Source organism: Tamandua tetradactyla, chromosome 3 (genome assembly GCF_023851605.1).
Source record: "Tamandua tetradactyla isolate mTamTet1 chromosome 3, mTamTet1.pri, whole genome shotgun sequence".
Classification (NCBI taxonomy): Eukaryota; Metazoa; Chordata; class Mammalia; order Pilosa; family Myrmecophagidae; genus Tamandua; species Tamandua tetradactyla.
Window position 1 is genome coordinate 18,907,784 of NC_135329.1, and position 144,179 is coordinate 19,051,962.

The window sequence follows — 144,179 nt, forward strand, 5'->3', positions numbered from 1 at the left end:
TTTTCAAAGCACTCTTCAATGAGTAGTGACAGCAGGACGGATCCAGAGTTTGTCATGGGCTACCATATGATCCTCACATTTTTCCTTCCAGCTGCTCCAGAATATAGGAGGCTAGAGGGCTTAAATATTTTTTTTATCACCACAGTTGACTTTTTCTTCCTACTTTTTTTTTGTTAAAAATAGCATACATACAAAAAAGCTATAAATCTCAAAGCACAGCACCACAATTAGTTGTAGAACAGATTTCAGAGTTTGACATGGGTTACAATTTCACAATTTTAGGTTTTTACTTCTAGCTGCCCTAAATCAAAGTGCTCTTGTATAGAGAGTGATGTTTTTGTGGAGGAATTTGTCATAGGTATTTGGAATGCCCAACCAGAGAAAAACTTACCTGTGCTTTTTTGAGACCTTTCTGACGCCCGCCCCAGGAAGTGGTGTTTAGTAAAGCAGAAGTCATAAGTACTGTCATGCTGTGCATGTTTTTGCAATTCCTAATGCAAACAGAGGCCCTGAGACCAAGGGCATATCCAAGCTTTAATAATAAAGAACATTTAAATCATGTGGGGGCATTTGAAAATCTTTGATTCTTTGCATTTCTTAGCATGTGTTTTGGTTTGCTTTAGGAATGCAATATACCGGAAATGTTGGCTTTTACAATGGAGATTTATTAGCTTGCAATTTAGAGTTCTTAGGCCACAAAAATATCCAACTCAAGGCATCAACAAGAAGATACTTTCAATCTGAAGACAGGCTGCTGGCGTCCCAGACATCTGTCACATGGGAAGGCACATGACTGGCAAATGTTAATTCTTTGCTCCTGGGTTTTGTTGCTTTCAGCTTCTGGTTCCAGTGGCTTCCTCTCTCAGCTTCTGTGGGTCCTCTCTTAGCTTCTTCAGGGCTTTTCTCTATGTGCTTCTCTGTTTTTCCTGTCTTTTATCCTCTCATAAAAGACTCCAGTAAAAGGATTAAGACCCACCTCAAATGGGCTGAGTCACATTTCAATCCACTCAACCTAACTACAAGATCCCCCACAATAGGTCTGCACCCACAGAATAAAAGAGCATGGCCTTTTCTAGAGTACATACAGCTTCAAACTACCACAGCATGTATGCTTCTGCTCTCTATGTGAGTGTGTCCCTGACGGAAATCTCTGTGCTGAGTTGGAGAGGTTAACAAGTTGGACACTGAGTCAGAGAAGGGAGAGAGATATCACTGATCATGAATCCTATCTCTAGACTGGCGACTGCAATGACTCCTTTGATATTTCCATTACTTTCCTGGGGTGGTATCCCTCTCTGGTGGTCTTCTATCCTTGAATGACCTTGCCCTGGCCAGCTTGCCACCCTGGGTGGAGAAGTCTGTGTGGCCAGTATTTACATAGGAAAAGAGTAGGGTGTTCAGATCATAGTGGACATTTGTTGCTTATTTTTGCCATCATTTCCATTTCTGGGACACCCCTTCTGCGCATAGTCTTGGTGGGAGTCACACATTTATTCTGGCTACATAGAGCTATATCTGCTAGGTCAGCCACTTGGGTGCTTCCACCTGGCACTCTAAATCTTGAGAGAGCAACACGAAATGGAGAACAAGGTAGAGTGTATTTGTGGCGGTGGTGGGGACGGCGTCCGTGGCAGTAGCACTGCTGTAGCTCCTAAGACTGTGGTGGGCCTCCTTGGCCCTCGGGAGTTCTGCCTGCTGTGGATAAAGCGATAGTGATTTTCTGCTATCCTTCTAATTTTTTCCCAAAGTATTAAGCTTTAGCTCTTGTTATCAAGAGTCCACATTAACAAACCTGTCTGGCCTCTTTGTGGCCATTTGTTTCACACTCTCTTTTGGCTCTCACTTTTTTTTGGGATCCTTGGCATTCTCCTCCACCCCGGGGTGGAATGAAGCACAGCACTGCCTTTTCCCATCTCCCATCAGCTGATCTTGGTTCACTGGAGGAAAAGAACTAGTGTGTCCTCTTGCTTTTGTTGTGTCTGGTTAAAGATACTCATTGTTGTATTTTTTCCATTTGTGGGACACTGTCACAGTTTACAAAGAGCTTCTACATACAAGGTTATTTTAATGCATGAGTATGGATAGATATTATTACTAAGTTTTATAGGGGATCAAATAACCTAAAAAATGGGGTTATTAACTGGTAAAAGTAGAACTTTAACCCCAGCCTCCTGACTCCAAATCTGCTCTTCCTGCTAATTCTGATTGAAGGTCCAAGGAAACCTTGTAATGAAACATCCTTCCTTCAAATACCAGGACTTCCAGATTCAGAAAAGCTCAATGACTAGGAGTTGCAAATGAGCAAGGGCAGCTACCAGCAGGCATGGGTTGCCACACACATGCCCACAAGTGTTGTTCTGAGCAGCCTGGGGGACATGTGGCCCATGTGCAGTCCCGTTACCTGGGAAGTTCAAGGGCTGGTAGGTTGAACATCTGCTCCCCTCCATTTGAGACAACTTGGGGGCTGTCTACAAAGATAATGACCAAGCAGTAGGACCTCTAATAAGAAGTCTGGAGAAAAGTCCTTCCGTCTAGACTGAATCCCTCAGCAGCAACTTCAGTCCAACCTACGTCACGAAAGATCAGCTTCCAAAACCACATAAAAGTTGTTATTATAGCAACTTTAACTGTGAGTTGATGTTAACTTAAGAACTAGTTAACGTTAATTAGGATCATCCCAAAGTAACATTTATTTTTCATATTTTTTTGGTCTGGAATAGTATGTACTCATTGTTGATAAGTAAACAAAAAGAAGGAAAGAAATCACTACTATTAGCATATATTTTTCAAGATCTTTTTTTGTTAGATTTTTAAAAAATATTTTTATTGACAAAACAACATACAAACACAAATATTATTAATATATAAACATTCCATTCTTAGTGTACAATCAATGGTACACAATATCATCACATAGTTGTATTGTTTATCACCATGATCATTTCTTAGAATGTTTGCATCACTCCAGAAAAAGAAATAAAGAGAAAAAAGAAAAATCTCATACATTCCATACCCCTTTTTTCTCCCTCTCATTGACCACTTGTATTTCCATCTACCCAATATATTTTAACCTTTGTTCCCTCTATTTTTTTTTCCTATACCCCTTACCACTCACTTTCATTGATCACTACTATTTCAGTCTACTCAGTTTGTTTTAACATTTGTTCTCCCTATTATTTGTTTATTTTTTATCCATATTATTTACTCATCTGTCCATACTGTAGATAAAAGGAGCATCAGACCCAAGGTTTTCACAATCACACAGTCACATGGTGAAAACTACATCGTTATACAATCCTCTTCAAGAAACGTGGCTACAGAACACAGCTCTACAGTTTCAGGCACTTCCCTCTAGCCTCTCTAATATACCTTAAACTAAAAGGGGATATCTGTATAATGTGTAAGAATAACCTCAAGGATAACCTCTCAACTCTGTTTGAAATCTGTCAGCCTCTGATACTCTATTTTGTCTTCTTTCTTTCTTCCCCCTTTTGTGTTAGATTTTTTTTTATTAATTAAAAAAAGAATTAACAAAACAATTAGAAATCATTCCAATCTAGATGTACAATCAGTAATTCTTAATAACATCACATAGTTGCATATTCATCATTTCTTAGTACATTTGCATCGATTTAGAAAAAGAAATAAAAAGACAACAGAATAAGAATTAAAACAATAATAGAAAGAAAAAAAAACAAAAAAAACAAAAACAAAAAACCTATACCTCACATGCAGCTTCATTCAGTGTTTTAACATAATTGCATTACAATTGGGTAGTATTGTGCTGTCCATTTCTGAGTTTTTATATCCAGTCCCGTTGTACAGTCTGTATCCCTTCATCTCCAATTATCCCTTCTCTTTTTTTTTTTTTTTAATTAACGGAAAAAAAGAAATTAACCCAACATTTAGAGATCATACCATTCTACACATGCAATCATTAATTCTTAACATCATCACATAGATGCATGATCATCCTTTCTTAGTACATTTGCATTGGTTTAGAAGAACTAGCAACATAACCGAAAAAGATATAGAATGTTAATATAGAGAAAAAAATAAAAGTAATAATAGTAAAATCAAAACAAAACAAAACAAAACAAAACAAAAACCTATAGCTCAGATGCAGCTTCATTCAGTGTTTTAACATGATTACTTTACAATTAGGTATTATTGTGCTGTCCATTTTTGAGTTTTTGTATCTAGTCCTGTTGCACAGTCTGTATCCCTTCAGCTTCAATTACCCATTGTCTTACCCTGTTTCTAACTCCTGCTGAACTCTGTTACCAATGACATATTTCAAGTTTATTCTCGAATGTCCGTTCACATCAGTGGGACCATACAGTATTTGTCCTTTAGTTTTTGGCTGGATTCACTCAGCATAATATTCTCTAGGTCCATCCATGTTATTACATGGTTCATAAGTTTATCTTGTCTTAAAGCTGCATAATATTCCATCGTATGTATATACCACAGTTTGTTTAGCCACTCTTCTGTTGATGGAGATTTTGGCTGTTTCCATCTCTTTGCAATTGTAAATAATGCTGCTATAAACATTGGTGTGCAAATGTCCGTTTGTGTCTTTGCCCTTAAGTCCTTTGAGTAGATACCTAGCAATGGTATTGCTGGGTCGTATGGCAATTCTATATTCAGCTTTTTGAGGAACCGCCAAACTGCCTTCCACAGTGGTTGCACCCTTTGACATTCCCACCAACAGTGGATAAGTGTGCCTCTTTCTCCGCATCCTCTCCAGCACTTGTCATTTTCTGTTTTGTTGATAATGGCCATTCTGGTGGGTGTGAGATGATATCTCATTGTGGTTTTGATTTGCATTTCTCTAATGGCCAGGGACATTGAGCATCTCTTCATGTGCCTCTTGGCCATCCGTATTTCCTCTTCTGAGAGGTGTCTGTTCAAGTCTTTTTCCCATTTTGTAATTGGGTTGGCTGTCTTTTTGTTGTTGAGATGAACAATCTCTTTATAAATTCTGGATACTAGACCTTTATCTGATATATCATTTCCAAATATTGTCTCCCATTGTGAAGGCTGTCTTTCTACTTTCTTGATGAAGTTCTTTGATGCACAAAAGTGTTTAATTTTGAGGAGTTCCCATTTATTTATTTCCTTCTTCAGTGCTCTTGCTTTAGGTTTAAGGTCCATAAAACCGCCTCCAATTGTAAGATCCATAAGATATCTCCCAACATTTTCCTCTAACTGTTTTATGGTCTTAGACCTAATGTTTAGATCTTTGATCCATTTTGAGTTAACTTCTGTATAGGGTGTGAGAGATGGGTCTTCTTTCATTCTTTTGCATATGGATATCCAGTTCTCTAGGCACCATTTATTGAAGAGACTGCTCTGTCCCAGGTGAGTTGGCTTGACTGCCTTATCAAAGATCAAATGTCCATAGATGAGAGGGTCTATATCTGAGCACTCTATTCGATTCCATTGGTCGATATATCTATCTTTATGCCAATACCATGCTGTTTTGACCACTGTGGCTTCATAATATGCCTTAAAGTCAGGCAGCGCGAGACCTCCAGCTTCGTTTTTTTTTCCTCAAGATGTTTTTAGCAATTCGGGGCACCCTGCCCTTCCAGATAAATTTGCTTATTGGTTTTTCTATTTCTGAAAAATAAGTTGTTGGGATTTTGATTGGTATTGCATTGAATCTGTAAATCAATTTAGGTAGGATTGATATCTTAACTCTATTTAGTCTTCCAATCCATGAACACGGTATGCCCTTCCATCTATTTAGGTCTTCTGTGATTTCTTTTAGCAGTTTTTTGTAGTTTTCTTTATATAGGTTTTTTGTCTCTTTAGTTAAATTTATTCCTAGGTATTTTATTCTTTTAGTTGCAATTGTAAATGGGATTCGTTTCTTGATTTCCCCCTCAGCTTGTTCATTACTAGTGTATAGAAATGCTACAGATTTTTGAATGTTGATCTTGTAACCTGCTACTTTGCTGTACTCATTTATTAGCTCTAGTAGTTTTGTTGTGGATTTTTCCGGGTTTTCGACGTATAGTATCATATCGTCTGCAAACAGTGATAGTTTTACTTCTTCCTTTCCAATTTTGAGGCCTTGTATTTCTTTTTCTTGTCTAATTGCTCTGGCTAGAACCTCCAACACAATGTTGAATAATAGTGGTGATAGTGGACATCCTTGTCTTGTTCCTGATCTTAGGGGGAAAGTTTTCAATTTTTCCCCATTGAGGATGATATTAGCTGTGGGTTTTTCATATATTCCCTCTATCATTTTAAGGAAGTTCCCTTGTATTCCTATCTTTTGAAGTGTTTTCAACAGGAAAGGATGTTGAATCTTGTCGAATGCCTTCTCTGCATCAATTGAGATGATCATGTGATTTTTCTGCTTTGATTTGTTGATATGGTGTATTACATTAATTGATTCTTATGTTGAACCATCCTTGCATACCTGGGATGAATCCTACTTGGTCATGATGTATAATTCTTTTAATGTGTTGTTGGATACGATTTGCTAGAATTTTATTGAGGATTTTTGCATCTGTATTCATTAGAGAGATTGGTCTGTAGTTTTCTTTTTTTGTAATATCTTTGCCTGGTTTTGGTATGAGGGTGATGTTGGCTTCATAGAATGAATTAGGCAGTTTTCCCTCCACTTCAATTTTTTTGAAGAGTTTGAAGAGAATTGGTACTAATTCTTTCTGGAACGTTTGGTAGAATTCACATGTGAAGCCATCTGGTCCTGGACTTTTCTTTTTAGGAAGCTTTTGAATGACTGCTTCAATTTCTTTACTTGTGATTGGTTTGTTGAGGTCATCTATGTCTTCTTGAGTCAAAGTTGGTTGTTCATGTCTTTCCAGGAACCCGTCCATTTCCTCTAAATTGTTGTATTTATTAGCGTAAAGTTGTTCATAGTATCCTGTTATTACCTCCTTTATTTCTGTGAGGTCAGTAGTTATGTCTCCTCTTCCATTTCTGATCTTATTTATTTGCATCCTCTCTCTTCTTCTTTTTGTCAATCTTGCTAAGGGCCCATCAATCTTATTGATTTTCTCATAGAACCAACTTCTGGCCTTATTGATTTTCTCTATTGTTTTCATGTTTTCAATTTCATTTATTTGTGCTCTAATCTTTGTTATTTCTTTCCTTTTGCTTGCTTTGGGGTTAGCTTGCTGTTCTTTCTCCAGTTCTTCCAAATGGATAGTTAATTCCTGAATTTTTGCCTTTTCTTCTTTTCTGATATAGGCATTTAGAGCAATAAATTTCCCTCTTAGCACTGCCTTTGCTGCGTCCCATAAGTTTTGATATGTTGTGTTTTCATTTTCATTCGCCTCGAGGTATTTGCTAATTTCTCTTGCAATTTCTTCTTTGACCCAGTCGTTGTTTAGGAGTGTGTTGTTGAGCCTCCACGTATTTGTGAATTTTCTGGCACTCTGCCTATTATTGATTTCCAACATCATTCCTTTATGGTCTGAGAAAGTGTTGTGTAAGATTTCAATCTTTTTAAATTTGTTAAGACTTGCTTTGTGACCCAGCATATGGTCTATCTTTGAGAATGATCCATGAGCACTTGAGAAAAAGGTGTATCCTGCTGTTGTGGGATGTAATGTCCTATAAATGTCTATTAAGTCTAGTTCATTTATAGTAATATTCAGATTCTCTATTTCTTTGTTGATCCTCTGTCTAGATGTTCTGTCCCTTGATGAGAGTGGTGAGTTGAAGTCTCCAACTATTATGGTATATGAGTCTATTTCCCTTTTCAGTGTTTGCAGTATATTCCTCACGTATTTTGGGGCATTCTGATTCGGTGCGTAAATATTTATGATTGTTATGTCTTCTTGTTTAATTGTTCCTTTTATTAGTATATAGTGTCCTTCTTTGTCTCTTTTAACTGTTTTACATTTGAAGTCTAATTTGTTGGATATTAGTATAGCCACTCCTGCTCTTTTCTGGTTGTTATTTGCATGAAATATCTTTTCCCAACCTTTCACTTTCAACCTATGTTTATCTTTGGGTCTAAGATGTGTTTCCTGTAGACAGCATATTGAAGGATCCTGTTTTTTAATCCATTCTGCCAATCTATGTCTTTTGATTGGGGAATTCAGTCCATTGACATTTAGTGTTATTACTGTTTGGATAATATTTTCCTCTAACATTTTGCCTTTTGTATTATATATATCATATCTGATTTTCCTTCTTTCTACACTCTTTTCCATATCTCTCTCTTCTGTCTTTTTGTATCTGACTCTAGTGCTCCCTTTAGTATTTCTTGCAGAGCTGGTCTCTTGGTCACAAATTCTTTCAGTGACTTTTTGTCTGAGAATGTTTTAATTTCTCCCTCATTTTTGAAGGATAATTTTGCTGGATATAGGAGTCTTGGTTGGCAGTTTTTCTCTTTTAGTATTTTAAATATATCATCCCACTGTCTTCTAGCTTCCATGGTTTCTGCTGAGAAATCTACACAAAGTCTTATTGGGTTTCCCTTGTATGTAATGGATTGTTTTTCTCTTGCTGCTTTCAAGATCTTCTCTTTCTCTTTGACCTCTGACATTCTAACTAGTAAGTGTCTTGGAGAACGCCTATTTGGGTCTAATCTCTTTGGGGTGCGCTGCACTTCTTGGATCTGTAATTTTAGGTCTTTCATAAGAGTTGGGAAATTTTCAGTGATAATTTCTTCCATTAATTTTTCTCCTCCTTTTCCCTTCTCTTCTCCTTCTGGGACACCCACAACACGTATATTTGTGCGGTTCATATTGTCCTTGAGTTCCCTGATACCCTGTTCAAATTTTTCCATTCTTTTCCCTATAGTTTCTGTTTCTTTTTGGAATTCAGATGTTCCATCCTCCAAATCACTAATTCTATCTTCTGTCTCTTTAAATCTATCATTGTAGCTATCCATTATTTTTTCTATGTTTTTTTTTTTTTTTTTTTTTTTTAAAGGAAAGACAGAGAGAAGGAAGGAAGGATAGAAGGAAGGAAGGAAGGAAGAAAGGGAAACATCTTTAAACATTTTCTTGTTTTATTGTATTCTGTTTCTCCGTTTTTGTTACATGGGCTGGGGCCGGGAATCGAACCGAGGTCCTCCGGCATAGCAGGCAAGCACTTTGCCCGCTGAGCCACCGCGGCCCGCCCTATTTTTTCTATGTTTGCTCCTTTATCCTTCACTTCCATAAGTTCTGCGATTTGTTTTTTCAGTTTTTCTATTTCTTCTTTATGTTCAGCCCATGTCCTCTTCATGTCCTCCCTCAATTTATCGATTTCATTTTTGAAGAGGTTTTCCATTTCTGTTCGTATATTCAGCATTAGTTGTCTCAGCTCTTGTGTCTCATTTGAGCTATTGGTTTGTTCCTTTGACTGAGCCATATTCTCAATCTTTTGAGCGTGGACAGTTATCTTCTGCTGCTGGCGTCTGGGCATTTATTCAGATTTCTCTTGGTGTTGGACCCAGCAAGGTTGTAATATTTTTCTGTGAAATCTCTGGGTTCTGTTTTTCTTATCCTGCCCAGTAGGTGGCGCTCGTGGCACACGTTTGTCTGCGGGTCCCACCAGTAAAAGGTGCTGTGGGACCTTAAACTTTGGAAAACTCTTGCCGTCCTGGGGGTTCGCTAGCCGAAGAGGCTTGAGCCGGCCCAGGGTCCGAACGCAGGGAGGGTGTCCGAACGCAGGGAGGGTTGCTGGTCGCCGCAGCCAGGGAAAGAGCCCGTCCGAATTTCCTAGTCGGCCCTGGGCAACAAGCGTGGCGGGAGGGCGCCAGCGGCAGCGGCCCGCCGAGAGAGTGCACGTTCCCCGGGAGTCACGGGGTCACCGTTCTCCGCGGCCTGGGGGTTTCCGATCCAATTCTCTCAGTTGGTCCGGGGGCTGCGCGTGGTGTGGGCGCCAGTCGCCTTGGTTTCAGGGGACCACCTCTCCAATTCTCCCAGCCGGCCCGGGAAGGGGGAAGGGAGTAACTCCGGCCGCTTGCCACCCCGCCCGGTAAGGCCCGCGCGCCTCGGCGATCTCACCCGAGCTGCTTCTCTCAGCCAGCCAGCTGTTCCAGGATGGGGTACGCTGTCTTTTTTATCTCTGTTGTGGCTTTGGGCGCTTTCTGTATCGTTTCTACTCCCCTAGTAGGTGTCCTGGAGAAGAAACTAAGATCCGCGCGTCTTACTAAGCCGCCATCTTCCAGGAAGTCCCCTGTGTTAGATTTTTAATACCATGTATTAGATGCTGTCCTTAATGTTTTTACATACTTGATTTCATCAAGACTTCCCAGTTGCTAAGATCAGGTATGTAAAGTATTATAACCCCATTTTATAGATAAGGGAACTATCTAATTTCAAACACTGTGTTCTTAACCATAGCCATAAACATATGTGCTATAAACTTAGACTTATTCAATGAATATTTACCAAGCATCTCCAAAATGTGCTCATGTGGCAGCAAAAGAGATTGTTTGCAAAACTGGTGATTGCTGTGCTGCTGCAGATATAGAAGGAGCAGAGATAGATCCAGGGTTTATGGGGACTAAAACTTAGGCAGTTTTGGTTTCTTTTTAAGAAAAAGGATATAAAATATGAATACAAAGTTAAAGTATTCACAAAAGCGAATATCTATGTAGAACTAGAAAAGAAATTACCACAAATTGCTGAAGCTCTGGTATGTCAGGACCTCTCTACTGTTAGGCAACTGACCAGAGAAACTTACATCAAAAGGCTCCCTGGTTGGACCCTGGCCTTATCTCTCCTCTTAGAACATTCTACATCCCAGGGGCCAGCACCTGTGAGGGGCCCTGATGCTTAAGTTTCATTGGCTTCACAGGAGAAATGGGAGTCAGGGGCCTGGAAGCCCAGAGGGGACCCTGAACCCCACGGTGGGGTGGCGGTGGGGGTGGGGGGGCGTCTCTTCTGAGTTGAGAGCCAGTGGCAACCTGAAGTTCCCCTAGCGGGAGTGAAACTATTCATGTCCCACTCCAAGACCTTATAAATACTTACTGGCGTTTTCCTCTCCTTATTTTATGATCTCATGTTTTATATTTATCTTTGTTTGAGCTATAGTTTAATTTGGTGAATGTTTTGAAGTAGGGATCTAATTTATTATTATTATTTTCCCAAATGCTTAACAAGTTACTTCAATATCATTTGTTAATTAAGCTATCTTTCTGCATTGATTTAAACTGCTGCTCTTTTCACATATTAAATGAAAAGTTATACCAGTTTCTGGCATTTCTGTTCTGTTGCATCTATCTGCCCGTATGCTGCTGGGATTTTACTCACTTAATCATTGAACTTTATTATAAATTTTTTAGCTCAGGCCCTCCCCTTCTCTCCCCAAATAACTTTTCATTTTAAACAAATTTATTGGCTCTTCTCACACATTTATTATTCCAGGTGATCTTTAGAATCATTTATGCCAATCTCCAGAAAAAAAAAAACTCTGTTGGGATTTGATTGATTAGTATTAATTTTAGATTAATTTCTAAAGACTTGAGATTTATAGAATATTAAATTTTTTTTTTTCCAGAATCTTGGTGTGTCTCTTCATTCCACTTTCCTTTTATGTGCTTGACAACTTTTTTGGGGGCAAGTATTTTATGTTCAGTTCAAGGGAGTTTTTTTTTATTATTCTTATAAAAGAGATCTTATATCCCTCTCCTACAATGTTTTCTAACTGGCTGTTGTAGGTTTATAGAAAGATTATTAAAGAAAAAAAACTGGAATCCTGTAATATCTTTCAGTAATCTAATATTTTTCAGTTGTCAGGTCTTTTTACCTTGTTTCCATTTGTGCTGAGGAACGTATTTTTAGTGGTTTCTGGTGAATACAATCCTGATAAAATGCTATGACCTTTCCTAGGACAGGGCAGCTGTGTTTAAGGTGTGCAGGCAGGATTCCTGATCCTCATCTTTGTGGATGAGGAAAGTAAGGTAAAGGTTCTGATGCCCAATGTTTAGAATTTATAGGATTTATTAGAAATCATTGAAAGTCTGATAAAAGTGTGAATCACATGCCTCAGATGCAGCTATCACCCAGATTAAACTGCATACCCTAATCTGACATTTAACTCAATTACTGCCCTGCTGTCAAACATGTAGAGCACAGTTGCTTATCCATTACATTGTCTTGTCCTGTCCTACGTGGCCAGTCGGTTTCTCCAGGGTCATTTAAAGGGATGCAGTGTTCAGAATGAAACGCGTTCTACCGGCTGTTTGCTATATAAAGAACTGTAGCAAACCGAGCTCACTCTCCGTGAGTGCAGACAGTAGGGATTTCATGAATGTGTGTGTTTGCTTGATAGTGATCTAGTGTTAGACTTGTCCCCTCTCTCCCACGGTGCAGCTCCATGCCTCCGAAGGCAGAATCGGATCTTACCTGTGCTTGTCAGAAAGGCTACATAAAAGCTGATCTAAAATGTGGGCAGATGGGCATGTCCTGGGATCAGCTGTGCTGATAGGTGGCTCTGATTCGCACAGGTGAGTAACATGAGACTGTACCTGTGACTTACCTGCGGTTGAGATAGTTTTTACTTGAATATTGTTTGACATCGAAGCAACATCATTTGTGGGCATTAGAACCCCAGTGAGTGTTAGCCAAGCACTTTGCTTCACTGGAAGCCGGGCTTGAAGCTCCGAGGAGAACCGAGAAGGGGAAAGACCAGGTGTGGTGAAGAGAGGAGTTGTCTTTCTTGATCTCAGGGGTAGGTGTGTGGCAGAGGGACCTTTACTCTAGTGGAGTGAAGTTTGGAGGAACCTTCTGTTTGAGGAGTGCCATTTTATTTCTGATTAAGAAGAGCCCCAAGGAAGGGAAAGAAATTAGTGTGCTTACTCATTAGTAAACATTCTGGCTAGATATTGCCTGGTGGCCAAAAGCAGGGAGTAGAGAGACAGGCCTACCCCTAACATTTGCTGGGCCTGGGGTAGGGGTGCAAAGGAGGTCCACATACCATATATCTGAATGCATATTTCAAAGTTAGAAATCAAGCACCATATAAATCAGTCCTCCTGTCTTGATAAAATCACCTTCAGAACCACCAGGAAAGCCAGGTTGAAATGTAGAATTCTTGGACTCCTCAAGTTCCTTGTCCACAATCTGTCTGTGCTGCGCGGAGAGCCAGCCCTGACCCAGCCCCTTCCTCCTCTTCCCGCAGCCTGTTCGGTCCTGCACAGCAGGGGGCCTCTCATGCCAGCCTGTGGGCATCCCTAGTCGCAGTTCCCAAGGTCTGGGCACAACTCCTTCACTCAGCCTCCCTTGTAGAAAGGTCCACCCTGAGAGAATGTGCCCAGGGAGAGGCTCAGGCAGGGACTGAAGCAGGTCCCAGGGGCCACAATGGGGTCGAGAAGGGGGGCGGGTCTGGGTGGGCACATCTGGGAGGCTCTGTGAGCTCCTGGCCCCATGCAGATCATGCAGCGAGAGGAAGACGGGAGCAGGGTCCCATAGCATGGTGCCCAGGGTGGGGGGTGGGCAGCCTTTTGCCCTGCCTAAGGGTGGGGACAGAGGTGGGAGATGTAGAGGCAGTAGGTGGGAGATTGGAATGATAGCCAGGGCAGGTGAGGAACTATCAGGGTGAGACTGGCCATATCAGGCAAGAGGGCCCTGGGAAGTGCCAAAGCACAGTCCTAGAAATATCCTTTTATTCCTTCTGGATTTGGGGCAATATTTGGCTGACAGATTTCCCACTTAGTGGACATGTTGTGCAACTATCTCTGACCTCTCTCCTTCCCAGCCTTCCATGCACTTCCAAGAAAGAGTTTTCTTTGACACTGGTAGCTACAGGTGCCTGCAGTGATGCAAAGAGCCAGTAATGGAGAACAAATGGCACTCTTACTCGCCTTGCTCAGTCTGCCTGGTCCAGTCCTCACTCTTTACCTCAACTGCCCACAGGCACCCAATGCCTCTCCTCTTCGTTTCTATTCTCATTTTCTGTTCGGTTTCTTGCCTGAGAATTTCTTTCTTCCTGTTGCTTGGTGGAGCTGCTTTGACAGTGGGCATTTACAGAGCTAGGGGTGATAATTTCCTTGCATTCCAGCGAACTTCTGTCATATTATCATAGTAGTACTATATTCAGATAGTTTATAAATTCAATGGGCTTTTGTGCGTTGACGTGGGAACCTCATTATCTTGAATAAAGTTATTTCTATGGGGAAGCACATTCCAGTTTAAATCACTGGTTTGCAAATGAACTTTCAGAACAAAATACATTTGTCATTGCTGCTGCTGTTTTGGAACTTTGGATCCGAAAGGGCCCTGTGTACACCAGGCGCGGTAAATGGATTGAGTCAGAGCTAACCTGATCATCGGTGGGGTCCCTGCCCTCTCTGAAGGGCTGTGGTTTTAGTTCACCTCCTTTATTTTGCTAGATAAAGAAACCAAGACCAGGAAAGGTGAAGTGCTTTCCATAAAGCCAAACATAAGGCCTGGTCTGGAATCAGGCTTCTGATTCCACCCTGCTGACTTCTCTTATTGCTATCAGAACCTAAGAGTACCCTTCTGATGACCGGAGGATTTTGAGCACCAGTGTCCTGGCGGGGTAGATTCTACATGGAGTGTGCAGGCTGGCAGGACTGTCTCCAACAAAGGCAGACTGTTCCTGGACTCAACTCATTCCCAGAGGCCTTTGCAAAAGACAGAGAAGACTCACAGCTTAGAGGGTGGTCTTTAAAATGTGGTCATTTAATGTGACCACATTAAATGAAAAGCTACTAGAAGATAAGCTGCAATAATCCTGTTTTAGAGTGTAAAGGTGCCTATAGGCATTGTTTAATAGACAGTCCCAACAGTATCCCTGACAGAACCTCAGTAAGAAACTGATTTGCAAATGGGGTTAAAGACTTCTGGCTTTGCAGAAGTCTGGGATTTCCTTATCTTGAGTTTCTGTGCATAGACTGGTATATTAGTTTGCTAATTCTGCCAGAAAGCAATATACCAGATATGGAAAAGCTTTTAGAAAGGGAATTTAATATGTTGCAAGTTTATAGTTCTAAGGCCATGAAAATGTCCAAATTAAGGCACCAACAAGAGGTCAGCTTCACTCAAGGAAGGCTGATGCTGTCTGGAACACCTCTGTCAGCTGAGAAGGCATGTGGCTGGCATCTGCTAGTCCCTGTTCCTGGTTCTGTTGCTCTCAGCTTCTGATGCCAGTGGTTTCTTCTCTAAGCACCTGTGAACCTTCTCTTAGCTCCTCTGAGATACAACCCTGGGTTCCGACTTGAATAGCATCTCATGGGAAGGTACATGGCAGCGTCTGCCAGGCTCTGCCCATGTCAAGGCATTTACTCTCACTGTTGGAACTCCAGACATCCCCAAACGTCTGTGTCTCTGTCAGCTCTGAGGCGGTAGTTCTCCAAGTATCTGCATCTGACGTTTCTTCAAAATGTTTCCCCTTTTAGAGGACTCCAGTAAGCTAATCAAGACCCACCTGGAATGGGCGGAACCACATCTCCATCTAATCAAAAGGACGCATCCATAATTGGACACACCACATCTTTGTGGAGATAATCTAATAAAAAAGGATTTCCACCCTACAATATTGAATCAAGATGAGAGGACATGGCTTTTCTGGGGTAAACAATACTTTCAAACTAGCACAACTGGTAACTGCTGTTTTTCAGAACTTTTGAAATTTGTTTTCTATGGTATGGATTGCACAACAGCTATGAGGCTTTTTCCTCATCTAAAAGAATAGGGACAATCATACTTTCCATTTAGTCGCTATGTCAGGATTATATGACCTAAGACCTGTGAAGCTATCGGTCACTGATTGTAGAGATTTCTGTTGTTGCTAAAATGATCAGGAAATTCCTGGTTCTTGCTGAGGCTCTTCCGTGTTTCCTACTTCAGAGGCTTCCTTGTGATTTGGGTGTCTCCTCCGCAATTTGGGATATTTTCTATTACTCTGGGGGCATCTGCTTCATATTCTGAAGCACTCTCCTGCGTGGGTCAAGAGGTACAAAATTTCTTCTTTTATTTATGTTTTAAAATGACCGATTTGTTACGTTGTAGGACCTAGTTTTGATTCTTCTCTGCTGCCTTGGAGTCTTTTCAGTTATGACTTTCTTCTTAAATTTTTCCTTTACACCATTTGTCTTAGACCGTTCTTTTTTCTTAATAAGCTGGGGGCCGTGAAGCTATTCCTTAAGCTTTCTGGCCTTCTCTATTGGGTGCCTGGTTTGTAATTATGTCAGACACAAACAGTAATCACTCAGATATGGAGACAGAACTTCTCAAGTTGAGCTATACTGCTTTGTGGTTTTTCCTGGAATAGTTTTTGTTTCCTGTCATTGGTTTTGTGGAGAATTACTGGTCTGGAGTTTCCCTCTCCTTTTCCTGACTTTTGTCCGTTTGCTAGGTTTCAGTATTTCACACTAATTAGCACCACCTTATGTCTGTTAGCCACAAGGCAAAATATGCAGAAGGCTCTCCATACCTCCTGTGCCCTAGGTTGCTTGTTCTTAAGGTTAAGGTGATTATCTGAAATTCAGGATTAGTCCCTGGTTTAGAAAATGATTTAGAAAATATGCTAAATCATAGGTGGCTAAATGGGAGTATAATATTTTTCAGATAATAGGAAAATTCCAGCTACCTGTGAGCTTTCTGTTTCCTTAGAGGGAACCCTATCTACATCCCTGCTGAATTTCTGCCCTAAGCATTTCCATAGTTCAGTTACTCTCTCACTCTCCACAATGACTTTTTATGCCTTTTCCTTTCTCCTCAAACCTCTAGCATCTCCTCATCTGCCTGAATATCAGCTAATGACCCCGCTTCTTATTTTCCTGATAGAGTAAAATATCTTGAAGGCTGCAAATGTACCCTGTCAATACTAAAACTACAAACCTGTTTACAAGCTGTTCTTATACACTCCAGTTTCTTTCCTGGTGAATATCCATGCTCTTACCCACAGGCCTCTCAAAGGCCCACCTTTCTTCTTGGGCACTGGATTCCCTCTCCCTTTCCGTACTCAAGGACGTTGCTTTATTGTTGGTCTTTTTCTCTCCTGCTTCATGGATTTTCCCTTTCTATGCATCAGTCCCATCAGCATCCGGAAATATCTCCTTTCTTAAAAAAACCCTCTTGACCCCACTTTTATCTCTAGCTACCACCCCATCTTTTTCCTTCTTTTTACTGCCACTTTTTCTTCCTTCCTTTCTTCTTGGTTTTCTTCTCTTGGTTCAGTATCTACTCTCCCATTCTCTTCCTGCCTTTTTATTCCTTCTCAGTCTCTGTTGATGGTTTCTCTTTGCCAACCTCTAAAAACTGCACATTTCTGGGCTCAGCCCTGAGTTCCTTCTTCCCTCTCTTTTCATTTACTTTACAAATTTTTTTTTCTTTTTTTCCCCTTTCCACTCATTGACCACTAGTATTCTGTTCTACCCAATTATTTACTCTTTATCTCCTCCTAGTATTTATCTATTTATTGTCCTTACTTATCTATTTATTATTTTTTTTTACATGGGCAGGCACCGAGAAGTCCTTATTTTTTTATTCATCTGTCTATCCCCTGGATAAAAAGAGCATCAGACACAAGGTTTTCACAATCACATGGTCACGTTATAAAAGCTATGTCATTATACAATCGTCTTCAAGAATCAAGGCTACTGGAACACAGCTCAACAGTTTCAGGTACTTCCCTCTCCAGCCACACCAATACATCACCACCTAAAGAGGGATATCTATATAATGCATAAGAGTAACCTCCAGGATAACCTCTCGACTCTGTTTGAAATCTCTCAGCCACTGAAACTTTATTTTGCCTGAATTTCTCTCTTCTCCCTTTTGGTCAAGAAGGCTTTTTTTAATCCCATGATGCCAGGTGCCGGCTCATCCAAGGAGTCATGTCCCATGTTGCCAGGGAGATTTACACCCTTACTTTGCAGATATTTTTGTTTAGTTCCATGACTTTGTTTCTTCAAATATTTTGTTTTTGCTCTTAATCTTTTTCTCTGTTCCTTCTTGTACTCCAGTGACATGTAGAAGCCTTTTCATGTTGTCTGATAGGTTCCCGAAGCTGTGTTTATTTATTTTTATAAAATTTATTTTCTCTGTTATTCAGATTGGATAATTTCTGTTGAACCATTTTCATGTTGTAGTGACTCTTTCCTCTTTTGTCCATTCTGCCACTGAGACCATCCTATGAATTTCTGATTTCACATTTTGTAGTTTTCAGTTCTGTAAATTTTCATTTAGTTCTTTTTATGTAGTTTTTATTTCTCTGCTGAGAGCACCAAACTTTCCATCCATTTCGAGAGCATTTGCCTCATGGAACATGGTTTAATAGCTGTTTTAGAGCCTTTGCTTAGTAATTCCAACATCTGGTCTTACTGTCTTTGACATCTGTTGATTGTCTTTTCCCTTGGGAAGTGGTCACAGTTCCCTAATTCTTTCTACAGGGAATAATTTTGGATTATCCTGAGCATTGCGAATGTTATTTTTTGTAAACTCTGGGTTCTTTTGTAATCCTGGAGATTTTTTTTTTTTTTTTTTTTTTAAAGCAGGTAATCAAGATGATTAGGTTCAGACAACAAGTTCGGTCTTGCCCTCTGTGGATGATGGCTCCTGTGTCAGTTCAGTTTTCAAAGCTTCTGCTTTCTGCTTTGGGTCTGGCCTGTACCTGTGCAACTCAGGGGTGAGTTTGAGTCTTGAGTGGATTCACACATAGAATTAAGTTAGGAGCTCCCTTTTTCCAGCTCTCTCCTCTCTGCAGTTCCTCTCACCCTTTCCTGATCACAGGAGCCCCTTTTCCTGACTTCTCTTGCCAGACACTCAGGATTTCTATCTGAGTTAGGTGGCTGTGCTGCTGCTTGCCGTGGACCTCTGTGACATGCAAATGAGAACGAAAGAGAAACAAAGGGAAATTCACCTCTTTGCAGGTCACTTTCCCAACTTCTGGCTCCTTTCCACCATTGGCTTGCTTTGTTTTCCTTTTCAAAATTCTCAGGTAAGTTGCTTTTTGTATTTTGGCCAGAGTTTTTGTTGTAATCAGAGGGAGAATGGCTGTAGTAGACTTGTACCACCGTGGTAGTTCCATGACTTTAAATGCCTTACTGGCAACTCCCAAATTTCTATCTGTCTCCTACTGGAACCTCTCCCCGGAACTCAATAGCTTCTCTTGGCTGTCTAACAGGCATATCAACCTTGTGAGTCTAAAGCCAATTTCTCGATTTCCTTACCTAAACCTCCTCCCATATCTTCCCATGCCTCAAGAACTGGCATCGCCATTTTTCCATTTGCTCAGGCCAAAAACCTTAGAGTCATCCATGCCTCCTCTACTTTTTTCATATCCCACATGCAAACCATTAGTAAATTGTCACTGCTTTCTTCAAAATATATCTAACATTGGACACTCTCTTGCCATATTTGATGCTGACGTCATCTCTTAATTGGAGAACTTCAGTCACATGGGAACCTGTCTCTCTGCTCCTGCCCTTTCCCCCACCCTTCACCTGGAGTGTGAAATGAAATTAGATCATGCCACACCTTTGTTCAACATCCCCTTCCATCCCCTTCCATCTGATGGCCTCTTATCTCACTGTGGGTAAAAGCCAAAGTCCATGCAGTAACTTCTAAGTTCCAAGATGATTCCCAGCCACCTCCTCTTCCTGACTTTTTCTGTTCTTCTCCTAAATCCTCCGACTCCTGTCACACCCTTTTCTGGCTATTCTGGTATTCTTCTAGTATTCGGTCTCAGGGGTTGTGCTCTGGCTATTCCTTGTCCTGGAATGCTCTTTTCCAGACTTCAGAAGGGCTTTCCCTCTTTGATCTTCTAATCTGAACTCCTAATGGCTAATCTAACCTCTGCACCCTTCTAATCTCTTCAAACATCACTTCCATCAGAGCACCTTCAACCCATTACTCTCTGTTCCTCTTATTTATAGTGCTTATCACAACATGACACATATTTATTTGTGTGCCTCCTCTCACTAACATGCTCTTTGATGGCAAGTTATTTGTCAGCTCTTTTATTCAGTATTGTACTGGGGTCTCTGGAACAGTCCTTAACACATAACAGGCAGTTAATAAATGCTTATTGAATGAAAAAAGCAAAAGACAAACAGTGTATTTAGTGTATTTCTTTATGAGAAGGAATTTTGTAGAATTACTTTTTAATCTCTTTCGAAAACACTGTACTAAAAGAATGATACAGAAATGGTTATGGCAGCAAGTTTCTAAGATGTTGGCACCTGCAAGTTCATCTTTGGAGTACAGAAATTAGTGCCCTGCCAGAAGCAGACAAATTAACTTCTAACTCTTAGGAGCTTTGACCATTTTTCTAAGGATAGCTCCTGGAATCAAAGATGCACGCTTGGGTCGCATAGTTCATCTTAAAGTGGCAAGAGTGGAGCACAGCAGAATGTTCCGGAACCCAGCAGAGTGGACCGGGACACAGCCCAGATCATAATGTGTGTAGCACTTTGGCCTTGACTTGCCTGCCTTCTTGTTCTCCCATGAGTGGACCCGGTAGTTATGAATGACAGAGTGAGGGGCCCTTGTGCAGATGGACAGCCCTAGCCTGAGCGGTTGTAAACAGTTATTTGCTGCAGCTCCTTTGCTCCTGTGCTTTCAGTAGCACGGGTGAAGCACGGTCGGGTTAGTTGTGAAGATGAAGTGTCTATGTAGCTCCAGGACTTACGCACAGAGCCCCAGTGCAGACACTAAAATTCATACCGCCTTTTGTTCTTTCCTTTCTGTCCAAGTTGATTTTTAGTGCAGGGGATGAACAGTCACGTGATTTATTCACAGGACAGTCACCACTTCAGGGTGTGTTTCTCACTGCTATCTTGTGTAAGAGGACATTTGCCTCTTGTTCTTTCTAATGCTACTGTATAACTTAGGAAATCTTTTGAGATGCTTTTGGATTTAGTTCTAATTTCTGAAAGCGGGCATTGGGAAGGAGGATTTTTGACAGTGTTAGAGCAATGCAATGTATTGCTTACAACTGAGAGGCTCCCATTATCTCAAAAATAAAATAATTATTATTCAATAGCATGACCCCATTATGAACCAGTTTAGGTAATAAATAACTGATGTACCTGTTTTTCATTTTTGCCTTTTTGGGTGCAGTATTTTCTTGTGTGCCAAGTTTTATAGTATTTCTTAGGCTTTCTCCCCCCCTCATATAATTGTATAAGAAATATATATATATATTTTTGTAAGAGTGGCGGTTTAATAATGCCACAGTTAGAATTTTGGATGAATAGTAATTTGTGAGCTATTAAAAGATAAATTTCTCATTTATTTTTCAAGAGTAAGGCATCATATAGTTGTCATCTTTGAGTGGCTAGAAAGAAAATAATGGAAGCATTTTTCCCCCATACTCTCTACGTGCTATAAGCATTTACTTTAGATGGTTAATAGTATTATTTAGCTATTTAGGTAGTATGGCATTTTCCAGCATCCTAAAGGCATTAAGGGAAAAACTTTGTAGCCCTGCTAGGAAGATGCTAAATGTCTGAGATGGGACTCATTCCTCTTGGTAAAAGAAGCCTTAGTAGGAGGGAAAATATCCAAGCATCTCTCTGGCTGTATGCAAACAGAAAGTGTCTTATGAGTACTTACTCATTTATTTGTTCATTTATTAACCCAGGGGATATTAATTGCATCTTCCCCTTGTGCTAGGCTCTGAGCTAGGTAAGTGTGTTTGGAAGAGTTCCTTGTCTTAAATTCTCTCTGAAACTGTATATTTCTGATATACAGAATAGCTATTGGTGGAGATTCTGGGAAGTCAGAACATTTCTGTGGGCTGATGGGAAGGTTTTCATATGAGAGGGACCTTGGGCAGAAAGAGAAGGAGTACAAGAATCTGAGCACATCGCTTCAAGATATTACTGCTCCCGGTACCAAAATACATATAATGAGTCCCCCCGTCCAAATATATATAGATGATGGGTCTTATAATAGGCACACTGTTTGTGCCCAGTCCTGTGTGGCCTCTACTTCTTTACATTTGATTATTTCTAATAGTTAAAAAAAGAGCAACTAATTGTTTCTTACAGCAGAAGGGCTAAACTAATTATGTTACATTCATGAGACGGAGTTCTCTGCATTTATTAAAAATTGCATTGCATGGGGGAAATGCTCAGCTATAATAAGTGGAGAAGAGCCTATAAAACAGTATTATCCCAATTTGGTGATGTTACATCTTCAGTTAGGCTCACCTTGACCACTACCCTGTGGAAATTGGCAACTAATACCCGAATCTGCACTCCCAATCTCCTTACCCTGCTTTGCACTTTATCTTTGCACACTACTTGTCCCCTTGTAACTTGTGGTGTAATACACTTGTTTACATTATTGCTTATTGCCTTTCTCTTCCTGGTAGAAGATAAGTTGTACAAGGGCAGGAATTCTTGTCTATTTTTATTCATGACCAGGAGCCCAGAATAGTATCTAATAAGTAATTTTTCAATAAATGAATAAAGGAAATGTGGTTGGATAATATATGGATTTTTTTAAAATTGTTTGTAGTGGCATTCATTAGAGTTTTATTTAAGTTTAGAAACATGGGCATAAAATAAAAGTAACTTTTTTTTAATTATTGATTAACGGAAAAAAGAAAAAAAAGAAATTAACCCAACATTTAGAAATCATACCATTCTACATATGCAATCAGTAATTCTTAACATCATCACATAGATGCATGATCATCGTTTAATATATGGATTTTTAAAAAACTTTCTTGCATTTTCTCTAATAAACATGGATTAATTCTATAATTGTGGAAAATAAAAAATAACTTAGGAAAGTATATTATTGTTGCCTGTTGTCTTCGTTTGCCACTGCTCCTTACCTAGTCATCATTTCCCCAAGCCATTTTCCCCATGGCCAGGCTTGGCATTCTCCTAACTCTCTGCTGATGACCGTCCCCAGGCCTTGCTCCTGCGTTCCCTTCCCCGGGCTGTCGTTTTCCTCCTTACCTTTTCCACCTCTGTTTTCCTCCAGTGTCAGCGTGAGTCCTGCTTTCTTCTCCTGCTGCTCTCCGGCTGGCCTTGCAGGGTGCACCAATCACGCAGTGCTCCGCGAGCTCCTCCCTGTCTTCTTAGTTCCGGTCTCTCCACCTGGGCTGTGGGGGAAACTGTTTTTGCAATGGACGTAAACCAGAGGCCCCGGGACGGGACGCGCCTGCTGGGCCCCAAGAGGGATGTGGCTCCGCCCATTTTAAGGCAGAAATCGTAGAAATGCTTTAAACACCTACGCTCTCCGTGTCTCACGTATTATCTTCTGTCTGCAAGAAAATGACAAGCTGCTTGAGAAAAAATTTTCTGTTGCTTCCTTTTCACGTCTTCAGTAGCGCATAAAGAATTCTGGTCTCAAAGTTGATATCAGATACCTGGTGGTTGGTTGATCCCTCGTTTCCCATATATAAAATATGTAGTTTCTGACCCTTTGAAGATGGCATAAGAATAATATAGGGCCAGTAATTTGAGTGCCTTAGAAGGTACTACATATGTATGTACATATATATTTAATGACTTTTTGTTATCAATAATTTAAAAAGCTAATAAACGAAAGTGAAATGTTCAAGATATAACTTGGCTGCAGTAACCTGTGAAAATGGTACGTTTTCTAGTCAGGGCGTACAGATTGATATTTAGGAAGCAAGATACTGTGTAACATGATTCAATTCAGTCAATGTTTGTTGAGATTCTGCTGTTGATAAGGCGTTTCTGTAGCACTGAAAGGGATCGCAGAGGTCAGCTAGACAACAGGAAATCCCATGGGGTGGCGGCGGGGTTGGGGATTGTAGGTGCGTCAATCCAGGGCCCGAGAGAAGTAGGGAAGGCATTATCTGGGGTTTAAAGGAGAAAGAGGTTATAAGTGACCTGGGCACAGGTCGATGTGTGTGGAGTAGGGGACAATGAGATGAACCCTGAATTGTGAATTTTGGTACTGGGAGGATAGACGTGGGGGAGATACGGGATTGAGGTGGAGATAACCAAATGGAGGAGGACTAGGGGAACAAAGCATTCAGGGGATGGAGGGGTTGTGGGGTGGCCAGGACTGTGGGATGCTCAGGAGAGTGGGAGTGGTGAAGAAGCTGAAAGGAGGGTTTGGGTCAACTATGCAGAGCCTCCATGCTGGAATAGGGAGCTCTGCTTCCAGCCTCCCACGGAACCGTTGGCTGTTCTGCAGCATTAGAAAAAGACTTCCTAAGAAAAGGCTGCAGTGTTTGTTTTGATAAGTAAAAGAATAACCATATACTTTTGCTATTTGTATATTGATGATGTGCCTTTAGTATCAAAATGAAATGGATTGAGCAGGGATACACAAAATCAAAGAGAAAGTTGTTTGCTCCCAGGAACATGGATTTTCTCTTTCCCTGTGGTTGCATATCCATTGGATTGGACTCATGTTTGCATTTGCACGTTTACTGAAGAGCAGCTTCTATTGGGGAAATTGGAGGTACATTCTGAATGGTTCAGTTATCTGCTTAAAGCCATGTATTAAATTATCAAAATGCTTTTGGAGAGGACCGTGTGTCTGGCCCGGAAGGAGCCTGTTTCTATCTGAGACTCTGTGATGATTTTCAGGATGTTGTCAGCATGATTGAGACCCTGTAGGTACTGTGCCTCCACGTACAGGGGTCTTCTGTGCCCGTGTGATTGCCCTCTGTTGTTCTGTATGGAATTTGCTTCTGAGTCCATCAGTCCCAGCTATAATAGCTTAAATTTTTTTTCTTTTTAGCCTTTCGGGGAGGAATCCAAATGACATGGAAACTCATAAATTATTTTTCATAATATTTAGAAGAGGTTTAGCAAGTGTGTGTCCCGGCCCTGTGTGACTCATACCGTTTTCTCATCTTATGGTTTGTTCACGAAGTAATTGATTACTTAAGAATCCTTTTTTTATTCCTTAAAAAGGTTTCAACTTAGCACCCATTTTTATGGTTTTAAAATTCTAAAATCTATTCAGAAAACAAATGAAAAGCTAATATGTGGAATGTTAACCTATTTTTGAGGAATAACGTGAGTGCATGTGCGAGCTGGGGCTCTGTGACTTGAGAAACTAGCTAAGGTGCCTCGGCACCCAAACCCCTAAGTGTAATCACTTTGAAGGAGGGGGGTGGTGTTGAAGACAAGGAAGAGACCACTCACCTCTCTGTCTACTTTTTTTTTTTTTAACATGTAGCTGGCATGAAGTTAGTGCTCAATCTTACACATGTTTTTATTTTTTAATTATTATTTTTAATTTATTATTTAATTTTTTGCATGGGCAGGCACCGGGAAATGAACCCGGGTCTCTGGCATGACAGGCAAGAACTCTGCCTGCTGAGCCACCATGGCCTGCCCTCTCTGTCTACTTTTAAAGGAAGTGGTAGGATTGTGTGTGCTTCTACCTTTCCCTTTTTGCATTATTATATAAAAAATAGGAAAGTTGGTTGTCAAAGCTAGTTCTTCAGTGTGCAGATTTCATCTGGAGCTGGTTATTTTCTTTCCCCCTGGAAAAATTAAAGGATACAATATATGCTGGTCTGGTGTTTACTTTCTTCCTCCAATATTTGAATTTTCTTCCTCCAATATTTGAGCCTTACAGTCTTCATTTTCAGAGGAACTGTCGTCTGTACTTGGATTATATTTCCTTTAAAAATACTTGGTTAAAGGGAAATCCATGTTCATTCATGGAGGGTAATATTTTTATCAGATTTTTGAATTCCCACCGATATGTGATGCTTTTCTAATGAAATATGTGGATGGTATACTCTGACATTCCATTCTCTGTGGTGTAAGTTTTAGTGATTTATGATCTATGATTTTCACTTATGAAGGAGAAAATGATCTTTTCAGCTTTTTGAAAGCACTCCTCATTTGAGGGAAAGACATTAAATTTTAAGTTTCAAAAACCTTTTCCATCCAGCAATTTTATGGTCATCTTGGATTAAGGGCCTTCACCGTTTGTACTTCAGTAATGCTTTGTATGAAGCTGATGTTCCAGTATCACCCTTGTCCCCTATTGCTGTGAGAGGCAACACTTAAATCGCTTCACAATTTGAACATGTTTCTTCAGCGAGTACTAGGGTAGTGTGCAGCCCAGCTCTCCAAGGGCTCAGATCAGAGCAGCCCCAAGACCAGAGTCAGACGTGTGTTTCATTAAGACTTAGGAACGGGAGAAGATTTTCCCTGGTGGTGGCCGTTTGAGAAGTCAGCTCTGCAGGGCGGGAGTGCAAGAGGCGGCTAGGAAGGGTTTAGGGCAAAGACGTTCCATAGGGTATGAGAACACAGTTTCACTAGGGTCTCATGACACAGGGGTCTAGTGGCTTGTTGTCAACAGCGATCAGGGCAGAGAAGCTTTAATGCTTTACAAAATCGGTGGGTTTGCGATAACAATCTGTACATTCTTTCCCTCCCTCAGGAAGGTGGTTGACCTGTAGCTTCTGTCGCAGTCATGTAGGCAGCTCCGTGCAGACCTTACTCTCGATATGGAGGGGGAATGCTGGCCTTGAGTCTCCGCAGGTAGGAATAAAAACCATGTCTTTTGAGGACCACATGCTAATATACAACTTGGGTGAAGAACTAACTAGAACACGAAGTAGAAGAGATTTTTTAGTCTCCAGTATCTTAGAGCAGCTAGTAGTAAAAAACTGTAATGGTGGAACGTAACCCATACCAAACTCTGAAATCTGTCCTACAATTAATTGTTGCGCTATGCTTTAAAACTTATTGCTTTTTTTGCATATGTTATTTTTTACAAAAATAAAAAAAATTCTAACCTGCAGTGTTTTGGATCAGCTAGAAGGGAAAAATCTGAAATAGTGGAATGGTAACCCATGCCAGGCTCTGAAATCTGTTCTGTATCTACTTGTTGAAGTGTACTTTGAAAACCATTGAGTTTTTCTTTCTTTTCTTTGTATATGTATTATATTTAGCAATAAAAAACATTTTTAAGAAAAGGGTTGGGATTTTCTTCTTTGGACTTGGGAAAGTTGTTTCAGTTCTCTGAATCTGCATTTCCGTAGTTGTCATGTGTGGAGAATGGGCGTGAAGCTTTAATTTCCCTACCAGCACTAACATTTTAGTTGTCTGTCCGCTAAAAGTAAATAAGCTTGGGCTTGGCTGATTTCAGAGGTGGAGAAATGGAAAGAGTATCCTACTCTGTTTCTCTGTAATATAGATCTGGGCTCCCTGGGCTGTTAGAGGTCACAGAACATCTCCTTTCACTTAACATTTCACAAAAACCAAGGGAATTATCTTGAAGGCTGCCTGGATTGAAACTAGATGAGCAATTTGAAATGACAGCAAAAGAAATTAAAATAACTCTGGACTTCCGTGCGAGAGCTGTTGTGAAGAAAGCCTAAAACGATAGGAAATCTTCAACTGGGAAGATGAGAGATGAAGAAGATGTGACTGAAATCTGGAGAGTCCCAGAATGTTAGTTGAATGTGGGCTCAGACCTCACCTGGGGGGTGAAGGGTGGAAATGTTAAGTTTAAGTGAATAGAGGATGTGCTGCTTTACCAAGGGGTTAATGCATTTTTAGTTTTTCATTATGCCAAGTGTAATTAACCCACATTCTTCCATGATGTATTAAGACAAAGTATTGGCAAAAATTCATAAACTTTGGGGGGTTAGGAAGGGAGAGGACAGCATCCTTGTATGCTAAAAGTCCATCCTTTGGGTCTGGTGACAGAACCAAATTCTCTGTTAGGTGAACTGGGGTTTTGCCCCAGAGTTACAAGTTTATGATGATGATTCTGGGGTCCACAGCATCCCAGGGTTGGTATCAGGAAGAGTCATGGAGAGTCATCGTCCCACAGGCAGGTTTCAACCCAGGCTGGGCTTAAAGGGCATTTATTCCATCCAAAGCCCACTCCCAGACTAAGCCCTTATGAAGCACTCTTCTCCTGGTCCTTCCTTCTGACTTCTATCCCGTATATGTTACCTGAGAAGGCAAGCTGTTTGTAAACAGACATTTTACAGGTACTTTAAAAGCCTGGAAGAAACATGGTATTTATTGCAATTCAGTGGTGAAAACTTTGACAACCGACCTTATCTTTTGTTTTTAGAAATCTGAAAATTTATCAGATAATTTTGAAGCTGAGTAAAAATGCCCTTTTTTAATTGAGTAACTGTAATGTCTTCATTATACTCTTTAGATTTATGACTTTCAAAAATATTTTTAACATCAAATGTGAGTCTGAGGAGTATTGGGGAAGAGTTGATTGGTATCAAGAGGTAATGGAGACACAAGTGGGCTATTTCCAAGGGCCTGGTTGGACTTGATTGCAGGGGTGCTTCTCAGGTCCTGGGAAAATGCCTGTGCCTTGGAGACGTGCAGAGATGTGCTTTCCAGCTGAGAGTTGGCTCCTCTGCCTGGTTCTTGGAAGAGTCTTTCCTGTGGGGAGAGTGCCATTTCTCGTCTGTGTAAAAAGTGACACTTGTCTATTGTTTTAAAATTGCTTTCCATACAAGCCAGTGTCTGCTCAAACCCGGATCTGAAGGCAATTTCCGGACCGTTTTCAAGCATTAGGAAGAGAGAATTGCAGTTCTGAGGAGGGGAAAGAGGACTGGCTCTTCATTTTCATACCTAAGATTTCTCCTTGAAAAATTGAAACTTTTGCACAATATAAATGTAGTATTAGATTTTCCCCAAGTTATTTCAGATATTACATTTGTGTCTTTGAGTATCACATATACAATTTCCACTGAGCTCCTTCACCTTTACCCCAATTGGAAGTAATTATTTATTCCTTTGTCCAAGAGCTGAATTGTCAAAGCTTAAGGAAATGCTGCCACCCCTGGCCATGCATGCCTGGCAGGCAATAAGGCCTTCTTTGCAGCCTCTGAGATCGTCTCTTACCAACCTGTGAGGCATGAATCCTGACTGTTTAGAAGTAAGGATTTAGATTTTTTTGTTTGTTTAAAAGAAAGATAAACATCTACAGAAAACATAGAAGCTTCATAGCAGTTTATCCTTAAACCATGGGAGATTTATAAAACCAAAAGATCAATAAGTTCAAGCTTGACCCTAACTCACGGAAGATAGAAAAATCCATCTTCAAGTCTGTGGTTATCTTTTTAATATGGTGATGCTGCTCCATGGAAATGTTTTCCCAGCAGTTTTGGGGTTTTTTGGTAATTGCAAAAGCAGAGTGATTATGACTGAGGAACCAAATGTTGAGAAATAAAATCCTAATACGTCCATGCACAAGGACGCACAGCTCTTTGCTCCACCTTCCTGCCTGGCCTCCCTCCCTCCTTCTCTTCCTTCTTCCTTCCTTCTAAGAAGTTGTAGGTTTATAGAAGAAACATGCATAAAATACAGAGTTCCCAGATACCACCCTGTTATTACACCTTACATTGTGTGATATATTTGTGGTAATTGATGAAAGCATATTTTAATAATTGTACTATTAACATAGTCCACGACTTACCTTAGATCTCGTTCAGTTGGTATTGTACAGTCCCATGGATTTCTAATTTTTATTCTAGTAACATATATACAACCTAAACTTTCCTCTTTTAACCACATTTGAATATATAATTCGATACCATGAATTACTTTCACAGTGTTGTGCTTCCATCACCACCACCCACTACCAAAGCTTTTCCAACATCCCAGATAGAACCTCTGTGCAATTTAAGCATCACCTCTCCGTTCCCTACTCCATGAGCCCCCCCGTAATCTAGATTCTAGATTCGAACTCTTTGGATTAGATTAGCCTAAATTATTTCATATCGGTGAGATCATATACTATTTATCCTTTTGTGTCTGGCTTGTTTCACTCCATATGATGTCGTCAAGGTTCATTCATGTTGGCATGTGTCAGAGTTTCATTCCTTTTTATGGCTGGATCATATTCCATTGTATCTGTGTGTGTATATCTATTTATATACACATACCACATTTTGTTTATCTATTCATTAGTAGCTGTTAGTGCTAGCAATTTTATTTCTTTTCCCTTGATCAGTACCAATGAGCCTGGCACCACAGGCAGATGCCTGGGTTTCTGCCTTGGATGGTATCTGTGAGATGGAGAACTTGAAGCTGAGGCATTTTCTCTCTTGGGGGTGTGCCTGGAAATGCGTGTGGCCTCCTGAATCAGGGAAGATGGCACCTCTGCTAAGGCTGCGGCAGGTGGCCTTGCCATCTCCCCAGCACTCATAGTCACGGTTTATGCCAGAGCCAAGTGAGAGTATTGCCAGTGTTGGCTGTTGTTGCCAAAGGAGCAAAGCTGAATAAACATCATCTGTTTCTGATATATTTACTCCACATACCTCAGTGTCCATTCAGTAGACTATATTTTTCAATGCTTGAGACCGGCTGCTGGGTTTCACTTCAGGATTTAAAGGTTTCCTATCAGGATAGGGGAAATAATAGAAAAATAGGAGGTTTTCCCCTCCAGGGGAAATACTGTTTACGAGTCACACAGAGTTGTTAGCTAATTGGGTTACGACCAGTTTTCATGCAAACCTTTTAAACCAAAATATCCATTTAACATTTCATCATTAGTGTTTAAATCTCTGAGAGTGTCAAGAACCTAAAACTATGTTGTAGATGTGGCTGTTTGGTTCTGGTGCTGAATCTCAAGAAAGAGCTGGACTGGTTGAAAATGCAGAGGGACAAATTTTAATGATAATGGAAAAGGAGTTGGTGCTAGTAGGGTCAATCTAAAAATATAAGCTCTTAATTCCAGGATAGTGAAAATTAGGAAGTGGAATGTTTGCTAAGGAATATGGGCTTCTTCTCTTACATCTCAAAGTATTAGGATGAAGGACCACTGTTTAGTCGAAATAAGTTTAAGTGACATGAGAGGAGAGACTGCTCACCAGAGGCCGGTATACTTACGCACGGGGCATGCACATGACTTTCTGTGTGAGTGACAGGCCCGTCAGCAGCCCCGGTTAGATATCAGAGTCTACATGACCATTGGGGTTGACATGAACACGGATCACCTAATTCTCCCACCATTACACAGTATTCCTTGGATCTGTCCCATAATTGTATAAGTAGCTTAACACAGAGGATTATGAAATAGATCAGGAATGAACATACTTAAATCTCTTCTAATCTTGGTTACACGATGCCTTTGTTACTTAAGGACAAAAAAAAAAAAAACCACTCTAACATTGAAACATTGAAATAGTATTCTATTTCAGAAAATTGAAAGTCTAGAGAAAAAGCACTAGCTATGAGGCCAGAACCTTCATACAAACTACCTCTGTCAGTTTGGTGCATTCCTTAGTTTTTTTAAAACAGTTTTTCATTTTGATTTTTTGCCTTCCTCCTATAAACTGCTTTCCTTGGTCTGCATAGTGAGTGCTTAAAAGGAGTATTCCACGAAGGAGTATTTGCAGTATTCCATGAAGGAGAGGGCCCAGGTGACAGCCCAAGGCACTGCTCAGTTGGTGACCCATCTCTGCATGCTTGAGCAGAGCCCTTGCCTGGTTCCCAGGGCCCTTGTAGGCCTGCTAGAATGCAGTTCCCATCTGCAGCTCTGGAGGCATGGAACTGAATTGTCCTATGGATATCTGAGCTCATTCCAGGAGGTTTTAGTGCTGAACACCATATGGAGAACTGGGAGTTTTCCTGTATGTGGCAGGGAGGGTGCTGTTTTGGGTAAAGGAGACGTGGGTGGTCCCGGTGCTGGTAATTTTCATTGGTGATGCCATCACCTTTGATGGAAGGTGAGTATGTGGGGGTGGGTTCTGAGAACACCCCTTCAACTAAATACACCTGCCAAGGAGGAAGAGGCGGGCCTCTCTTAGCCCAATTAGTGTGTCCTGTGTGATGGCAAATGGATTTGCTCAAAACCTCAGACTTTTTAGATGTAGGGGGAATGGAGATTCCAGTTGGGGCTATAGTTGCCTCTGAGCTAGAAGGCAGCAGTGAAGCTGATTACCACCCACAATTCAGAGGGACCATTATCATCTGGGGGATGTGGCATCCTAGTGTTATAGAAAGATTGCGGGGTTGAGTCCTAGTTCTGCCACCCATCAGCAGTGGTGGTAGGTATAATTATCCCCAATTTACAGATAGGGAAATTGGGGCTTAGGGAGATTAAGTCCTTCACCTGGGGTCCCACAGTGAAGGAGCCAAGACTGTAACTCAGGCCAGTCTGTTCCCTAAATTGCACTCTTAAATCTGCTGCAACCTCTCATCCTTATTTGTGGAGTGGAACTTTTATGGTTTCTGATTCCATGGAAGGATGTATGGAATAGAACAATATGCATTTTATAGGCACGTGTCTGCAGCTGTGATTAAAGGACTTGAACTCCAGTGTTCCATAGTTGACTGGGATTAAGCCATGGTGCAGCCGCATCCTAGCTGTGAAACTGGTGTGCTGGTTTGAAAGGATGTATGTACCCTTGAAAAGCCATGTTTTAATCCAAGTCCCATTTTGTAAAAGCAGAATAATCCCTATTCAATACTGTATGTAATTAGATGATCTCCCTGGAGATGTAACCCAATCAAGAGTGGTTGTTAAGCTGTATTAGAGGAGGCATGTCTACACCCATTTGGGTGGGTCTTGATTGGTTTATGGAGTCCTATAAAAGAGGAAACATTTTGGAGAATGAGAGATTCAGAGAGAGCAGAGAAGAATGACACAGCCACAAGAAGCAGAGAGCCCATTAGCCAGCAAGCTTTGGAGATGAAGAAGGAAAATGCCTCCTGGGAAGCTTCATGAAACAGAAGCCAGGAGAGAAAGTTAACAGATGATGCCTTGCTCACTGTGTGCCCTTCCAGTGGAGAAAGAAACTGTGACTGTGTTTGCCATGTGCCTTCTTACTTGAGAGAGAAACCCTGAACTTCATCGGCCTTCTTGAACCAAGGCATCTTTCCCTGGATGCTTTATATTGGGCATTTCTATAGACTTGTAATTGGGACATTTTCTTGGCCTTAGAACTGTAAACTAGCAACTTATTAAATCCCCCTTTTTAAAAGCCATTCTGTTTCTGGTATGTTGCATTCTGGCAGCTAGCAAACTAGAACAACTGGGTAAGTTATTTAACTTCTCTCTGTGCCTCAGTGTTCCCATCTACCGACAGGGTCAATCTTAAGTGAATTCCTACCTAGAAAGTACTTAAAACGGAGGGTAGCACATGCTAAACATTCAGTAAATGTGGGCCATTATTACTTTTGCCATAATGTGCTGCCATCTCTTCAGGCAAGAGAAAAGAGGGGCACTTAGTGGTTGACAGTAGCACAGCTCTGTCCTCTTTGGGGTGCACTGCTGGAGACTTATGTGTTTTAAGGGGCACAGTCTGGATAGAGGAGGCTTAAGCAGAATAAGGGGTGCCCTTCAATTCCCTGCAGTAGGAAAAGCTAGGTGGCCTGCCAGTCCTTAGCTAACAATTTAGACAGAAATTAACAGGAAATGTGTTCTTTACTCTTATTATGCAAAAGAAAACATGAAAATTTATCCAATATTTGTTGATAGGATCCAGGCTAATTCAATTAAAATATTTTGAACCTCACTATCAGTACAGTGAGATGAGTTCTGGGAGATTTACATAACTACTCCTGAGGAATATTGAGTTTCTTTGGAGATACACAATTGGTTGCAGAAGACTTTGTGGAAAAGTTGAGTTGGGCCATGAGAATATGTGCAAAGGGAGTATGGAGAGCATCTGGGACAAGAGGTAGAGCCTGAGTGAAGAAGTATGGCATATTGGGGCACAGAAAGAGTTACTTGGAGTTGAGAATTACAAATGGGAAATAATTGGAGACATAGGCAAAGTGGGAATAGTTTACAGAGTAAATATTTTTAGTTTTAGGTTTTAAATTGAAGAGCAAAGAAATACCATTGTACACTCTTCTCCTGGGAGTAACTTTATAATTTTCCCAGGATATATATAACCCTTTATGTGTATTTAATGGAATATTAAAATGCCAAAAGCATTCTGCAGAAAATGTACATAACAGGGACATGCAAGCTGGGAAAAAACTTTGCCTTTTCAATGAGAATTGAACAAGAGATTCCATTACTTAGATTGGTATAAAATAAACTATTTCTGAAACTAGTTATTCACAACTCTAGTTATCGGGTGATGGCTTTTAAATATTGTACCAAAAGACCTATTCAACATAAATAAAATTTACAGCTATATATTAAAAGGTGAACGCTATGTATTACTTGTTAACCTCAGAATTCCCTTAAAGAACTTGAAGTTTGCTAAATGTCACAATTGATGAAAATCTGGTGGAGGATAGATTTGCTTGGTTCTTAGAATTCCTTTCCTTGACTTTTCTTGGAAACTGCTATCTTGAAATATATCCTATTTACTTTGAAGTATGGTTGGTAGAATAATAATAAACTGTAATTCTCCTATCACTGTTCTGCCTGAATAATAAGATTTCCTGGTGGAAAGGAGCCTTGAAGACCACCTGGCTAGACCACCATGCTGATGCTGAGTCTTCTGTGCAAGAGACCATCCAACCGAAGCCTGGGTGTCCCCAGCAATGTGGGACCCAGCCAAGGTGGTGTGTTAGACCTTCCATGGCTTTCCCATTGGAAAACTGAGGTCCTTAAAATTGCCTCTAAAGCCCATATAATTTGCCCCCATGCTCCCTCTCTGTCTTCATCTCCTAGTACTCTTCTTCCCCATTTGCAATGGGGAAGCTCTTTCTCAAACATGCTTTTGAACTTTCTCTTCCCTTTGTGTAGACCTTTGCACTGTTTCCTTTGCTTAAAACTCCTTTCCCTTTGATAAATTTATTTGCTCTTGTTCTTGAGATGTCTCCTCAGGCTATGCTAATGGGAGGTTGACATTATTTTCTCTCATCACATTGAAGATAATATTACACTGGATTTTGACTTCCATTGATGCTTTTGAGAAATCAGAGAATTATCATTCCTTTGAATGTTCCTTTGAATCTGTCTTTTCATTCTGGCTGTTTTTAAGATCTCTTTGTCTTGGGTGGTCTGTTGTGTCACTATGCTATGCATCAAGTCCTTTTAATGTTTCAGCTTCAGATTTGTTGGGTCTTCATCTCTGGATTGGTGTCTTTCATTAGTTCTAGAAAATGCCCAGCTATTCGCTGTTCATATGCTGCCTCTAATCTATTATCTTCTTCTCCTCCTGGAAATCCAGTTAGATCTCCTAGAGCCTTTCAAAATCCTTACGTCTTTTAACCACCCATTCATTTTTTCATCTGCAACTTTTCCTAGTTTATTCTGGATAATTTCTGCAGTCCTCTCTTCCAAGTTCACAGATTGTTTCTTCAGCTGTGTCTAGTCTCCTAAAAACCCTATCTTCTTTATTTTTAATTTCATTTATATGGCACTCTTTCATTTCTAAAAGTTCTAGTTATTAAAAAAATACTTTTTAAAATCTTATTTTATACTCATTTTATCAATTGCTCCTTTTGTTTCATTACATATAATTGTTTTATAGATTGTATATGATAATTCTAGTAGCTTAAGTTTTTGCTGATCTGTTTTTTGTGGTTTCTGCTGGTTCTTGCTTTTGGGTATTTTGTGACTTTTAAGTGTGAATGAAGTTTCTTGGATATTCATCTGTAGGGGTTTTTTGAGGTCTAGATTGAAGGTGGGTTCTTCTGTAAAGAATTTAAGTTTGCTAATACCAGGGGGGCAGTACCAATTTCTGAGTATTTTAACATAAATTTTTGATTTGAATTTTTTTTGCTCCTGGGTACTGTGAATTTGAACTGTAAGTCTTGTATGACTGCTATGTATTACTTAAAAGTCTTGGGGGAGAGTGTTTTCTTCTTATTCACCAAACTTGAGACAGGCAAATTTTCTTATAATTTCCTGAGGACAACCATACTGATTGTTCATATGGTAATGTTGTATAAATTAGAAAGATTGCCTTAAGATACTTTATTGCCATTTTTAGAAAAATTTCATAGCAACATTAAAATTCAAAATGACTGTGAAATAAACTGATATCCCTGCAGTTGTCCTAAACACAAGTTGCCCTCATTTCTGCTTGAAATGCAACCCCCATTCTGCCTTATCAAATCCTGCCCAAGCTTCAAAACCTAGCTCAAATATTCCTTCCTCTAAGACTCCCCTAATTCACCACTGTAACCCACCCCAAATGGTATCCCTGCCTCTGAATTACCGTAGTAATTATCACAAATTTACTACCTTTTGTTAGTTGTTCTTTTTTGAATCTTATCTCCATTACCAGACTGAAAGTTATACACTTTGTCCTCATTTCCATGTTCCATAGTTCTCTATAGAAGGCCTTGCACAGATAGTTCGGATATTTTTGTTTGATAATTGAATGAAAGAATTTAATTGAATCACAGGATATGAACCCACTAAGGAAACATTAAAAAGACTAGCAATTAGGATGGTGCGTAAAGGTTCTTTAAATCTTCTGTGTAGCATTCTGGAAGGTTTTCCTGCCCTCTCCAGGAGATAGTGAACTGTGTCATAAAGGGCTTAGATTTATTTGCATTGTCTCAGAGCCAGAGGTTTAGAGTGGTTTGGCATAACTTCTGTCTACTCATAATACAGTCAGAAATGTCTGTTACAGAGGAAAATCTTTGTACCATTCCAGGAAAATGATTTCTACCAATCACTGTCTTTTCAAAGAGAGATTAGGCCATATTCTTCTACAAAAATTACTGCCCTATAATTTATTACTCAATATATATAACTCAATTTGTTACATGAATAAATGCATGTTACAATTTTTCTTTTTTTCTAGTTCTTTCCCACTATCAGGTGATTTTCTAAGAACCTTTTTTTTTCAGTAGAGCTGGAGATGTGATTTCTTTAAATTCTCCAGTTTGTTAACATTTTCCTTTACCTGATGTCTATGGGAAGTTTACTTAAGTGGGTACTTTTTATAAATTAGCTGATTTAAATCTTAAAAGGTTCCTTTTTTTAAAAACTTTTTTTATTAATTAAAAAAATTAACAAAACATTTAAATATCATTCCATTCTACATATACAATCAGTAATTCTTAATATCATCACATAGTTGCATATTCATCATTTCTTAGTACATTTGCATCGATTTAGAAAAAGAAATAAAAAGACAACAGAAAAAGAAATAAAATGATAATAGAGAAAAAAAAAACTATACGTACCATACCCCTTACCCCTTGTTTTCATTTACACTATTGCAAACTGAATTTATTTTAACATTTGTTCCCCCTATTATTTATTTTTATTCCATATGTTCTACTCTCCTGTTGATATAGTAGCTAAAAGGAGCATCGGACATAAGGTTTTCACATTCACAGAGTCTCATTGTGAAAGCTATATCATTGTTCAATCATCATCAGGAAACATGGCTACTGGAACACAGCACTACATTTTCAGGCAGTTCCCTCCAGTCTCTCCACTACATCTTGAACAACAAGATGATATCTACTTAATGCATAAGAATAACCTCCAAGATAACCTCTCGACTTTGTTTGGAATCTCTCAGCCAGTGACACCTTGTCTCATTTTACTCTTCCCCCTTTTGGTCGAGAAGTTTCTCTCAATCCCTTGATGTTAATTCTCAGCTCATTCTAGGGTTTTTCTCAGTCCTTTGATGCTGAGTCTCAGCTCATTCCAGGATCTCTGTCCCACGTTGCCAGGAAGGTCCACACCCCTGGGAGTCATGTCCCACGCAGAGAAGGGGAGGGTAGTGAGACTGCTCATCATATTTGCTGGAGAGAGAGGCCACATCTGAGCAACAAAAGAGGCTCTCTTGGGGGTGACTCTTAGGCCTAATTTTTAAGTAGACTTGACCTATCCTTTGTGGGGTTAAGTTCATGTGAACAATCCCCAAGACTGGGGGCTCAGCCTATAGCTTTTGTTGTCCACACTGCTTGTGAGAATATCAAGAATTCAACTTGGGGAAGTTGAATTTCTCCCCACTCTCACCATTCCCTGAAGGGGGCTTGCAAATACTTTTCCAGTTACTGGTCAGATCACTCTGGGATTCATCGGGGGATCACTCTGGACAAACCAACAAAATCTCATGTGCTACCTGAGATTCCAAGTACTTATGACATTCAATCAAACTATCTACATGAGTTATATTAGGAAATGCTCTAGTCAAAATCTAAATTTTGTAACAAATAAACATTTTTTGCTTCAGTCTCACACATAAGGTGACATTTTAAAGTATTAATTATCATCTATTTTCAGCACCATGCAATAATGACATTCCTTTGTTCTTCCTCATGCCAAAACATTTTTAAAATTTGTACATTGTACATTTCACTATTATTATACACTCTAGGCATTCCTAGATTATACCATCTCAATCTTTACCATCTGTCTTTCTTTCTGATTTCATTTATGTCCCCATCCCTGCTCCCTCTATCATTCTCACATGCAGCTTCATTCAGTGTTTTAACATAATTACATTACAGTTAGGTAGTATTGTGCTGTCCATTTCTGAGTTTTTTGTATCCAGACCTGTTGCACAGCCTGTATCCCTTCTGCTCCAATTACCCAGTATCTTACCCTATTTCTATCTCCTGATGGTCTCTGTTACTAACGACATATTCCAAGTTTATTCACTAATGTCAGTTCACATCAGTGGGACCATACAGTATTTGTCCTTTAGTTTTTGGCTAGTCTCACTCAGCATAATATTCTCTAGGTCCATCCATGTTGTTACATACTTCATAAATTTATTCTGTCTTTGAGCTGCATAATATTCCATCGTATGTATATACCACAGTTTGTTTAGCCACTCATCTATTGATGGACATTTTGGCTGTTTCCATCTCCTTGCAATTGTAAATAATGCTGCTATAAACATTGGTGTGCAAATGTCTGTTTGTGTCTTTGCCCTTAAGTCCTCTGAGTAGATACCTAGCAATGGTATTGCTGGGTCATATGGCAATTCTATATTCAGGTTTTTGAGGAACCGCCAAACTGCCTTCCACAGTGGTTGCACCATTTGACATTCCCACCAACAGTGAATAAATGGGCCTCTTTCTCCACATCTCTCCAGCACTTGTCATTTTCTGTTTTGTTGATAATGGCCATTTTGGTGGGTGTGAGATGATATCTCATTGTAGTTTTGATTTGCATTTCTCTAATGGCCAGGGACATTGAGCATCTCTTCATATGCAAAAGGTCCCATTTTAAAGATGGGAAAACTGAGGCAAACGTAACTTGTTCTGGTCACTCAACCATTAAGGGTGGGACCATTGTGATTTGAATCTAGATTCACTTGACTCTAAAGTTTTGCTTCCTTCCACTACATCACATATTTACTGTTTTGGTTTGCTAAAGCTGCTGGGATGAAATGTATCAGAAATGGATAGGCTTTTACAATGGGGATTTATTAACTTACAAATTTACAGTTCTAAGGCTGTGAAAATGTCCAAATTAAGGCATCAGCAGGACTACACCTTCTCTGAAGAAAGGCATCTGGGACACCTCTGTCACATGGGAAGGTACATGGTGGCATCTGCTGGTCCTTCTCTCCCAGGTTTCATTGCTTTCAACTTCTGGCTTCAGTGGCTTCTTCTATGGAGCTTCTCTTAAATTCATCTCTATGCTTCTCTGAGCTTTTATCCTCTTATAAAGGACTCCAGAAAAAAGATTAAGACCCACCTTGAATGGACTGGGTCACATCTTGATTGAAATAACCTAACCAAAAGGTCCCACCCACAATAGGTCTTCACCCACAGGAATGGATTAAAAGAACATGGCTTTTTCTGGGGTACGTAACAGCTCTGAACCACCACGCTGATATAGTACTTACTTGGTCAGATTTTAAATTTTAAGCCTTAAATATGTTTAAACTCCTTCCCCTCCCTTTTGACGTTCAAAACTCACTATTATATTAACAGAATATGACCTTGTAGGAAAGTGATTGAGCATTTCTAGTTTCTCTTGTTTATTTTGTATTTGGAGAAACAGCTGGAAAATATTATGTTCAGTGACTATTACTGACTTAATGACTAACATTTATGTCATAGTGTGGAGGTCTGAAAAGCACTCTGAAAATAGTCAGTAGGATGCTTTCAGTGATTGTTGAACAAAACAGCTTTTCGTGCAGTGGACATGCTGAGGAGGGGCAGTCCTCAATTGGCCAGGCTTGAATTCTGAGACCATCTCTGAGGTGGGAGCTAGGATTTGCTTTGAGTGAACCACCTTGATTGGGCTCCTTCCAAGGAAGAGGAGTCCTGTTCCAGAGGAGAGCTGGGTGGGTCAGAGGCATATCATGCAGTCGGAAACTACAGCATGACTGTGCACTTCATGATAGCTAAATGGAGATGTGGGTGGGCAATTGGATCTAGGGGTCTGAGGCACAGGATAAGCATATGCCCCAAATTTCAGAATTGGTACTTAAAGCAGATAGAGGGTTGGATGAAAGCCAAAGATGAGACCTTGAGGCATACAACAGGGCATGAAGAAGGAGCCTGCAGAAGATAATGGGAGAAGTACCTGTCATGGTTAGGGACAGGTGTCAACTTGGCCAAGCTGTGGTACCTGTTCATCTGATTGGGCAAGCACTGGCCTGTCTGTTGCAATGAGGACATTTCATAGGATTAGGTCATGATCACGTCAGCTACATCCACAGCTGATTCCATTTGTAATCAGCCAAAGGGGAGTGTCTTCTGCAATTAGTGATGCTAAATGCAATCATGGGAAGCCTTTTAAGGAGGACTCAGAGGAGACAGGTTCCATTCCTGCTTTGGCTGGTGAGCATCTCCTGTGGAGTTCATCCAGGCCATCGGAGTCATCAGCTTCGCAGCCTGCCCTGCGGATTTTGGACTCTGCATTCCTACGGTCACGTGAGACACTTTCATAAATTTTATATTTGCAAGTGTTCCCTGTTGATTCTGTTTCTCTAGAGAACCCTAACTAATACAGTACCCAAAGAAGCAAAGAGGAAAACCAGGGGAGCGTGTGGCCTCTAAAGTCCAGAGAAGAGAGTATAGCCATCTGAAGGGATTACTCCACAGTGTCAACACTCCTGAGAGCTTAGATCATAGTAAGATTGAAAAGTGTTCATTGGATTCATTTAGCAAGATGTGGAAACTATTGAAAGGTTAGAACAGATAGGAGATTGCAGTCAACTGGAACAGGGATTGAAGGAGAAGGGAAGTAGAGGAGAGAGAACAGTAATATTCTAGTGTGTACAACTCGGTGAATGATGGTTCTATAAAGAGGGATGGTGAATCTGGGAGAGTGGGGCAGAATTGACAAGAAGGAGATGGGTTCAGTTTTGATCAGTTCATAATTTGCTTCCATAGCTTTAATAAAATCTCAAGCCTATATTACATGAATGATTACATATAGAGAGAGGAGAGTTAAAACAGAACTTGGCCAGTGGAAATATTTAAAGGTGAGGGAGAAGTAACAAATGAAGAAAGCTCGCAGGCCAGAGAGGCAGTAGGCATAGAGGCAAGTGTCATGGGGTAAGCCAACAAGGGAGAGACTTTGAAGGAAGAAGTGAATGTCAGCAGTTTCCAGTGCTAGAAAGGGATCGAGTAAGTCCACGACTGAGAAGTGTCCATTGATTTTCATCAAGATTATTACAGGAGAATACTGGGGGTCACATTCCGGTTAAAGCCAGAATTTTAAGTAGAAGAACAGTGATATGGAGGAAGCTAGTACAAATCACTGTTTTGTGAAATTGACTGTGAATGAAGGAGTTGTAGAAGTAGAGGGATATGGCCAAGTAGGTGGTAGTTATTATTTTGGGGCTTGGGATAGATTTGTGTAGTTTGTGTGCTGATGGAAAGAGGCAATGGGGAGAGAGAGAGAGAGAGGTTGAAGGTACTGGAAAGGAGAAAATTGAAGAAGTGAGGTCCTAGAGGAGAGAGGAGGTGCATGGAAGGAGAGGCACTTCTTCCCTTATATTAGGAGGGGTGGCAGTAAAGATGAGTAGGGGTGCGGATGTGTCCGGAAGTACACAGATGGTAGTGGTCAAATAGGCATATAATATCACTTATTGTATCAACTCTGCCTACTTCATCTTGATCAAAAGATATTTAACAGTAGGAAAGGTTTTATTATCCCATTTTAGAGTTCAGGGGTATTGGCAAACTACAGGCAGGGTCAAACCCAGTCCACTGCCTGTTTTGCAGTTTTATTGTGACATGGCCATGCTCATGCATTTCTGGTAATATCTATGGCTCCTCAAACATTCTATATCTGGTCCTTTTCCGAAAAGTTTGTTAATCCCTGTAGAGTTGGTAGAACCAAGGCTCAAAGGGAATGTTGACTCAAAGGATACCTGCTTGCCTCATCTCTGAGATGGCTCTTCTGTGTTACCTGGCATACCCCAGGTGCTACAGAGTCTCTTAGAATTATTTGGTAACTCCTTTCTAAAGAACTTTGAACAGTTACCATTGTAAATTAGATCAAATTCAAAATTCAAACCTAGTCTCCTTTCCTGCCCCCGGGCATACAGCTTAGTCTCATTGCTCCCTGAAAGGAAATGTGCTGAAGTCAGGGGGCCACTGCATTGTTCTTTGTACATGGGCTGCTCATTTCCACATCTCTGCATTTGTGGTTTTAGCTGCTTTACTGGAATAGTTTTCCTTCACCTTTTTTTGTTAAGTCAAACTCACTTGCTCTCTGAAATTGTTACCCCAAACCACGCAAATTCCTTGTTCCTTATCCCAATGGTTTATTTCTTTGCTTTGAATTTCCTCAGCCTTTAAAGTCACTGTTTCTGCCCTACACGTGCACTTTCTAGTATCGTCTGTCCCCGGTGTGAGGGCTTCACTGTGAAAAAAGTGAGGATTAGTTATGCAAGTAAATGGAGGACTAAAACGGCATTTCTTTAAAAATATATAAAACTAATTTATATAGGCCTCCAGGAGGGAAGAACCATGCTCACCTGGCCCCCAGCCTCTTAAGGTACTTGCCATTAGCACTCCTCAGATGAACTTCAACTAAGTTGAAAAAAAAATTAAGTCCTTAAAAAGGGCTTACATATACATAATATAATGTGCTAATTACTAGTCTTCTCAACTGGTTGGAATTCTTGACTGAGTTGGAAAGTATTTACAGGTGTATGTTTGATCTTTATTTCAAACAGCTCACAGTATTCAAGAGAAAACGCAAATCTGTTCCTTTGCTTCGTTTCCAAGTGCTAACCTTCTAAAGGGGCTAAGATTTTAGTAATTGCAATTTTAACCCTACAACTTGACTTAGATTATGATTGCAGTTAGCTGTATGCATTGTCTTAGCGCCTTGCTCCTCAGAGTGTGGTCTGCCCACCAGCAGCTGTGGCATCACCTAGGAGTTCTTTAGAAACCCGGAGTCTTGGGTCCCACCCAGACTTGCTGAATCAGAATCTGTCCTTTAACAGGATCCCTGGGTGATGCATGTTCACATTAGAATTTGAAAAGCACTGCTCTGAGTAATTGACCTTCCGTTTCAGAAAAACACACAAAAATAGGGCCCTACCTCACAGACCTTTTTATGAATTATGATGATGTGGCTTTGTTTTTTATGATGATTGTTTTCCCTTTTTATTTTGGATGGCATCTATTCATGGCAGGGGTATACCAAGAAAACTTTTGCTGTTTTTCTTTGTTATTTTTGGAGATCAATCACAATTGGGAGACAGGCAGCATATTCCTTAATTCTTTTTGCTATATGGAATGCATTTAATTTCTCTCTATATATGGAAATAGCAGAACTTCTACTGTCTTTGACGAGAGTCTGGGATAATTGGTAGTAAATGAACAACTTCAACTTTCACCTACAGCGATGGATTTAGTTTTGTGTTTGTCGTTCTTTATCAGTCCTCTTTGATTACATTGGAAATTGTACTAACAATGAGTTCTATATGGAAGGAAGTTATACTTCTCATTTTTTCCCCAAGCCCTTGAAAAAAGTAAGGATTAATTATGCAAGTAAATAGAGAAAGAAATAAAACTGCATTTCTGTAAAAATATATAAAAATAATCTGTATTTTCCTTCTTACCAATTAATCTAAACAGGCAGAGTAAAAAATATTGCATTTATTTCTTTATTTTTGGATAGAGCATGCTTATGTACAAATATTAAAAGTTTCAGTGAAAAGTAAATATTCCTTCCCTTCCCCTGTGCCATGCAGTTTCCTCTTTTGGGCAACTGTTCTTATCAGCTTCTTCAGGGTACTTTCAGAGCTAGCATTTGCACTAGGAGGTTGTCATGGTCAGGTTCGTGTGTCAGTTTGGCCAGGTGATGGTGCCCGGTTGTCTGGTCAGGCAAGCACTGGCCTGTCTGTTGCTATGAGGACATTTCATGGACCTAAATTATGATCATGTGGGCTGCAGCCACAGCTGATTGCATTTGTAATCAGCTAAGGGGCGTGTCCTCTGCAATGAGTGACTAAGGAGAATTCAGAAGAGGCACTCACTCTTCCTGCTTCAGCCCGCCAGCCTCTCCTGTGGAGTTCGTCCAGACCCTTCATAGGAGTTGCCAGTTTGTGGCCTGCCCTGCATTCCCCTGGTTACGTGAGACACTTTTATAAATTTTGTATCTATGGATATCGCCTACTGATTGTTTCTCTAGAGAACCCTAGCTAATACAGAGGCCATTGTTGTAATGGCTAATGTAGTGGGATCTGGGGCAGTTAGAGGGTGAATCTGGCTACTAGCTTTGCGACTGTGGGCAAAGTTATTAAACCTCACTGTGCCTCATTTTCTCATCTGCAAAATGGGATTATTAATAGTATCCCTCATAGAGTTGCTGAGAATCAGAACAAATGAAGTAATTTATGTGAAGTGCTAAGAACAATTCTTGGCCTGAGGAACACACTCCACAAATATTAACATTATTATTATATGTGAACCTTTCTTTATGTCTTTATCTTCTATTGGGGATTGAATCATGTCTGCCACTAAAGCACATTCATATTCTAAACCCTAATCCTGTGGGTGTGAATTCATTTGTAAATATAACATGTGAAGATGTTATTGTTGGTTTAGCTATGCCCAAACCGAATGAGGGCGGGCCTTATCCCAGTATGACGGAAGTTCACACAAGCAAAGGAAATGGGACACGAAAGAGAGAAAGTTATGGAGAGGAGCCCGAATTGGAAAGTCAGCAGGAACCTGGAAGAGAAAAGAGAGGGCATTGCATGCCATGGAAAAGTCAAGGAACCCAAGGATTGCTGGCAAGCCAGAATGCTACCAACCCTGGGAGAAAGCAAGCTTTCTAGCCTCTGAAACCGTGAGCCAATAAATTCCTGTTGCTAAGCCAACCCATTGTGTGGTATTTGTTTTAGCAGCCTGTAAACTAATGCATCTTCTCTATACATAAACAGTAGCATACTGAATGTACTTCAATAACTTGCTTTTTCTTCACTTAAGGTGAGATTTTCACTTAACAGCATGGAGATTGGTTTATTTTATTATGTATAGAACTGCTTCATTCTTTTTAGTGCCTTCACAGAATTCTGTTTTATGGATATAATTTATTTATTCTGTCACCTATTGATGGACATTTTGGCTGTTTCCATTCTTTTGATATTAATAATAGCCTTGCTTGAAATGGCCTGTATGCATTTCAGTGTGTCAGTTGGGTAGATTTCTGGAAATGGGGTGTAAAAAGGGTCAAAGCATAGGTTTTAGTTTTGATAGATATTGACAAATTGCTCTCCGTAGAGTATTCTCCTACCAGCAAAGTATGAGAGTATTGTTTCTTGACAACCAGTCAGATTTTAACTTTAATGAAAACACAATTTTGTTCATTAGAATATAATTTTTAAAAATTTGGAAATGTGATGAAGGTTGCTAGATTTCTGGAAAAGGTTAGAGGGTAGGGGTAAGACGAGAACATTTATTCTTAAGTGTTGTAAGGAGTAGCAAAATGATATAGTAAGCAGTCTGTAATGAGCAAGTATATAATATGCAAAACAATTGCCATTATATTCACTAGCTAAGTATTCTTGAGATATTGAACGAAACAAGGAACTTGGGAAACAACCCAAACAACAGTGCATTTCGTGTTTCAGTTTGTGTCAGTGCCTTGCAGCTCAAATACCCCCTCAGGTGTCTTGGCTCAACTGGGCTGTAGCTTGCATTCATTTTCTGAGATTGGCACAACATGGGAAGCCTCTGTCTTTTTCGCAAACGTCTCATTATCACATTCTTGCTGCCACCTGAGTTAACTGTCCAGCATTTATTTAGGATGTAGGCTAAACTGCTTTACTTCTAAATCCTTTTAAGTCTTAATGTAGTTTCCAAAGTAAATAAGATCTAAAGCTTGCAGGAGATTCTAGTACCCTGTAGCTTATGATTTTGCCTTAGTAATTTTCGAGCAATCCAAAATAAATGCAACCCCCTTCTTATCTATTTTACATTTTGTAAATAATTCAGCTGTTGGATTTTATGGAGTATGTAATATACTGCTCTCCTGAAAAAGAACTCTAGTCTGTGGTGAGAATTATGATTAGCACTGCGATACACATTTTTAGTCCATTTAGCAGATGATCACTAGTTTCTTTGTGAATATGCAGATGAGCTGAGAAAGTGGAAGAGGAGAAATAAAGATAATGTTCCAAGAGGCATGTAAACACGTGGCCGTTTTTAGCTACTGGCATCCATCCGTAAATGCCTGTTGGATCTCAAATGTGTCAAATGTGGCACCTGGTGGAAAGGCAGTACAGCAGGGTTAGCTGAGCTCTGGGACTCCAGGAACAGCAGCGGGTCTGTGGGGCCACCCAAGGCTTGCTGTGGCGGAGGCTAGCGTCTTGTTCTGAGGACCCCCATGCAGGTAGGTTCACAGATGCCATGCAGTGACCCGGACCACTCAGCCAACTAGCGCTTGTCGTGTTGTGAGGACCGAAGGACGTAATGTAGTGTTCCCTGAGCACAAAACAAAGATTCATCAGCTTGCCTTGTCCTTCTTTCCTCTCATCTACGTGACAAGTTCTAGACATTGAGGACACGGGACTTTTTTGATCTCTTTAGAATCTAGCTCAACACAGTGGGCTCTGTTAAGATTTTTAATGGGTGCCATCGTTGGTAGCCTTTATTATATGCTAATTCTTTGTGTATATTATGTTACTTAATTTTTAGTTGTCAGAAGTATCAATGAGATAGAAATGTGTGTAACCAGGTTTCAGATGAAGAAATTGAGGCTTGCAGAAATTAAGTAATGCAGACCAGTGAGGGGGCAGAGCTGAAATTCACGCCTGGGTCTTTCTCAGCCTGAAGGTAGTGCTAATTCCCCTGTGCTATTCTGTCAGCTAAAAATACAAATGCCTTTAACAACAATTTAAGGAGCCGTCATGTCAGTCTGATGTAATTTTTTTCTAGTTAAAGACTCATTATTACTTCTAGTTCAACTCGCCTCAGCGTAATTATGATCGAATCTTAGTGTTGCTAATGAGTTCCAAAATCACCTCAAATTATCTTTGTTATTTCTCTGAAAATTGAGGTTTAATTCATTGACAAGTTGTGAGAATTGCCCTTTAATTTTTCAGTGATTAGCAGTACCACAAGGAACTTTCCTCAGCTTCTGGTGAATGCTGGAGCTTTGCAAACTCTCTCTCTCTCTCTCTCACACACACATGCACGTACACACACACGCACACACATACACAGAAGCACACAAAGCATTAGTATTTCTTAGCAAGGTCATTGTCTCATTCCCTTGGGATCCTAATACACACCAGGCAACATTCTTATTTTACAGATAGTTTTCTTGTTTCTCCAGTATTTTTCTCTTGTCTTTCTACTAAGCAATATTGAATTTTGTCTTCATTAGTTCTTCCCATCACTGCCAATTTTCCACACCCTTTGTGTTCAACGTCTCCTTTAAATAGTCTTATTCTAGATTTGTTGATTTCTCATTCCTGATTTAACTTTAAATTTTTCTTTTATTTATAGGCTTTATTTTATCTTCTGTGACATGCTTCCCCCCACTCCCGGTTATTTTTTTCCTTCTCTGATAGGATTCTTTTTGCCTTTTTTTTCAGTTTTCCCCATTTCTTTCCCAGGGTGCACTGTCTGGGTTGGTGGGTGGGTAGTTAGAGCCCAGAGCAGCCCTGCCTCGGGGGAACCAGTGAGGGTTTTCAGGGCCTGACTCCTTCTGGGTGATGCTGTATTGCTCTCTTCCCACCTGTCTCAGCTTCCCCTGCCAGCACCCAGCAAGGCTTCCCCCAGCGCGTGCAGGCCGGCCGGGAATGAGACGGCAGTGCCAAGGGCATCGGGGACCCATAGCTGGCCTGTTGTGCCCCTTAGTCTCTCGTGATCTAGTAACAGGCATATTGTATGCTTGGCTTTGAACCAGGCGTGTAATAGCTACGATCTCAAACCTCACACACGGCCTTCGAGGTTATATCTTTTTCTGTTTGACAGTTGAGGAAACTGACATTCTGGGAGATCAAGATTCTTGCCAAGGAGCATACTGTTTGTAAAGGGCTGACTTGGAATTCAAACCCCTGTCAATGTGACTCCAAAATCGATGTCATTTCCATCATAGTATGTCCTTTTGGGTCAAAATAAATATGGTCCTGGAGAACGTTTTATACCTTTTACCTTTCTATTTTATCAATGGGATCAGATTCTTTGTGTTCTAGTTAGAAGTATTTTCTGCTATTGTGTCTTAATACTATTGCATCATACTCCCTGGAGTTATTTATTACTCTATATTTGATTCATTAACAATCCCAGCGCATTGTTGTTCTTTGTTCATTGTATTAGAATCAAGTAACTGGTGAATCCTGTTTCCCAGTTCCCCTGCCGCAGTGAAGAAGCTCTAAGCTAATTATAATATGTTGCTCTGACAACCTAATTATATCAAAGTCAGTGTTCTTGATTGTTTGCCTTTTATGAATTGAACTTTGCTGCTTATAGGGTTTTTTTTGAAATAGGGAGATTGACTCTTTTACTCTTAAACCTGTATCTTGCCTATATGCAGCATTGTGCTGATGTTTTGGCAGGAATATTACTAATAGTGGACTGACTGCAATGTTGGGATAAGACTGATAAATTTAGAGTATGCCTCAACTGCGTAAGATATTCTAGTGTTTTCTAATCTGCAATATGGAATCTTAGAGTAGATGCTTAAGGTCATTTTAAGATATGTATTTCTGGTTTAGTATAGGTTTTGGCTTCATGAAAATCAACATTTTCTTCCTTACTGTCTTTTTTTTTCTGAGAGGTAGAAGGCTGTCCTTAAGGTTAATTTTTTCTGATTAGGAAATTAGTATATACTAATAGTGGGAAATGTAAAAAATTCAGAAACTTATAAAGACTAAAAAATAGTCCCTCATAATCCCACTTCTTAGTGATAACTACTATTAACCTTTTTGGCATATTTCCTTTCAATCCTTGTGTGCGTGCACATACATTTTTTCCATACCTGAGATCCCAACATCTATACGGTTATGTATTCTCTTTTCTTATTTAACATTTATCATAATAAATTCTCCATCCTAAAAATTCTTCATAAGCAAGTTTTAATGCCATATGCTATTTTGTGATATGTATATACCATAATTTAGTAACCACTCCCCCAGTGTTAGGCATTTAAACTGTTTCCAATTTTATGAATAATGCCCCATGTACATCTTAGTGCATAAATCATTGTTGACCTTTATGATTGTTTCATTTAGATTGATTCCTTGAAGTGATATTAAGAGGTCAAAAGCGTGGCTTGATAAGGGAAGGGTATTTAATATGTACTGCTTGCCAAAATATTTACTAGAGTGCTTGGGTCCCTTTCCATTCCGGGGTGGATGAGAGCCTGTGACTTCATACCCCTCCCAGGCACTGAGTGCTGGCATTAATTTGAGAGGCAAATGAATGACGCTTCAATTTATACTTCTTGGATTAGCAGTGAAGCTAAGCATATACATTTCTGTGTATTAATTATTTTACTCTGCTTAAAAAACTGTCTACTTTTTATTGATTGAAAATCTAGTATGTTTCTTAGCAACTTGTGAGGAATCTTGATACCCTTTCTCTATTAAATGTGTTGAAAATGTTATATAATTAGTTGGTTTTTTATGCCTTTTAAAAATGTATAGATGTATTTAATTTTTAAGTTGTCAAGTATTTCATTTTTTTGTGCAAGTGTGATTTCTGCCATTTAAAAGTCTTTCTCTGTACAGAAATGAGATAAATATTTATCTACAGTTTCTTCTAGCTTTTTCAATGGACATTTTAACTTTTAATCCCATGATTTACTTGAAATTGATTTTGGAGTATGTTCTGAAATGAAAAAAATTCTGCTTGACTTTTTCTCCCATAGGTAATCCATGCACCCAGAAATGTTTTGTTGAATAAGTCACTGACTTTCCAAGACTCTTGTTATCATCTCATCATGTATTAATATAGTATCTATCTCAGAATCTGCCTCTACACTATTTTGTTTTATTAATCTGCTTTCTTATTTACCCTAGGATGACATGCTTAATTATTGTAGTTATGTAACATGTTTTATTATTTAGGAGGTTGTATTTTTCCTATTTACAATTATTTTCAGCTCTTATGTTGCTTATTTTAACCTGATATTTCTTTATGAAATATTTATAAAAATGTTCCTTAGAATTATTTTACCAAGTTCTTTGTGCTTTATCTCCCTTATCTCTCTTCCACCCCTGCAAAAACAAAAATAAAATAAAAGCCAAAATGAAATATAAACAGCTCTGGGGCATCTATTGGACTTGTGTGAAACCAATGAAATGGTTTTGGCAGAATTGAGCTCTCTAATAATACTTTATCTAGAAAGGTGCTCTCCTTATGAACAGAAGCTTCATGTTTTCTGTATTTTTGCCTTATGAACAGTTTGGTCAGTCAGACTTGGCCAACCCCCATTGCTGACTGAGCAGCAAAGATACTCTTAGGCAGGAGTGAGCAACCTGCAGCCTGAGGGCCAAATGTAACCCAAAGGATGTTTTGTATGGTTCTCCAGCTAAGAATGGTTTTTTAGGGGCTGAAAAATAAACCAAAGAAGCAGATGCAACAGAGACCTTAGTGTCCCACACAGCCTGAAACACTGTCTGGCCCTGGACAGAAAATGTTGGCCAAAGGTACCATGTTAGCAAAGCACTGGCAAAACAACAAAACAAAACAAACAAACCCAGACAGCATTTGGCGTTTCCCATTAACCACTAGTGATTCCTGTCTCTCATCACTTTCTGCTTCTTCAGCACTTTTTTCTAGGATTCGTTTGTTTTCTTAAATTCCTTTAAGGTAATCTTATATGAGGATGATTGGATGCTGACAGTTTTTGCTTCTTTCCTTTTTCTCCGTCCATTTCAAAATAGGTTTCCATACATTTTAAAAAGTGCTTTGAGTGTGTGTTGTGTACCTGTTTTCTAGAAGGTGCTCCTTTTTGGAAGGTCATGTCCATGTGAGCATCCACTTTAATGACCTCTCCTGTGAAGCAGGGCTGCCCAGGTCAGGAACTGCCCAGACAGTGACATTGGAAGGGCTCCAAAAGTAGAGTCCCCACCACCATCCCCAAATCAGGTCTGCCCTGGTGCTGAGAATCCCAGCAGCGGTGACATTTCATAGTTATCTTCTCAACCATGTTAAGGCGTTTTGTAAATCATACAGGGCCCAACTTACTGTCTTTTTCAGGGCCATCTATATCACACACGACAGCTGATCCTGCAGCCTGGGAGTATGAGTGTGAGTGTGCTCGGGTGGAGATGTGCCACGGTTGAGACTTCCAAATGTCCTCCAGAAACTTGCAGGCTTTTGCAAAGTCTTGTTGGGAGGAGAAGTGAAGAAGGGGAAGATAGTTGAAAAAGATACAGAAAGGGTCTACAGGATGCTGTCCATAATGTGGGCAGATTCCATATCCCAGGGACACCTTAAAACCCTGTGGAAGGAGAGACTTCAGAGAACTGAGCCCAAAAGTGATGCTGCTTCTCCTTTTGTGGCAGATGGTTCCGTTATTGCTAAAGAAGAGGCAGGAGAGGACCAGGGGAGACGTGGCTCCATATTTAAGCAGCCTTATCCCATAGAGGAGATCTAAACCCTGGCAGATTTCCTTAGAGTTGCTCTCCTGTGTCCTGGAAAATGTGGTTGTTCAGTTTCTGAATAATTGGAAAGGAAAAACCAGCCAAATCAAAGTTTTAGTCTTAGGCTCCTAAGTTTTATTTTCTGAAAAATATAGTAGGTGTTTGCTATAGATTTCATCATCTTTTTCTTTTAAATGTCGAATTATTCGAGAGTAGTGTAAGGTTCTGCAGAGTTTGGCTAATCGAATTTACAGCAGGCAAGTCATGCAAAGACCAGATTTCATGGAAAAACTTCTAAAGCAAAGTTGTTGGAAATTTAAATTAGATTTGAGCGTGACAGATCGACTGCTGAGAAATGTGACAGTGTCTCGCTGTTAAATTCTACAGGAATCTTCTTAGAATTAATGTTGTTGTTTTTCTGATGCACTGAGGCACCGATTTTTGTTTTTCAGTCCAAGTATATACATTTTCCAGATGTAATCATTTTTACCCAAGTTAATAAAAATATGGCTGTATCAGAGACTCGAAGCAATTCTGTTATGCTGAGAAGGTGTCTTGCGGCAGTTTGCTATCCAGGCAAGAATATTCTAGCAACTAAAGTGGAAGTTGTCTATGGAGAATTTCCTGCTCAAGAAAAATATAGGTTTAAGAATCAAAGAATAAACAATAGCATTAACAAAGCTGGGAGATTTACAGGTATGGGGTTGTGCACTTTAAATTTCTTTAATCTTTATTTTCCCTGTGTGTGTGGGTGTGTGTGTGCGCGCGTGTGCGCACTTTTCCCATAAAGTGAGCTGGATATACAGGTATTTCTTATTATACTGATGCTGTGCCTGGCAAGTGCTAAGGGATGTTATTTTACTCAGTAAATATCATTAATAGAAATAAAAGCTCTTTCTCTGGTGCATCTTTGTTGTTTCCACTCAGGTGCATTGAACATTTAAAGCTCTCATCAGCAGGCAGAACGGCTCAGTGAGTTCCATATAAGGGCAGCGTTGAGGCCGTGGGGGCTCCCAGGATGGGTCCTCTGATCCCTCAATCCTCAGTACAGGGTTTTGTTTCTTTTCCAGTCTACTAGAACATATCCATACATATTCAGCAAGAACTGTACCTAAATTCTCAGAAAAGGGGTATGTAGACAATTTTTAAAGACTTCATTTATCTCTTGGGGCTGTATGAACTCCCGTGTCTACCTTGTTTATCCCTCTGCATTCAGTCCCAGCATAGTACCTTGCATATGGAACGTATGCAATAAATATTCATCGAGGGATGCTGTGGGGTTGTGATCCTGGTTCCCACATTTAGCCACTGTGCAGTTATAATTATAGGGACTGACAATTATCGACTGGTGACTGTGTAAGGCAGTGGATCAAGAACTTCCTTTATAATTTCCTTTGATTTTCCCCAACCGCCCATGAGGAATGTATTAGTCAGGATGTGCTGGGTCCGCTGCTACAACACCACAGTTCTTAGTGGCTCACTTCCACACAGCAACGTCCACCAGTCTGGGCAGCTGCCCTCCGTGAGTCTCCGCATTACTCTGCCATCTCAAGCCAAGGCTGGGTAAGAGAGAGCAGGAGCATCTTGCATACTCTTTACATTGCCTGAACCTGGAAATGAGACCCAGTGCTTCTCCCATTTCGTTGCTCAGCACTCATTGCCTGGGGCCATCCAGCTGCAAGGGGACAGAGAAGTATAGTCTTTACTGGGCTGGGAAAGGGTGAGGTGGGGGAGACTGAAAATTGATGAAAAATGATAATGGCTATCAGAGGTCGGTCCTACAGCTATCCCCACTTTTACAGATGAGAAGATCACAGCTTAAGTTATGCATCAAAACTAGGTTTGGAACTAGGTTTTTCTGTTTTAAGACTGTGCTATTAAGCACCATAACATACTGTTTTTCTTAAAGAAATTAATTTTCTTAAGAAAACTTGGCCTTAATGCAAGGAGAATAATAAAAATATTGGATTAGAAGTTGAGGACATCTGTTTATAGGACTTATTCCATCACTGACTTGCTTTTTCCTGTAGGTAAGTCACTCCCCTGGGAGAATTTTCTCACAGGGAATAATTACTATGAGGGTAATGAAAAGCAATGCATATAATAGCCCCTTGGGAGGCATAAAGCTCTGGATAGGGTACAGTGGCCTTTTTACTGACACCTGGTTCCTGAATTTGTCTTCTGCAAATTTTTCACATATAACGAGTCTCAAGTGTCCTACAAGAAAGTTTCTTTTCATGTGTGTAGCAGGGTGTTCTAGTTTGCTAGCTGCCAGAATGCAACACACCAGAGATGGATTGGCTTTTAATAAAAGGGGATTTATTTTGTTGGTTCTTCAGAGGAAAGGCAGCTAACTTTCCACTGAGGTTCTTTCTTACGTGGAAGGCACAGGATGGTCTCTGCTGGCCTTCTCTCCAGGCCCCTGGGTTCCAACAACTTTCCCTTGGGTGACTTCTTTCTGCATCTCCAAAGGCCTGGGCTGAGCTGCTAGTGCTGAGATGGGGAATGCCGAGCTGCTTAGACTGTGCTACATTGCATTCTCTCATTTAAGCACCAGCCAATTAAGTCAAATGTCACTCATTGCAGCAGACACGCCTCCTAGCTGACTGCAGATGTAATGAGCAACAGATGAGATTCACGTACCATTGGCTTATGTCCGCAGCAACAAAACTAGGTATGCTCACCTGGCCAAGTTGACAACTGAATCTAACTAACACACAGGGAAACTCTTTAAATTATCTTGGTACATTTAGTGGTTTTTCCTTGCAAAAGGAGACATTAAATATGTTATAATGCAAAGCTTAACTTTATTGGTATAATCTTTTCCAGGCATTTTAGATTGAAGGGATGTTAAGTTTTGGCTAGTTTCGTTAGTTCTCATCATCTGTGTCCACTCCACTCAATCTTTTTATCATAGAGTTACTCAAAAAATATTCTTTAAAAAACAAGTGTTCCCAAAGAGTCCTTCTAGATACTACAAATGGACATGTCAGCGTGAATTCAGGAAGCTCTTTAATATTTTGCCATCTATTCATTGTGAGTGGAGTGGGTCAGAGTGGTTACATGCTGTCTATTGCCTAATTAAGATAAGCAACCTTGCCCTGGAGGTGGGGAAGGAAAAGGAAGCATTTTTTGTGAGTGTGTCAAATTGCTTGCCCCAGCTTCCTGTCTTTCAAAACTTGGTATGATGCTGTGATTCTCAATATTTGATTCTTTCTATTCCATTTCAAGTATCTCCCAAGCTGGCTGTTCTATATTCCCCAGTTCCACCTGACACCTGTCAATCATACTGGAACATGGGGCCCACTGGGGGTGGGGGGGGACCCTGTTTCTAATGTCATTGCTGCCCCAACTGCTTCAGTGTGATACAATAGATTTGAATCGTCCTTTGAATTTTTCCTGGCAGCGGTCAATACAGCAGTGAATAATAAGATTAGGAAACAGAAGTTTCTATAGAAATTTGGGAACAAAATTTCCATCAGTTAAAAAAAGTGCCCAGCATATTTTCCTCTGACCCCCATCTTATAGACATCTTTATCCCTCATTGTTTCACTTTTTTTTTTTTGACTCAGGGCAAGCACACTATGCTTTTCTCCCCCTCTGCCTTTTGGACATAAAGCTTGTTATTGTTGATTGTTCTGCAGTTGGGTCACTTAAAATGAGATTTCAGTGAAGTAGAACATTTTCATTGCAGGATTACGGGCCTTTTCAATTTCATACTTTTAGAGGGGCAAGGAAAACATTTACATTTACTTTCAACGTTTTCATTTTTGATCTTGCAGAGACAGGGATGATTTATTAGAGAATAGATCATCCTGAGACACTTTTTTGTTGGTGATTTGTAGAAAACTGGAGGAACAACACAGAAATTAGGCATTTTATATTATTGAAAGCCATTGGCCAATGATGTGTGTGGTGGTTTTAACTGACCTTGGGAGTTATGTCAGTCTTTGTGTGTGCTTGTGTATCAGACTGTGGTCTATAAAAATGATGACAGTTTATTGAATTTACGAAATATCTTCCTAGCAGTGTAGTTCAACTCTTTGCAGTGGTGAGCGGTGAACTGACCCTATATATTTTAACTTGGGGAGGTAACCACATAGTGACACCTACTTTCTATTCCCGTTCTGTTCAGTCTACTTATATAATTGCCTTTTGCAAAGATCTCATGAAACTATTTAAATTACAGACAGATGGGCTAGTCTTTTGTGCATTTAGATTTCATTCAGTTATAACCCATTTCAAGTACTCTTCTCTCCTTTATTATCCTTTTTTTCTGTTTTTTTCCTTGAAAATTCCTCCAGTTTCTTTTACCTTCCTCTGGGATCATATCTGTGGTGCTGCAGAGAACCATGATTAATTAGAACAATGAGTCAAGCAAGATTAGAAATCTTATAGGAAAGGAAAAAGAAAGGTGGGTCCAGGGACAGGTTGCGTCCAAACTAGAGGAGGCACTGGTGGGTCTGTTGCCACTTTTGGCAATCTCGTATCTTCCCTCCAGTTTGCCCTGATCTGATGTTTATTCTCTACTCTGCCTTCTGTAGCAGTAGAGAGAGCTGGGGCACGGGCTAGTTAACGGAGGCCTCTCTTAGAAGTTGTCACTGGAGTTGAGATCTGAAGGGTGAGGTGTGCCATCTATGCTGAAACAGGGAGGGAACTCAGGCACAGAGAATGCTTCCACATGGGCGAGCGGCTGGGAAGCTTGAGACAATCTTAAACAGCCACTGTTTTCAAGAACCTGACACTTTCTGCTGTCAAGGTTTTTGCTGTGCCTCTATCTAAAGCTTCCTCTTACCAGAGGACAAAAGCCACTAAGCTTGCCTGCCTTCCTGAAACTGCTGCTTCCTAAAACCACATCCTTCTGACTTCAGTTTAACTCCTCTACCACACCTGCCATCTGACACTAAGGGACCTTGGCCAGCTCAGCTAATGTCTGTAGCAGACGCCCAGTTGTGATAGCCTGTTTTAAAAAATAACGGTAAAAAATGTGGGCAGTTTAGATTAGATGTTTGTACAGCGGGTACAATCCTTAGGCTGCAGGTTTTCCTTGTCAGATGCAAAAGATGCTCAGAAGTCAGTCCTGTAATAGCAGTGACAAACTTGATTCCTACTTATTTGTTCTCCTTCTTATTACCTTTATAAAATTTTAACCTCAGTTTTACAATTAGATAAGCTCTGAAGAGAAGACACTTACTAGATGTGCTGCATTGGACTTAATTTGTATGGAATAGTATTAACAGTATCTGTATATGTGCATGTGAACTACATAACTGTTCAGTTTACATTAAGTTTTAAATGCTCTTATTTTAAATATCAGCCTCTGGGGGGAATGATCGAGACCTAACAGAAGGGAAAATTAGGCTTATAACATTATCATATAAAAAAAGAGAACGTTATCGTAAACTGGAAAGAAAAACAGTAAAATAAAAATCTTATCAACTGCATATGGTAAATAAAAAAGAATGATTGCTGCTATTAACAAAATACTAAATTTACCAACTTTAACTTGAGAAAATAAAGGTTTTTTTTCAGGGAAAATAAAGGGTGTGGTTTTGTTGCATATCAACTAGAAGACAGAAAGCCTTTAAAGCATAACAATTTCCTTGAGACTTTTAAATGAAAATAGAGAACACCAAGTAAGTCATTGCTTTCTTTAATAAAAGATACATTTGAAACAATTGTCCTCTGGATTCTGATTAGCTTCTGAAAGCATCCGTGTTCAAATGCTGCATTACATAATCAAGGTAAAATACTTCATAAAACCTCTGAGAAGGAAGGCTCTTGAGCTAGTTTTCTATTGGATAGAGAATTCTAGAAGGTTGTTACACAGAGCTCACTGAGGTTGGGGAAAGTGCTATTCGTATAGGACACCAGTGAACTTTAACTGTCGTGAATGTTGATTTTGGCCCAGGGGTCTTGCTGTCCAGGTGTATAAAAAATTATAAACCGATTGTGTCTTTGTGGGACCTGTCAGTATTTCGCAGGAATGAAGAAATTTGAACTATAAGAAAAGCCTCAGTCTTTCTCAGTGAAGTGATGCCAGTTGTGCAAAAGGAGTGCCATTTCAGAGGAGCTATTTTCTCTGGGGTTCTGGAATCTCTCATGTAAAATATCTGGGAAAACTACCATGAAGCTTGGGAAATTGCATGGGAGGTCTTCTAAAAAGCTCGACGGAAGCAGGGGAGTGAAAGATGAAGAGGAAACTGGAAAGGCTTCCTCAGTGTCCCACTCCGGAAGCCTCACATCTCTTCCCTTCTCCCCATCCCTTCCCTATGAAGTGGCCCCAACCTGCCTAGAAGTGGTGCTAACCTTAGAGATGCATTAGGGTGGGGGGAGGCAGCGGTGGAGAAGCACTCCTGGGACTGCTCTAGCCAAGGAGTAGACAGCAGGGCAGTTAGACGTGGAAGCACCCTGGGTCCACTCCCAGCCCCTGCCTCTGCTAAGCCCAAAACTATTCACAGGCGTTACTGAGAGGACCTGGTAGGTATCTGGCCAGGACGAGAGCAGGGCAGCCCTCTTCTAGCACACCCACCTCTTTCTCTTCTGAATTGCTTCATAGAGCCAGTCTCTAGATACTGGGCAGTGCAGTGAAACAAGAAATACGAAGATCTTATATATTATTGAAAGCAAAGGACTGCAGCAACTTAATTTAAACATTAAGAGCACCTATAATTTCTAGTGAGTTTGACTATTGAGCCAGATCATATTTAATTGTCACTACTAGATTTAAGGTATTAAGCTATGTTCTTATTCATAACTTCTTTTAAGTCAAAGCTATTGAATAAGTATAGAAAATAATAAAATGCTTCTTTAGGAGTAAACAAATGTGGGAAAAAAAGTCCTGCATTTTAATTTTAAAGTGAAATTATGAACGTCCCAGCTTATTTTGTGTTTATTAAACAAATACCAAGTTCACAAATTTCTAAGGGTCTTATATGGGCGTTTCCCATCAATCTTTTTGTTTATTAGACAAGTTGTTTACAGAAAAAATATGTATAAAATACAGACTTCCCGTATACCACTGTATGATTAACACCTTGCATTGGTGTGCTACATTTGCTACAATTGATGAAAACATATTTTTATAATTTACCATTAACTATAGTTCATGATTTGCATTAGGATTCACTGTTTGTGATGTACAGTACCATGAATTTTTAAAAAATTTGTATTCTAGTAACATATATACAACCTAAAATTTCCCCTTTTAACACACTGAAATATATAATTCAGTACTATTAATCATGTTCACAGTGTTGTGCTTTCATTACCACCACCTATTGCCATTTATCTATTTTTTCTTTTCATGCTGGGCTTTGGATGCAAATTCTACGAAACCATTGCCTATTACAAGATCTTGAAAAGGCTTCCCTACATTTTCTTCTAGGAGTTTTATAGTCCTGGTTCTTATATATAGGTCTTTGATCCATTTTGAGTTGTATATGGCATGAGATAGGGTGTCTCTTTCATTCTTTTGTGTATGCATATCCAATTCTCCCAACAACATTTGTTGAAAAGACTCTTCTTTCCCAGTTGAATTGACTTGGCAGCATTGTAAAAAAAAATTGCCATAGATGTGAGGTTCTATTTCTGAACTTTCAATTCAATTCCATTGGTCAATATATTTATCCTTATGCTAAATACTGTGTTGTTTTGGCCGCTGTAGCTTTGTATTATGCTTTAAAGTCAGGAAGTGTGAGTCTTCTAACTTTGTTCTTCGTTTTCAAGATATTTTTGGCTATTTGAGGCCCCTTACCCTTCCAAATAAATTTGATAAGTGGCTTTTCTAATTCTACAAAGTTGGCTGTTGAAATTATGATTGGGATTATGTTGAATCTGTAAATCAGTTTGAGTAGAATTGACATCTTAATGATATATGGTCTTCTAATCCATGAACACGGAATGTCCTTCCATTTATTTAGGACTTCCTTGATTATTTTTGTCGGTGTTTTGTAGTTCTTTGTGTAAACTCCTTTATGTTGTTGGTTAAAAGTATTCCTAGGTATTTGGTTTCTTTAGTTGCTATTGTTAATGGAATTTTTTTTTCTTGGTTTTATCCTCAGATTGCTCATTACTAATGAATAGAAACACGACTGTTTTTACACATTGATCTTGTATCCTGCTGCTTTGCTCTCATTTATTAGCTCTAGTAGCTTTGCTGTAGATTTTTCAGGACTTTCTATATATAGGATCACATCATTTGCAAATAGTGAAAGTTTTACTTCTTCTTTTCCAATTTGGATGCCTTTTACTTCTTCTTCTTGCCTAACTGCTCTGGCTAGAACTTCCAGCACAATGTTGAAAAACATCGGTGACGGTGGGCATCCTTGTCTTGCTCTAGATCTTAAAGGGAAAGCTTTCAGTATGGAGTATGTGCTAGCTGTGGGTTTTTCATATATGCATGTTGAAGTAATTTTCCTTTTATTCCATTTTTCAAAGTATTTTTTATCAAGAAAGGATGCTGGATTTTGTCAAATACCTTTTCTGCATTAATCAAAATGATCATATGTTTTTTTCCCCTTGTTTTGTTAATGTGGTGATTTAATAATTGATTTTCTTAGGCTGTACCACGCTTGTATAATGGGTATAAAACCCTCTTGATCATGTTGCACAATTCTTTTAGTATGCTGTTGGATTCAGTGTGCAAGTATTTTGCATTTATATTCATAAGAGAAATTGGTCGGAAATTCTTCTTTTCCTATAGTATCTTTATCTGGCTTTGGTGTTACAGTGATGTTGGCCTCATAGAGTGAGATAGGTAGTGTTCCCTCCTCTTTAGTTTTTTGCAAGACTTTGAGCAGGATTGGTGTTCATTCTTCTTGGAATGATTGGTAGAAGTTACCTGTGAAGCCAGCTAGTACTGGGTTTTTCTTTGTTGATAGGTTTTTTTTTCCCCTCCAACCTATTATAATTTTTTATTTTATTTTATTACTCATCTACTCATACACTGGATAAACAGGGTGTCAGTCCCAAGGTTTTTACAATCACCTTGTCACAAGAGGAAAGCTATATAGTTGCATAGTCATTATCAAAGCCACTGGATTACACTTCAACAATTTCATGTACTTCCTTCTGGTTATTCTAGTACACTAGAAACTAAAAAGAAGTATCTATACAATGAGTCAGTGGTCATAATCATTTGTTAAATCTGTAGGCATTCTTTTTTTTTTTTGTAATTTATCCATTCATTTATTGATGAACATTTGGGTAATTTCCAATTTTGTACTACTGTGAATAATATCACATCCTTATACTCTTAAACTGAACTTGGGTTTTGTTTCAGTAAAGCATGAAATTAATGCTGTTATTTTTTTGTAATATAGGGGGTATACTTTTTCTCATTATCAGAAGGTAGGCCCACATCAGAGGGTAGGTTTGTGGGATGGGTGGTACAGAAGAGATCACCTGGGCAGCCTAAATAATGCCCAGTAAAACTCTAATATTAACACCTTATAATAATGTATTACATTTGTTACAAATAATGAAAAACCACTTTTCTAATTGTACAATTAACTATATTCCTTCATTTAGGGTAGGGTCACTGTGTTGAACAGCCCTATCTTTTTTTATTTTATTTTTCCTTACTTTTTATTTATAGGATAACATATATACAAAGCAAAGCAATAAAAAAGCAATAGTTTTCAAAGCACTCGTCAAAAAGTGGTTACAGGATATATCCCAGAGTTTGTCATGGGCTACCATATGATCCTCTCATGTTTTTCCTTCTACCTGCTCCAGAATATAGGAGGCTGGAGGGCTTAAATACTTTTTTATAAACACAATCAGTTTTTTTCCTTCTTTTTTTTGTGAACAATAACCTATATATGAAAAAGCTAAAAATTTCAAAGCATAGCACCACAGTTAGTTGTAGAACATATTTCAGACTTTGACATCAGTTACAATTTCACAATTTTAGTTTTCTACTTCAAGCTGCTCTAAAATACTGGAGACTAAAAGAGATATCAATTTAATGATTCAGCATTCATATTCATTTGTTGAGTCCTGTCTTCTATGTAAATTCCACCATCACCTTTGATCTTTCCATACCTCTCTTTGGGGTTGTTTGGGCTATGGCAATTCTACATTTTTGATATTGGAAGAGTCTATCACTAATATGGATTAGGGAGATAGAACTCTCTGATGTTCTGGAGAGGCTGGGCTAGGTTTCAGGATTTATCCGACCAGGGACCCATGTGGATGTTGTAGGTTTTTGGAAAGTTACTATGGTGCCTGGAACCCTTGTGGAATCTTATATGTTGCCCTAAGTGTTCTTTAAGATTGGCTGGAATGGTCCTGGTTGGGGGTTAACAGGTTATGCATAGGTACAAGGTCTGCCCGAAGCTTGCTAAAGAGCCACCTCCCTAATAGCCTCTTGATGCTATTTTAACTCTCTCTGCCACTGATACTTTATTAATTACACTTCTTTTCTCCCTTTTGGTCAGGATGGAATTGTTGATCTCACGGTGCCAGGCCTGGATTCATCCCTGGGAGTCCTTTCCTACGTTGCTAGGGAGACTTTCACCCCTGGATGTCATGTCCCACGTAGCCGGGAGGGCAGTGATTTCTCTTGTGGAGTTGGGCTTAGAGAGACTGAGGCCACATCTGAGCAACAAAAGAGGTCTTCTAGAAGTAACTCTTAGGCATGCCCATAGGTAGTCTAAGCTTTTCCGCTACCTACATAAGCTTCACAAGAGTAAGCCTCATGATCGAGAGCACAGCCTATTGATTTGGGTATCCCTAACGTTTAACACAGTATCAGGGGATTCCCTGATGGTAAGGTTTAATAGTTCCATTATCTTTTTCCACTCCCTCAGGGGACTTTGCCAATACTTTTTGATTACCTGCTTAATATACTCTAGGATGTTTCCAGGCATTACAACAATCTATACAGGACTAAAGGACCTCTTTTTTATTCTGTGCTTCCTGTGTTTCACTTGTTCAAATGAGCTGTACAGATAGCTTGATTTAGATTATGCACTACAGAAAATTTCAGTTCCAGATCAAATAAATCTTTTTTCCATTGGTCTCAAAAAATGTGTGGTTCTAAAATACAGACACTATCTTCCTTACCCCTATGTTCTGAATTACTTTAACCCCAACCTGTTTGGCTTCATTCTTATCTCTGAATATCAGGTTATATATGTAAAACAGCCTCTCAGAATCCAGAAATAATAATCACCCCTCCAGACTTAATGTGTCTGCTCTAAAAGCTTACAATCTAAGCCCCTGTTTTCTTTTTTTTTTTAATTTTTTTTATTAATCAAAAAAAAGAAAAGAAATTAACACAACATTTAGAAATCATTCCACTCTACAAATGCACTCAGTAATTCTTAGTTTCATCACATAGATGCATGATCATCATTTCCCAGTACATTTGCATCGATTTAGGAAAAGTACTAGCAAAACAGCAGAAAAAGATATAGAATGCCAATATAGAGAAGAGAATTAAAGTAATAATACTAATAATATATATATATATATATATATAAAGGAAAAAGAAAAAAACAAAAACAAAAGATACAAACACACAAACAAACAAACAAAAAACCATATTTCAGGTGCAGCTTCATTCAGTGTTCCAACCTAGTTACATTACATTTAGGTATTATTGTGCTGTCCATTTTTGAGTTTTTGTATCTAGTCCTGTTGCACAGTCTGTATCCCTTCAGCTCCAATTACCCATTATCTTACCCTGTTTCTAACTCCTGCTGGTCTCTGTTACCAATGATATATTCCAAGCTGATTCTCGAATGTCGGTTCACATCAGTGGGACCTTACAGTATTTGTCCTTTAGTTTTGGGCTAGACTCACTCAGCATAATGTTCTCTAGGTCCATCCATGTTATTACATGCTTCATAAATTTAGTCTGTCTTAAAGCTGCATAATATTCCATCGTAGGTATACGCCACAGTTTGTTTAGCCACTCGTCTGTTGATGAACATTTTGGCTGTTTCCATCTCTTTGCAATTGTAGATAATGCTGCTATAAACACTGGTGTGCAAATGTCCGTCAGTGTCTTTGCCCTTAAGTCCTTTGAGTAGATACCTAGCAGTGGTATTGCTGGGTCGTAATCCATTCTGCCATTCTATGTCTTTTGATTGGGAAATTCAGTCCATTAACTTTTAGTATTATTACTGTTTGGATAATATTTTCCTCTACCATTTTGGCTTTTGTATTATATATATTATATCTGATTTTCCTTCTTTCTACACTTTACTCCATATCTCTCTCTTCTGTCTTTTCGTATCTGACTCTAGTGCTCCCTTTAGTATTTCTTGCAGAGCTGGTCTCTTGGTCACAAATTCTCTCAGTGACTTTTTGTCTGAGAATGTTTTAATTTCTCCTTCATTTTTGAAGGACAATTTTGCTGGATATAGGAGTCTTGGTTGGCAGTTTTTCTCTTTTAGTAATTTAAATATATCATCCCACTGTCTTCTAGCTTCCATGGTTTCTGCTGAGAAATCTACACATAGTCTTATTGGGTTTCCCTTGTATGTGACAGATTGTTTTTCTCTTGCTGCTTTCAAGATCCTCTCTTTCTCTTTGACCTCTGACATTCTAACTAGTAAGTGTCTTGGAGAACGCCTATTTGGGTCTATTCTCTTTGGGGTGCGCTGCACTTCTTGGATCTGTAAATTTAGGTCTTTCATAAGAGTTGGGAAATTTTCAGTGATAATTTCTTCCATTAGTTTTTCTCCTCCTTTTCCCTTCTCTTCTCCTTCTGGGACACCCACAACACGTATATTTGTGCGCTTCATATTGTCATTCAGTTCCCTGATCCCCTGCTCAAGTTTTTCCATTCTTTTCCCGATAGTTTCTGTTTCTTTTTGGAATTCAGATGTTCCATCCTCCAGTTCACTAATTGTAGCTTCTGTCTCTTTAGATCTACCATTGTAGGTATCCATTGTTTTTTCCATTTTTTCTTCTTTGTCCTTCACTCCCATAAGTTCTGTGATTTGTTTTTTCAGATTTTCTATTTCTTCTTTTTGTTCAGCCCATGTCTTCTTCATGTCCTCCCTCAATTTATTGATTTGGTTTTTGAAGAGTTTTTCCATTTCTGTTCGTATATTCAGCATTAGTTGTCTCAGCTCCTGTATCTCATTTGAACCATTGGTTTGTTCCTTTGACTGGGCCATATCTTCAATTTTCCGAGCGTCATCCATTATTTTCTGCTGGTGTCTGGGCATTTGATCAGATTTCCCTGGGTGTGGGACCCAGCTGGTTGAAAGGTTTTTCTGTGAAATCTCTGGGCTCTGTTTTTCTTTTCCTGCCCAGTAGGTGGCGCTCGTGGCGCTCATCTGTCTGCACGGCAGTCGGCCTGGGAAACCGCGCGTGGAGGGGGGGTCGCTGGCCGCCACGGCTTGGGAGAGTGCCGGTCCTAATTGCCCAGCTGGCCTGAAACGCCAAGCGTGACGGGAGGGCCCCGCTATCCAACGTTCCCAGTCAGACCGGGGAGCCACGTGCGTGGAGGGGACCCCAGTCGCCAGCCGCCCCGGCCGGGAAAACGCGCGCCCCTCGGGTATCTCACCGCAGCAGACTTTCCCTGCCCGTTCAGCCGTTCCAGAATGGGGTACGCTGTCCTCCCGGTCTCTGTCGTGACTCCGGGAGCTGTTTCGTATTGTTTCTATTTCTTTAGTTGCTTTTCTGGAGGAGGAACTAAGACCCGCGCGTCTTACTAAGCCACCATCTTCTCCCCCTGTTTTCTTATAAGCATTTTCTAAAGGTGATCATACCATTCTTGTTTTTTGTTTCTGGCTTATTTTGTCTCACCAAATGTTCCACATGTTCATTCACATATGTGCATGCCTCACGACTTTGTTCCTTTTTGTAGTAGCACAACCTTTGTTCATTAGTATGCACCATCATTTGCCAATCTACTTCTCCATCAGTACATCCTTCAGCCACCTGCATTCACTGAGCATCATATAGAGGGCCCAAAGTCCATAGTCCATCAACATTCTCAGTTTAGATAATTTCATTGTTCCCAGGAAACAGAAAACTAATAAGCACACCCTCACCAAATAGGAGATCTAAACCTCCTCTTAACTCTTGTCCCTCGCCCCATTATTTACCTCTGCTGTTGCTGTGGTAGTGCTGTTTTCCTTTTGAACATAGCTCATAGCAGGCAGTAGCAGTTTTCCCCCTGTACCCTGGACTTACACACTCTTTATATAAGAATCATATCTTTGAAGTAATTCTTACGAGAACTCATTCATATTTCTAGTGTGAGTCAGTGGGACACGTAGGTCTATACAACCCCTTTCAATCTTGTTCATCTTCAATATGGTAATATTACTTCTAGACTCACTAGAGAATCACCTTTGCTCCTATCTATTCCCTTATGTTGTAGTTCAACTTCATTAGCTAACGATTCACCCATCTCTAGCTTCTATGTATCTCTAAGTCTGCTATATTCTGTATTATAAGCCTCTGATTATACCGTTATGCTGTTCATAAAAGTGGAATCATACAGTATTTGTCCTTTCGTGTCTGGCTCATTTCACTCAGCATTATGTCCTCAAGGCCCATCTATCTTGTCATGTGCCTCAGGACATCATTTTGTCTTACTGCTGCATAATATTCCAGCATATGTATATACCACATTTTGTTGATCCACTTGTCTGTTGATGGGCATTTGGTTTCTTTCCATCTTTTGGTGATTGTGAATAATGCTGCTATGAACATTGGTGTGCAAATGTCTGTTTGTGTCATTGCTTTCAGCTCTTCTGGGTAGCCTATTGCTGGATCATAGGGCAACTTGATATTTAGTTTCCTAAGGAACAGCTAAATTGTCTTCCATTGTGACTGCATGATTATACATTCCCACCAGCAGTGCATTAAGCATCCCAGTTTCTCTACACCCTCTCCAACATTTATAGTTTGCTGTTTGTTTAATAGCAGCCGTTCTTATAGGTGTGAGGTGGTATCTCATTGTAGTCTTGATCTGCGTTTCTCTTATAGGCAGTGAAAATGAGCATCTATTCATGTGCTTTTGAGCCATCTGTATTTGCTCTTCAGAAAAATGCCTGTTCATATCTTTAGCCCATTTTATAATTGGATTGTTCGCACTTTTGCTGTTGAGTTGTGTGATTTCTTTGTATATACGGGAAATCAAACCTTTGTCTGGTATGTGATTTCCAAATATTTTCTCCCATCATTGAGTTGGCTGTCTTTTCACCTTTTTTTTTTTTTTTTTTTTTACATGGGTAGGCATCGGGAATCAAACCAAGTCCTCCCGCATGGAAGGGTAGGACTCTGCCAGTGTGCCACTGTGGCCCACCCCTCTTCTCCTTTTTGGCAAAGTCTTTTGAGCTGCCGAAGCATTTGATTTTGAGGAATTCCCATTTATCTATTTTTTCTTTTGTTGCTTGTGCTTTGGGTGTAAAGTTTAGGAAGCTACCTCCTATTACTAGGTCTTAAAGATGTTTCCCTACATTTTCTTCTAGAAGCTTTATGGTGCTAGTTCTTTTATTTAGGTGTTTGATCCACTTTGAGTTAATTTTTGTATAGAGTGTGAGATAGGGGTCCTCTTTCACTCTGTTGGCTATTGATATCCAGTTCTTTCATGCCCAATTATCAAAAAGACTATTTTGTCCCAGTTCAGAGGATTTGGGAGCCTTGTCAAAAATCAGTTGACCATAGATTTGGTGGTCCATTTCTGCACTCTTGATTCGATTCCATTGGTCAATGCTTCTATCTTTGTGCCAGTACCATGCTGTTTTGACCCCTGTGGCTTTATAATAGGTTTTAAAGTCAGGGACTGCTAATCCTCCCACTTCATTCTTCTTTTTTTAGGATGCTTTTTAGCTATTTGGGATCTCTTTCCCTTCCAGATGAATTTGGTAGTTAGCTTTTCCAAATCTTCAAAGTAGGTTGTTGGAATTTTGATGGGTACTGTGTTGAATCTGTAGATCAGTTTGGGGAGAATTGGCATCTTAACTATATTTAGCCTTCCTATACATTAGCAGGGAATGTCTTTCTACCTATTTAGATCTCCTTTGATTTCTTTTTAGGAATTTTATGTCATTTCTTGTGTACAAGTCCTTCATGTCCCTAGTTAAGTTCATTTCTAAATATTTGATTCTTTTAGTTGCTATTTTGAATGGAATTTTTTCCTTAACTGACTCCTCAGCTACCTTTTTGCTTGTGTGTAGAAATGTTACTGATTTTTGCACATCAATTTTATATACTGCCACCTTGCTGAAGTTGTTTATTAACTCAGATAACTTTGCTGTAGATTTCGCAGGTCCTTCCAAGTATAGTATCATGTCATCTGCAAATAATGAGAGTTTTACTTCTTCCTTTCCAGTTTGGATGCCTTTTATTTCTTTGTCCTGCCTGATTGTTCTAGCTAGAACTTCTAGCACGATGTTGTGTAATAGTGACAGTGGGCATCCTTGGCTTGTACCTGATCTTAGGGGGAAGGTTTTCAGTCTCTCTCCATTGAGTAAGATGCTGGGTATTGGTTTTTCATATACTCCCTTTATCATATTGAGGTAGTTACTTTTGATTCCTATCTTTTGGAGTGTTTTTTTTCAGAAAAGGATACTGAATGTTGCTGAATGCTTTTTCAGCATCAATCAAGATGATATGTGATTTTTCCCTTTTGATTTGTTAATTTTGCTGTATTACATTAACTGCTTTTCTTGAGTTGAACCATCCTTGCATTCCTGGTATAAACCCCACTTGGTCATGGTGTATAATTCTTTTAATGTGCTGTTGGATTTGATTTGTTAATATTTTATTGAGAATTTTTGCATCTATGTTCATTAGGGAGATTGGCCTGTAGTTTTCCTTTGCCCGGTTTTGATATTAAAATGATATTAGCATCATAAAATGAGTTAGGTAGAGTTCCTTTTCCCATAATTTTTTGGAAAAATTTGAGCAGGATTGGTTGTTAATTGTTTCTGGAATATTTGATAAAATTCCCCTGTGAAGCCATCTGGTGCTGGGCTTTTCTTTGTAGGAAGATTTTTTTATGACTGATTGAATCTCTTTACTTGTGATTGGTTTGTTGAGATCTTCTGTTTCTTCCTGATTCATGTAGCTTGTTTGTGTGTCTCCAGGAATTTGTCCATTTCATCTAAGTTGTCTCGTTTGTTGGCATAGAGTTGTCCATAGTATCTTCTTATGATTTGTTTTATTTCTTCAGGGTCTATGGTAATGTACCACTTCTCATTTCAGATTTGTTTAAGAGCATTATTTAATCTCCATATATTTGTGAATGTTCTCATTCTTTGGTGGTTTTTGAGATCCAGCTTCATCCCATTGTGATCACAGAAAGCACGTTGCATAATTTCTATATTTTTAAATTTATAAAGGGCTGTTTTGTGTCCCAGCATATGATCTATCCTGGAGAATGTTCTATGAGCACTAGAGAAGAATATATAACTTTGTGCTTTGGGGTGCAATGACCTTTATATGCCTGTTAGGTCTAATTCATTTATCAAGTTATTTAACTTCTCTATTTCCTTGTTGGTCTTCTGTCTGGTTGCTCTATCTATAGAGGAGAGTGGTGTATTAAAAAGTCTCCTACTATTATTGTTGAAATGTCTATTGCTCCCTTCAGTTTTCCCAATATCTGTCTCATGTATTTTGGAGCTCCTTGATCAGGAGCATAAACATTTATGATTGTTATATCTTCTTGGTGATTGACCCTTTAATTAATATACAGTGTCCTTCTTTTATCTTATGATGTCTTTACATTTAAAGTCTATTTTGTCTGATATTAGTATAGCCACTCCTGCTTTCTTTTGGTTACAACTTGAGTGGAAAATCTTTTTCCATCCTTTTACTTTCTATCTATTTGTATCCTTGTGTCTTAGATGAGTCTCTTGTAAGCAGCATATAGCTGGATTATGTTACTTAATCCATTCTGCCAATCTGTATCTTTTAATTGGTAAATTTAATCCATTATTACTGAAAAGGCATTTCTTGATACCACCATCTTATCTTTTTTATTTTGTCAGATATATATATATATATATATATATATTCTTTTCCCTCTTTCTCTTTGTATTATTTAAATTACCCTTAGTGGTACTCTTCAATTTTTTGCCCTACTCCAGACCTCCCTCTCGGTCTTTTTTTTCTTTTTTCAGCCAGCAGAACTCCTTTTAGTATTTAGGGCCGGTTTCTTGTTGACAAATTCTTTCTGGACTTCTTTGTCTGTGAAAACTTTATTTTCTCCCTCAATTTTGAAGGACAGTTTGACTGGGTACAGAATTCTTGGCTAGAAGTCTTTCTTTTTCTGGACCTTGACTATACCATACCACTGTCTTCTTGCCTCAGGGTGCTAGTTGAGTAGTCTGAAGTCAGTCTTATTTGATTTCTCTTGTGTGTAGTAGATTGTTTTTCTCTTGCCACTTTCAGGATTTTCTGCTTCTCTTCAACATTTGACAGACTGATTAGTATGTGCCTTGGGGAAGGCCTTTGGTTCTTTGGGTTTCTTTGACTTGTTTATTTATGTCCTTTATGAGGGTTGGAAAGTTTTCCCCAATTACATCCTTAATTACTCTTTCTAGTCCTTTACTCCTCTCTTCTTCTGGGACACCAATGATTCTTATATTTGCATGCTTTGTTTTGTCTATCATTTCTCTGAGTTCCCATTCAATTTTTCCATCCTTTTTGCCATTTGTTGTTTTGAGTCTTCCAAGTCAATTATCCTGCCCTCTATATCACTTATTCTTTCTTCTGTGTCTTCAAATCTGGTGTTGCGTGCCTCTAGTATGTTTTTTATTTGGTCACAGAGCCTTTAATCTCTGTGATTTCTGCTATTTTTCTATTTATTCTTTCAAATTCCTCTTTGTGCTCTTCTACTGCCTTCTTGATCTCCTTTATATCATCTGCTATCCCACTTATGTTATTAAGTAGAGTTGTATGAACATCTTTGATTAGGTGTTCTGACGTCTGTGTCTCCTGTGGCCTTTTAATTTGGTCATTAGGCAGGGCTATATCTGTCTGCATTGTGATATGCTTAGTGATGTTCTGCTGTCTTCTTCACATGTAAATATTTTGATTGATTTACTTTGGGAGTTGATTTCTTTCAGTAATCTAAGGCCTTGTGTTTGTTGGATTGTTGTATAGCAGGGAGCAGGGCACAGGGTGGGGCACTGAATACGGTGATTTGTTTCAGGGCAGGTATGGGCACAGGTTGGGGATGTTATGCTGATGTTTGTTAATGTGGGTGCCCAGCGGCCAGGGAGGATGTAGCTGTGTGGTTGCATCAGTCTGGGGGACATAACTTTGGTGTGTGCTGGTCTAAGGCACAGGGCCTTTTGTGCTATTGACAGGTTTTTGATGACCAATTCAATCTTTTTATTTGTAATTGGTCTATTGAGGTCTTCTATTCATTCTAGAGTCTGTGTAGGTTGTGTATTTCTAGGAATTTGTCCATTTCATCAAGTTGTCTAATTTGTTGGCATAGTATCTTCTTATGATCCTTTTTATTTCTAAGGGTCAATAATAATGTCCCCCTCTTCTGATTTTATTTATTTCCATCTTCTCTCTTTTTTCCTTTGTCAGTCTAGCTAAGGGTTTTCAATTTTATTGATGTTCTCAAAGAACCAACTTTTGGTCTTGTCAATTCTATTATTTTTTAGTGTTCAATTTAATTTATTTCTGTCCTAATCTTTGTTATTTCTCTTCTAAGAAAATAGGAAAATGCCTTTGCTTTGGGTTTAGTTTGCTGTTATTTTTCTAGCTCCTCCAGTTCGCAATTGGTTTTTTGATTTTAGCTCTTTCTTCCTTTTTAATGTAACATTCAGGACTATAAATTTCTGTCTCAGCACTTCCCTTGCTGCATCCCATAAGTTATAATGTTATTTTCTTGTTTTCATTTGTTTTGAGGTATTTACTGATTTTCCTTGCAATTTCCCCTTTGACCCACAGATCATTTAAGGGTGTGTTATTTAACTTCCACATATTTGTAAATTTTCAAGTTCTCTACCTATAATTGATTTCTGGCTTCATTACATATGGCCAGGGAAGATGCTTTGTATAATTTCAGTATTTTTAAATTTATTGAGGCTTGTTTTGTGACTGACTGTGTCCTGGGAATGATCCATGTTCATTTGAGAAGGATGACCATCTTGCTCTTTTTGGGTGCTATTTTCTGTATATGTCTGTTAGGTCAGTTCCTTTTATCATTTTTGTCAGGTTCTCTTGATTCTTATTGATTCTCTTTGTAGATGTTCTGTGTATTGACATGAGTGGCTCTAAAGTCTGTGATCCTGGTGGGAGGAAGGGATCCTGGCCTCTCAATCTCTGAGGGACTCCCAAGTTGTGTGGGGCCAAGGGAGGGGAGAGAGTGGGACTGGCGTTCTGGATGACAGTTTTTTACCTGATATTTTTCTTTTCCTTCACTTCGGCATTTGTGGAGTCCTTCTCCCATCTCTACTGTCCCCTGGAATTTTATGCAAGTGGGATTTGTCCTTTTATTCGCTGGATCTCTGGGAAAGTTTTTCAGGGGATGTCTTTTGTCGCCATGTTGATGACATCACTCTGCATCTCATAGATTTTGATATGTTGTATTTTCAGTTTCATTCACCTCAAACTATTTCCTAAATTCCCCTGTGATTTTCTCTTTAATCCACTGGGTAGTTTAATAGGACATTGTTTTATTTCCACATGGTTAAGAATTTTCCATTTCTTCCTCTAGCTTCATTCTGAGGTAGTCAGAGAAGATACATTACATGATTTTAATATTTTTTTAATTTATTGAGACTTTTTGTGCCCTAAGATACACTGTATCCTGGAGAATGATCCATGTACACTGGAGAAGAATGGTGGTTTATTTTTGTTGGGTGAAATGTTCTACATATTTCTGTTTGTTAGGTCTAGTTGGTGTAGAGTATCATTCATGTTTTTCTTTTCCCTTATTAATTTTCTGTCTAGATATCCTATCCATTATTGAAAGTGGTATATTAAAGTATCCTGCTGTTAATGTAGAATCTTGTATTTCTCCCTTCAAGTCTGTCAGTATTTGCTTCACATATTTTGAGGTTTGGCCTTTAGGTGCACATATATTTATAATTGTTGTCTCCTTGTTGAATTGACTGTTTTCTTGGCATATGATTATCTTTGTCACTCATAACAGTTTTTTGAATTAATTGAGCTACCCTAGCTCTCTTTTGGCTACTACTTGCATGGTATATTTTTTTCAGTCTAATTTTGTCTTTGAATTTAAGGTGAGTTTCTTGAAAACAGCATATAGTTGGGTCATACATGTTTTTGTTCTCTTTTTTTTGGCTGCATGGACTGGGAATCCAATCCAGGTATTTTAGTTTGCTAAAGCTGAAGGAATGTAATATACCAAAAATGCAATGGCTTTTTCATTTCTTGTGTTCTTTATATCCTCCCTCAATTCATTGATTTGATTTTTGATGAGGTTTTCTATGTCTGTTCGAACATTCTGAATTAATTGTTTCAACTCCTGTATCTCATGTGAATTGCTGGTTTGTTCCTTTGACTGGGCCATTTCTTCAATTTTCCTAGTATGATTTGTTATATTGTGCTGGCGTCTGGGCATTTAATTACCTTAATTAGTTTATTCTGGAGGTTGTTTTCACTTTTTTTTTCCCCAGGATTTTCTTGCTGGATGACTTTGTTATCTGTTCTTTGACGTTCAGTTCAGCCTATTCTAGTCCTCTAGCTTAGTTTTTTTTTGTTGTTTAACAGATCAGAAATTTTCAGTTGTTATTTTCTTGTTTCTTGCCCTGCCTGTATGGTGCCTTTCCCCCACCCCTTAGGAGGGTCTACTTAGGTATTATAGACCCCAGTCAGATTTTCCCAGACCAAACTGGTCTCCTTTCAGGAGGAAAGAGTCACTTGGATCAGTTTTCCCTGGTGAGACCCAGCAGATTGGAAGTCTTTCCTATGAAGTCTCTGGACTTTGCGTTTTTCCTATCCTGCCCAGTATGTGGCGCTTTTCTGCCTGCAGGTCCCACCAGCATAAGGTGACGTGATACCTTTAACTTCAGCAGACTCTCCCTGCTGGGGATGTGGTGGAGACAGAGGAAAGGTTGTAGGCTGGCTTTAATTGCTTCACTTTTCCAGATCCTGGGATCTGAATTCCTTGAGGGAAGGAATCCTCCTGAGCTGGGCCCCACCCCTCTCCTGGGGAAGGCACAGGCTCCAAACAAGCTCTCAAACAAGTCTGTTTCTGCCTATGCCTGGGGCAGTGGAGCCCAAGAATCCTTGCAGCTGTATCCAAAGAGTAATCAAGCTGTAGAAACAGCCATAAAAGAGAAAAAGAAAAATCCATTTTAGAGCAGGACCCCGTTCCTCGGGTTTGCCAATCAAGAGCTGAAGCTGGTACATTGTTCTGTGTATCTCCAGGTTCTATGTGCCCCCTCCTTTCCTGCAGGGCCCAAACCTTTTCAGATCCCAAAAATCCCTGTTTTTTTTCTTTTTTCTTTTTCTGTCTGCCCTGCCCCCTCTGCGTTCGGGCAAAAAACAGCAACCTCCACTTTTCCTCTAGGTTCATCTGAGCTGGGGGCCTATTTTTAGTAGTCAGAATTTGTTAATTAATTCCACAACTGGAGTTGTGTTGCGCTCAGCCCCTGCTGCTTTTAAAGTCCCTTTCCTTTCCCCTCTGGGAAGCAGCCTGTGGGGGAGAGGCGCCGGCTGTGGCGGCTTGAAGGACTCATGGTTCTGGGGAGGCTCGCAGTCAGTCCAGCTGGTCCAGACTGGGGTACTCTGTGTGTCCGGTCACTGATGTGGCCCCAGCAGTTGTTCTCGACTGTTCCTGGCTATTTACTAGCTGCTCTGGAGGACAAACTAAATCCCACACCTTGCTAAACTGCAATCTCACCAGAGTCCTCTGCTTTTTCAAAGGAAACTTAAGTTGCAAGTTTACATTTCTGAGCCATTAAAATGTCAAACTAAGGCACCCAGAAAAAAATACCTTGATTCAAGAAAGGCCGATGGGTCCAAAGCACCTCTGTTAGCTGGGAAGGCAAATGGGAATGTCTGCTAGTTTTCTCTCCTGGCTTCTTCAAACTACCTCCCTGTGAGCATTTTCCTTCTGCATCTCCAAAGGTCTCTAGCTGTGTGGGCTCTGCAGTTTTTCTCCACCTTAAATGAGTAGAGGCACGTTTCCATGGACACCATCTAAACAGTAGGTCCCACCCACAATTGGGTGGGTCACATCTCCATGGAAGCAACTTAATAAAAAAGATCTCACCCAACGATACTGAATGAGGATTAAAGAACATGGCTTTTCTGGGGTGCAAAACAGTTTCCAACTGGCACACCATGTATCCCACACGGTAGACGAGCATTCTACCACTGAACCACCCCCGTGTGCCCTGCGTCATGCTGTTTTATCCATTCTGCCAATCTCTGCCTTCTGTCTGGAGATTTTAATCTATTTACATTTAAAGTTTCTACCGATAATGCAGGACTTTCTTCTGCCATTTTGCCATTTAGTTTTTGTACACCTTATACCTTTAAGTCCTTCAATTCTTCCATTAATGCCTACTTTCATATTTATTTGAATTTCTTTTTATACCATTTTGAGTCCCTTTTCATTTCTGTCTGGATAATTTTTAATTTTTTTCTTTGTGGCTACCATAGAGTTAAAAATTTAACATCCTAAATATATAACGATGATATCTGATTTGATACAAACTTGACTTCAGTAGCATACCCACACATTGTTCCTACACCCCTTTGTCTCACCATTTTTGTATGTTACAAATTTTATCTTTGTATATTGTAGGTCCAAAACTGTAGATTTATCATTACTCTTTGTTTATCATTTGCATTTTAGCACTTGTAGGAAGTAAGAGGTAAAGTTATAAACCATAAAATATAATACAGTACTACTAACATTTATCATTACCCAAATGGTTACCTTTACAGGAGGTTTTTATTTCTTTATGCTTCTTTGAACCGCCATCTAATGTCTTTTCCTTCAGTCTGAAGAACTCCCTTTGGCATTGCTTGTAGGGCAGGTCTAGTGGTGATGAACTCCCTCAGCTTTTGTTTATCTGGGGATGGTTTAATCTCGTCTTCATTTCTGGAAAAAAAATCTTGCTGGATCTAATATTCTTTCTTGGCAGTTGTTTTCTTTCAGCACTTTAAGTATTTCAACCCACTGCCTTTTTCCCTCCATGGTTTCAGATGAGAAATCGGGACTTAATCTAATTGGGAGTCCCTTGCATATAACACGTTGCCTTTCTCACACAGCTGTCAGAACTCTTTCCTTGCCTGTTCATTTGGCAGTCTGATCAGTACGTAACAGGGTGTAATTCTCGTCAAGTTTATCCCACTTGGTGTTCTGTGGGCTTCTTGAATGTTCATATATATGTCTTTTGCTTAGTTTGGGAAGTTGTCTGTCACTGTCTTTGAGTATTCCTTTTGTCCTTTTCTCTTTCTTCTCCTTCCAGGACTCCTTTATCTCGTGTATTGGTAAACTCGATGGTGCCTGAGAAGAGGCATCTCTTGCTTTTGTTTTTTGTAATTATTTTTTCTTTCTGTTCCTCAGCCTGACTCATTTCAATTGTCTTGTCTTTGAATTCACTGATTGCTTCCACCACCTCTAATCTGTTTTGAAACCCTCTTGAGAATTTTTAGTTTCACTTACTGTGGTCTTCAACTCCAGTAGTTCTATGTGGTTCCTTTTTAAAATTTCTATCTCTGTTTTGAGATTCGCATATTGTTCCTTCATTGTTTTCCTGATATCCTTTGGTTCTTTCTCTGTATTTACCTTCATCTCCTTGAAAATATTGAAGATCATTTTTTAAGTCTTCTTCCAGTATGTCCATAGTCTGGTCCTCTTTGTTGATTATTTTTTGAGTTTTATCTCTTCCTTTGCATAGTACATCATTTCCTGTTTATTTGTTTTTCTTGTAATATTTTGTTGCACACTGTATATTTTAATATTTGAAAATAACTCTTGGGTTGATCCCCTGAGATGTCTGTTTCTTGAGTTTGCATCTAGCTGGTGACATGAGAGATTTTCTTGAGTGTCAGAAAGTTAATAAAACCAAGCAAACCAAAGCAGAAACCACCATTAACCATCTTGTAATTAGGCTTTGCTTTGGCTGGTGCTCTCCTTGAGAGTTCAGCCTCCCGTCAGGAATGACAGTCCAAGATGAACATAAAGTACAGGGTCTCTCTGTCTTTTATGGACCTGTGTTTTGTTCTGGGCTTGTGTTTTCTCACAGCCTTAGGCGTTCCCCTGTTTACAGAAGTTGTAAAGGACAGAAGAATGTCCCTCTTCTTCCCAGGAAACAGACCTTCTCCCTCTCTGGGGCGTTCTACTATAGGATTTAAAGCAGGTAAGCCTTTGTACCATGCTGTCTGCCTCAGCCGTTTCTTATACTACTTTTACTGTGTTGAGCAGCTTCTGAGGACAAATTCTTGGGGACAGGGGTACTCCAGGGAGGTCTCCCAGGTCATTCTTTCTCAGTCAAAACAAGGCCAGGAACTCACAAAGGACACGCTGGATAGCTCTCAACTGTCTTGGGGAAGGGCTGAGGGAGGTACCAGGAAGGATACCAGGAGTTCTTCTATTGCTCCCCAAAGCTGGGCTTTCTTCTCTCAGCACCTGCCCTGCAAATGCAGACCCTTCAAGTGTCTCCTGCAGCTCTGAGGAAACATATTATCTTTAAATCTCTTCCGCTGCCTTTTCTGGTGTGGGTTGAAACAATGCCTGCCCTCAGAACTGGGCCACCAGGAATTCTAGAAAAGTAATCAAAAGCAGTGATTTGTGATTGAACCATGGATTTTAATTTTCTTCTCTGGCACCAGGAAGCTATGTCAGAGACCGGACCCCAGTGTTGCCGCCAGAGTCGGGGATGGGCGATGGTAACTGCTCTGTGGACAAAGCACTTTACTAGTATTTATGGTAATTTACCAGCCTCTTCTTCCCACTCCTCCCTGGATGCTGTATTATGCTCTGCTAGACTTGGAGTTTTGAATAGTTGATTCAGACAGTTCCTGCCTGTTTCTTCTGTTTTAGTTGTTCTGGCGGAGAGAGTGTTGCTTGTAGCTTCCTGTTCCTCCATCTTCCTACAGTTCTGCCCATGGACCTTTAGCTTTATCCCTGGAGGCTGCCTGCCTGCTAAGCGAATGTGGGAGCAGGTAAGAAAGCAAGTTCTCTGCAGGATGCTGATCCCTGGGGAATGGGGTTGCTGCAGCAAGTCTGGGGCCCAGTCCCAAAAGATCTTAGAACTCCAAAAGAGTTTGTTCGAACAGCAGGTTTTGAACTTGTCTTGCTCCAGGAGACTTTTTTGTTTGTTTGTTTTTTTGGGTGCATGGTCCGGGAATCAAACCCAGGTCTCCCACGTGGAAGGTGAGCATTCTACCACTGAACCACTTGTGCACCCTCCAGAAGCCTTTTTATGCATGGTATGCTGGAAAGTTTTGCACCTGTGTGGATGTTTATCAAGCTGTATGATTAGAAAGGAAAAGAATGTAACACCATTCATGAAAATCATTCAGTTAATCCTACTATATTAAATATACACAACTATCCTTTTCTTGATATTCTACAATAAAATAAGATTGTGTGGATGAACTGGCAAAGACACCTTCAATTCAACAGCGATAATCAAGTGTCCTCTGTGCCAGGAGTCCTTCCCTGGAAAATGTCAGAGTTATGCTATCTTCTACAGTTATCAGCCCCAAAACTCCCTTTAAAAAAGTCCTCAGCAGATTGCGTAGTGAGTTTGGTTAGATGAACAGTAAAATAATGGGGAGAATTTTCTAAGCATGTACTGAAGTGTCAGCATTTCAGCTTTTTCCTGGAAGTTTCTTACCCTAGAGGATGCTGCCCTATGAAGTATAGGGACACAGCATCAATTCCTATATGTACACAATGAGGTTAAGAAGAGAAGTAGTTGAACGTACCCTCCAAAATGCAGTGATAAAACCACAAAGGAAAGATAATCCAGATGTTGTACTTCTTCCTGGCAAATGCTTTTTCAGTGCTTCTCTTAACTGCTTTGCCATTTGGTTTGAGTAAATGTTCAAGAATCTTTGTTGACTAATTAAAGACTATTTCTAAGGCTTTCAGGAGGTCCCATACCAGCAGATTCTTAGTTGAGGAGAAAGCACTCGTCTTATATGGTTTGTTCTTACTCGTTAAGAATGAGAACATAAAATGGGTCGTTAGCAATTTTAAGATCCTTGCCAGTAATTTTTCAAGGTAGTTATGTTATGTGACTTTATATTATATTAAGTTTCATAATCATAAAGTCATAAGTATGTTTTAAAATACATGAAATGGAATGACTTTTCTTCCTTCAAGAAGTTTTCTTGTACTTTACTGCCTGAATATTTATAGAGTCTAAATGAACATCAAAACCATTGTACAAACATGCAGGTGTGAAATACTGCTCCAAAATAAATTTAGTAAGAAAATCTCTTTGACTATTTGAAAATTCAAGGCATGGTAGGTGTAGTAATGTACTGTCGAAAACTTCTTCCAATTATTTTGCTGTTCCCGTGTCCATAAATGTGTTAAAGTTAACATCTGGATAAATTATAGAAAAAGAACAAAAACTAGACACCTTCTACCTTGTGCTCCACAACTTTTAGTGCCTCAGAAATAGTGTGAAGCAATTTAGGACTACACAAAGCTTATTCCTATCTGAAAAGAGTTTTATCAAACAAAGACAAATCTAGCAGTGTCAAAGAAAATGCCTTTATGTGGCCAGTGGTCAACAGGAGACGATTTTTATCTCTGTATTTCAGGTGTCCTCATGTGTTTGAACATTCATTTTAGTGCATTCGGGATGAAGGGACAAATTTTGCTTTGGCTTTTTCAAGCTCAGCGTATTTCAGGTACTGATTGATACCAGTTCCACCTTCAGCAATAGAAATTAGTCATGTTAAAGGATTTTGTTGTATGAACAGAGGCTTCTCATTTGATTGGATTGGCTTTCTGAGAATGGCAATTAAGGGTTGAATCCTGGCAATTTATTAGGACTGGCTTTGACCTTTTCTGACATTTTCACCATGCCCTGCCCCCACCCCCTGCCCTCTGTGCCTAGCGAAGGCTGGGGAGCCAGCACCCAAGGTGGGAGGCATTACACCGTGAAGGCTTCCCCTGCCTGTCCTGGTTGTTTCTTCTGAAGGCTGCACTCCAGCAACCTGGTCTCTTTCCAATTTTAAACAACTTTGGCCGACTAACTGGGCAATTCAGTTTCTTATCTGTGAAATGGGAGTTCATTGTGCCTGCTCTTTCTTTAGTTTCTTCTAATTCACTTTTTCATTTATTCCACAGGGATTTTGTAAGGGGAACGATATATTAGAAGCATAGGCTAACTTCCTGTATAAAATTGAGTCCCTAAAAGAAGGTCTTTAATAGAGATGGATGGAAAGAGAGTTGATTAAAATCAGGTGAATAGCATTTTGAGTCAGATATTTTTACAGCTGGAAAGGACCATAATTGGTTATCTGGTCCAGTTTTATGCCACTTGACAAGGGACCTTCCAAGTCCTTAAGTCTCCAAGTTTAATAGGTGTGTAATGTAGTGGAAATGTATGGGTAGTTAAGGCAGATAAGACTGAGTTCAAATCTCACATCTCCACCACTGTGTAGCTGAGGGCAGGTACTAGCTTCTCTGAAGCTGTTTTCTTATCTGTAAAATGGGCACGTTCACACCGATTTCAGATTTATCTGCAAGAATCGAATGAAGAAACATGTAAAATCCATTACTGGGGGTCTGGCTAGAGCAGGTGCAAGCTGCACGGTCTGAGCAGGTTTAGTATTGAGTCAGGTGAACAGCCAGTTCTGTTATTTCCTTCTTGAAGGTCTCAGGAGAAAGAGTGTTCAACTGCCCTCTAATTCTTCTTAGTTTTAGCCTCAGATAGTCAAGAAAACACTTTTTAATGTCAATCAAAATGTTCTCTTTTTTCAATTTAATCCTCTTTTCATTTTTTACTGTCTTTTGGATGGACTCGCAGTAAGCCTTCACAGACTTGAAGAAAGCAATTAAACTGCCTTCTTGACTTTCACTAGATTAAATAACCGCAATTACCCTGACCTATTCAAATAGCAGCTGCTTAATATTCCTTTGAAAATGTTCCTTACTTTTTTCCCAGCTTCTCCTCAGTCTTTTTGAAATATGCTGATTGAAATGGAATGTGGTGCTTTCCTGTGAGACAGACTTCTATAGAGTGTGCTAGAAAGATCACTTCCTAAGCCTTTGCATCGTCCTGTTCGTTTCTGTTCATCTTTTTTGGGGGGTACTTTTACTTTTCCTCCATAATAATGAACCTTATTCTGACCTGTTCTACTTCCTGCCCTTTTCCCCCTTAAATAATGATTACATATTGGTTAAGGTTGGGGACCCTGGACCTGAACCCCCATGTCTGAATCCAGCTCCACTACTTACCAACTGGGTATCTTGCCCAGATTTCTTAACCTTTCGGAAACTTAGTTTCCTCAGCTGTGAAATACAAATGAACATAGAATTACCTCATATATTTAGTATTTAATGAACTGGTTTGTGTGTAAAATTCTCAGAACAATGTGGCACATAGAGAGTACTCAATGAATCTTAGCTATTTGAAAAAAACTTTAAAATTTTGAAATTTTAGACTCACAAGAAGTTGAAAGAAATAGTATACTTTCTTTATACCCTTTCCCCAACTTCCTCTAATACGTAACAGTAACGCAACCAAAAGGGGAACCTAACATTGCTACTACACTGTTAATTAAACTATAGACCTTGTTCAGACTTCACTAGTTTTTACAGATCTTTTCTGTGTGTCTTTTGTGTAGTTATATCCAGTTTTATCACATATTTAGATTCATGGAACCACCACCACAGAGCAGGTACGAATTTTTCATTATCACAAAGCAACACCCTTGTGCTATCCCTTTATAGTTATACCTTCCTCCACCCCTACCTCCTGGAAACCAGTGTCCTGTTCTCCCTCCCTTCTTGAGAAGGACTTATAAATGGAATCATACACTAGCCTTTTCAGATTGGTCTTTTTCATTCAATATAATGACCTTGAGATCCATCCAAGTTGTGTGTGTGTTAATAGTTCATTTTGTTCTGTGGCTGATTACTGAATTATGGTGTTCTGTTTTATTTCTGATTAGTATTCAATTGTTTGAATGTACCATACTGTATCTATTTGCCTGCTGAAAGACATTTGAGTTATTTTCAGATTTGGACTATGAACATTTGTGTGTGAATGTAATTTTTATTTTTTGACTGTCATTGTCACGCCGTATGGTAAATGTCTGTTTGACTTTTTAGAAACTACTGAACTGTTTTATACTGGTTGTACCATTTCACATTCCCACCAACAGTATATGAGGGACCCAGTTTTTCTGTATCCTTGCCAGGATTTGGTGTCATCACTAATTTATTTTAATTTTTATTTTTTGCCGTTCTCGTAAGTGTGTAATGCTGTCATTAATTTGCTTTTTCCTAACGGTTAATGATACTGAACATCTCTTCATGTACTTATTTGCCATCCATATATTCTCTTTGGTGAAGTATCTGTGAAAGTCTTTTGCCCATTTTTAAATTGGATTGTTTTCTTCTCATAGAGCTTAAAGAGTCTTTTGTCCTTTTCACAAGATCTTTTGCAGAATAAGAGTTTTTAATTTGTCTTTTTTTTTTTTTTTGTAGATCATGCTGTTGGTGTCATGTCTAAGAATTGTGTACTTAACTCCAAGTCATGATTTCATCCTATGCTTTCTTCTAAAGTTTTGTGTTTTTATGTTTTACATCTAGATCTAGGATCTGAATTTAGTTAATTTTTGTATGAAATGTGAGGTTTTGTTGAAACTGATTTTTTTTTTGGCTTTGTATGTCCAATTGTTCCAACATTGTTTGTTAAAAAGAGTGTCCTTCCTCTGTTTAATTGCTTTTGTATTTTGCAAATAACATCCACTGACCACACTTGCATAGAGCTATTTCTGGGCCCTTTATTCTGTTCTATTGATTTATGTGTCTGTCCGTCTTCCAATACTGGACTCATCTTGACTACTGTAGATAAGTAAGTCTTAAAATTTGGTATTGTGAATCCCCTTTTATTCTTCTTAAAAATTGTTTTAACTCTTTTAGTTCCCTTATACTTTCCAGAACATATTTAGAAGAAGCTTATCTATACAGACAAAAAACCTTGCCGAATTTAGTTATTTTAAGTATTATTATTACTTTCTTCTGCATTTGTGTTTTTGACTCACTTTATAGTTATCATAGAGCCAAAGGGGGAATCTGTAGACTATTTAGCCTGATCTTGATATTTTATAATGGAGAAAATATTTTCTTTGGAACCAGTTCAGTGATGTTGTGACTTGCCCAAGGTCACTGTGTTAGGGCTCTCCAGGGGAACTGGACCTTATGCAGGAGGCTAACTGATCTAGAACTAGAGTCCACCTCTCTGATGCCTCATTCTGTAGGATTTTCAATTTGCCAGAAAGCCTCCTCTCTTGAACCTACAAATCTTACTGCTTTTCCACACAGCATTTTCCAATTTATTAAAAGGGTTTCGAATATCATTGTTGTATTCCAGAGGAAGTATAGTAGCAGTCATCTTGGAAACTTGCTAAAAATGCATGTCCTCAGATCTAGCCCTGAAGATTCTTATTTAGTAGGTATGGAGTGGAGTTCAGGAACCTATCGTTTTAATAGGCACCTCAAGTGATTTTGATGCAAATGAGCTACGGGTCATACTTTGAGAAATCTGGAACTATAATGGAGGAAACATGGGCTTTGGAGTCAGATAGATCTGAGTTCACCTCTTGACTTTTTTACTTACTTGTTTAATGTCTCTAGGCTTCATTTCTTTCCATGTATAAAATGGGAATAGTGACATCTGTTTCACAAATTTGCTTTCTGTTTAAACACAGAATGGGCAAAGTTCTTAGCATCATCCTTGATAACCAAAATCAGTGAATGCTACTTCCTTTCTTTCCATTTGCTCAATAGACTGTAAGGTTTGATATCTATTTGAAGGAAAGAAAGGTGTTTAACAATTCATTTCTTTTTCTCCTGATCACAGAGGACTCTATACTTCCCACGCCCTTTGCATCTCGATAGGGTCATATAACCAGTTCTGGTGATAAGAGTATGAGTGGAACATGTGTACCACTTCTGGTCTGAAGTGGTTAAATAATTGATGTGTCTTTTCCCCTGTGCCTTTCTGCTTCTGATGGCTGGTTGGGACCAGCATGGCACTGAAGCAGTGGCGCTTCACTGAAACAGTCTTGTGTTGTGAGACCACAACATGAGAACCTCCTGGGCTCTGTGTCACCATTTGGAGGTGAGTTCTCCCATTAATTGAATTAGGTTACATTCAAAATGAGAAAGGAAAACAAAAGCAAAGTAAACACAGAGTTAGCAGAAGAAAGGAAATAAGATTAGAGCAGAGATAAATATAATGGACAATATGAGACAATTAAGAATAAACAAAAAAAAGATGGTTCTTTGAAAAAGCAACGAAAGTGACAAACCTTTAGCAGTACCAAAAAGAGAAAAGAGAAAAGCAAGTGGCTAAAATTAGAAGGCAAAATGTGTGATATCAATACTGATGTTACAGATATAAAAAGGATTATAAGAGAATATTATGAACAATTGTATATAAACAAATCAGATAATCTAGAAGAAATGGAAAAACTCCTAGAAATATATCAGTGAACTAAATTGACTCAAGAAGAAATAGAAAACATCAACACATCTGTAACAAATACAGAGATTGAATCAATAATAATTAAAAAACAAATCTTCCACCAAAGAAAAGTTCGGGACCAGATGACCTTGCTGGTGAATATTACCAAACATTTAAAGAATTAATACCAGTCCTTCTTTAATTCTTCCAAAGAATTCAAGAGAAAAGAGCACTTCATTTTTTGATGCCAGCATTCTTTAAAGCCACCATTATTCCTACACCAAAGCTTGTTAAAGACATCACAAGAATAGAGAATTACAGATGAATTTCCATTATGAACATAAATACAAAAGTCCTTCACAAAATACTAGCAAATTGAATCACTAGTGTATTAAAAATATTACATACCATGACCTGAAACATGGTGTATACATATGGCAGAATAATGAGTAGCTGCAGGAAGGAATGAAGTCATGTGGCATACAACTAGGAGAATGAACCTTCAGGATATTATGTTGAGTGAAGTAAGCCAGAGAAAATGGACAAATAATGTATGCTCTCACAAATAGAAACTGACTATAATGAGTAAACTCTGAGAATTGAATTTGAGTGCATAAATTATCAGGGGATAGAGAGTGAGCAGTGATTGGGCAATCAATGATTAAGAAGAACTGAATGTTCAAATAAGGCTCATCGTAAAAATTCCTAGCTCTCAAGCTCTTACATCAGTAACATCTATTCTTGAGTTTTGACTTTTATTTCTAAATTCTGAGGTGCTGTGCTCTTTGTGTATAACTTTGTCCTTCCCTGGAACATCGGGTACCTGTGAGACACATGAGACTCAGAATTAGAGTTCTGCAGCTCTGAAAGTCAGCATTACTCTATACAACAACTGTTCAAGAAGCTGAAAAACTGATCAGTCTACAATTAGAAATATGTATATAATGGACCTGGCTAGGACTAAGGCAAATCAGGATACAGGGTAAAAGATGGTATTGCCTGTATTTTAAAACTTCAACCTCTGTGGGAGACCAAAGGAAGAGATGTTTATTTGGTCCAAAGTTTAAGTTTTCTGTAGCACACTATCTAATATAACCTGTCTGGCCAGTTTATTTAAACAACCTAACTACATGGAACCTAGAATAGAGAATGAGATATTATTCTGTACAGGTTAATGTAATACCCGGATACATTCTAGAGTATTTTTACAGAAACCGAAAAAGTATTTGCAAAGTACCCTGCAGGGACTGGGGAAAGTGGATCTATTGTATTTCCTCACCTGGGGAAATCCTAATATTCTCTCAGGCATTAAGTACCTACAGTTTAATGAGGAACCCCTTTCTCTTGAGGCTTGTACTTATGAAACTTATTTCTGCAATGACAAAGCTAGGCTTGTGTGTAATTAAGCTTGAACCACCCCCAGAGAACCTCTTTTGTTGCCCAGAGATGATCTCTCTTTTTAAGCCAACTCTGCGGATGAACTCACTACCCTCCCTGCCTACGTGGGACTGGAGTGTAAGTCTCCCTGGCAATGTGAGACATGACTTATAGGGATGAGCCTGGCTCTGGCCCTGCAGAATTGAGAAAGACTTCTTGACCAAAAGGAGGAAAGAAATGGAACAAAATAAACTTTCAGTGGCTAATAGATTTCAGATCGAATTGGGAGGTCATTCTGGTGGTTACTCTTATGCAAGGTTTAGCCAGATATCTCAAACTTCCACAGTATGACATGCCCCATCCAACAGTATTATTGAAAACCCTAGGGAGCTGCCTGGGCTCTGTCAAAGTCCCATATATGTTTTTTTTGTTGTTGTTGTTTCTTTGTTTGCTTTTTAGTTGGTTTATTTTCTCAGAGACTTAAGGCTTCCAGATTGAGCCTAGTCTAGATAAGTCCTGAAAACTAGAGGTACCAGTCTCTCCAGGAACCAACAGGTTCATTCCTGTATTCAGAAAGTCAGCACTCCTTTCCAGCATGCAGAAGTTAAGGTGGTCATTGCCCAGATATCCCTGAAGATTGAGAGAAAGATCAAAGGAGGGGAAGGAGGTATAACTGAGAAATTAGGATTTAACATATGGCTGTGACTACTGACTCATTATATAGATATTTCTTTTTAGGGTCTGGTGTTTTAGAATAGCCAGAAGGAAATACTTGAAGTTGTTGAACTGTACCAGTAACCCTGATCTTTGATGATAATTGTATAACTGTATTGCAAAAGAAAAAAAAAAGTTGGTTGCTTATCTTTGTGTGGATCTGCTTCTGGATGTTTTATTTTATTCCAAACCTAATATATATATATATGTCTGTCAATACTACACAATCTTAGTTAACCTACCACTATTGTAAGTCTTAAGTTTGGGTAGATTCCAATATTAGTAGTCAATAAAAAGGGGAGAGGTAAGGAGTATGGGGTGTTTGGAGTTTTCTTTTTAAATTGGTTTTCTGGAAAAATGGAGATGTTGTAAAAATGATCGTGGTGAGGAGTACACAACTATGTGATGGTGTTGTGAACCACTGGTTGTATACTTTGAATGGATTGTATGATGTGTGAAGCTATCTCAATAAAAATACACACACACACACACACACACACACACACACATATATATATATATATATATTTTAATTGTGCAACATGACCAAGTGAGAATCATTTGAAGAATGCAAGGGTAGTTCAAAATATGAAAGTTAATCAGTGTAATGTACAACATAAATAAAATGAAGGAAAACAACCATATGATTATCTCAGTTTCTTCAGGAAAGACATTAGAAAAAAACAGTGCACTTTCTTGATAAAAACACTCATAAAGGTAGGAATAGAAGGAATCTTTCTTAACATAATAAGGGCCATTCATGAAAGAGCAACAGCTAACATCATACTTAATGGTGAAAACATAAAACTTTCCCCCTAAGATCTGGAATGACAAGTATGTCTGCTTTCATCATTGGCATTCTGTATTGTACTAGAAATTCTTGCCAGAGCAATTTGGCGAGAGAAAGAAATGAGGCATCTAAATTGGAAAGGAAGAAGTAAAACTATTTCTCTTGGCAGGTGACATGATCTTATATATAGAAAACCCAAAGGAAAGCACAAGAAAACTATTAAGTCTAATGAATGAATTCAGCCTTATTGGATTCATAAGGTACAAGATCAACACACAAAAACCAATTTTCCTCCTATACACTAGCAATGAACAATCCAAAGAGGAAATTAAGAAAATCCATTTATGATGGCATCTAAAAGAATAAAGTATCTAGGAATAAGTTTACCTGTGGATACAAAAGACTTTGGATACTGTAAACTCCAAAAAACTATTGAAAGAAATTAAAGAACATCTAAGTAAATGGCAAGAGAGTTAACATTGTTAATATATTAATATCACCCAAAACAATATACAAATTCAATACAATTCCTATTGAAATTCCAGCAGGCTTTTTTAAAGGAATGGGAAAACCAATCTTCAAATTTATATGTAACTTCAAGGGGTCCTGAATAACCAAACAATCTTGAAAAAGAACAGGGTTGGAAGACTCACACTTCCCTATTTCAAATTGTATTACAAAGAGACAGTAATCAAAATAGTGTGGTACTAGCACAAATATAGACACCTAGATCAGTAGAATAGAATAGTCCAGAAATAGAACCTCATATTAATGACTTATTGATTTTTTTTTTTTTTTTTTTTTTTTTTTTTTAAAGAGAGAGGGAGGAAAGGAAGGAAAGACAGAGAAGGAAGGAAGGATGGAAGGAAGGAAGGGAGGAAGAAAGGGAAACATTTTTTTAAACATTTTCTTGTTTTATTATATTTTGTTTGTTTGTTTGTTTTACATGGGCTAGGGCCGGGAATCGAACCGGGGTCCTCCGGCACGGCAGGCAAGCACTCTTGCCCGCTGAGCCACCGCGGCCCGCCTGACTTATTGATTTTTGATAAGGGGTGGGGGTTGTAGCTTGAGGATATGTTTATCTGTGATGAATACACATTTTTTTCCCCCAAACCATACTCCTCAGAATCATTTTGTTGATTTTATCTATATAATCTCAAGTGTCAAAAGGCAGATGGTTTACCCAGGTTGTTTTGGTTTGTTAAGCTGCTAGAATGCAATATACCAGAAATGGATCAGCTTTATAAAGGAGATTTATTACGGTTCTAAGGATGGGGAAATATCCAAACTAAGGCACCAAAAAGAGGTTACCTTTGCTCGAAGAAGGGTGATGCCATTTGGAACACCTCTGTCACCGGGAAGGAGCATGGCTGGCTTCTGCTGTTCCTTTATCTGAGCTTCATTGCTTCCAGCCTGCTGCCTACGGGGGCTCCTCACTTGACGTCTGTGGGCCTCCATTCAGCTCCTCAGGTACACAGCTCTGGTTTCTGGCCTGCTTAGTGTCTCATGGGAGGGCACATGGCAAGGCACGTGGCAGTGGCTGCTGGGCCTGGGTCTTGTGTTGGCTCTGAAGCAATCGTTCTCCAAGTGTCTGCATCTGCTCTGCTCTGAGCTCACTCCAGAATGTATCCTCTTTTAAAGGACTCCAGTAAACTAATAAAGACCCATCTGGAATGGGTGGAGTCACATCTCCATCTAATCAAAATGTCACATCCACAATTGGGTGTGCCTCATCTCTGTGGAGATGAATGAATGAAAAGTCTCTCCTCCATTATTGAATTAGGATGAAAAGAAATGGCTGCCCCCATAAGATTGGATCAAGAATGAAACATGGCTTTTCTGGGCTAAATAATACTTTTCTGGCACAATGTGAAAGGCCAGATGATGTTCTCTTAAAAATAAAGGCCATCAGAACCAGAAGCAACTGAAGGTGTGGGTTCCCACAGGGTACACACAGTTAATGAGGTGGTCCAAATAATCCCTACCCCTGGGAGAATGTGTTGGCACTGGAAGAAAAGAGAAAGCATCTTTAGCATTAAACTATGTTATTTCTCAATGTAAAGTAGACAATTCCTGTGTTCCATAGAAAAACTGCCAGGGCCCAGGTCCATGGTATTCAACCATTTACCTCAGAAGGTTTTGTAGAGCTGTGATCAGTGGAGGCCCATTATTAGGCACAGTCTGAAGGTATGGATCTTAATAATAGTAAAGATATTTTAGGTCAGACAGCATTGAGCAGAGTAAATATTTTCACCAGTTTCAGTAGATGAATCCAAAGACCCTTCTTGTCTTAAAGATTTTCACTTTAGAAGAGTTAATATTTTCATTATCATTCAGTCCTAAATAGTTTTTGTTCCATGAATTATTTAAAAGTATATCGGTTAATAAACGAACTCCTGGGATTTCCCAGGTATCTTTCTGTTATTGATTTCTGACTAATTCCACTGGTGTCAGTAAACCCACTCTGTGTAATTTCATTCCTTGGAGATTTGTGGAGATCTGCTTTCTGGCCCAGCATGTGGTCAATTGTAAAAGTTGTATTTATTCTGGAAATAATGCATAGTCTATGGTTGTTGGATGTAGTGTTCATGAGAGTTAACAATATGCTCAGTTAAAAAAATGTGTCATACCAACCTTTTGCTGTTTATGAGACATTTCTTTTTTTGTTGTTCTTCTTAAGACAGACTTCTTAAATGAAGGATTTAGAAAGGTTGAAAGTTAAAAAGATGGAAAAAATGTGTTCAAAAACGACTTTTTGTTCATTTGTTCTATTGGAAAATGAGAGAGATTAAAATATCTCATTATGATTATGGCTTATCTATTTTATCTTTTAGTTCTCTCACTTTTTGCTTTATATATTTTGAGGCCATATTCTTAGATGCATATAAATTTTAGAATTGTTATGTTAGTCTTATGATCATGGTTTTCCCGTAAAGTCTGTTGATTAATACAGTTCTCCCAGATTTCTTCCTTTTAATGTTTGCATGGTATATCTCTTTTTATTCTTTTACTGTCAAACATTCCATGTGCTTATATTTAAGATGTATGTCTTAAACGAAGAATAAATTTTATTGTTTTATTTACTCTGTTAATCTTTGTCTTTTAATTGACATATTTAATCAGTTTGCCTTTAATAAAATTGCTGATCTATTTGGGTTTAAATCTACCATCTTACTATTTGATTTCTATTTGTCTTGCCTGTTAGTTTTTCTCTCCTTTATCATCTTATTTTGGGTTGAGTAATTTTTACTTTTCCACATTTTTTAAATCCTCACTGGCTTGTTAGTTAGATATTCTTTTATGTTCTTGCAGCAGTTACCCTAGCGGTGTTACATCATTTATCCTTTGGCTTATTAAAGGCTAATGTAAGACACATAGATAGTATTACATGTTTTGAATAATTCTAGTATCATAGTAATAGTAAAATGTTAGTAAAAGAATTAGGAAATGATGAATTTGAATATGTAGTATCTTTGTTTTAAATAATAATTTAATTATAATTGTATATAATTTAATTTTTATTAATAGCTATGTTTAACAAATGGCTTATAAAATTCCTGAAAATTTAATCGTTCACTCTGGTGAGGCAATATCAGCTGGTTCAAATCTACCACTGAGCAAGCTCATTTCTTAGAATTTTAGCGAAATTCAATAAAGATCATCTTTGGGATCACAAACATCACAGCACCCCACAATGGCTGTTTATGATACATGTGCTGGTTTGAAGGGATGCATGTCCCCTAGGAAAGCCATATTTTAATCCTAATCCCATTTTGTAAAGGCAGCCGTTTCTTCTAATCCCTATTCAAAATTGTATGTTTGAAATTGTAATCAGATCATCTCCCTGGAGATGTGATTTAATCAACAGTGGTTGCTAAACTGGTATGGCGGAGGCATGTCTCCACCCATTTAGGTGGGTCTTGATTCGTTTACTGGAATCCTGTAAAAGAGAATGATAAGAGCGAAAGCCAGAAGATTTCTGAGAGAGCAAAGAATGACATAGTCCTGAGAAGCAGAGAGTCTACCAGCCAGCAACCTTTGGAGATGAAGGAAAACGCTTCCTGGGAAGCCAGGAGAGAAAGCTAGCAGATGATGCTGTTTTCGTCATGTGCCTTTCCAGATGAGAGAGAAACTCTGACCGTGTTCACCATGTACCTTCTCACTTGAGAGAGAAACCCTGAACTTCATCAGCCTTCTTGAACCAAGGTGTCTTTCCCTGGATGCCTTTGACTGGACATTTCTATAGACTTGTTTTAACTGGGACATTTTCTCAGCCTTAGAACTGTAAACTAGCAATTTATTAAATTCCCCATTTTAAAAGCCATTCCATTTCTGGTATATTGCATTCCGGCAGCTAGCAAACTAGACCAATACATAAGCAATAAAACTAACAACTATGTTTCATTAAGTTCAACAATGAGGAGCACTTTTTTTTAATGGATAACTTGGATGAAGAAATTGAGTAAAAGTGGAACAACAAAATGTTTTGTACACGTATGTGAAAATACCCTACAATGGGTGCTAATGTGCATTGTTTCCAAGCTCGCCCTTCAGTGGTAGTTAGATTGTGCATGAAACTGGCTGTATTTGGACTGCTTACTTCATGGACGTAAATTGGCTATCCATGAGGGCTTGATTTATTGTTGTTGATTATCTAGACTTAAGAAAATGATGAAGAAAATATTAATATTGCAGATCAAACTTAATAGGGTCATGTCTGTAGCCATTATATTGTAAATAGCACAAAAATTGTTTGAAAAAATCAAAACTCAAACAATTGTCAGACTCAGTAAAGAAATGGCTCTCGTCATTGATGAGTGAGTGATGTGTTTTAGTTGTTTATGTAAAAGAAAATATCAAGTGTTCATGTTGGAATTATACATATTCATTGATTACAACCATAGGTTGTCTGTATATACGAGAATTTGGCATAATTAACAAACTGATTGGCTATATTATACTTAGAATAAATAGTATGGGGTATTTTATTATTATTTGAAAATTGTGTGCTTTATAGTCTTCATAGCAGTCAACTTTATAATAATCTCACGACATAGATGTGGATATGCATGTATTTTTTTCTTAGAGAGTTGTTTGCCAAACTCTTGCCAGTCCACCACCGTCTTCACACCTCTAAAACTATACAGTGAACAGTTTTGTTATTACATCTACTAACTCTTAAGAATCCTAGGATGAAACCTTGCAGGTGTTACTTACATTCAACATTTGCTTCTTTATGCATTTCTTTATTCTACTAGTGTTTCCCTAGAACTTGGCTTAGTTGACATTTAACATCTCTATAAAAAAAAAAAATCAAGCCCTCTCTTTCAGATTTTTTTTTTTTTTACAACCTTTTTACCATAGCAAATTTTTCTCTTCTGTTCAGGGTACAAAATAAATAATTCCCTTTCTTTTGCCTAAAAGGTTTTTCTGATACATGGCATCACCTTTTAAGCTTTCTTTTTTTTTTTTGTGGGCATGCTCCCAGAATCAAACCCGGGTCTCCAGCATGGCAGGCGAGAACGCTGCCACTGAGCCACCGTCGCACCGCTCCCTTCTAAGCTTTTACATCTCTGGGATATTCTGACCAATTTTGGGCATGGAAACATCTCTAGCCCCTATGTGAAGGGATCTTTGCTCTTTCAGATGACCCTGCTTGAAACCCAGATGGAGTATTTGGTGATAGCTTTAAGTCAATCACTACCTACCAGAGTGTTGACGCTCTCTTACCCAGTCCTCAGAATTCAGGATATTTTAACAATAAAAGCAATATTTTAAATAATAAAAAGATTCATTCTTCTCCAGCCCTGGGAAACATCCTCTGTACTGTATGATAATAGATACTATTTAGTGAATGCTCATTGTGGTTAGACACTGAATTTTGCACTTTTTCCTTCTTCCAACCTCCTAAGGTAGGTCTCACCGTTATCCTCTGTTCTAGTTTGCCAGCTGCCAGAATGCAACACACCAGAGATGAATTGGCTTTTAATAAAAGGGGATTTATTTTGTTAGTTCTTCAGAGGAAAGGCAGCTAAGTTTCATCTGAGGTTCTTTCTTATGCAGGAAGGCACAGGTGGTTTCTGCTGGCCTTCTCTCCAGGCCTCTGGGTTCCAACAACTTTCCCTGGGGTGATTTCTTTCTGCATCTCCAAAGGCCTGGGCTGAGCTGCAAGTGCTGAGATGAGGAAGGCTGAGCTGCTTGGGCTGTGCTACATTGCGCTCTCTTTTAAGCACCAGCCAATTAAGTCAAAAGTCATTCACTGCAGCAGGCACGCCTCCTAGCCGACTGCAGATGTAAATCAGCAACAGATGAGGTTCACGTACCATTTGCTCATGTCCACAGCAACAGAACTAGGTGCCTTCACCTGGCCAAGTTGACAACTGAATCTAACTACCATTGGCCATGGCTACAGCAACAAAACTGGGTGCCTTCACCTGGCCAACTTGACACCTGAATCTAACTACCACATCCTCATTTAAGAAATGAGAAAAGTGAAGTTTAAAAAGTTTGACTCGGGGAAGGTCTCCAGTGGCCAGGCTGGGATGTGAACCCAAGCTCATCCAATGTTGTGCCATTACGCCTTCTGCTGCTTGCCAACAAATCGGTGATGTTTTTCTCTTGTCTTTCAAGTAAACTTAGTGGCCTCTGCTTACCTTTTTATTGTCACTATTAGTCACTATTCCTTGAAATTTAGTCTCAGGACAGGGCCACTTTGTTACTGTGGCATGACAGTGATAAATGATTCAAATGCTTTTTTTTTTTTTTTTTTAACTTTTTTAGTGTTTAGTATAACATAAACAAAACAAAAAAGGAAAAAGCAGTAGTTTCAAAGCACTCTTCAACAAGTAGTTACAGGACGGATCCTAGAGTTTCTCATGAGCTACCATACCATCATTTCAGATTTTTCCTTATAGCTGCTCCAGAATACTGGAGGCTAGAAGGAATAAATATTTTTTTATCATCACAATCGGCTTTTTTGTGTATGTGAACAATAGCATATATACAAAAAAGTAATAAATTTCAAAGCACAGGGCAATTAGTTGTAGAACAGATTTCAAAGTTTGGTATGGGTTACAATTCCACAATTTTAGGTTTTTAGTTCTAGCTGCTCTAAGATCCTGGAGACTAAAAGAGATACCAGTTTAATGATTCAGCACTCACACTTGTTTGCTAAACCCTACCTTCAAATGTTTTTGAAATAGAAGAAAGTTAAAACTTTGAATCACTCTAAACTCCTCCCTCTCCCTCAGCCGTGTGGTGCTGCCATACCTAGGTGCTTCTCCAACCTGTCCTGTGGCCTGTGACCCGCTCTTTGGGTCGGGCCCTCTGACTGCTCTGTTGGGTTGTTGCTAGAACCTTCTGGTTGGTCTCCGTATGTCCATTGTCCCCCTCCAACCCAGCTTCATCATGGCCTCAGAATGCAGACTTGAAATCACAAATATGACCCATTCGGTTTCTCGCTTAAATTCAGTTTCTTGCTTTAGTGGTGGCATTGCCTTTAGGACATGGCTCCTTAGTGGAAGTTCCCAGCTTTCTCTCTCACCTCACCCTCTTCCATTTTGCCGCAGGCATCCTCAAGTCTGGCTGTGGTGAATTCTTTGTAGGCCCCAGACTCTTACCATGCTTTCTCATGTCTGTGCTTTTGCCAAGGCCCCCCCACCCTGCACAAAGTGCTTTTTGCTTCCCGTGTCTTCCCTCATCGGCACTCCCCCTGGCCTTCCCTGACCAGGTTTGTGTCTAATTAGCCTAATCTGATGAGAGGCTCTTCCTTGCTGCTCCTGTAGCACCTGTGCATGCCTCATCATAGCCACAGAATTTTGAATTTTGGAGAGTGGGGAAATGGAAAAGCAACCTGTCTGTGAGCTCCCTGAGGTCAGGGGCTGTGTCCTCGTCATCCACCTTGACACTGGGGAGGCCTTTAGGACATTTCTGCTGAATGAATGGAGGAGGTGAGATATGCCTGCTTGAGCTCCTGTCCTCTGTTCCATGAAAAAGTTCTCTTTTCCTTTTAGAGGTAATGGATGGTGACAATAATTAAATTATGTCAGTCCAGCAGGAAGGAAAAATTTATGGTGACAATAATTAAATTATGTCAATCTAACAGGAAGGAGAAATTCAAAAGACAGAGTAATAGCTGTGCTAGATGGAAACTCGGGTGAGGCATGTCACCTCCCTGGATTACAGTTTCTAGGAGAATGGGAAGTTGGAAGCTGGGATTGCTGAATTTCTTTTATGTCTATTACACCAACTTTATAGACACATTTCGCAGCCCTCAGTATTACAATTTTTTTTTTGTATATATTGTGCAGAACCATAGGACAAAAACTTGAAATCTGATTATTTCCTAATCATAACAGCAAGTACAGATCTCATTTTCAGCATAGAGAAGTCTGTCTTTTAAAAGCTTATCTGTTATTTCTTCAAGATGTTAGATAAACTATGAATTAACATAAGTCATATGCTTTTAACATAACCTGGCGTGTCAAAACATTATAAATAAAAATGAATGTAAAGTAATTCAGTGAAGTTACTCTAGGACACTGTGCCCATGAATTGCCTTTGCATAAAATATTTTTGGTACTTCTCATGATTGTCCTGGAGCACTTGGAACATTCTTTTTGCTAACATCAATGATGGCGAATCCTGTGTCTCTGTAGGACCGATTTGTGAATAAAGTGGGTTTTGTCTCTTTTGTTTTGTTTATATGTATATTGGTTTTCTTACTCTGATTATGAAAGAAAGATGTGTTCATTTGGAAAGCATATAATAAAGAAGAGAATTAAAATAGCCTATATTCCAAGTAAACATTAATCAGTCCTCGGAAGAAAACAATAAAAATTATGAGGTTTTAAACCTGAAGGTGTAACTGAGGTCCAGAATTCTCATCCAATGCAAAAAGTCTTTTCTGTGACTCTCTTGTCAGTGCCCTGGGATTTAATTTGTCTGCGTTTGGATGCCTGGATTTATTAAGGAAGCTAAGTGCTCTCCTGCTGTCTTTCCATTTATGCTTATCTTGGACTCAAGCTCCCTTCCTTCTTCCCTCCCTCCCTCCTTCTTCCTTCTTTCTCTTGTTTTCTCTCTCTCTTTCTGAATAAGTAAATGTAGCTGTTCTAGTTTGCTAGCTGCGGGAATGCAACACACCAGAGATGGATTGGCTTTTAATAAAAGGGGATTTATTTTGTTAGTTCTTCAGAGGAAAGGCAGCTAACTTTCCCCTGAGGTTCTTTCTTACATGGAAGGCACAGGATGGTCTCTGCTGGTCTTCTCTCCAGGCCCCTGGGTTTCAACAACTTTCCCCAGGGTGACTTCTTTCTGCATCTCCAAGGGCCTGGGCTGAGCTGCTAGTGCTGAGATGAGGAATACCCAGCTGCTTAGGCTGTGCTACATTGCAAAGCACCAGCCAATTAAGTCAAATGTCACTCATTGCAGCAGACACGCCTCCTAGCTGACTGCAGATGTAATTGGCAACAGATGAGGCTCACTACCGTTGGCTTATGTCCACAGCAACAAGATTAGGTATGCTCACCTGGCCAAGTTGACAACTGAATCTAACTAACACAGTAGCATAAAGAAGTAACTAAAGATTTCCACTAATGTAACCAATCACAGCATTATTCTGATATACTTTTTAATAGGTAAAAAAATCTCTTATACATATTTTATTTAAGATAAATTGAGAGCCTTCAGATTGAGATTCTACTGTTTCTGTCTTGTATCTTCCTTCTTTTACTTAGTGTTATATAATGAATTAATTCCCATGCCACTAAATATATTTTAACACCTGAGTTTTTAATGACTGCATTTTATTTCCTCATCTAGATCCATACTGTATTGATCATTTTCCATTTCCTCATAAGAGCAGAATATGAAAGTATCTATTTGGCTGTACCTGTCATAGAAATATTATAATTAAAACGTATTTGCCTGGGGGCGGGCCGCGGTGGCTCAGCGGGCAAGAGTGCTTGCCTGCTATGCCGGAGGACCCCGGTTCGATTCCCGGCCCCAGCCCATGTAAAAAACAAACAAACAAACAAAATATAATAAAAACAAGAAAATGTTTAAAGATGTTTCCCTTTCTTCCTCCCTTCCTTCCTTCTCTGTCTTTCCTTCCCTTCCTCCCTCTCTCTAAAAAAAAAAAAAAAAAAAACAAAAAAAAAAAAACGTATTTGCCAATTTGATAAGTTAAACTGTCCCATAAAAATCGAATTTTTATTATTAGCGAGGTTAAAATTTTTCATATATTCTTTCTCCTGTGAACAGTTCCTTTGTCTAAAATTCTGCTTTGTTGGATTTAAATATTGCCATCCATGTTTTCTTTGTGTTTGCGTTTTCTGAATACATATCGCTTCTCTTTTTATTTTCAATTTCTGAGTCATCTGTTTTTGGGTTTGTTTTATAAACAGTATATTGTTGGTTATTGAAAAGCTTTAACTTATGTTGTGGGTGTTTAACCCATTCACATTTATTGTCATAACTTATAAGTTTGATCTTTCATCAGGTTCAAAAAAATTTTCTACATTTTATGCTTCTAACGGTTCTCTATTACTTTCCCTCTATAGACTATATTTTGTTTTCTTTCTAATGATTTCAAAGGCACAATCTGGTTTTTATTTTTTTGGTGCCAGTTTTGTAGCTTTAAAAATAAAAATTTATTTATTTGACTCAGATGAGTTCTGAAGATTAGTCAAAAAGAGGGGTTTCAAATGAAGTCGTGAATGGTGGAGCTATTCTAGGTTACTGGGCTGCCAAAAGCAGATACCGTAAAATGGGTTGACTTAGAACAGTGGGAATTTATTAGCTTACAAAGTTAAGTTCTGAGGCTGTGAACATGCCCAAATCAAGTCATTACCAAGGCTGTGCTTTCTTCCCAAACACTGGCTGCCAGCAACCCTGGGCTCCTCTGACACATAGCAAAGCCCACGGCAGTGTCCGCTGGGCTCTCCAGGCTTTGTTGCTTTCAGCTTCTTGCTTCCATAGCTTTCTCTTTCTTTGTCTGGATTTCATTCTCTTAAAAAGGACTCCAGTAAGAGGATTAAGACTCACCCTGAATTAGGCGGGTCACATCTTAAATTCAGTTCCTACTCACCAAAAGATCCTACTTACAGTGGGCCCACACCCAGGGGAGTGGGTTAATTTTAAGAACATACTCTTCTGGGATACATGCAGCTACAGACCATCACATTCTTGGAATAAATACCTGTCCTAAATATAATAAATAAATACAAGCCAACTCTTCTGTAGAGCAAAACGCCTTTGATTTAAAAGTACTGATATTATTATGTAAAAAAAAATGTTAAATATTAAGTTCAGTTTAATGAGCACTTCTCTGCCAATCTGACCTATTGGTTATTTCAAGACATTTAAAATAAAGGTAACAATGAAATGTCTTTAACTGGGTTCCTTTTCTCTGTTATGCACCCCTGCCTGTGTCCTTAATATATAAGGAGTGTAACACCTGGCCAGTGGCTACAAGGGCAGCATGGTGTGGTGGGAACAGCTCTGAATTATTAGATCCTGGAGAAGTCACTTTCCTTTTGGGCTTCACTTTCCACATCTGTAAGTGTAAGAGGTTGGAACAAATGACCTCTAAGGTCACTTCTCGTTTCAGTGTTCTATTAATCGGAGTTTAGTAAACACCTGTTTGCATAGCTTTAGTACAGGCTCTACATAGAATGAGAAGTATTAAACCAATTTTTATGTTATATTAAAAGGATAAAAGCAAAAGAAAAGAAACTGGCAAGATTTTTAGAGGTTGTGATTGTGAGGTAAGGTGTGTTATAATGAAGAATACAAGGGAAATAGTCCAGAGTTTGATTTCTGAATATATCGCATATTATCCATGGACTGTTTTTTTCTGTAAAAGTTGTATCTTTATACAATTATCTTCCAGAATCAAGACTACTGGAGCACAGCTTACAGTTTCAGGTACTTTCCTCTAGCCACTCCAATATACCATAAACTAAAAAAGGATATCTATATAATGCATAAGAATAACCTCCAGGATAACCTCTTGACTCTGTTTAAAATCTCTCAGCCACTGACACTTTATTTTGCCTCATTTCTCTCGTCCCCCATTTTGGTCCAGAAGGTTTTCTCAATCCCTTGATGCTAGGTCCCAGCTCACCCCAGGAGTTCTGTCCCACTTTGCCAGGGAGGCTTACAACCCTGGGAGTCATGTCTCACATAGGGGGGAGGGCAGTGAGTTCACCTGCTGAGTGGGCCTAGAGAGAGAGGCCACATCTGAGCAACAAAAGAGGTTCTGGGTGACTCTTGAGCCTAATTTTAAATAGGCTTAGCTTATCCTTTGCAGGAATAAGTTTTATAGGGGCTGTGCTGGTTTGAATCTATTGTGTACCCCAAAGCCATGTTTTAATCCTGATCCAATCTTGTAGGAGCAGCTGTTTTGTTTCTTTTCTTTTTTTTTTTTTTTCCGCATGGGCAGGCACTGGGAATTGAACCTGGGTCTCTGTCATGGCAGATGAGAACTCTACCTGCTGAGCCACTGTGGCCCGTCCTGAGCAAGTGTGGCCTGCCCGCAGCCATTTCTTTTCATCCTGATTCAATACTGTAGGTTGGAATCTTTTGATAAGATTTTCTCCAGATGTAACAAGCTGAATTGTGGATATTAGCTTTGAGTAGATGGAGATGTGACTCCACACATTTCAGTTGGGTCTTAATTGGCTTACTGGAATTCTTTATAAGAGGAAACATTATGGAGAGAGCTCAGAACAGACAGAGCCTACAGAAACTTCACAGCAGAGCTGACACAGATGCAGACACTTGGAGAATGGATGTTTGGAGATGCTTGGAGCCCAGCAGATGTCACCGTGAGATATTAAGCAAGCCAGAACCTGGAGAGAGCTAAGGGATGCCAAGAGATGAAAGCCAGCCCCAGAGAAGCAAAGTAAGGACCCTCCACATGGACAGAGACTGAAATTAATCAGTCCAGGTGCAAGGGAGCAGATGCCACCCACATGACTTCCCAGCTGACAGCTGTTCCAGACCCATTGGCCTTTCTTGAGTGAAGGTAACCTCTTGTTGATGCCTTAATTTGGACGCTTTCACTTCTTGGAACTGTAAACTTGTAATTTATTAAATTCCCCTTTATAAAAGCTGTTCCAGTTCCTGTATATCGCATCCTGGCAGCTTGCCAACTAGCATTGGGCATCCTCCAGGATCAAGGGCTTGGCCTATTGATTTCACAAGCAGTGTCCCCGCTGCTTGCAAAAATATCAGAAATTCTCCAAATTGGGGAGTTATGTATTTCCTTCTTTCTCCCTAGTCTCCCAAGAAGGACTTTGCAAGTACTTCTTTATTCCCTGCCCAGATTACTCTGGGACATATTGGATCATCACTCTAACCTGGACAAACCAACAAAATCTCACACTCTATTCAAGATTCCATTTACTTATGATATTCAAGTAAACTGGCCATCCAAATTAAATTAGGTAATGCACTACCCAAAATATGAATTTTGTACCAAATAAGCATCTCTCCCTTTGGTTTCACATAGAAGTTGAAGTTTTAAAATATACCTATGGACTTTTGTGCATATTATTTAGCCTTCTGAGTCTCAGTTTCCTTAGTAAAGATAGAATTTGTAATGTCTACTTTATTGAGTAGTCAGGGGTACTGAATGAGTTATAAGACACATAAAGTACCTAGCATATGTAGTAGGCGAGTAATGCATATTTCTAAAATGCACAGCAAAGGTATTCAACTAATATGTGACAGGCTCAAAGAGCTGAAAGGCTTTACATCATTATCTTGAAATCATCCCCAAATAAATAAAAACCACAAAGCCCAGTGTTAAAAAGATTATGAAGAAAAAATCTAGGCTCATATTTTGGTAGTGACATTGAAACTTGGTGGTGTCTCTATTGGAGAGCTACCTGGCAATTTATAATAAAAGTCACATGGCTGAATATGGGCTTTAAATCGACAATCCTACCTTTCAGGTTGTAGTCTGAGGAAATAGCTCCAAAATAAGAACCAAAATTTACTTGTTTAAAAATGTTTGACTGCTTATAATAACCTGTGGAAACACTAGCTGAGAGATAGTTAATTAAATGCTGTTTTAACAATACAATGGAATTGCTCCGTTTAAAATGACAGCTGTGTGGATTAAGTAGATATATGGAGAAGTCAAGCAAAAAATTAGAAAATTGTGTGCATATAAAACTTATGTCTGTGTGATAACTAGGGTTGAAAGTGAATTTTATAAATCTGGTTATATGTGGGAAAGGGGTGACCTTTGTTTTTTTAACTTTTGCTTGATTATGGTATTAATGATTGCTAAATGAGTCAATAAAAATAAAGTAAAAATATAAATTTTATATTCTGAGATAAGTTGTCTGTGAAAATAGACAAATAAAAAATGAATAATATCAAATAAAAATGAAGAGCAGATATATAGGTAGAGTTACAGAAAAATTGACATTATATTCCTCACCATTTTTAAGAGTTTACCTCACCAACATATTGTGATGGCAGTTATCACACTTGAGAAATGTGTGCATAATTTTCAATTTAGTTAAAAAGCCCAGTATATGGAGATGAAAATTCATAAGAGAAGTTATTCTTAAAGATACAGAGTTTCTTGTCAGCTGCTTTAAACCCCAGCTGCTTTTCCTCTTTTCTTTTCTTTTGTGATAAAGGAAAAGATTTTATACATGCTGGATGGTTTACAATTGTCTTATTTAGTTGCGCTTATCTTTGTGTCTCCCCAAAGGGTCACAAAAATCCATCCATCTAAGAAAGAAAATGATGTGCTTTTAGTGCAAAGAGGAAATAGCCACATTAAAGAACCAGTAGGAATGGAAATAAATGGAATCTAGCAACTATGGTCACAACGCATTGAGTATTTTTGATCTTCTCAGATGGAATGGAAATGGAATGAGCTGCTGAGTGGTGGGGAACTGCCTTTGCACCATCTGAAACTCCAAGTCAACTTTATAGAGTTTATGAAGTAAAAATGATTGTGCAGGGTCACAGAACAGGGCTCTCACTGGTTGGTAGACTCTCCTTCCTTTGTTCTGGAACCTTCCCTTAGCGGTGTCTGTCGTGAACCTCTTACCTTTTGGAAATAAGAAGAATCCTTGCCATGTATGAGAGGGAAAAAAAGTGTTTCAGGAGGCAGAGAAAGCTTGGAATCTAAAGTGTGTTGGTTTTGTGGAAAATTTTGATCCAGTTACAAATTGCAAGGAGTATTATTAAAAAGAGGGCCAGCAGAGCCAAAGAGCTGGAAGAATTCTTAGAAACCAGTGTCCAAACCCTCAATTTTTTTTAATTACGTATTTTTTATTGATAAATATTGTATATTCACGTGCCATGTAATCATCCAAAGCACACAATCAGTGGTTCACAGTATCATCATATAGCTGTGCATTTATTATCACAATCAACTTTTCTTTCCCTTTTTTTTGTGAAAAATAGCATATATACAAAAAAGCAATAAATTTCAAAGCACATCGCAACAATTAGTTGTAGAACAGATTTCAGATTTTGGTATGGGTTATAGTTCCACAGTTTTAGGTTTTTACTTCTAGCTGCTCTAAGATACTGGAGACTAAGAGAAATATAATGATTTGGCAATCATACTCATTCATTAAATCCTACCTTCTCTGTATAACTCCACCATCACTTTTGATCTTTCTCCCACTCTTTATGGGTATTTGGGCTATGACCATTCTAACTTCTTCATGTTGGAAGGGGCTATTGATAATATGGGATAGGAGGATGGAACTAGTTGATGTTCTAGAAAGGCTGGCCCCTCTGCATTTCAGGACTTAACTGGTCCAGGGACCCATCTGGATGTTGTAGATTTCTGGAAAGTTAGCCTAGTGCATGGAACCTTTGTAGACTCTTATATAGCACCCTAAGTGTTCTTTAGGATTGGCAGGAATGTTTTTGGTTGGGGTTTGGCAAGTTATGATAGATAGCTGTGTCCCAAATACTTAATTTTACTAAACAGAAAACAGACCCAAGGAGGAGAAATAGCTTGATCAAGTTTACAGTTATCCATAAAGACATGGCACAAACCAGTTCTGCTGATTTATGGCCATTATTTTTCCTGTTAAACTTTGCTGCACTTCCGCCTACTCTTCCACCATTACTTCACTTCTGACGTTTTGTACTGTTGCCATGCAGAAGATTCACCTCCAGTCTTAGAAGCATAACTGTTTAATGAACAAAGAATCTTTAAGCCAGCAGGTTATGAGTCAGCAAATCCTGATATATGGCAAGTTTCAGAATGTTGCTTGGCAGAGTGAGAGGAGTTAATTTCAAGAACTTGACTCTGGAATCAGACCACCTGTATTTGTATGCCAGCCCCTCTACTGACTAGTGGATGACACTAAGCAAGTTACTTAACCTTTCTGAACTTTGGTTTCCTCATCTGTAAAATGGGGGATCCTAATGGTACCCATCTCATGTCTTGTGAGGATTAAATGGGGTAGAACATTAGGTTGGGTCTGGTTTGTATCATATAATTCAACACGTTAGCTATAGTTATTACTATCCTGAGGGTAGTTAGAGCTGTTTCTGTCAAAAATCTTTAGGAAATGAGATCTATCTATCTATCTATCTATCTATCTATCTATCTATCTATCCATCTATCCATCCATTTTGTGTGTGTATGTGTGTGTAGGGGGTTAGTGGGTTGTTTAGGCACAGGTCTTGGGTGATCAGGACGACTGTATTGGGATTGTAGGTTCTTTGTGAGTTTCCAACAATCAAAAATCCTTCTCTGGTAACCTTTGCTTTTATGTGTCTAGTAGTGTAGCTTATCTTTTCATCCAGCAGCTATCTTAATCACTTATTATTATTTCAGATCTTTTCTCCTTGCTTTTGTCTCTGCATAATACTTTTTTTTTTTTTAGCTTTATGGAGATATAATTGAGGTATCTGTGGTATACTGCACATATGTAGTGTATACAATTTGATTAGTTTTGGCATATATTTATACACATGAAACCATCACCAAAATGAAGATAATGAACATACATCACAGGAAAAGTCTCCTATGTCCCTTGATAATACCTCCCTTCTACCCTCCCCAACCTACACTCTTATCTCCAGGCAATCACTGATCTGCTAGAATTTTCTATGAATGGAATCAAACAGGATATACTCTGTCTGGCTTCTTTCATGTGCATAATTATCCATGTTGATATGTGTACCTGTAGTTGATTTCTTATTAGGGTAGTCCAATAAATTTCTTTGTTCACTGTTCACCCTATCTTGCTTAACTGATCATGATGTAGGATGAAAATACATTTTCATGATATAAATACATATGTTAATTAAATATTTTTGTTTCTTGTTCTTACTCTTCTTTTCATGGCTATCCAGCATGCATGGTAAGTAGAACCTAGCAATTATTGTAGTTTGCTTGCAAGTAATACCCATTTACTTTTTGTACACACACACATATATATTTTAAACTTCTTATTTTGAAATAATTTCAAACTTTCAGAACAGTTGCAAAATAGTAGAAACTCCATACGCAGAAATCCAATATACTCCTACTCCCCGCAGATGCCTGGATCCACCATTTTAACATTTTGCTACCTTTGTAGCAAACCTGTCTTTCTATCTGTCTGTCTGTCTATCTGTCCATCTTCTGAACATTTCAGAGCTGGTTGTACACATGATAGTCCTTGAACACACAATACTTCTAGACAAGGTTATTCACTTATGTAATCACCTTAAAAGTGCAGTTATCAAGTTCAAGAAATTTAATGTTGATATGAAGCTTACATTTTATGTTCCATTTTTTTCTTATGTCCCAGTAACAGCCTTCTTAGCCTTTTCTTCTCCATTTTTACTATCGTGCATTGTATTTAATTGTCATGTACACAAATATTTTTAAATGATTTCTACAAGCAATAGTACTATTTATTTATTTGAACCTTGAGATTGAGATTTTTTCTCCTGTCTCCCTATCTCTTAATATAAAAAGGCATCCTTCCATTGGCCTAGGCCCAATAGATGGAGTGCATAAATTCAATTATATAAATATTTACACCATGTTTTCATTTTCATGGTGAAATATTTACTCAGTTAACATTACAGTCTTTATTTGAAAATGTGGCCAGTATGTTCTCAATTTCCTTGCAGCTGGAGCATAACATGAAATAGAAAAATTGATACAGCAAAACTAATACATTTGCAAGATAATGAAGATCATTTGGGAAGCAAGTCCATTTTTGCAATGACTTTTTTCCATTGTGAGAATGTCTTACCTATTGACTTTCCTGCATCTCAGAAGATGAAAACTACCACTCACAACACCGCTTCATTTTTGGTGAAAGATTGAAACTCTTCATCTATCCCAGTGTCACTACCATACGCTATGAATACCATAGATCAAGCACTAGTGCCAGATGTGTGCAGACTTGGCAGTTTAGAGGGCAAATCTAGCCAGGGACAGTCATAAAGAAGCCAGAGAAAACAAACTTTGTACATTTTGCATCTCAAGCGTATATTCTGGGCAGCTTTCCTGAGTGCTTCCTTTGCCTGGGAATTTAAAAACTGAGCCATAGTGAAGATATATTTACTGACCGTAAAGATGCTACAAGGGCTCTCATAGCAAACAGATTTGAATGTGGGACAAGAAAATCTAAGTGTGGTTTTGTACTGGAAAATAACTTGGAGGTTATCTGGTCCAAACTTCTATTTCACGGGTGACTTGCCCAAGGTCGTGCAACTACTTAAAGGCAGAACTGGCACTAGACCTGGGAATGCTGGACCTGTCTATGCCCTCTCTATGTTGCTACTTCCACACTTTGTAAGATGTTGGAATGTGTTATTTGTTTTCTGGGCTGTGAATAAGCATTTACTTTGTGAAATAGAAGGACATTTGTACAGGGCTTCATTAAATAGCATGATTTCAGAAATATTTGTTTGGGGGCTGTATTTTATATATCTTGGGAATATCCTTGCCTTATGGGGTTCCTTGGTGTCTTAGACATTCCCTCCTTATTGAGTTATTCATCTTGATCATTTTCTCTTCATTGGGGGTGAGTTTCCTTTGTTGAATGGATGGTTCTGCTTGTCTCACCTTGCTGGCCAGCTCTGATGGCCACGATGAGAGGTGACGTTTGATTAATGGACGAATCTGTGGGGTTTTTGTCTTCTTTAATTAGTCTTTGTCCATTAGTCTAGTCAAGTCTTTATACTCAGCAAGACCATAACTTTGTCTTAGAAAAACTTATTCTTTTCTTAGCTACACTTCTCTAGTTTTAACATCTAGGCCTATTTGTGGTTCTGCGTCTTCCCCTCTCCTCTGCGCAGTGTGTTCCTTCTGTAATAAATCTTCTAATACATGGTCAGCATGGGGAAGCAACAGATGAAGTCATCCTCCCTCATTGAGAACGCTTGATTTAGTTCAATCCCTTTATTTTATAGATCTTGAAACAGAGATTCCTAAAAGTTGAGGACTTGTCTAAAGTTGCATAGTAACCCAATTAAGATGAAATCCCAAGCCTTGCTCTGGACAGGATTAAGTGGAGCACCTCTCCCTGAAACACTTGTTCATGCTTCATTAGCGTTGGAGATGGCATCTAGCACCATCTGAACAGCTGCAATAGCTAATAGGGGCAGGGCTAACCCAGAAGGATTTATTGGGAGAGTGTGTCTAATAAAATGAACAATAGCATGTGAGCGTAACTGTGGCACTGCAGTCAGTGTGCTGGAAAATAGCTCTCTTTTACAGCAGTACATCAGCCGTCTGTCTGTATCTTAACTGGTTTAGGAGAAAGATTGTGTTATGGGTCTCACCACCAATAGCAAACAGAAGCAATTTAGTTTCTTTCCAAGAGACTAGTTATAACTCTGATTCTCCCTAGTCCCAATTGTTCAGACTTTCTTCATGCTCGAATAGCATATTATTTATTTGTATCTCTATCTAGCACCTGAGGCATTTCATTCTCTATCAAGTTAGTGGTTTACATGTTGACGATATGAAGATGGATCAAACAGGGAGCTCACGAGGCCCTGTTGCCTGGCATGGAAGTTTCTTGATATGTCTGTAGAGCATAAGAAAAATATCATTTGGCACAATTTAAGGCAATGAAAGTTCCATACATTTTTAAAGAGACTTCAAATAATTAAGCAACGTAATTTTGCCTTGGTTGTCCTGCTAAATTGTAGAAGAGATTATCTGCATTTATCGGAGAGAGAAATTGAGGTAAGGAAAATAAGGGTGACCTACATCCATGGAAGGATTAGGAATAAGAAGCATATATCTTCTCATTTAACCTGTCTCTGTAAACATGAGCCCAGGACACAAAGATCCTGGTTTTCATTTTACAGAACAGCAGAAGAGCAACCTTTCTGCTTTGGGGGTGGGGGGTGGGGATGGGGAATCATAACTTTTAAATTGATTGGGCCCTAAAGCATACTATTTTTCAGTGAAATTTCTGGAAAGTTACTCTAGTGCATGGAACCCTAGTGGAATCTTATATATTGCCCTAGGTGTTCTTTAGGATTGGCTGGAATGGTCCTGGTTGGGGGTTGGCAGGTTATGATAGGTAGCAAGGTCTACCAGAAGCTTGCATAAGAGCCACCTCTCGAGTAGCTTCTCGACTCTATTTGAACTCGCTTTGCCACTGATACTTCATTAATTACACTTCTTTTCCCCCTTTTGGTCAGGATGTAATTGTTGATCCCACGGTGCCAGGTCTGCATTCATCCCTGGGAGTCATCTCTCACGTTGCCAGGGAGACTTTCACCTCTGAATGTCATATACCACGTAGAGGGGAGGGCAATGGTTTCACCTGCAGATTTGAGCTTAGAGAGAGTGAGGCCACATCTGAGCAATGAAAGCGGTCCTCCAGAAGTAACTCTTAGGCATCCCTATTGGTAGTCTAAGCTTCTCCACTACCTACATAAGCTCCACAAGAGTAAGCCTCATGATCAAAGCCATGGCCTATTGATTTGGGTGTCCCTAACGTTTGACACAAGAATCAGGGGATTCCCTGATGGTAAGGTTTAATAGTTCCATATTCTTTCTCCCCTCCCTCAGGGGACTTTGCCAATACTTTTTGATTATCTGCTTAATATACTATAGGATATATCCAGGCATTACAATCTATATAGGATTAAAGGACCTCTTTCTTATTCTGTGCTCCCTGTGCTTCCCTTGTTCAAATGAGTTATACAGAGAGGTTGAATTAGATTATGCACTACAGAAAATTTCAGTTCCAGACCAAATAAACCTTTCAGGCTCTCTCTTGCAGGACCATAGCCTTGATGACTCTATTGGTTTATAAAATAATCATTGCCATCAAAAATTTTAAAATATATTACTCTCCCTGTGTGTACAAAGAGAATCGCAATGGAGAGCTTTCCATTGGAGAGCCTTCATTGGCATATACTTAGCCCATCTCTTGGTGGTTATTGTTTGTTATTTTAGGCATGCTGATAGTGAAAGGGCTTTTTCAGTTCTCCCTTATTGTTTTTCACATTTCAGGAATCAATATATTTGACAAAGACGTGGTCTAGAAGGACTAAAGAGTTAAGGATTTAAAGTTGTGACAGTGAGGAAGCTTTGGAATTTAAGGCAGCAGGATGGGTACTGTGTCACCAATGAACCAGGTGTGATTTTGAAGCTCTTTGGAAATTAAAATGCTGGGAACGTTCACTTAGCTGTACATTGAATGCAATGGGAAGCTTCCTAGATTGGTAAAATATTGATTTCAGAGAATACTTATTTTCATCATTTTTGATTGTTTTTTTCAGTAAATAGTTTTTGGTAGTCTTCTTTTAACATGATTAAAAGCTGACTTATTTATGTAGTACTGCTAATTAATGCATGTCAGACTCTATTATTGAGGGGCTAGGGTGGGTGGGACTTTCCAACCTTTGGAATTCCACTGGGAAACTTCCAGAACCCAAGGGTAGTCAAAGTGTATGAGTTTTCCGTGAACATTTTCCCAGCCGCTCTCACTCACATCCTGTCTTCTCTCTTGCCTACTTCTTACCATAAGTAAGACGTATGAAGTCACGTAAGCTCTTCCTTAATCTTCACTCTCTGTGCCAAACTATCAAAAACACACTGAATGCAAGGTGCTAATAAGATGGTTTTTGGGAACTGTTTTTTATGCATGATTTTTCTGCACACTCATAACTTCTCTAATAAAAACAAACACAACACAGACATTGGGCAGTAGATGACAGGGGAGGGGGAGCTCAGACTTGGACACAGGTGTTTAGACTTAGGAATGGCATCGAGGACTGTTTTCTGAATTGGACAAAGCCAGGCACTGTATCTCCTTAATGTACCTGCAATTGCTCGCCTGGATTTAGTTTTTATTTTTAGTGCATTCCTATTGTCTATTTCTTTGATACCTGGGAAAACTTGTCCAAGAGTGAGTTATTGTCACTGTGATTCATTATGATGGGTGAGAGATACAGAGGATAAGCAATGGGGCTATTTCCCAAGGCTTTAATGCCAGCTTTTTGGTGCTGATAGCATATCTTTCAGGCCACTACTTTAATGCACCTACCTGCTTAGAAGCCTCATAGTCACTATTAAAGGAACCGCGCATGCAGGAAAAGAATGCTGTGTAATGGAAAGAGTGACGACTGTTTTCCTTTTTCTTTTGAGAGCTTGAGTTTTGCAGTCAGAAAAATTCTGACTTTACTATGTACTAATCAGGCAGCTTTCTTAACATCTTTGGGCCTCATTTTCCCTGTTTGTAAAATGGGGCTATTAGTACATAGGTCCATAGCACTGTGGTGGGGCTTAAATGAGATATGCCGTGTGGCTAGCACAGTGCCCGTGGCACACTGGGGGCATGCAGTCTCCCTTCTGATAGGGATGTGTCCAGTCGCACACACCCTGGCCCTCAGCAGCACTGCGGTTCACCTTCAGTAACTCTCCATGATGCCACCTCCCCTTCCACCCTGGCCTCTAAGGAGGTCTTTGCCTGGAGCTCCACCTTCCTGTCTCTTTCCTTTTCCATTTCTGGTTTGAAATGACCCCCCCTCTGTGGGATCGTGATGCCTGGGACTGCCAGGGAGACGTGAGCTTTACCAGAGCCCAGAAGCAGAATCTTAATGAATTCTTTTGCTAACAAAAAAGGAAGTTGCTGCACCATCCTGTGTCTCTTAACCTTTTGCGGTTGGCATTGTGGGTCCCAGGAATTTAGGGGTTGGCTGAAGGTAGATTATTAAGTGTGGATGAAAGAAATCTGTGAACGCTTTTCTTCAGGTTGCTGAGTGAGAAATACAAATGAGATGATTAACAGTCATATGAAGGTAGGAGCCGAGGGTCTGTTTGGTTTCATTATTTAAACAAGCGTGGTCTTGGATGCTGTGGGTTTTTCCTCCCTTTTCATGTAGGTAGCAAAGAATCCTTATTAAGGATATCAATAAAGACTATATCAGAGATTCAGCCACCAAAGCTGCCCACTGCATGCTAAAAGACAGAAAAGAAAATTTAAGTGGTTGAAAATGTGAGATTGGAAGCCAAATTATAAAGTCATTTCAACTCTTGGCCTGCAGGCTGTGTAGTAACATTATTTGTTGTCAGGGATAGAAAACAACTCAGATTTGGGTCCAAGTGATTATTCCACATTGGCACAGCTGTCTCTTCTCTGCCAACTGCAGTTCCATTTAGAAACAGATTAACTAGGCAGGCAGAGATGGAAGTGGATTGTAAGAGCAAAGCCAGGGGAGACAGCACTGCACCCGCTCTTCTCAGTAGAGGGCACCAAGTTGGGGCCAGAAAGACACGGCCCTAGGGGGGACGGCCACCCACTTTAACAGTAAACCCACCCCGAACTGGAGCGGCACTGCGTGGGTCTAAAATAGACTCTGCTCTTTTAGAGTCACAGATCTTACAATTCTACTGACGGTTTAAATGTCAGTACATCATAGTAGAACCTACAAACTCAGGTGAGTGAAGAAACAAAATGTGGCAGCTAAGCTCTGGTTACCTCCTGGTTCTCCCCACGGAGAAGTGGGGCCGTGCAGTCTGCAGACCTGAGTGCCTGCTCCTGTCTTTCCTCATCCAGCTACTCTGGGCCTTTCTTTGTTCCTGCCCATGAAATGGGAGCAATAATGTGTTTTTTTGTTTGTTTGTTTGTTTGTTTTTGTCATTTCTTGCACTTGGAAAGACAGATGGGATAAAAAAATCATAAAAAGTCTTTGGAAATGAGGCTTCTGCGTTAACTTAAGGCTGATAATACTGTCATACTGTCATATTATCAGCTGATAATACTGATAAACACAGCCTGATTTTTCATCCCTTTCCAGAATATTTTCCGGCCCCCTTTGATTCAGAGCATTGTGCTCGTACCTCTTTTCCACCCTCCTTTTCTTAGTTGAGGTATCTGCCTTCTCCATTTAAATTTCTTAAAAGCAGGGATGGTGGGGGGGGGGCGATGTTGGAGCCCCCCGCGCCCCCCCCACACCCCCCTCACTCCGAATAAAATGAGAGGGGGCGCCGTGGGTGGGGGCGGGGGCAGGGGGCTGGGTGTTTCCTGCCCTGCCAGCCAGCAGGATACACACACCCGCTCCTTCCCCATCCCCCGTCCCTGCTCCGGGAGAAGCGCCCCTGCTCCAGCCGCACGGAATGAACCGAGCCGTCCCCGCGCCGTCCTTGGGGCCCCAGGTGCTGCCCCGCAGCTGTCCAGGAGGGGCCGCCCGGCCGCAGGCGTCCCGGGGGCCGAGGCTGCGAGCAGACTGAACCGCTGTCCCCGGCCGGGCCTGCGGGTGGCACTGCGCTGCGCCCTGCTCCGGCTGCACACTGGGGTCTTTGATGATGCATCAGAGAGCCGGGTTTTCCTGGCTGCCTTCGACCGTTTCGAAGCTTGTGGATTCTTTCTTTCCCTCGGGGAAAACTTAGATGAGGATTTTCTATTTTTTAACATTTCATTCCATGGAACCATTTTTTTTCCTTTTTTTTTTTTTTAACAAGCGATGGTGCTGAACACGGTCCTTTCAGGGACGGGCGGCGCGTTAGCTCCTGACCCCAACCTGGAATCCAGGCGTGACTTCAGCGCTGCTAGAGCCCCAGAAGCAAGTGAGCAAGTTAGGAACTCAGGCCACTGACAGCCTGCACATTTCTTTTCTTGCTAGGTCGGCTTTTTGTTTGTTCTTTTTCACATGAAAGCGACTCTGCTTTGCTTTTCAAACACTCCCGCATGGCTTTCACCATTTATTTTTAAACCTTGACTGTGCTATTATAAATATTTTTCATTTCACTCATTAAAATATGGAGGGGAAAATACCATCCTGCTTTTGGGGGTAATATTTCAGATGAATTGCATTTTATATCCTAAATGATAGGAAATTTTACCATTTTGGAATTATCGCCTAAATTGAAGTCATGGGAATTTCGGGGGCTACTTCCCAATTTTAATTTAATTTGATTTTCTATTTTAGATTCCTTTCCATTTCAAGAAGAGAAGCCAAAGTAATTTTTACCCAGTGGAGGAATGATGTAGCTCCATCCTGACTGCCTTTTCTTACACTTTCAGGTAAGTGAGTCGTTTAATCATAAATTCCACAAGAAACAAGCCTTTGTATGGTCTGAGTTGTATTCACCTTTCTGGGCCTGTTTGAAATGTGTTACACTTCATTTTACTTGCAATAGTTTGATTAATAGCAAGTTATTATTTCAAGATATAAATACCCTTTTAAAGTAATGCAATTATTTGGCTGCTTTGAATCCTTTTATTCACTTTTTAAAGCCTGCCTGTAATCTCCATTTACTCTGACCAACATTTTCAGAATTATTTTTTCTCCAAGTGGCAAACGACTCAAAGCAATAATTAGGAGAACTTCATACTTCTTTTTTAAAAAATGTTCACTTTAATAGGTACATTTATTCTCCCTTTGGAAGTTGTTACAGAATATTAAACTTTCTAAATTAATCAGCTGGTAGTGAAATGGGTACCACACTTCTGACCGTGCTACAAAACCATTGTTTCAATAAAATGGGTTTAGAAAATTGAAGATTGATTTTTATTTCTTTTATACACGCATTCTTTATTCATTCAAACTGATAACCACTTAAGGGTGGACTTTCTAGAAGTGTTTGAGAATGCATTGCATGGTTGGTTTTAGTCTGGGGACAAATGTAAATCTCTGGATCTATGGGTAGTTCTGCTCTTGTAGCCAGTAATTTTCTGCAATAAGATATTTTATTTTATCTGGTAAGACTAAAAACAAACAAAAACAAGAACCTTTGGGAGGTCATTAATGTTGAAAAGCAAAAGCTTTTTTTGAAAAAAGCTGAAATGGGACGTTGCATATCTGGCTCCTGCCCTCAGCAGAGCAAACTTTATTTAGTTTTCCTAGAAATGAATCAGTGGTGATTTGGCAAGTGTATCATATTTGAAAAACCAGGGGATAAAGTAGAGCACTTTATATTTGATAAAGTGGACTTCTTTTGGACATTTTCGCATTTTTAAATATTTTCATTTATTTGAATGTCGTGTGATAAAAAGGCTGTAAGTTTGTAATCAGTGTCAGTTTTTACGCCTTCAATTTTAATCTGTACTCCCAGGCCACCATTTGTTTGCCTAACCTAAAGTCCTGAAGATGTTTCCCTGTGTTTTCTTCTAGGAGTTTTATAGTTCTGGCTCTTATATTCAGGTCTTTGATCCATTTTGAGTTGATATTTGTATATGGTACGAGCTAGTGGTCCATCTTCAGTCTTTTGCCTGTGGACATGTAGTTTTCCCAGCACCATTTGTTGATGAGCCTATTCTTCCCAGCTGAGTAGACTTGGCAGCCTTGTCAGAATCAATTGGCCATAGATGTGAGGGTCTGTTTCGGAATTCGAAATTTAATTTCACTGACCTGTCTTTCCTTGTGCCAGTACCGTGTTGTTTTGATTACTGTGGCTATATAATACATTTTAAGATCAGGAAGTGTGAGTCCTCTGACTTTGTTCTTCTTTTTTAAAATGCTTTTGGCTATTCAAGGCCCTTTACCTTTCCATGTAAATTTGATGATTGGCTTTTCCGTCTCTGCAAAGGAGGCTGTTGGAATTTTGATTGGGATTGCACTGAATCTAAATTATTCTGGGTAGGATTGACATTTTAATGATGTTTAGTCTTCCAATTCATGAAAATGGAATGACCTCCCATTTATTAAGTCCATTTATTTAGGTTTTCTTTGAATTCTTTTAGCAGTGTTTTGTAGCAATGAATTCTCCTAGCATTGCTTCTCTTTACAAGTCCTTTACATCCTTGGTTATATTTATTCCTGGATATTTGATTCTTTTTATAGTTTTTTTGTGTGTGTGAGTTTGTGTGTGTGTGTGTACATGGTTCAGGAATCGAACCCAGTGGCATGAAAGGTGAGCATTCTAACCACTGAACTACCTGTGCATCCCCATTTGATTCTTTTAATTGCTATTATAGATGGAATTTTTTTCTTGATTTCTTCTTCAGATTGTTCATTACTAGTGTATTGAAAGACCACTGATTTTGGTGTGTCGATCTTGTACCCCACCATTGTTGACTTTATTTTCTATCCGCCTTGTTGTGGCTTTTTCAGTATTTTCTGTATAAAGGATCCTATCATCTGCAAATAGGCAAAATTTTACTTCTTCCTTTCTAATTTGGATGCCTTTTATTTCTTTCTCTTGTGTACCGACTCTATGTAGACCTGTCAGTATGTGGTACTTTGAAGCTGCTTGTATCCCAGAAGAACCATACCCTCCTGACTCTTGTTTTCTTTTCTAAGGGAAGTCTTTCCTGACCCCTAGCCTGGAGAGGGGCTGAGCCATTGTGCTCCTCGCTATCACCATATCTCCTGTGTTCTTTATAAGTATTCATCTGTTATGTGCTTGTCCTTAGACTATCCCTGATTTCAAAGGAGACACTGTCTATGCATTTTCCGTATCTAGAATATGCTTCCTCTTAATCGTATTCACGAACAAATGTGTCATTGAATTTCCGGTATGTGAGAACCCGCCCCAGAATGTGACACGGTCAGTATTTTAATTAGCTGAACGCTTGATGGTGCACTTGCCCCTCCTCTATCTCCTTGGTTTTTAATATTCGTGTTTTTGCACCACTACAGATATGAGCGATTTGAACCCGAGCAGTCTGATTCTGGTACCTGCGCCTGCTTAGTTAAATACACTTTTAAAAATAAGTCAAAGGTTTTATTTTAAATAGGATAATAACCTTTAAAAGTATAAATTTAAAAATATATATAATGTAATTTCTTTGATATTGAGACTTTACCTTCCAAACCACTTAACCAAATTCAATTCCCATGCCTTTGCAGATACATCCTATTATAATGGAAAGCCTGTAGAGATCCTTATTGTAAACCCCTGTCCTGTGCGACTTGGTAGAAGTTATTTAACATCTCTGATCTTGAGTTTCCTCATCTCCTTTCTGACATGCTCATGAATCACTTTCAAAGTGTACTATCCTTATGAGTTACTTTATTTTTACTTTGTCCAGATGTTTGAATCACTTTTTATTTACAGATGCGTTATGTAATAAACACAAATCGTGTCGACCTTTGTAAAATCTTCGCAATTTAATTTTAAGCAGTATTTTCTCTTTTCTTATTAGTACTTTGCAGTTAAAATCTGATTCAGAATTACTCACTTCCTCAACTGTTTTTCTTCAGCAAAGATAGGAGGACCTTGTTGCTCATCCAGAAATACTTGTATGACACTTAAATAATGACTGTCATGATTAAGAGCCGACACGTTGTGTTCTGTTCCAAGCAGAGGGCACAACAAACACCACAGTTTGATTTGACTGCTCATAAGGAATCAGCCACATCAGAAAATTTTTTTTTTTAAATCACACTAGTGGACAATTTATACAGAAAATCCTAACTGTAACACAGTAAATCACCCTTTGGTACTTGAAGGTATGCAATTTCAAAGCGTACAGTGTAAACTTAGGAAGCAGTTCTTTTTTGACTCGAGGTTCCGGTCCAGTACGTAATATCTTTCTGGAAGATTTTAAAATGAAACTTGAATCACATCAGCCTAGGAATATGTTAACTGAGAAGCGAAGGCAAAATCTGAATGACTTCGTGTATAAAGGTTTGAGATGAGAGTAGGGATAAAAAATGTTGAGGGGGCAGATGGGCAAAAGAAAAAAGTATAACCTTGTGAAATCTTTAAGTTCAACTGGTAGTCAGATTTTTTAATCTTGCAAAACATTGTCATAGAGTCAAGATCCCCAGAAAAAATGAAATTCGTCTCTGCTGCTGAGCAAGCGTCTAATCTAAGCTGGTACTCCGATTTTTTGTCTAAATTAAAAAATATATATGTATGGCAATTATAAATATTAGCTAATGTTTATACTTAAATGTTTTTTGTTACAAAGTGTTGTATGTTTTCAATTCAACGAACGTATATTGAGCATCTGTACATTAGAATTTACCTGCACTCCTTGTTAGCATGTGCCGGTTCTTGCATATGGAACCCAGTCCCTGGAGAAGTTCTCAGTCATTTGCAAAGAAAAGAGAAAAATAAGCTGATTATTTTTTTCAAAGAGCTAATACTCATTTAGAGTATAATGATATATAAGGATAGTTATTTTAAAAAAAATCCTCCTTGGATGGAGAGCTGTGGGCTACATGCTCTTTTTTTTTTTTTTAATTAAAGTAGTTGTAGGTTAACAGCACAATCACATATAAGATAGAGGATTCCTTTGTTCTACCCTATTATTAACACCTTGCATTGGTATAGTACATTTGTCACAATTGGTGAAAGTACTTTTTTTTTTTCTTGCGTGGGTGAGCTCCAGGAATCGAACCCGGTCTCTAGCACAGCAAGTGAGAACTCTGCCACTGAACCACTATTACCTGCCCAGAAGTACGTTTGTATAATTGTACTATTAACTGTACTCCATCACTTAGCGTAGGGTTTACTCTTTGTGTTGTGCAGTTCCATGGATTTTTTTAAAGATTTTGTTCTAGTAATACATATGCAAATTAGAACTTCCCCTTTTAACCACATTCAAATGTATAATTCAGTGGTATTAATTGCATTCGTAATGTTTTGCTGCCATCATCACCATCCATTATCACGTCCCAGCGGGGAGCGTCCATTGGGTACAGCCTGGGTCACGCTCTTTGGTCCTGCTGCCGAGGAGTGAGGAGCTGGAATCGGGCTGTTTTTTTGGCCTAAGGGGAGTTAGAGCCTCTGTTTCACCAAGAAAGGGGATTAGGAGGCCAGGCAACAAAACAGACAAACAAACCAAAGAGTTTTCAGATGTCCATTCTCAATGGGAACCCTCTTGATGCCCCTACTAAAAATTTACTGTGAAATTTTATATGAAATTTAGAAATATGGAAGCCCCTGCGAGACCATTAGCCTCAAGCTTTTGGAAGCACTTTAAAAGGGGAGCCACATTTTGTTTGTTTATGGTTAATGGCAGTAGAGCCCTGGTGTATTGGGTATTGCGGCGATGGACAGCTTTATCAATTCATTGGCCCAAAGTCTGGGTGTACTATCTTTAGATATTTGATATCTTAGCTTTTTAAAACAAATCGCATTGAATTTGGACTGTAGAGAAAAAATATGAATTAAAGAAAATTCTCTTTCTATTTATTAAAAAAACAGCACCTTTCCCTTCCTTCTCCCTAGTTATAGGCATGTTTTTTAAATTAAAATTTCAGAGGGTGAGATTGTAGACTGTGGCAGGATATTGTGATGCAAGAAAAGAAATATAGTAAAGCAATTTCATTCCATTCTTCCTCTCTTCTGTCTGCCAGAAACATACAAAAATATATATACCCAAACTACTCTCAACCATAATCTCACATATAATAAAAGCCTGCAGCCAGGTCTGCTTGTAATCATCAAATGTGATCTAAATTTATAAAACATGTGAATAGTCAACCTTGTCCCAAGTTTGTGGGACATATGCCAGGGAGTAAAGGGATTGCCTGTGGGGTAAAGCACGGGTTAAATTAAAATTAAATACCATCACATGATGTGTAACATTTGACTGTTATGATAAATGTGGTGGCTTGAAGCTTTAGTTGCCTCAGAAAACCATGTTCTGAAATTTAATCCATTCCTGTGGGTGTTGGACTCTTTGTAAGTAGGACCTTTTGATGAGGTTGCTTATTGAGGTTGCTCAGTGAGGATGGGTTTTAATCTTATTAGTGGAGTCCTTATAAGTGGAATGAAATTCAGACAGAGAGCAAGAAAGCTATTGGATGAAAGAAGCTGAGCATCAACGAATCCAGAAGAGAAGGGAGAAACCACAAGAGATGCTGCTGTGTGCTTTGCCATGGGACAGAGGAGCCAAGGATTGTCAGGAGCCAAGGATTGTCAGCAGCCAGCCCGAGAACGCCCCAGTCTTTAGGGAGAAAGCATTGCCTTGATGACGACTTCATTTGGACATTTTTCCAGCCTCAAAACTGTAAGCTAATAAATTCTCATTGTTTAAGCCAACCCATTTCATGGTATTTCATTAAGCAATCTAGGGAACTGAAACAATATGTATTTTTTTTTTTTTTTGCAGCAAAGGAAAATAAAACCTTTACCTATAGGTTTGGAAAAATTTACGTGTGTCTGGGAGTTTGAACGAGGACTGTACCTGAGTGAATATTAACTATTTGCATGTGGTCACCCGAGTTGTTCTTGTGTTACACGATCACCCAACCCTTCTTCCCCTGAAGTCCTGTTCTTGTCGCAGTGGGGTCTCTGCTCCCTATCATTTGATACAAAGCACCTGAGATCTTGTTGTTAGTACTTAGAAAGTCAGGATGTGGATCTTAGGTCTTTCTTTGACTTCTGTTCAGCGTTTGACAGTGTTGGCCACTCTCCTTGAAACCCTCACTTCCCTTGGCTTATAAAAGGACCATGAGTTCTGCCATTTTTTCCCTACTTCTCTGACTATTCCTTCATAGTCTCCTTTCTTATCCCTTCCATATTGATGTTCCCTAAGATTCCATACTTAACCTTCTGTTCCTTTCATTGTGTATTATCTGTATAGTGTCAGACTGTCTAAATGGCAGCTTTCATCCTTGTACTGCTGACTTCCAAACCTGTAGCTCCAGCTCTACCTCCAGCTCCTACCCCTGAGCTGTGCACTCCTTGCTGTCTCAACTGGATGTCCCAATAGCAACCTCAACTCATGTCCGTAACTGAACTCTGACATTCTGTCTCACTCAGCCATCAGCCTACTCCTCTCCCTTCCACCCCATTACCAAAGCCAGAAATGAGGACAACATCCTTGCTCCCTTCTTTTTTCTGTCTGTCTTAAACTGATCTGCATCCCCCTTCTTTTCCACTGTCTCTGAGTTAGTTCAGGCTTTTATTTATCACTTTTCACTTGAACCACTGCAAGGCTCTCCTTAACTTGCCTGCCTGCCTTCACTGTTGCCCTTTCCCGTCCATCCTCCATCCCACTATTATGGTGTCTTTTCTTAAGTGCCTCTTTGATCAGGTCACTCCTTGTTCAGAATCTATCAGTGGCATCCAGCACCTCCAAGGTAACCTTTTAAGGCCTCTCTTCCACTCACTTGCAGAGCTCTAGTGTATCGAACATTCCGAATCCCACGTGGTTCCCTAACACTGACTCCCTTTCCCCTTCAGAAGTGCTTTTGCTGTTTCCTTTCCCTGGGACGCCTTTTCCAAGCTTATCGCCTTTGTCAGCCCTACTGATTCTCCAAGATTGACTTAGGCAGCCCCTCTTGTGGCCTCCTCCTCCTTTGCCGTTTAGGCTCTTTATTCATTTATAGCACTTAGCAAATAGTGTTATTGCCATTTTTTTTTTTTTTTTTTACCTGTCTTTCCTACGAGCCTGTGATTTCTTGAAGTACTGGACCGTGTTGGATACAACTTTAAATCCTCAGCACCTAGCACTGAGTGCCCAGCATATAATAGGTGCTCAATAAATACTTACTGAGTGAATGCATTTGAGCAAGTAGTGAATCAGATCTGCTACTTTCCTGATAAGAAAGGTGGTCAAATGTATGTATGACAAAGGATTTGAGCCTTAAATTAATTCAAAATGCTGTCTGTTTCATGTACCGCCTTTGTTTCTCCATCCCCTTTTCCCCAACTGTGGTCCCTCATTTTTTTTTTCCTAAATGAAATCATGGGAGAAACTTAAGGCAAAAATGTATATGAATAAAAGAAAAGACTTTAACTCTGAGAAAGAGTCAAAAGTACATCAGAAAAATAATTATTTGGCATGCCAATTTGAAACTGTTATGTACCCCAGAAAAGCCATGTTTTAATCCTGATCCAATCTCATTGGGCCAGACCTCTTGTTTAAGGTGGAAAACTTTGAGTGGATTATTTCCATGGAGGTGTGACTCACCCAGCTGTGGGTATGACCTTTTGATTAGATAGATATGTGACTCCACCCAGTCAAGGTGGGTCTTGATTAGTTTACTGGAGTCCTTTGAAAGGGGAAACATTTTGGAAATAACTCAGATGCAATGCCTGGAGAACAGTTGCTTTAGAGCTGACGGAGACACAGTTGTTTGGAGATGCTTCAAGTGCTGACAGAGAGAGCAGATGCCTAGATCTGGGCAGAGCCCAGCAAACATTGCCATGTACCTTCCCGTGAGAAGCTGAGCAAGCCAGAACTCAGAGTTATGTCCCAGAGAAGCTAAGTGAAGACCCACGGTGTTTAAAGAGGAAACCACGGGCATCAGAAGCTGGAGGCATCGAACTGGGAGCAAGGACAAGCAGACACCAGGCATGTACCTTCTTATGTGATAGACATTGGCCTTTCTTGAGTCAAAGTATCTTTCCTGGATGCCTTAGTTTGGACATTCTTCTGGCCTTAGAACTGTGAACTTGTATAAATTCCCTTTATAAAAGCTGCTCCGTTTCTGGTATGTTGCATTCCGACAGCTTTAGCAAACCAATACGTTTGGTTATCCTGTTTACTTCATTTCTCATTTCCTGTTAATTTATGAAACAGATACATAAAGAATGAAAGCAAAAATACATAACCACCAATGTAATAACTGGCAGTCTATATCTTGCTGTCTTCCTAAGATTAATATACTTTTTCTTCTCTTTAGAAGCAAACTACAGGTATTATCTAGGCATTCACTTTATTTTTTTGAAATTTCTTTTTATTGTATAATACAATATATATACAAAGCAAAGAAATAAAAAAGCAATTGTTTTCAAAGCACTCTTCAACAAGTTATTACAGGACAGTTCCCAAAATTTGTCATGGGCTACCATATCATCATTTCATATTTTTCATTCTAGCTACTCCAGAACATTGGAGGCTAGAAGGAATAAATTTTTTTTAATCATCGCAATCAACTTATTTTGTGAAAAATAACATATATACAAAAAAGCAATAAATTTCAAAGCACAGAACAACAGTTAGTTGTAGAACAGATTTCAGAGATTGGGATGGGTTACAATAGAAGTAAGGTTTTTACTTCTAGCTGTTCTAATAAGATACTGGAGACTAAAAGAAATTTCAATGTAATGATTCAGCAGTCATACTCATTTGTTAAACCTTACCTTTCTCTGTGTAACTCCGCCATCACCTTTGATCTTTCTATCTCACTTTTTAGGGGTATTTGGGCTAAGGCTATTCTAACATTTTCGTGTTAGAAGAGGCTGTCATTTATATGGGGTAGAGAGATGGAATTAGCTGATGCTCTGGAGATGCTGGGCCCTCTAGGTTTCAAGACTTATCTTGTCCATGGACCTATGTGAAGATTGTAGGTTTCTGGAAAGTTACCCTAGTGCATGGAACTTTTGTAGAATCTTATTTATTGCCCTAGGTGTTCTTTAGGATTGGCTGGAATGGTTTTGCTTGGGGTTTGGCAAGTCATAATAGGTAGCAATGTCTAACTGAAGCTGGTATAAGAGCACCTCCAGAGTAGCCTCTTGACTCTATTTGAACTCTCTTTGTCTCTGATACTTTATTAGTTACATTTCCTTTTCTCCTTTTGGTCAGGATGGAATTGTTGATCCCATGGTGCCAGAGCCAGACTCATCCCTGGGAGTCATCTCCCATGTCACCAGGGAGACTTTCACCCCTTGATGTCATGTCTCACATAGGGGAAGGGCAATGATGCCACTCGCAGACTTGGGCTTAGAGAGTGTAAGACCACATCTGAACAACAAAAGAGGTCCTTCAGAAGTAACTACCTTAGGCATGCCTATAGGTGGGCTAAGCTTCTCCACTACATACATAAGCTTCACAAAAGTAAGCCTCAAGGTCTTACTTTTCAAGGGCTTGGCCTATTGATTTGGGTGTCCCTAATGTTTGGCACAATATCAGGGTTTTCCCCAATGGTAAAGTTTAATAGTTCCATATTTTTTTTCTCCCATCCCTTAAGGGTCTTTTAGGCATCCACTTTGTAGTGCATTTATGCTTTTTAAATTTAGGAGCCACACATGGTTACGACCATGACTTTGCTCCCCTCCTGTTGTTGGGCAGTTTGGGGTTGAAGCTGTCCCTGTACTGCTTCTAGATGAGAGGCAGTTTGATTTCACAGAGTGAGCAAGGGAATCTAGAATCAGGATTGGGATTTCAGCATGATTCCTTATTAAGCTGTGTGAGTCATTCCAAATTAATTAACCCCTCTGTGCTTCTTCATCTGGAAAATGGAGCAAAAATACCTTTCAGAGTTGTAAGGGCTGAGGTTAGTGTTTGTAAAGTACCTGACACATAGTAGGTATGCAATAACTTAATAAATATTAACTAAGATGTTTCCAATTTTTTTTTTTTACATGGGCAGGCACCGGGAAATGAACCCACATATCAACTTCTATAGTATTCTAAAACAGACAAGATTCTCTGATCATTGGCTCCCTCCTTTTTCTTTTTCCCTGCACACATAATAGAAAGGATTCAGTTGTTTGTTAGTTAATTAATAATTAATTCTTCTACAGATATCAGCTTGGGTATCATCCATGCGTCAGACACTGTGCTAGATGCTGGAGGTTCAGGGAGGAAAATGACAGACTTTGCCTTTACAGAGCACTCTAGAAGGAGCAGCAGGCAAGGAATTGACAGTTTTAGTGCAGGGTTGATAAAGGCCATGGGACAGATGGGCTTGGGGTGCTGCAGGAGCAGAAGGACAGGCCTCTCCCCCAGCCTGGGGAGAAGGAATAAGGAGACAGTCCCCAGAGTGATGCTTGAGCTGACTTTTTGGAGGATGTGTAGGAATTAGTCGGGTAGACTCAGAGGAGCTGCAGTTACCCCAGGAATTCTTTTCCTACCCTATGCACTTTATTCCTAGGGTCCACCTTGTTTAATTTCAGGTGAAATCCATCCTCTTTGATGTCATTCATACCCTATAACGAAATCCATGGATTCCTTTAATAAAACAAAGCATCATTCTTTACGTTTGGCTTCGAGGGCTGGAATCCTAGTACTTGTAGCCCCCAGTGAGTTCCCTGGGCTGTTTGCAGCAGCATTTTCTTGGGCACTTGAGAACAGTCCAGGTCCCCTGGGTACATTCTGGGCCTGAAGAATCAGAATCACGTGGGGGCCTCACTTGTCCTGGCTGTGCCCATGGAAACATCGCAGGATAATGCTGGCCTCACTCTGCAAACCTCAGCCATCAGGGCCCCTCAAACCTTCTCTCTTCTGGGCTTTGCATTTTCAGTTCTTTTCGCTGTTGCTGTAAGTCATGTATTCTTGATCTTTCAACAGGCCGATGACTAGATAACCTCTTATTTGCTTTGTTATCATCACACTGTTGAATCATAGTGAATTTTCTGTCGCTGAAACTGTGTATGTCTGATACATACACTTTTTAGCTGTGGTTCGAGTATCCTGTTTAATTACTTAAGCAGTTGGTTTCTTGAGCCCAAATGTGGTAGAGTACTTTACTTTTTGAAAAGATTTTGTTTGGAAATAATTTCCAATTATAGAAAGGCGGCAGAAGTAAGAGTATCACAAAAAATACTCATCTACCGTTTACCCAGATGATCTGTTGTTAACATTTTACACCATTTGGTTTTCATTAGGTCTCACCCCTTCCTCTCCCTCTTCTTCTTTGTATATTTGAGAATAAGTTCATACGTCGTGGCCCTTTATCCCTAAGCAGTTCAATGTAACTTTTCTAGATTAAGCATATTCTCTTATATAATAGCACAGGAACCAATGACAGAAACTTAACATTGATATAATGTTTTTATCTATTGCATTGCATATTCCAGTTTTGTAAATTGACTTAGTTATGTCCTTTATAACGTTCTCCCCCTCCAGTACCAATTCCAGTTCTAAGATCAGGCATTACGTTTAGTCGTCACATCTCTGTAATTCATTCATCTGCAGAATTTTCACACCCTTTAACTTTTGGGAAAGTGATGTTTTTGAAGAATGCAGTCTTTTTCCTTTTAAAGTGTTTTCCTCATTTTGGGTTGGATGATTGGTTCTCATGATTGGATGCAGGATATGCATTCCTAGCAGGAATTCTGTGTAAACAGTGTGCCCCTGTGTGCGCCACACCTGGTTGACAAGATGCCCGTCTGCCCCTTGATGGGTGGGTTAATTGTGGTCACCCCATCAAGATGATGCCTGATTTCTTCACTATACAGTTACTGTTGTTCTTCCTGCAACTAATAAAAAAATATATTGCTTTTGCCCTCCTTGTTTTGATACCTATTAGCAACTATTAACCCAAAATGAAATTAATGTTCTTAAAACTTGCTTTTTATAGTTAAGACTATGTTTGGTTTATAGCTAAACTCCCCACCCAAGCTTTATTTTATAGTAAGCCTCAGTTGGATACATTGAATATTGATGAATATAAGGCCTGAAAGAGAACCAAAAAATCTATCAGTTTTTTTTTTTACAGAATGCTTATATTTAGTATCATTGTGAATTATTTTGAAGAACCCAAATTCCTGAATCTACAATGCAAAGTTATAATCTATTCACAGTGAAAAACATCCCTGTACCGTCTGAGCTGCATATTTATTTCAATCTTCCCTCCTGTTTCTAGAACCTTCTAGAAGCAAAGGTGGAAGTGGCCATGAAATGAGAGGAGCTCATGATCTTTTGGTCAGGCCCTTTGTCCTTGTTCCAGAGGCCACTGCAGCAGCTACTGCTGCTGTGAGAAGGTAGTCCAGGAGCTAATCGCTTTCTCCTATCTGCTCTTCACACACCCAAAAAACTTCCACTCTCTGCCCTATTTTAGAGATTGGTCAAGGGTTTAGGTCAGAGGTTCTTAAACTTGTTTGGCTCATAATGTCGTTAGTGTCCCATTAGTTTTTCTGCTGCCCCACACCAAAAAAAAAGTCTAAAAGTTTATTTATTTAGATCCATCAGCTTATGAGTATTTAGTAGCTTTTTGATAAAATATTATGCATGAATTTAAAGAAAAATAATATTTTTAGCTAATTTTTAACCAAATTGCTTAATGTTGGTTAATAATGGAATGTGTACTTCTTTTAGGTGCTGCACAAATTTGTAAACCTTGTAATCAGATGAGGCACTGCCACCCTTAGTTTATGCAGAAATTGCTTTTTATCACAGCTGCTGGAAACTTTTCTTTGTAGGCAGTCAGTGTGTCAGTCCGGCTGCCTCAGACATCGCCAAAGGCCTGTCAACCCCGTGCTTGAGTCAGACCCCAGTCCAGTCCTTTTTTCACAGATGAGGAAACTGAGGCCCAAAGATGGAAAGAGTCGTCTAAAGTCATGTACACAAGCTGTGGTAGGTTGAGGTTGCTTGTGCCCCAGAAAAGATAATGTTCTTCTAATCCATTCCTGTGGGTATAGACTTATCGGAGGTGGGGTCCTTTAATTAGGTTATTTCAGTTGAGGTGTGACCCACCTCATTCAAAGTGGATTTTAATCCTCTTGTTGGGATCATTTATAAGAGGATAAAGAGCACACAGAAAAAAGAGATTAAAAAGCCCTCAAGGAAGCTGAGAGAGGCTGAAGCTAAATGAGAGAAACTTGCAAATCCTCAGAGAGGAAGCCACTGAAGTCAGAAGCTGGAAGCAACAAAACCCAGGAGTGAAGGACCAGTGGATATTGCCATGTGCCTTGTTATCATACCGACAGAGGAGCCCAAGCTCACTGGTAGCCAGTCTTTGGGGAGAAGGTATCATCAGTTATACCTTCATTTGGACATTTTTCACAGCATCAGAACTGTAAACCTGTAAGCTAGTAAATCCCCATTGTAAGAGCCGGTCCATCTCTGGTATATTACATTCTGGCAGTGTTACCGAATGAAAACACAAGTGCAGCAGGGATTTGGGGCTCTGGCCCACCTGCCTGAACTCCTGCCATGCACTGTGCTGCTGAAATCATTTATCTCAGCGCTGACATTTCAAGAATTTTTTGTTTGAAGAGAGATGGTAGTTAATGATAGGGAATGCCCCTTGGAAGAAAATTAAAATGATAAAAATGTACTTGCTAAATATTTGGATTCCTGGATCTAGAATAAAGCTTCTTGAGGGGAGGGCTTTTTATCTCCTGTTTGCTGCTCTATCTCCAACTCCTAGAATACTGTCTGGAAGTGCTCAGTTAATTCGTTGACTGAGTGAATGGGCACATCAATAGGTAGTGTTCGTGGGTGGTATTTCTGTTTAGGTGATCAGTACTTTGGAGGTGTGGAAATTACTGGATCTTTACCAGATGAAATTTGCTTAGATGAACTTTATTTTGTGAGTTATTCAGAATCAAGCAACAACCTATAGAGGTAATAATAATGTCTGTGATGAGGTAATGTCATTAGTTAGAATATTAACTGAGAGTAGTGTTGTATCAACTTTTTTGTATCACCAAATGAAAACCCTGCCTGTGGCTTTTTTCGTATTTGTAATGCTGCTCACAAAGAGAGTATTGGTAAGAAACTGCTCATAGCTACAAGGCTAGTTCTTGTGCTGAAAGTTTAAAATTCTCACTTTCAGAGGAATGAAACAGAGAAGAAAACTTTGTCCCTTGATAACCATGGCATTATCTGACCCTGAGGTTGGAAGGCACCTTCCTCGAAAGGCTCCTCGTGTGTTGCAGAGGCATTTATGTCTTTGCCACCAATTAGTAGATTAACAGCCCATAGGGCTCCTACTGCAGCATCTGTACGTAAGGAAGTATAGGCAGGTCTGCACTATTACCGAGAGCCTGAACATGCCTGGTAACTTTATTCCAAGTAACTCAGGGTTGTGTGCAAAGTCTCTTTTTAATTAAAACTTGGTATCATTGCTGATTTATTTGTATGTTTGTGTATATGGGGACCACATAAAGGGGTGTTCCAATCTGGCTGTTTGGAAGGCTTGGTCAGGGCAGCCCAAAGACCGAAGGGCACACTAGGCACAGAGTTTGATGTGAATTTTATTGGGACTTACCAACAGGAGAGTTTTCCCAATGTTATCTGGTCAGGAAATGGAAGTTAATACTCTTCGAAGTGGGCAGTGGGGGTCAGGGATGAGTGCAAGGGCTTGTAAGTGTTTAGGACAAGGCTGTGAGCACAGAGTGTCATCAGGGTCTCATGGCACAGGGGCTTGTTAGCAACAGTGATCAAGGAAGGGGAGTTTCTGTGCCTTGTTTACAGACCGTTTGGACATCCACCAGCCCCCCTCGCCCTACCCCGGAGGGTCCGATCACCTTTGATGTCTGTCCTGGTCAGGTAGGCGGCTGCGTGCAAGGACCGGCACTCAGTACAGAGGGGAATCCCTGTTCTGGATCCCCACAAGGGTTTTGTTGTTTAGAGCGGCAACCCATGTGGGAGAAGTGGGAAAGAGGGTCCTCGCCACCTGAATCTAAATGGTCTATGAGTGGAATCACTTTTCAATAATTGCTCGTCTTTGTTCTCCAGTCCTGATCATTTATAGTCAGTAAGGCCTGAGGGCAATAAGGCAGACACACTTGAATCGAGTATTTTCACCGTACTGCTCCTCCAGGAAACCTCTAGAGATGATCAGTGGGGGACAATTACATAGACCAGCATTTCCCAAAGCCTTTTACAGAGATTACTAGTGCTATGAGATGCTTTCCAGAAGGAGATTTTTATGATCAAATGAGTTTGGAAAGTATCGTAGTGTCTGTTGCTATGTTGTAGAGATTCAAGGCACCTGAGCCTGTTAAAGATTCTGGGAGGGTCTAAAGTAAAGAAGTATGTTTTGTTTTATCTCACGGTTCCCCTGCTTTCTTCTCCACAGAACCCTTTTTCCCAGCATGACATTTTAAAATCTTAAGAACAGAGTCCCGCAGACGAGCCTTGGGGAAACACAGCATGTGATACACTTTTAGGAAACCCTGATTCTGGGTAGATTTCTATACCTCAATGTTGTCATATACTAAGCTTCTCGTGAAGCTTAATATGACTTTGTGGAGCTTTTAAAAAGATCCAGATGTCTACCCCCACCCCCACCCCCAAACTCTGGGAACTACGGGCTAATGTAATCATTCTCCTTTAATTCTGTTTAGAGATTTCCTGTAACAACAGTTTGGGGAAAGTACTCATTTCGGACTGTGTTTGCTGATTCTGTGCGTCTGGGTGGTGCTAGTTATCTACACTTTTGATAAGCTCCACAGGCGACCTTATATGTACCAGACATAGAGTGTCACTGAGCTTGGAAAAACTTTCTAAGTTCTGTTTCTTTTCTCTAAGGCTGCAGTAGTTGTCTCTACATTGTAGCTCTTTTTGATGTTGGGTGTTTCCTAAATGGAATTGGTTTCGTGTTGAGAGAAAACGGATGTGTTATGACTCAGAGGTCCTCGGCTCCCTGCAATTGCGTGGCCTGGGTATTGCGTGGTTCTATCGTGTGTCTGGACTTGCAGGTTGCTGGAAGGGCTTAAGGAAGCCGTGAAGAGGAAGAGCACTGCTGTGGGGCCTGGTCCTGAGCTCCTCAAGGTAGGGCCGCCTGAGACCTTGCACTCTGCTTTGTCAGTAACTCTGATAACTTAGTAATATGGAAGTTGACTTGAAACTGTTCTCCTGGGGAGATTATCTTTCTTTCTTTTTTTTTTATGAGTTCCTGTCATCTTAGACCTCCTGGCCTGACATTTTCTGGAATCGCTGTTTGTTGGCATCTTTCCCTGAGAAACCAGGCAGAAAATAGCTCAGTAAGATTAATGGCTTTTCATGGTTACCACTCTTGGGCATTAGTATGGGGATAGTAAAGTAGAGTGGTGTAGCCACAGGCTTCTCTAATGGATTTTTCCAAGAAAGGGCCCAGGTGAGAATTCAGGACACTGAAACCAAGTCAGAGAAATCTACCTGTGCCGCAATGGTTGCATTGTAGCTTGTGGAAAGTGGCCACAAGTAGGGAACCCTTTAATCAGAAGCACCGGAATCAAGATGGCGGTCGCATGGTTGACAGGCTGCTGCAGTGAGAACCATTTGTACCCTTCCTTCTCCGGTCAGGTGCGGTCCTTAGTCTTGCAAAAGAACTTGCACCAGAAATTACTAGAGAGCATAAATGCAAAAGGAAAGCAGCCCCCTTTTTGTCAATTTTTGGTTGGAGGAGAAAGCCTTTACCCAGTCTGCATTCTCTCTTCTGGGTGCTCCAAAGTGATTGACCTAAGAGTGGGCCTGAGAAAAGGAAAAGGAAACCAATTTTTGGGTGTTGTTCCAAGGACTACATACTATATTTTACATCTATACTTTCCTCTTTTATTCCTTACACTAGCCCTAGGAAGTCCTGCTTATTAGCTCTTTAAAGGTGAAACACTGAGGCTCAGAGAGCTAAGATAACGCGTCCACAGTTGCACAGCTGGAGTTACTGGGCTAGAATGCAAATTGGAATCTACTTGATTCCAAACTGCACTCTTTCGCTGTCCTGCACTATCCTGCTGTCCACTCCCGGTGCCCAGGTCACTGTTGCCATTGCCACTTGGTTCAGATAATGTCTTTGCAGTTGACCTAGATGACGAAATAGAAAAAAAGATTTGTGGCTTTTTATTTTCTTGCAAGTGTTGTTGGATTGCTTATGATGTAGTGCTCCCAGCCACGGGATTGAAAATGCTTTCTATCACCAGTCATTCTGGGACAGATTCTGAAAGAAAATAATATGATAGCAAGTCAGAGAATATTTCGATGATACATCTTTAGATTTTATAAATAGGCGATTGTTTTTTGTATGGGTAATTAATTGTGTTCCCTAGCTGTGGGTGTTACATCTAGACTTTAATGGCATTAGTTTTAGAATTCCATAATGACAAAATAGCTTCCTGGAGGAAATGGAATATTTACCATTAGTAAAATAAATATTAATCCAAGGTTAACTATTAGCCTAAGCTTTTTCTTAATTCAAAATCAAAGCTAAACTTTACTCTGTCAAAAAAAAATACTTTATTTCAGTTCAGTTTGACATTCTAATATGAAAGTTGCCATAGACTCGTAAAATAGCAGTGTGAGTAATATTAACTGGCTCCGTATTTTAATTACAGAATGCCAAATATCACCACCCCGGGAGGCACATGACTATAAACCTCCAAGTTTAGGGATCACAGATTTCTCAAATGTTTGCTCTGGGAGGTGAGTATTTAGTTTGACTGTCATGTCTACAGATGAAAAAACTGCCAAGGGGAGTGATATTTCAAAAGTCACAAGGCTGTTAGGTGGCAGCTCCAGGGCTGCCTTGCTTCTTAGTTTGTCACTATACACAGCATTGCTTTTCATTGGAATATCTTCAGGAAGCATTTTAGCCAACCTGTGGATTATTAGAAGACTATTAGGCTTAGCCCAGTTTTCACTTCTTACATTGTCATTTCACTGAAATTGAGTGACATAAGCAAAATCCAGAAGCTGTGGGCTTCATAGAATGACAGTTGTCAGTGCTCAGCCTTATTGGTCTGAGTCTTCTCAAAACCCAAAGTCTGAGCGGGTGTCCAGCAGAATTTGGAAGCCTTTGAAAGTGGCTCAGATGCTACATGGCGATTGTTGTTCTTTTCTGGTAGTTTCAACCCAAATGTGGAGGCTATGTGGCTTGCCTAATGCAAGGTAGCAAGCAGGAAGGTGACTGGAGAGTTTAAATAAACTGAAACTCAATTCCTGCAAATGAGCATAATCCCAAGCAAGGCCTATTGTAAAAGCAGTTGGATACATAGCAGCTGATAACTTTATTGAAAATTGACTATGGTTACCTGCTGTTATGTTGTTCTGCAGTATACCTGCTAATTGTGAGAAAGGACTTGGCACATTTGGTGGTCTGTTAGGTTTAGGGAAAGAGTGACTTAGAATGGAAGCCAAAGACTTTACCTTTATTATAAGGCTAGAGGTTGGACTGGTACCATCCACTCTTCATAGTTTTGTTTCAGATCTAGTGATGCTCAGAATCCCCCCTCCAAAGTGTATCTGTCCTTGTTGGTGGCCATCCTGGATGGTCTGATCTATCCACTCCAGTCACCAGGACTCCCAGATGAGAAATCTTTCGTGGCACCTCACAACGGTACCTTTTAACATGGTGGCCTTTCTCCAGAGGGAGCATTTTAGCTGAGGATCTTTCTAATGCAGTGACAGTAAATGCAGCTCATGGTTACTCAAGAATAAAAGGGAATATTTTGGCTTGTAGAGGAGCAAGTGGCTTCTGGGATAGCTTGATCCAGGGACTCATATCTCTTGCCTGCTTCTTTTTAGGTAGTGAGAAAAGGTTACAGACTCTCTAGATTTAAGCCTAGCTGAAGAGTGAACATGGCTCTCTCTCTCTCTCTCTCAACCTCCCCAGCAAACCCAAGACTGGCTTTGCTAGGGCTGAATGTCTATCTCTGAACCAATCCTTGTTGCCAGTGGAATTGAATTACTCAATTGGCCATGCCTGGATCCTGTGAATCACCTTGAAGCCAGATGGTTTGCTTCAAACATTAAGCAGAGAAAGTGTTGGTTTTAGTAGATGCTCTCTTTAAATGAAAATGTCAAGATTCTAAGGGGAAATAAGCGACAGTCTCTCTTTTTTCCCCGTTATTTATGTGACCTGCACGCTACAGTGTTCCCTATTGGACATTACAGGTTTGAATAGTCTAAGTGGTCTTTTTCCAATGGAAGTCTTGAACATTTTTTCCCATAAGCTTCTTGTTTGTACTAAATCATCGGTGAAAATTCTATTATGTTCTCATTTGCCAGGCCAATATCTAAAATCCCACTAGATGGCATAGAGTCAGCTGTAGTGCGTTGTGTCAGCCCCGAAATTCTTGAGGAAGGGCTTCGTGACGGGGCAGGTTCTGTTTTCAAGCCACGTTTTTCTGTTCCAGCATTTCCAGGTCTCGTTCGGGTAAGAGTAATGGCTCAAATAGGTCCTGGGCTGACCATCACAGAGTTATCTTTAGGCCTTTTCATCTGAATTCTTTTCCTGTGAACTAAAAAAAGTAATTTTATAAGTCGTTGGAAAAATCAGAATAAATTTCTGAATCCTTTGAAATTATGCTGAGCTCACCACTGCTCTCAGCCAAGAGCGACTTTCTGTCTACCTGTTAAGAGATCAGTCTTGCCACACCAGGGTAACAACTCACTTGTGTTCTCTTTAAGAGATTCTCTTTAAGAATCTTGGGTTCCTGCTAGGTGAACTTCTGTGAGTATACTGTTGAGACTCAGTAGCTGATATATTTTCTGTGTTAATTTTGGGAGTTAGAGATGCATCAGCCTTCAATAAAAATATTCTCTCTATTACAGTAAGTGACTTCACAGTTCATATCCTGCAAAATTCTGCCCCAGATTAATGTCACATTTTAACTTTGGAACTTTAAAAGGGCACTTTCTGGACTTTTATTCTTAATTTCACTTGATAGCAAAGTGAGTGAGCGAGGCTATCACAATTTCATAATTGAACATGAAACTATGAGTTAGGCCTAAATAGGCTATTTTCGTCTGCCCTTTCTTCCTTCTCCCTCCCTATCCTCATTGCTTTTGAGATTTTCTTTTTATATTTGGTTTTCAACAGCTTAACTGTGATTGTGCTTAAGTGTGTGTTCTTTTTGTTTCTCCTAATTAGAGTTCTTGGAGCTTCTTGAATCTTGATATCTTTCATCAATTTTGAAGAATTCTTGGCTGATATCTCTTCAGCTATTTCTTCTATCTCATTCTCTCTCTCTTCTCCTTATGAATCCCATTTTCATGTATGTTATTCTTTGATCCATGTTTCATGTGTCACTTAAGCTTTTCTCTGTATGTTCATTGCTTTTTTTTTTCCCTCTCTGTGCTTTTGTTTGGATATTTTCTCCTCCTTCTTTCATTTTCTGGAATCTTCTCTTTGTTGTGCCTAGTCTGCTATTAAGAAAAAAGCAATTATGGTCATATTAAAATTCCTTTTTGATAACTTTTATATTTAGACCACCGTGAGTCTATGTATTATCTATTTTTTTCTCTTGATTTTGGTCATTTGTTCTTATTTCCTGACATACTTCATGATTTTTCTTAATAAGTACCTGACACTGTTATGGAAATTTGTAGACTCTCTGCATGTTGTTGTCTTCCTCCAGAGAATATTTAAATTTTTTTTTCCTGGCAGCCAGTTAGGGGAAAACTGTTTTATCTAGATTGGATTGGGGTAGAGTTTCAAGTTGATCTGTTTCTGTTTGCCTGACTCCCAGGACATAGCTCATAAGGGGTCTCACCTGGAAGGTGGTCTCCTTGTCTGTGATGGAGCATGAACTCCAATATGTGTTTCTCCAGAAGAGTGAAATGGCCAATAACTCTGCCAAGCTTTTTAATCCTTTGCAGCAGCTTCGTGAGTGTCTTCTCCTCTTGCAACTTGCAGTTTTGGATTCAGGAGCTTCCTCAAAGTGCAAACGCTAAGCAAAATGTTGGGTTCGTTTTTCTGACGTTCCCTTTTCTCTAGAATCCTGGTTCCTCAAGTTGTACCTGCACTGGTAAGTCCTGAATTTTTCTTCTCCTGGACCCAGTGAGGCTGCTGCAAGCTCTGGGTTGCAGCTTTCTGCTTGGCCTCTGTGGCCTGAGAATCGATAAATGCTCTGAAAGAAGCAAGCGGTAGCAAAAGAGGGTCTTCCTTCAATGTGTTTTTCTTTTCTCCGGGATCTTGGCCTCTCATGTCTTGTCTGCTTTGATTCCTCAGCAATGTCTTCAAACAGTTGTTTTCTTCTTGGTTTTAGTCCCGCTTTTGTAGTTGTTCTGAGGGAGACTTAGAATTCACATTGTGAAATTCTTATGCAATTCAAGTTTTCCCATAAATGCAATATGTATAGTAGTATTATCTTTTGTAATAAGATTTTAATTCCAGTAAATGGGGTATGTGAATACAAAATATCCTATCTTTGTGGGTGAAAATCACAATATGTTCTATTTGTGTTCATCCATTCACTTTTTCATCATTCGTTATTGTATATGCTAGGGGCAAGAGACCATTGTGAACTAAATAGGCATAATCCCACTCTGGGGGATCTTACAGTCTGGTAGCAGAGAAAGTGTCTCTACCTACATCTCTTATCTCCATCTAAATTCACATCTATACCCAGATATGTTACAAATTGTTGTAAGTGCTGGAAAGGAAAAGTAAAAAGAATTATGAAAGGAAATAAAAAGGGTAACTTTGTGTAGACTAGCAGAAAGTTTTAGAGAATGCAGCCCTTTAGTGTTCGCTGATGCTTGGAAAGTCAATTAGGAATTAGTGAGGCAAAGAGAAGGGGCAGAGGTTTCTAGAGGAAATAGCACCTTTCGTATGAAAGATGAACTTTCATGTTTCAAATGAACTTGGTTCATTTTCAGTATTGACAGAAACACCAGCGTGGCTCTCAGGAGTATAGCAGATGCACAGACAGTGGTGGAGAGGGGAAGTGACACGAGCTGAACTTGGAGGCAGGACCAGATCATGCTGAGCTTGTTAGCCGTGCTAAGGACTTTGAAAGTTTCCCTAAATACAGGAGAAGGTTGTTACAGGGCTTTGGGTAGGGTGTGGTTCTTATGCTTTAAGATGATTGCACTGGCTGCTATTTAGATACTGAATTAGAGGCAGCAAGAGTGGCAGCAGGGAAACCAGCTGAGACACTGCTGCGGTGGCCCAGCAGGGCTAGTGAGGGACTGGGCCAGGGATGACAGTAGAGATGGAGCAAATGGATAGATTCAAAATATATTTTGGAATTAGAATAAACAGAACTTTCTGATAAATCAGATGAAGAGGGTAAGAGAAAATGGCCTGGTTTCTGGCATCAACACCTGCCTGGCTGCAGGTACCATTTACTGAAATGGAGACCACAGGGGAAGAGGGACGTGGCAGGGGCTCAGGAGTTTGGCTTTGGACTTGTTAAGGTGACTAAACATTGAGTATAGAGGTTAAGTAGGAAGTTGGATAAATGTACCTGAAATCCAGAAGAGAGGTTTAGGCAGATTATGAGAGTAGATCAGTTTGCCTAGGAAGAGCAGAAGAGAAGAAAACTTGCAACTTGTAAGAGTGTGTAGAAGAGATGGGGCTGGCAGAGGAGAGGGGAGAAGAGCAGCTGCAGCGGTAGGAGTTTCACAGGAGAGGGTGGTGTCCTGGAAACCACAAGAAAATATTATTTAAGGAAGGAGGCGGTGATTGGCAGCATCAGCACTGTCCAGTAAGAGGACTAAAGTGTGTTCTTTGAATTTGGCAATGTGGAAATCAGTGGTGGTTTAGAATAGTTTGAGTGGAGCAATGAAGGCAGAAATCAAACTGAGTAATTGAGGTATGAGAAATTGGAGACACAAAGGTTGACAGTGTTTTGAGAAACTTGGCTATGGAGGGCCAGAAGGAGATGTGTAACACATTTTTGAGCCAGTATATACATATATATGAATGCAAATCCATAACAATACAGAGATGAGAAGGCCTGCAGTCTTGTAAACGTAATCTGTTCATTTTGCTTGTGTATTTGAGTGTAGGCTAAGGTACCCCTAAGTATGGTGACTAAAATAAAAGTGATTTTTTTTTTTTTTGGTTGAGAAAATAAATACCTTATTTCTTAGGACAATAGGAGTCATAAGGCGGGAGATTCCTAAGTGTAGGAAGGGTGTAGAGAAAGTCCTAAGGCAAGGCCAGTGCTCACTATAAAGGATTATCTTACGTCATCTCTGCTGGCTGTGTGCTGGCCTAGCTCACGTAATAGAGCGAGGCTTTTGAGAGAACTAATGCTAGAAATGATGATAAATTGTTATTCTAAATGCCAGTGGCATAGTGACTATGCCCCAGGGATAGCTCGTGCTGGCCACCTATACTTGAATGGTGAAGGCTGGTGTATGTACTAGTCTACTGAGAAAAACCAGGCTATGGGGGTGACATAATTTTTTCCACCACTCCATTCAGATCCATTCATCTTGCATGCCAACTAGCTCCTTATTTTATTTTTGAATTAACTGTGGCAGAGGGCTGTGCTCATTCTCATAAGAGGTGATGCCAATAGTTTCCTTTAGTCTTTGGCTGTGACAACTCCAGGGGATCTGGGAGTCATCTCAGCCACCTCTCTCATTTCTCAGTTAATGTCACAGAGTATTAACTCCAAAGTCTGCTTCAGCTTCTTCTTCAGGTTATAAGCTGAAAAGTGGCAGATCCTGGTTCCAGTCCCTTTCCTTATTATTTCAAACCATGGGGGGACTGTATCTTATTTGCGTTGTGTCTCGATCGCCTGGCACAGTCATCTGATACCACCGAGCAGAGATGCACCAGGATGGTGAAAGGTGCAGATCAAGATCTTTTTATACCAGTGCCTCCCCTTCCTGCCCCAACGACAGAGCCAGTATCCTACTGAAAACAAAATTATAAATTCTCCATGGCCAAATCCCACTCCCAATCTGTTTCCAGGTGCAAGAAAGGGCACTGGTTTCCTCTTTCAGTAAGAGATCAGTAAGAGATACAGGAGCAAACCTGGGACAGTGAAAGAGGTGGGTTTTGAGGACAATCTTTGTGAATAAAGGTTACCCCTTTTCCCTCCTTCTCAAAGGGAAGTAGAGGATAGGGATGTGTGCTGGTTAGAAAGTGTTGTGTACCCCAAAAAAGCCATGTCCTTTAATCCTGATTCAATATGGTAGGATGGGAACCTTTGGTTAGATCGTTTCCATGGAGATATAATCCATTCAACTGTGGAGTATAATAATCTTTTGATTAGATGGAGGTGTGACTTGATTAGTTTCCTGAAGTCCTTTAAAAGGGGAACCATTTTGGAGAGAGTTCATAAATGACAGAAGCGACAGAGCCAACACAAGACCCAGGCATTTGGAGACGCAGAAAGTAAGTGCCCCCAGGGAAGCTATTTGAAACCAGAAACCAAAGCCCTCAGCAGATGCCAGCCGCATGCCTTCCCAGCTGACAGAGGTGTTCTGGACCCATCATCTTTTCTTGAGTCAATGAAAATCTTTCTCTGGATGCCTCAGTTTGGACATTTTTTTTTTTTGACCTTAGAATGGTAGACTTGCAACTTAATAAATTCTCTTTATAAAAGCCAACTCATTTCTCAAACACACACACACACACACACACACACACACACACACACACACAAAAGAAAAAAAAGGAAGAAGCAAAAATAAAAAGCCAACTCATTTCTGGTATATTGCATTCCAGCAGCAATTACCAAATTAAAACAGGGGACTTGTATATTTACCTACTTCTGAACTGAGGTAGAGGGGCAAGAGGATTCCTCACATAATTTTGGCATCTGCAAGAAGGGAAGACTGCTTTGCTTGCATGCTCTCTGGTTAGATGTTTGCTGAGTACAGGTCTTGCTGACCGGCTCCAATGCTAATGGAGCTCAGGAAGAACTTTGGTGAGAGAAGGTAATGGTGACATAATCAGGTGCAGAGGAAACAAGACAGCCACCTCGAATTCCTGTTCTCTGAGAAATAGGCAAGTTGGAATCCACTCAGGAGCAGCCCCAAGTATGGAGACCTCACAGGTAAGACTAAAGATTCTACATTAACTTGGGTCTGTTTCACCAGGCAGGGCAAAGAAAGCTTCTTAGATCAAAAGGAATGTAATGTTACTCATTTTTTTTAAAGAGACTTATTAAAAAATTCAAACATACACGAAACAGAGAATAGTGTAATAAACTCGCACAGGCCTATTACCCAACCTCACCAGGTACTAATATTTTGCTAATCTTCTTTATTCCATCCCTCCCCGAGTTCTATTTTGCGTATATTAAAAAAATATTGTTGGAGGATTATTTTAAAGTAAATTCCAGCCATTATTTCATTTTACATATAAAATTCATTTCTAACAGAGAAGAGCTTTTTTCAAAATCCTCATGCTAACTCTCCTAACGAAATTAATATTAATTATGTAACATTTTCCACAGTTAAATTTCTGCTGTTTTTTCGAAGGTGTCTTTTTACAATTGCTTTTCAAGTCTGTACTTAACCAGGCCCATATTTTTTTTTTTTTGCAAGCATTAAAGAAAATTTTATTTCCTTCTCCCATTTATTATACCTTCTTATTATGCAGTGAGTTACAAAGGTTTTCTGTAATTGACTTGGGAAGTTAGGACTGTGCATCAGTGAAGATATTTTTTATGTAATGAGGAAAAAAAAAACCCAACCCAAGTTGATTTAAGCAATGAAAATGTGAATCATTTCACATTACTGAAAGCCAAGGGTTCAGCAAGGCTCATGGTTAGCTCAATGATGTCATCAAGGACCCATACTATTTTCCAGGTGGATAGTGAGATGGTGCAGCAGTTTCAGACATAGCATCCAGATAGAACTATGTCCAAACGAAGAAAAGAGACTATCTTACCTGGTGTTTCTCACACAAGTAGAGTAAATATATCCCAGAAGCTACTTCTCACTGGTCAGAAGCAGTAACATTTGCAATCCTGAACCCATTTTTTGGTGAGAAGAGTAAATCATCATGATTTATATAGAAGCATTAGTCCAGGTGTAAGATGGTGATTATTTGGGATGGAATGGATGTTAAGGAGTCTATCACAGGTATTATCCCTATTTCCGATTTGCAGTTAAAGAAGCAGAAGTTCTGGATCACTTTTTTCTTTTGATTCTCTTTTTGTCTTAATTCTACTATTACAGCTATAGTCAAGATGCTGGTCTTTTATTCCTAGATTTGCAATAACCACTCATCTGTGTCTTCCAGCTCATGTTGTCATGTCCCCGTTGTTGACTGAATCATGTACCCCTCAAAAGACATATTCAAGTCTTAATCTACATTCCTGTGAGTGTGACCCCCCTTGTAAATAGGAGCTTTGAAGATGTTATTATTAATTAAAGTCTGGCCAAACTGAATGAGGGCGAGCCTTAATCCAATATGGCTGACGTACTTATGTGCAAAGGAAATTGGGCACAGAAGTAGAAGCTAGACATCAGAAGAAGCCAGAGAATGAGGAAGCTCACATGTGATGGAGTTAGAGATGTAAGCCAAGGAACCCCAAGGTTTGCAACAAGCCAGCACCAGAACACCACAGAGTCCAGGAGAAAGCATGGCCTGTCATGGCCTTGATTTTGTACTCCTAGCCTCCCATACCATGAGACAATAAATTCCCATTATGTAAGTCAAATAGTGCATGATTTTTGTCATAGCAACCCTGGCAAACTAAGGCAGTCCTTATTCAATTATATTAAATGTTTCCATAGTGCCTTGGGTTTTGGATATGGACTTCTCCGGATACTTTTCCAAATGTGTTCTGTTTTGGTTGCTAAAGATGCTGGAATGCAGTATACCAGAAATGTATTGTCTTTTACGATGGGTATTTATTAACTTATAATTTACAGTTCTTAGGACATTTTGAAAATGTCCAAAATTAAGGCATCAGCAGGAGGATACTTTCTCTAAAGACAGGCTGCTGGAATCTGGGACACCTCTTTCACATGGGATGACAAAGCACATGACTGGTGTCTGCTGGTCCTTCTCTCACAGGTCTCATTGCTTTCAGTTTCTGGTTTCAGTGGCTCCCTCTTAGCTTCTCTGGAGCTTTTCTCTCTAAGCTTCCTGTGCTTTTTCTGCCTTTCATCCACATGTAGGACTCCAGTAAAAGAATTAAGACGCACCTTGAATGGGCCGGGTCAATCTCAATTGAAATAATCTAACCAAAAGTTCCCACCCACAGCAGGTCAGCACTCATAGGAATGGATTAAAAGAACATGGTCTTTTTAGGGTACATAACAGCTTCAAACCAGTACATGGTGTTGTCACACCCATCTGATCTACCACCAATATGCAGCCTACATCTTTTAAATCACAACCCACACTGCCAGGCCCATATTTTGCATTTGATTACTGTGTTTAGTCAGCCTCTTTTATTATGTAGTTGTTTCTCTATTCCACTCTCTTTCTTTCCTCATGATAATGATTTTGGGGAGAAGCAGGATCATTTGTCCTATAGAAAATTTTGCCTTCTAGGCTTTTTCCTTCTTGATGGTGTCATTTAATTTGTTTATCTATCCCTGATATTTCCTGTAAGCTGGAAAGGTAGATTTAGACACTTGATTAGATTCAGGCTTCTTACCCTTCCCTCTCTCTTTCCCCTCCCATCCCTTCTCTTTCCCTTTCCCTTTTCCTTTTTCTAATTTTGGCAGGAATACTTCTTAAGTGGTTCTGCGTTATTGAATAATCAAAAGTGACTAAAGAGGTTTTGGGATGGATTGAACGTTGTAGATGTTGCTGGCAGCTAGTAGTAGAGGTTATTGGAAAAAATAAAACCATTCTGTGTTTATTACTCAGTAAGTTAAGTCTCTTTTAGCTACTCTGGTTATAGCAAAGAGGTGTAATGAAATTTAAACTTACAATTTCCACTGGGGATCCGAATTCAATAGGTGTATGAGTTGGCAAACCAGACAATTTTAAGAACCAGCTTCAGAACTCTAAAATGGCCGAGTATATGGGAGAGAGGGTTTTAAAGAGAGGATTTGGGGGTATATAATTTGCCCTCTTACCTTGAACCTTGCAAGATGGTGGGGGCGGGGAGGGAGTTTGAAGGGGGCTACTTGGAGTGCCATCCAGGACTCCTGAGGCTGGAGGGCCCCGGGTGGCTCAGGTCCCCAGAACCTCAGAGTGAAAGGTGGGTGTGAATGGCTGCCGTGTTGGGATCCACCTCCCTTGTCAGCATTTGTTGAGCAAAGAGGCGAGGGTTTGCTGTCTGTGCACTAGAGAGAGCCATGCACGAGAGAACAGCACAGTATCTTTTAGGGTTCTGTCTAGTAAGTTTGGCCCTGTGGAGGGATCCCAGGAGCAAGAGGCTGGAAATGGATGCCCGAGCAGTGTGTAAACATGAAGTGGCCATTTGCTAGCTAGAGAGCTGATTGTCCATTTGCTGGTGTTTGGGCATTAATTATTGGTAAGGTTAGTTCACCAGAAAGGATTCTTGAATCTAATTGCTTTTTTGACTTCCTGTGTTAACCTTTTTGGCAGATTTTTGTGATTTTTCTCATAGAATCAGCATTGAGCCAAGATACCACTTTTGCTGCACTACATCATATCCATGAAGAATCACAAGACAGAGAGCAAATTAACGGCATGGATTTTAATTTTTTCCTTCCTTTCATTAGGGAGATGAAATTTTAGAGATGGATAAACAGGTTGGAATTTTGGTGGGGGGTTGTGCAGTAGCTGGGAGGACGGAACTCTACCATTTAAAAGCATATGGAAACATTATTATTTTAATGGGAAATATTTACAATTTTTGTTGCTGATTTTTTTCTGGTTGATTGACAGAGTTTTCTGTTTTCAATATGAGAAAAATGCTTGATGATGGATGATTTTAACCATTTAAAACACGAAATTATGATGTGACATATGATGAGTATGTTCTCATTTATGTGGAAAATCTGTTAAAGGGCCCAGAAAAAATAGTATTATTTGTTGGTGAAAATCAGGCAGGCAGTTTTAGTCTGAATATTTTGAAATGAATCCAACTTATCCATGCAGGCCTTACAAAAAACTTACAGTACCTCATCAGAAGGTCCTACTTTCTATGGGTTCATACCCACAGGAATGAATTAAATTTAAGAACATGTTTTGGGGGTACACACAGCTTCAGCTATGAGTCTTACAGGTGGGCGAGATAAGGTCCACAGGCACCTAGGTAGTGGGAAGGGCTCTTGCAGGGAGCCCCAAGGGAACACTGAGGAACCCAAAGAAGGACAGTGAGATAGAGAGTGGTGGGCCAGGGGGCCGTGGGGGTGTTCGGGCCAGATCACCCCGTCCTTCACATTAGAATCATCTACAGAGAGTCTAATAGAAACCTGGACCTCACCCCATTAAAATTAAATTTGAATCCTTGAGAGTGGGACTGGTCACTTATTTCGTTGTTTGTTTTGTTTTGTTAGCATCCTAATGGATGCTAATACAATATGAAGCCAGCATGATAATTCAGGGTTTTGGAAAGGTAAGGAATTTGGATTTTATTTGAAAATCAATGGAGAGGGATGTGATCTGATATATGTTTTTCAAAGATCTCTCTGCTGCTCAGGTGGAGAAGGAATGAAAAGGGCCCAGAGTGAAAGCAGAGAGCATCAGGGGTCTGTGGCAGTGAGCCATGGAGATGGCTGCCATATCGTTGGAGGGAAGTTTGGGGTAACTTGTGGAGGTAATGCTGGCAGGACTTGCTGATGGGTTGCACGTTGGTGCAGAGAAAGAAAGAAAGGAATCAGGGATGGTTGCTAGGTCTCTGGACTGAGCAGCGAGGTGAATGGTAGTTCCATTTATTGAGGTGGGGAAGACCCCAAGTGGGGAGCAGGCTTGGGGAGGCAAATGAAGAGTTTGGCGATAGACGTGTGAAATAAACGCATTCCTTGAAGTGTAAGCCAAGTCTTGTGAGCACAGAACGCAGGAGGATTTAATCAGCGTTGGGAGGCTCCATGGTGGAAGGATTACTGTTTGAAGGAGTGTTTGGTGAGGAGAGCAGTGGAGACAGGCAGTCCTTCTAGACTTTGGATTCAGGCTTTGGGTGGAGTTGGGGTGTTTGTGACGTGCAGAGCTGAGCAGAGGACTGCAGAGCGAGGGGTGAGGGCGTGAAGAGTGTGGCTGCCGAGCAGCCTGAGAGGGTAGTTTGGGGCTAGACTGGGGAGCCCTTTGAGCATTTGCAAGAAGTCTTAACCGTCTTTATGAGCCACTGGAAGTTAGCAAAGGCTTCTGAGGATTCGAGGGGCAGGAGCTGACTTGTTAGGACTGGACTGCTGAGAAGGCTCCCATGGTAAGTCTCCTGGAATGGGGACCTGGAGTAGGGCAGTGGCTGTGGGGACAAGGGAGTGGAGATGGCTTTAAAAGGGATTGTAGTGACAGTTGGACTGGACCCCTTGGCTGGTAGATGTGGGGGTGAGTGGGCACTCTCAGACTGGGAGCAGTTAAAGGTGACCCCAGGTGAACTGTGACTTGTGACTTGCTTCCTTCTGTGGAAAATTGTCTTTCTTTTGTTTCTAAGTCTTTCCTATTCTGTTTTACCGGGAACTTTCAAATAAGGTTTTGCTTGAGCCTTTAAAGAATTTTTCACTTTTAGCAATTGAAATGAGTAAGTCAGGCTAACAAGGAAACATGTTAAAGGACTATGAATGGCCTTTCAAAGTTGAACCCTCGATTATCTTTAAACTTGCTCTGCATTTGATACAACCTCCCGGGGTCCAGGGAGGGCAGTGCTCATGGAGGGGCCTTCACAGCAGCTCTGCTCCCCCCTCCCAGCATAGGGGCAGGAGGTGTCCTCAGCTCAGCAGAGCTCCAGCAGGAGAGGGTGAGGAGGGCAGACCTGGTCCTAAAGATGCTATGAGGTTGAGGGCCCTCAAGGGGATCAAGAAGAGAGGTGTGGGGAATTAAGGGGCTTCCTGCAGAGGCGGCGAGCTCTCCCAAACCATGCCGCCCTGCTCCGTCGTAGGTTGGCCCGAGTCACTGCTTTACCTCTTTTCCTCCTTGGCCCCTGCTGGTTTCTCCTTTCCCCGGAGCCATCTGTTGCTTTCATCTGGTGTTCCATCAGGCATTCCTCACTTTATTGGCTCACTGCAAGCGAAAGCTTATTCTTTTTTGTACTTGGTCTTGTGATCGTTTCTAGTAATAAGGCAAAATGCAATGGGAATAGAGGCCTTCCTTCTGCGCTCTGTTCCCTATCCCCCCGCTTAGCTCTGCCGCCTCGGAGGAAGACAAGGCGGGCAGGTACACACCAAGGGCTGCGCCTAGAACACAAAGGACTGAAGCAAACTTCGGTGTTAGATTAA